Genomic DNA, 144,179 nt, shown 5'->3' with positions numbered 1-144,179 from the left:
ATAAGGTTTTGAACACAACTACTCAGGGTGATTTGAAACTGTATAGATATTGCATGTAGAGTGCTCAATGCCATGGAATACTCCAATTCAAGCTGAATTGAGGAACCTACCTGGTATCATTTAGTGGAACAGACAATGACTTGGTTTAGTTCTGTAAACGGTAATGTTCCACCGTGTAGAGAACAAGCTGTTACTGAAAGTAACTTTTGGATCTTAGTTAGCACACTCATAAAATTGGTTGCAGACTACTCTAAATCATATGGTGAGTATAATAATAAAGTTTACATCATGTTAGCATATATTCGTTTTCAGCAATATTGAACTGTAGACACCATTGATTTGAATGCTTTACTTTCTATACTATGCACTTTGTGATAAGGTTGTGAACATAACTATTCAGGGTGATTTGGAACTGTATAGATATTGCATGTGGAGTGCTCAGTGCCATCGAATACACAAATGCAAGCTGAATTGAGGAACCTACCTGGTATCAATTAGTGGAACAGCCAATTACTTGGTTTAGTTCCGTAAACTCTGATGTTCCTCTTTGTATAGAAGGAGATGTTACTGAAAATAACTTTTGGATCTTAGGTAGCACACTCATTAAATGGGTTGCAGACTACACTGAATCATATGGTGAGTATTAAAATCAGGTTGACATTGTTAACTTCTTAGCTTTCAGCAAAATGGAACTTTACACTCCATTGAGTTGAAAGCATTAGATTCTATTCAATGCATTTTGTGATAAGCTTGTGTACATAGCTACTCAGCGTGATTTGGAACTGTATTGATATTGCACATAGAGCGCTCAGTGCCATGGAATACTCAAATGCAAGCTGAATTCAGGAGCCTAACTGGTACCATTTAGAGTGGAACAACCATTAACTTGGTTTAGTCCTGCAAACGTTAATGTTCCAAATTGTAGAGAACATGATGATACTGAAAGTAACTTCAGGAGCTTAGGTAGCACACAAATAAAATTGGCTGCAGACTACTCTAAATCATATGGTATAATAATAATGTTTACATCTTGTTAACACATACTAGTTTGCCACAAAATTGAACTGCGTACTCCATTGAGTTGAATGCATTACTTTCGATGCAATGCATTTTGTGATAACGTTCTGTACATAACTACTCGGGCTGATTTGGAGCTGATAAGATATTGCATGTTGAGTGCTTAGTGCCATGGAATACTCAAAAGCAAGCTGAATTCATGAACCTACCTGCTACAATTTAGAGTGCAACAGCCTTTGACTTGGTTTCCTTCTGCAAACGCTAATGTTCCTCTGTGTAGAGAAAGAGATGTTACTGAGTGACTTCTGGAGCTTAGGTAGCACACTCATAAAATTGGTTGCAGACTACTCTAAGTCATATCATGTATAATAATGTTTACATCATATTAACACATACTAGTTTTCAGCAAAATTGAACTGCATTATCCATTGAGTTGAATGCTATTCAATGCAGTTCTATTCTATTCAATGCAGTTCTGATAATATTGTCTAAATAACTACTCAGCGTGATTTGAAACTGTATTAACTCAATTAGTGGAACGGCTAATGACTTGGTTTTGTTCTCTAAACTGTAATGATCCACTGTGAAGAGAAAGAGATGTTACTGAAATTAAAATCTGGAGCTTCGGTAGCAAACTCATAAAATTGGTTGCGGACTACACTAAATCATATAGTGAGTATAATAATGTTTACAGCATGGTAACACATACTAGTTTTCAGCAAAATTGAACTGTATACTCCATTGAGTTGAATGCATTACTTTCTATTCAATGCATTTTGTGATAAGGTTGTGAACATAACAACTCAGGGTGTTTGAAACAGTAGAGATATTCCATGTAGAGTGCTCAGTGCCATGGAATACTCCATTGAAAGCTGAATTGAGGAACCTACCTGGTAACATTTGGACTGGAACTGCCAATGACTTGCTTTGGTTATGTAAGCGTTAATGTTCCACTGTGTAGAGAACATGATGTTACTGAAAGTAACTCCTGGAGCTTAGGTAGCACACTCATAAAATTGTTTGCAGACAACTCTAAATCATATGCGGAGTATAATAGTAAGGTTTACAGCAATATTGAACTGTACACTCCTTTGAGTTGAATGCATTACTTTCTATACAATGCATTTTGTGATAAGGTTGTGAACGTAACTACTCAGGGTGATTTGGAGCTGTATAGATATTCCATTTTGAGTGCTCAGTGTCATGGAATATTCAAAAGCTAGCTGAATTCATGAACCTACCTGGTACAATTTAGAGTGGAACAGCCTTTGACTTGGTTTGGTTCTGCAAACGCTAATATTCCACATTGTAGTAAATGTAATATTACTGAAAGTAACTTCTGGAGCTTAGGTAGCACACTCATAAAATTGGTTGCAGACTACGCTAAATCATATGGTGAGTATAATAATAAGGTTTCCATGATGTTAGCACATACCGGTTTTCAGCAATATTGAACTGTACACTCCATTGAGTTGAATGCATTACTTTCTATTCAATGCAGTTTCTGATAAGGTTGTCTAAATAAATACTCAGAGTGAATTGAAACTGTTTAGATTTTGCATGTTGAGTGCTGCCTCCCTTGGAATACTGAAAAGCAAGCTGAATTCAGGAACCTGAGGGGTACAATTTACAGTGAACAGCCATTTACTTGGTTTAGTTCTGTAAACTCTAATTTTCCACTGTGTAGAGAAAGAGATGTTACTGAAATTAATTTCTGGAGCTTAGGTAGCACACTCATAAATTTGGTTGCAGACTACACTAAATCATATGGTGAGTATAATAAAGTTTACATCATGTTAACACATACTAGTTTTCAGCAAAATTGAACTGCATACTGCATTGAGTTGAATGCATTGGTTTCTATTGAATGCATTTTGCCATAAGGTGGTGTACATAACTACTCAGTGTGATTTGGAACTGTATAGATATTGCATGTTGAGTGCTCATTGCCATGGAATACTCAGAAGCAAGCTGAATTCATGAACCTACCTTGTACAATATAGAGTGGAACAGCCATTGCCTTGGTTAGGTTATGCAAACGCTAATTTTCCACATTGTCAAAAAGGTAATGTTACGGAGAGTAACTTCTGGAACGTAGGTAGCACACTCATAAAATTGGTTGCAGACTACTCTAAGTCATATCGTGTATAATAATGTTTACATCATATTAACACATACTAGTTTTCAGCAAAATTGAACTGCATACTCCATTGAGTTGAATGCTATTCAATGCAGTTCTATTCTATTCAATGCAGTTCTGATAATATTGTCTAAATAACTACTCAGCGTGATTTGAAACTGTATTAACTCAAATAGTGGAACGGCTAATGACTTGGTTTTGTTCTCTAAACTGTAATGATCCACTGTGAAGAGAAAGAGATGTTACTGAAATTAAATTCTGGAGCTTAGGTAGCAAACTCATAAAATTGGTTGTAGACTACTCTAAATCATATAGTGAGTATAATAATGTTTACAGCATGGTAACACATACTAGTTTTCAGCAAAATTGAACTGTATACTCCATTGAGTTGAATGCATTAATTTCTATTCAATGCAATTTGTGATAAGGTTGTGTACATAACTACTCAGGGTGATTTGGAACTGTTTAGCTATTGCATGTTGAGTACTCAGTGCCATGGAATACTGAAATGCAAGCTGAATTTAGCAACCAATCTGGTATCATTGAGAATGGAACAGCCAATGACTTGGTTTAGTTCTGTAAACTCTAATGTTCCACCGTGTAGAGAACAAGCTGTTATTGAAAGTAACTTTTGGATCTTAGTTAGCACACTCATAAAATTGGTTGCAGACTACTCTAAATCATATGGTGAGTATAATAATGAGCTTTACATCATGTTAACACATACTAGTTTTCAGCAAAATTGAACTGCATTCTCCTTTGAGTTGAATACATTACTTTCTATTCAATGCATTTTGTGATAACGTTCTGTACATAACTACTCGGGCTGATTTGGAGCTGATAAGATATTGCATGTTGAGTGCTTAGTGCCATGGAATACTCAAAAGCAAGCTGAATTCATGAACGTACCTGGTACAATTTACAGTGCAACAACCTTTGACTTGGTTTGGTTCTGTAAACTCTAATGTTCGACTGTGAAGAGAACGAGATGTTACTGAAAGTATCTTTGGAGCTTAGGTAGCACACTCATTAAATGGGTTGCAGACTACACTGAATCATATGGTCAGTATTAAAATCAGGTTGACATTGTTAACTTCTTAGCTTTCAGCAAAATGGGGCTTTACACTCCATTGAGTTGAAAGCATTAGATTCTATTCAATGCATTTTCTGATAAGCTTGTGTACATAGCTACTCAGCGTGATTTGGAATTGTATTGATATTGCACATAGAGCGCTCAGTGCCATGGAATACTCAAATGCAAGCTGAATTCAGGAACCTAACTGGTACCATTTAGAGTGGAACAACCATTAACTTGGTTTAGTTCTGCAAACGTTAATGTTCCAAATTGTAGAGAACATGATGGTACTGAAAGTAACTTCAGGAGCTTAGGTAGCACACAAATAAAATTGGCTGCAGACTACTCTAAATCATATGGTATCATAATAATGTTTACATCTTGTTAACACATACTAGTTTGCCATAAAATTGAACTGCGTACTCCATTGAGTTGAATGCATTACTTTCGATGCAATGCATTTTGTGATAACGTTCTGTACATAACTACTCGGGCTGATTTGGAGCTGATAAGATATTGCCTGTTGAGTGCTTAGTGCCATGGAATACTCAAAGGCAAGCTGAATTCATGAACCTACCTGCTACAATTTAGAGTGCAACAGCCTTTGCCTTGGTTTCCTTCTGCAAACGCTAATGTTCCTCTGCGTAGAGAAAGAGATGTTACTGAAAGTAACTTCTGGAGCATAGGTAGCACACTCATAAAATTGGTTGCAGACTACACTAAATCATATTGTGAGTATAATAATAAGGTTTACATCATGTTAGCACATACTGGGTTTCAGCAATATTGAAGTGTACACTCCTTTGAGTTGAATGCATTACTTTCTATACAATGCACTTTGTGATAAGGTTGTGAACATAACAACTCAGGGTGTTTGAAACAGTAGAGATATTCCATGTAGAGTGCTCAGTGCCATGGAATACTCCATTGCAAGCTGAATTGAGGAACCTACCTGGTAACATTTGGACTGGAACTGCGAATGACTTGCTTTGGTTATGTAAGCGTTAATGTTCCACTGTGTAGAGAACATGATGTTACTGAAAGTAACTCCTGGAGCTTAGGTAGCACACTCATAAAATTGTTTGCAGACAACTCTAAATCATATGCGGAGTATAATAGTAAGGTTTACAGCAATATTGAACTGTACACTCCTTTGAGTTGAATGCATTACTTTCTATACAATGCATTTTGTGATAAGGTTGTGAACGTAACTACTCAGGGTGATTTGGAGCTGTATAGATATTCCATTTTGAGTGCTCAGAGTCATGGAATATTCAAAAGCAAGCTGAATTCATGAACCTACCTGGTACAATTTAGAGTGGAACAGCCTTTGACTTGGTTTGGTTCTGCAAACGCTAATATTCCACATTGTAGTAAATGTAATATTACTGAAAGTAACTTCTGGAGCTTAGGTAGCACACTCATAAAATTGGTTGCAGACTACGCTAAACCATATGGTGAGTATAATAATAAGGTTTCCATTATGTTAGCACATACCGGTTTTCAGCAATATTGAACTGTACACTCCATTGAGTTGAATGCATTACTTTCTATTCAATGCAGTTTCTGATAAGGTTGTCTAAATAAATACTCAGAGTGAATTGAAACTGTTTAGATTTTGCATGTTGAGTGCTGCCTCCCTTGGAATACTGAAAAGCAAGCTGAATTCAGGAACCTGAGGGGTACAATTTAGAGTGAACAGCCATTTACTTGGTTTAGTTCTGTAAACTCTAATTTTCCACTGTGTAGAGAAAGAGATGTTACTGAAATTAATTTCTGGAGCTTAGGTAGCACACTCATAAAATTGGTTGCAGACTACACTAAATCATATGGTGAGTATAATAAAGTTTACATCATGTTAACACATACTAGTTTTCAGCAAAATTGAACTGCATACTCCATTGAGTTGAATGCATTGGTTTCTATTGAATGCATTTTGCCATAAGGTGGTGTACATAACTACTCAGTGTGATTTGGAACTGTATAGATATTGCATGTTGAGTGCTCATTGCCATGGAATACTCAGAAGCAAGCTGAATTCATGAACCTACCTTGTACAATATAGAGTGGAACAGCCATTGACTTGGTTAGGTTCTGCAAATGCTAATTTTCCACATTGTCAAAAAGGTAATGTTACGGAGAGTAACTTCTGGAACGTAGGTAGCACACTCATAAAATTGGTTGCAGACTACTCTAAGTCATATCGTGTATAATAATGTTTACATCATATTAACACATACTAGTTTTCAGCAAAATTGAACTGCATACTCCATTGAGTTGAATGCTATTCAATGCAGTTCTATTCTATTCAATGCAGTTCTGATAATATTGTCTAAATAACTACTCAGCGTGATTTGAAACTGTATTAACTCAATTAGTGGAACAGCTAATGACTTGGTTTTGTTCTCTAAACTGTAATGATCCACTGTGAAGAGAAAGAGATGTTACTGAAATTAAATTCTGGAGCTTAGGTAGCAAACTCATAAAATTGGTTGTAGACTACTCTAAATCATATAGTGAGTATAATAATGTTTACAGCATGGTAACACATACTAGTTTTCAGCAAAATTGAACTGTATACTCCATTGAGTTGAATGCATTACTTTCTATTCAATGCATTTTGTGATAAGGTTGTGTACATAACTACTCAGGGTGATTTGGAACTGTTTAGCTATTGCATGTAGAGTGCTCAGTGCCATGGAATACTCCATTGCAAGCTGAATTGAGGAACCTACCTGGTAACATTTGGACTGGAACTGCCAATGACTTGCTTTGGTTTTGTAAGCGTTAATGTTCCACTGTGTAGAGAACATGATGCTACTGAAAGTAGCTTCTGTATCTTAGGTAGCACACTCATTAAATGGGTTGCAGACTACACTGAATTATATGGTGAGTATAAAAATCAGATTTACATCGTTAACATATTAGTTTTCAGCGAAATTGAACTTTACACTCCATTGAGTTGAAAGCATTACTTTCTATTGAATGCATTTTGTGATAAGCTTGTGTACATAGCTACTCAGCGTGATTTGGAACTGTATAGATATTGCACATAGAGTGCTCACTGCCATAGAATACTCAAATGCAAGCTGAATTCAGGAACCTATCTGGTACCATTTTTAGAGTGGAACAACCATTGACTTGGTTTAGTTCTGCAAACGCTAATGTTCCAAAGTGTAGAAAACGTGATGATACTGAAAGTAACTTCAGGCGCTTAGGTAGCACATAAATAAAATTGGTTGCAGACTACTCTAAATCATATGGTATAATAATAATGTTTACATCTTGTTAACACATACTAGTTTGCCGCAAATTGAACTGCATACTCCATTGAGTTGAATGCATTACTTTCGATGCAATGCATTTTGTGATAACGTTCTGTACATAACTACTCGGGCTGATTTGGAGCTGATAAGATATTGCATGTTGAGTGCTTAGTGCCATGGAATACTCAAAAGCAAGCTGAATTCATGAACCTACCTGCTACAATTTAGAGTGCAACAGCCTTTGACTTGGTTTCCTTCTGCAAACGCTAATGTTCCTCTGTGTAGAGAAAGAGATGTTACTGAGTGACTTCTGGAGCTTAGGTAGCACACTCATAAAATTGGTTGCAGACTACTCTAAGTCATATCATGTATAATAATGTTTACATCATATTAACACATACTAGTTTTCAGCAAAATTGAACTGCATTATCCATTGAGTTGAATGCTATTCAATGCAGTTCTATTCTATTCAATGCAGTTCTGATAATATTGTCTAAATAACTACTCAGCGTGATTTGAAACTGTATTAACTCAATTAGTGGAACGGCTAATGACTTGGTTTTGTTCTCTAAACTGTAATGATCCACTGTGAAGAGAAAGAGATGTTACTGAAATTAAAATCTGGAGCTTCGGTAGCAAACTCATAAAATTGGTTGCGGACTACACTAAATCATATAGTGAGTATAATAATGTTTACAGCATGGTAACACATACTAGTTTTCAGCAAAATTGAACTGTATACTCCATTGAGTTGAATGCATTACTTTCTATTCAATGCATTTTGTGATAAGGTTGTGAACATAACAACTCAGGGTGTTTGAAACAGTAGAGATATTCCATGTAGAGTGCTCAGTGCCATGGAATACTCCATTGAAAGCTGAATTGAGGAACCTACCTGGTAACATTTGGACTGGAACTGCCAATGACTTGCTTTGGTTATGTAAGCGTTAATGTTCCACTGTGTAGAGAACATGATGTTACTGAAAGTAACTCCTGGAGCTTAGGTAGCACACTCATAAAATTGTTTGCAGACAACTCTAAATCATATGCGGAGTATAATAGTAAGGTTTACAGCAATATTGAACTGTACACTCCTTTGAGTTGAATGCATTACTTTCTATACAATGCATTTTGTGATAAGGTTGTGAACGTAACTACTCAGGGTGATTTGGAGCTGTATAGATATTCCATTTTGAGTGCTCAGTGTCATGGAATATTCAAAAGCTAGCTGAATTCATGAACCTACCTGGTACAATTTAGAGTGGAACAGCCTTTGACTTGGTTTGGTTCTGCAAACGCTAATATTCCACATTGTAGTAAATGTAATATTACTGAAAGTAACTTCTGGAGCTTAGGTAGCACACTCATAAAATTGGTTGCAGACTACGCTAAATCATATGGTGAGTATAATAATAAGGTTTCCATGATGTTAGCACATACCGGTTTTCAGCAATATTGAACTGTACACTCCATTGAGTTGAATGCATTACTTTCTATTCAATGCAGTTTCTGATAAGGTTGTCTAAATAAATACTCAGAGTGAATTGAAACTGTTTAGATTTTGCATGTTGAGTGCTGCCTCCCTTGGAATACTGAAAAGCAAGCTGAATTCAGGAACCTGAGGGGTACAATTTACAGTGAACAGCCATTTACTTGGTTTAGTTCTGTAAACTCTAATTTTCCACTGTGTAGAGAAAGAGATGTTACTGAAATTAATTTCTGGAGCTTACGTAGCACACTCATAAATTTGGTTGCAGACTACACTAAATCATATGGTGAGTATAATAAAGTTTACATCATGTTAACACATACTAGTTTTCAGCAAAATTGAACTGCATACTGCATTGAGTTGAATGCATTGGTTTCTATTGAATGCATTTTGCCATAAGGTGGTGTACATAACTACTCAGTGTGATTTGGAACTGTATAGATATTGCATGTTGAGTGCTCATTGCCATGGAATACTCAGAAGCAAGCTGAATTCATGAACCTACCTTGTACAATATAGAGTGGAACAGCCATTGCCTTGGTTAGGTTATGCAAACGCTAATTTTCCACATTGTCAAAAAGGTAATGTTACGGAGAGTAACTTCTGGAACGTAGGTAGCACACTCATAAAATTGGTTGCAGACTACTCTAAGTCATATCGTGTATAATAATGTTTACATCATATTAACACATACTAGTTTTCAGCAAAATTGAACTGCATACTCCATTGAGTTGAATGCTATTCAATGCAGTTCTATTCTATTCAATGCAGTTCTGATAATATTGTCTAAATAACTACTCAGCGTGATTTGAAACTGTATTAACTCAAATAGTGGAACGGCTAATGACTTGGTTTTGTTCTCTAAACTGTAATGATCCACTGTGAAGAGAAAGAGATGTTACTGAAATTAAATTCTGGAGCTTAGGTAGCAAACTCATAAAATTGGTTGTAGACTACTCTAAATCATATAGTGAGTATAATAATGTTTACAGCATGGTAACACATACTAGTTTTCAGCAAAATTGAACTGTATACTCCATTGAGTTGAATGCATTAATTTCTATTCAATGCAATTTGTGATAAGGTTGTGTACATAACTACTCAGGGTGATTTGGAACTGTTTAGCTATTGCATGTTGAGTACTCAGTGCCATGGAATACTGAAATGCAAGCTGAATTTAGCAACCAATCTGGTATCATTGAGAATGGAACAGCCAATGACTTGGTTTAGTTCTGTAAACTCTAATGTTCCACCGTGTAGAGAACAAGCTGTTATTGAAAGTAACTTTTGGATCTTAGTTAGCACACTCATAAAATTGGTTGCAGACTACTCTAAATCATATGGTGAGTATAATAATGAGCTTTACATCATGTTAACACATACTAGTTTTCAGCAAAATTGAACTGCATTCTCCTTTGAGTTGAATACATTACTTTCTATTCAATGCATTTTGTGATAACGTTCTGTACATAACTACTCGGGCTGATTTGGAGCTGATAAGATATTGCATGTTGAGTGCTTAGTGCCATGGAATACTCAAAAGCAAGCTGAATTCATGAACGTACCTGGTACAATTTACAGTGCAACAACCTTTGACTTGGTTTGGTTCTGTAAACTCTAATGTTCGACTGTGAAGAGAACGAGATGTTACTGAAAGTATCTTTGGAGCTTAGGTAGCACACTCATTAAATGGGTTGCAGACTACACTGAATCATATGGTCAGTATTAAAATCAGGTTGACATTGTTAACTTCTTAGCTTTCAGCAAAATGGGGCTTTACACTCCATTGAGTTGAAAGCATTAGATTCTATTCAATGCATTTTCTGATAAGCTTGTGTACATAGCTACTCAGCGTGATTTGGAATTGTATTGATATTGCACATAGAGCGCTCAGTGCCATGGAATACTCAAATGCAAGCTGAATTCAGGAACCTAACTGGTACCATTTAGAGTGGAACAACCATTAACTTGGTTTAGTTCTGCAAACGTTAATGTTCCAAATTGTAGAGAACATGATGGTACTGAAAGTAACTTCAGGAGCTTAGGTAGCACACAAATAAAATTGGCTGCAGACTACTCTAAATCATATGGTATCATAATAATGTTTACATCTTGTTAACACATACTAGTTTGCCATAAAATTGAACTGCGTACTCCATTGAGTTGAATGCATTACTTTCGATGCAATGCATTTTGTGATAACGTTCTGTACATAACTACTCGGGCTGATTTGGAGCTGATAAGATATTGCCTGTTGAGTGCTTAGTGCCATGGAATACTCAAAGGCAAGCTGAATTCATGAACCTACCTGCTACAATTTAGAGTGCAACAGCCTTTGCCTTGGTTTCCTTCTGCAAACGCTAATGTTCCTCTGCGTAGAGAAAGAGATGTTACTGAAAGTAACTTCTGGAGCATAGGTAGCACACTCATAAAATTGGTTGCAGACTACACTAAATCATATTGTGAGTATAATAATAAGGTTTACATCATGTTAGCACATACTGGGTTTCAGCAATATTGAAGTGTACACTCCTTTGAGTTGAATGCATTACTTTCTATACAATGCACTTTGTGATAAGGTTGTGAACATAACAACTCAGGGTGTTTGAAACAGTAGAGATATTCCATGTAGAGTGCTCAGTGCCATGGAATACTCCATTGCAAGCTGAATTGAGGAACCTACCTGGTAACATTTGGACTGGAACTGCGAATGACTTGCTTTGGTTATGTAAGCGTTAATGTTCCACTGTGTAGAGAACATGATGTTACTGAAAGTAACTCCTGGAGCTTAGGTAGCACACTCATAAAATTGTTTGCAGACAACTCTAAATCATATGCGGAGTATAATAGTAAGGTTTACAGCAATATTGAACTGTACACTCCTTTGAGTTGAATGCATTACTTTCTATACAATGCATTTTGTGATAAGGTTGTGAACGTAACTACTCAGGGTGATTTGGAGCTGTATAGATATTCCATTTTGAGTGCTCAGAGTCATGGAATATTCAAAAGCAAGCTGAATTCATGAACCTACCTGGTACAATTTAGAGTGGAACAGCCTTTGACTTGGTTTGGTTCTGCAAACGCTAATATTCCACATTGTAGTAAATGTAATATTACTGAAAGTAACTTCTGGAGCTTAGGTAGCACACTCATAAAATTGGTTGCAGACTACGCTAAACCATATGGTGAGTATAATAATAAGGTTTCCATTATGTTAGCACATACCGGTTTTCAGCAATATTGAACTGTACACTCCATTGAGTTGAATGCATTACTTTCTATTCAATGCAGTTTCTGATAAGGTTGTCTAAATAAATACTCAGAGTGAATTGAAACTGTTTAGATTTTGCATGTTGAGTGCTGCCTCCCTTGGAATACTGAAAAGCAAGCTGAATTCAGGAACCTGAGGGGTACAATTTAGAGTGAACAGCCATTTACTTGGTTTAGTTCTGTAAACTCTAATTTTCCACTGTGTAGAGAAAGAGATGTTACTGAAATTAATTTCTGGAGCTTAGGTAGCACACTCATAAAATTGGTTGCAGACTACACTAAATCATATGGTGAGTATAATAAAGTTTACATCATGTTAACACATACTAGTTTTCAGCAAAATTGAACTGCATACTCCATTGAGTTGAATGCATTGGTTTCTATTGAATGCATTTTGCCATAAGGTGGTGTACATAACTACTCAGTGTGATTTGGAACTGTATAGATATTGCATGTTGAGTGCTCATTGCCATGGAATACTCAGAAGCAAGCTGAATTCATGAACCTACCTTGTACAATATAGAGTGGAACAGCCATTGACTTGGTTAGGTTCTGCAAATGCTAATTTTCCACATTGTCAAAAAGGTAATGTTACGGAGAGTAACTTCTGGAACGTAGGTAGCACACTCATAAAATTGGTTGCAGACTACTCTAAGTCATATCGTGTATAATAATGTTTACATCATATTAACACATACTAGTTTTCAGCAAAATTGAACTGCATACTCCATTGAGTTGAATGCTATTCAATGCAGTTCTATTCTATTCAATGCAGTTCTGATAATATTGTCTAAATAACTACTCAGCGTGATTTGAAACTGTATTAACTCAATTAGTGGAACAGCTAATGACTTGGTTTTGTTCTCTAAACTGTAATGATCCACTGTGAAGAGAAAGAGATGTTACTGAAATTAAATTCTGGAGCTTAGGTAGCAAACTCATAAAATTGGTTGTAGACTACTCTAAATCATATAGTGAGTATAATAATGTTTACAGCATGGTAACACATACTAGTTTTCAGCAAAATTGAACTGTATACTCCATTGAGTTGAATGCATTACTTTCTATTCAATGCATTTTGTGATAAGGTTGTGTACATAACTACTCAGGGTGATTTGGAACTGTTTAGCTATTGCATGTAGAGTGCTCAGTGCCATGGAATACTCCATTGCAAGCTGAATTGAGGAACCTACCTGGTAACATTTGGACTGGAACTGCCAATGACTTGCTTTGGTTTTGTAAGCGTTAATGTTCCACTGTGTAGAGAACATGATGCTACTGAAAGTAGCTTCTGTATCTTAGGTAGCACACTCATTAAATGGGTTGCAGACTACACTGAATTATATGGTGAGTATAAAAATCAGATTTACATCGTTAACATATTAGTTTTCAGCGAAATTGAACTTTACACTCCATTGAGTTGAAAGCATTACTTTCTATTGAATGCATTTTGTGATAAGCTTGTGTACATAGCTACTCAGCGTGATTTGGAACTGTATAGATATTGCACATAGAGTGCTCACTGCCATAGAATACTCAAATGCAAGCTGAATTCAGGAACCTATCTGGTACCATTTTTAGAGTGGAACAACCATTGACTTGGTTTAGTTCTGCAAACGCTAATGTTCCAAAGTGTAGAAAACGTGATGATACTGAAAGTAACTTCAGGCGCTTAGGTAGCACATAAATAAAATTGGTTGCAGACTACTCTAAATCATATGGTATAATAATAATGTTTACATCTTGTTAACACATACTAGTTTGCCGCAAATTGAACTGCATACTCCATTGAGTTGAATGCATTACTTTCGATGCAATGCATTTTGTGATAACGTTCTGTACATAACTACTCGGGCTGATATGGAGCTGTTTAGATATTGCATGTTGATTGCTTAGTGCCGTGGAATAGACAAAAGCAAGCTGAATTCATGAACCTACCTGGTACAATTTAGAGTGGAACAGCCTTTGACTTGGTTTTGTTCTGCAAACGCTTATGTTGCACTCTCTAGAGAAAGAGATGTTACTGAAAGTAACTTCTGGAGCTTTGGTAGCAAACTCATAAAATTGGTTGCAGACTACTGTAAATCATCTGGTGAGTATAATAAGAAGGTTATACATCATGTTAGCACATATTGGATTTCAGCAATATTGACTTGTACACTCCATTGAGTTGAATGCATTACTTTCTGTACAATGCATTTTGTGATAAGGTTTTGAACATAACTACTCAGGGTGATTTGAAACTGTATAGATATTGCATGTAGAGTGCTCAGTGCCATGGAATACTCCAATTCAAGCTGAATTGAGGAACCTACCTGGTATCATTTAGTGGAACAGCCAATGACTTGGTTTAGTTCCGTAAACTCTAATGTTCCTCTTTGTAGAGATGGAGATGTTACTGAAAGTAACTTTTGGATCTTAGGTAGCACACTCATAAAATTGGTTGCAGACTACTCTAAATCATATGGTGAGTATAATAATAAGCTTTACATCATGTTAACAGATACTAGTTTTCAGCAAAATTGAACTGCATTCTCCTTTGAGTTGAATACATTACTTTCTATTCAATGGATTTTGTGATAACCTTGTGTACATAACTACTCAGGGTGATTTGGAACTGTTTAGATATTGCATGTTGAGTGCTTAGTGCTGTGGAATGCACAAAAGCAAGCTGAATTCATGAACGTACCTGGTACAATTTAGAGTGCAACAACCTTTGACTTGGTTTGGTTCTGTAAACTCTAATGTTCGACTGTGAAGAGAACGAGATGTTACTGAAAGTATCTTTGGAGCTTAGGTAGCACACTCATTAAATGGGTTGCAGACTACACTGAATCATATGGTCAGTATTAAAATCAGGTTGACATTGTTAACTTCTTAGCTTTCAGCAAAATGGGGCTTTACACTCCATTGAGTTGAAAGCATTAGATTCTATTCAATGCATTTTCTGATAAGCTTGTGTACATAGCTACTCAGCGTGATTTGGAATTGTATTGATATTGCACATAGAGCGCTCAGTGCCATGGAATACTCAAATGCAAGCTGAATTCAGGAACCTAACTGGTACCATTTAGAGTGGAACAACCATTAACTTGGTTTAGTTCTGCAAACGTTAATGTTCCAAATTGTAGAGAACATGATGATACTGAAAGTAACTTCAGGAGCTTAGGTAGCACACAAATAAAATTGGCTGCAGACTACTCTAAATCATATGGTATCATAATAATGTTTACATCTTGTTAACACATACTAGTTTGCCATAAAATTGAACTGCGTACTCCATTGAGTTGAATGCATTACTTTCGATGCAATGCATTTTGTGATAACGTTCTGTACATAACTACTCGGGCTGATATGGAGCTGTTTAGATATTGCATGTTGATTGCTTAGTGCCATGGAATACTCAAAGGCAAGCTGAATTCATGAACGTACCTGGTACAATTTAGAGTGCAACAACCTTTGACTTGGTTTGGTTCTGTAAACTCTAATGTTCGACTGTGAAGAGAACGAGATGTTACTGAAAGTATCTTTGGAGCTTAGGTAGCACACTCATTAAATGGGTTGCAGACTACACTGAATCATATGGTGAGTATAAAAATCAGGTTGACATTGTTAACTTCTTAGCTTTCAGCAGAATGGAACTGTACACTCCATTGAGTTGAAAGCATTAGATTCTATTCAATGCATTTTGTGATAAGCTTGTGTACATAGGTACTCAGCGTGATTTGGAACTGTATTGATATTGCACATAGAGCGCTCAGTGCCATGGAATACTCAAATGCAAGCTGAATTCAGGAACCTATCTGGTACCATTTTTAGAGTGGAACAACCATTGACTTGGTTTAGTTCTGCAAACGCTAATGTTCCAAAGTCTAGAGAACGTGATGATACTGAAAGTAACTTCAGGCGCTTAGGTAGCACATAAATAAAATTGGTTGCAGACTACTCTAAATCATATGGTATAATAATAATGTTTACATCTTATTAACACATACTAGTTTGCAGCAAAATTGAACTGCATACTCCATTGAGTTGAATGCATTACTTTCGATGCAATGCATTTTGTGATAACGTTCTGTGCATAACTACTCGGGCTGATATGGTGCTGTTTAGATATTGCATGTTGATTGCTTAGTGCCATGGAATAGACAAAAGCAAGCTGAATTCGTGAACCTACCTGGTACAATTTAGAGTGGAACAGCCTTTGACTTGGTTTTGTTCTGCAAACGCTAATGTTGCACTGTCTAGAGAAAGAGATGTTACTGAAAGTAACTTCTGGAGCTTTGGTAGCACACTCATGAAATTGGTTGCAGACTACTGTAAATCATCTGGTGAGTATAATAAGAAGGTTATACATCATGTTAGCACATACTGGTTTTCAGCAATATTGACTTGTACACTCCATTGAGTTGAATGCATTACTTTTTGTACAATGCATTTTGTGATAAGGTTTTGAACATAACTACTCAGGGTGATTTGAAACTGTATAGATATTGCATGTAGAGTGCTCAGTGCCATGGAATACTCCAATTCAAGCTGAATTGAGGAATCTACCTGGTATCATTTAGTGGAACAGCCAATGACTTGGTTTAGTTCCGTAAACTCTAATGTTCCTCTTTGTAGAGTAACTTTTGGATGTTAGGTAGCACACTCATAAAATTGGTTGCAGACTACTCTAAATCATATGGTGAGTATAATAATAAGCTTTACATCATGTTAACACATACTAGTTTTCAGCAAAATTGAACTGCATTCTCCTTTGAGTTGAATACATTACTTTCTATTCAATGGATTTTGTGATAACCTTGTGTACATAACTACTCAGGGTGATTTGGAACTGTTTAGATATTGCATGTTGAGTGCTTAGTGCCGTGGAATGCACAAAAGCAAGCTGAATTCATGAACGTACCTGGTACAATTTAGAGTGCAAAAACCTTTGACTTGGTTTGGTTCTGTAAACTCTAATGTTCGACTGTGAAGAGAACGAGATGTTACTGAAAGTAGCTTTGGAGCTTAGGTAGCACACTCATTAAATGGGTTGCAGACTACACTGAATTATATGGTGAGTATAAAAATCAGATTTACATCGTTAACATATTAGTATTCAGCGAAATTGAACTTTACACTCCATTGAGTTGAAAGCATTACTTTCTATTGAATGCATTTTGTGATAAGCTTGTGTACATAGCTACTCAGCGTGATTTGGAACTGTATAGATATTGCACATAGAGCGCTCAGTGCCATGGAATACTCAAATGCAAGCTGAATTCAGGAACCTATCTGGTACCAATTTTAGAGTGGAACAATCATTGACTTGGTTTAGTTCTGCAAACGCTAATGTTCCAAAGTCTAGAGAACGTGATGATACTGAAAGTAACTTCAGGCGCTTAGGTAGCACATAAATAAAATTGGTTGCAGACTACTCTAAATCATATGGTATAATAATAATGTTTACATCTTGTTAACACATACTAGTTTCCCACAAAATTGAGCTGCATACTCCATTGAGTTGAATGCATTACTTTCGATGCAATGCATTTTGTGATAATGTTCTGTACATAACTACTCGGGCTGATATGGAGCTGTTTAGATATTGCATGTTGATTGCTTAGTGCCGTGGAATAGACAAAAGCAAGCTGAATTCATGAACCTACCTGGTACAATTTAGAGTGGAACAGCCTTTGACTTGGTTTTGTTCTGCAAGCGCTAATGTTGCACTGTCTAGAGAAAGAGATGTTACTGAAAGTAACTTCTGGAGCTTTGGTAGCACACTCATGAAATTGGTTGCAGACTACTGTAAATCATCTGGTGAGTATAATAAGAAGGTTATACATCATGTTAGCACATACTGGTTTTCAGCAATATTGACTTGTACACTCCATTGAGTTGAATGCATTACTTTCTGTACAATGCATTTTGTGATAAGGTTTTGAACATAACTACTCAGGGTGATTTGAAACTGTATAGATATTGCATGTAGAGTGCTCAGTGCCATGGAATACTCCAATTCAAGCTGAATTGAGGAACCTACCTGGTATCATTTAGTGGAACAGCCAATGACTTGGTTTAGTTCCGTAAACTCTAATGTTCCTCTTTGTAGAGATGGAGATGTTACTGAAAGTAACTTTTGGATCTTAGGTAGCACACTCATAAAATTGGTTGCAGACTACTCTAAATCATATGGTGAGTATAATAATAAGCTTTACATCATGTTAACACATACTAGTTTTCAGCAAAATTGAACTGCATTCTCCTTTGAGTTGAATACATTACTTTCTATTCAATGGATTTTGTGATCACTTTGTGTACATAACAACTCAGGGTGATTTGGAACTGTTTAGATATTGCATGTTGAGGTCTTAGTGCCATGGAATACGCAAAACAAGCTGAATTCGTGAACGTACCTGGTACAATTTAGAGTGCAACAACCTTTGACTTGGTTTGGTTCTGTAAACTCTAATGTTCGACTGTGAAGAGAACGAAATGTTACTGAAAGAATCTTTGGAGCTTAGGTCGAACACTCATTAAATGGGTTGCAGACTACACTGAATCATATGGTGAGTATAAAAATCAGGTTGGCATTGTTAACTTCTTAGCTTTCAGCGAAATTGAACTTTACACTCGATTGAGTTGAAAGCATTAGATTCTATTCAATGCATTTTGTGATAAGCTTGTGTACATAGCTTCTCAGCGTGATTTGGAACTGTATAGATATGGCACAGAGAATGCTCAGTGCCATGGAATACTCAAATGTAAGCTGAATTCAGGAACCTAACTGGTACTATTTAGAGTGGAACAACCATTAACTTGGTTTAGTTCTGCAAACGCTAATGTTCCAAAGTGTAGAGAACATGATGATACTATAAGTAACTTCAGGAGCTTAGGAAGCACACAAATAAAATTGGCTGCAGGCTACTCTAAATCATATGGTATAATAATATTTACATCTTGTTAACACATACTAGTTTGCCGCAAAATTGAACTGCATACTCCATTGAGTTGACTGCATTACTTTCGATGCAATGCATTTTGTGATAACGTTCTGTACATAACTACTCGGGCTGATATGGAGCTGATAAGATATGTCATGTTGACTGCTTAGTTCCATGTAATACTCAAAAGCAAGCTGAATTCATGAACCTACTTGCTACAATTTAGAGTGCAACAGCCTTTGACTTGGTTTCCTTCTGCAAACGCTAATGTTCCTCTGTGTAGAGAAAGAGATGTTACTGAAAGTAACTTCTGGAGCTTAGGTAGCACACTCATAAAATTGGTTGCAGACTACACTAAATCATATTGTGAGTATAATAAAAAGGTTTACATCATGTTAGCACATACTGGTTTTCAGCAATATTGAAGTGTACACTCCTTTGAGTTGAATGCATTACTTTCTATACAATGCACTTTGTGATAAGGTTGTGAACATAAAACTCAGGCTGTTTGAAACAGTATAGATATTGCATGTAGAGTGCTCAGTGCCATGGAATACTCCATTGCAAGCTGAATTGAGGAACCTACCTGTTAACATTTGGACTGGATCTGCCAATGATTTGCTTTGGTTTTGTAAGCGTTAATGTTCCACTGTGTAGAGAACATGATGTTACTGAAAGTAACTCCTGGAGCTTAGGTAGCACACTCATAAAATTGTTTGCAGACAACTCTAAATCATATGCGGAGTATAATAGTAAGGTTTACAGCAATATTGAACTGTACACTCCTTTGAGTTGAATGCATTACTTTCTATACAATGCATTTTGTGATAACGTTGTGAACGTAACTACTCAGGGTGATTTGGAACTGTTTAGCTATTGCATGTTGAGTGCTCTGTGCCATGGAATACTGAAATGCAAGCTGAATTCAGGAACCTATCTGGTACCATTTTTAGAGTGGAACAACCATTGACTTGGTTTAGTTCTGCAAACGCTAATGTTCCAAAGTGTAGAGAACGTGATGATACTGAAAGTAACTTCAGGCGCTTAGGTAGCACATAAATAAAATTGGTTGCAGACTACTCTAAATCATATGGTATAATAATAATGTTTACACCTTGTTAACACATACTAGTTTCCCACAAAATTGAGCTGCATACTCCATTGAGTTGAATGCATTACTTTCGATGCAATGCATTTTGTGATAACGTTCTGTACATAACTACTCGGGCTGATATGGAGCTGTTTAGATATTGCATGTTGATTGCTTAGTGCCGTGGAATAGACAAAAGCAAGCTGAATTCATGAACCTACCTGGTACAATTTAGAGTGGAACAGCCTTTGACTTGGTTTTGTTCTGCAAACGCTAATGTTGCACTGTCTAGAGAAAGAGATGTTACTGAAAGTATCTTTGGAGCTTAGGTAGCACACTCATTAAATGGGTTGCAGACTACACTGAATCATATGGTGAGTATAAAAATCAGGTTGGCATTGTTAACTTCTTAGCATTCAGCGAAATTGAACTTTACACTCGATTGAGTTGAAAGCATTAGATTCTATTCAATGCATTTTGTGATAAGCTTGTGTACATAGCTTCTCAGCGTGATTTGGTACTGTATAGATATGGCACAGAGAACGCTCAGTGCCATGGAATACTCAAATGTAAGCTGAATTCAGGAACCTAACTGGTACTATTTAGAGTGGAACAACCATTAACTTGGTTTAGTTCTGCAAACGCTAATGTTCCAAAGTGTAGAGAACATGATGATACTATAAGTAACTTCAGGAGCTTAGGAAGCACACAAATAAAATTGGCTGCAGGCTACTCTAAATCATATGGTATAATAATGTTTACATCTTGTTAACACATACTAGTTTGCCGCAAAATTGAACTGCATACTCCATTGAGTTGACTGCATTACTTTCGATGCAATGCATTTTGTGATAACGTTCTGTACATAACTACTCGGGCTGATATGGAGCTGATAAGATATGTCATGTTGACTGCTTAGTTCCATGTAATACTCAAAAGCAAGCTGAATTCATGAACCTACTTGCTACAATTTAGAGTGCAACAGCCGTTGACTTGGTTTCCTTCTGCAAACGCTAATGTTCCTCTGTGTAGAGAAAGAGATGTTACTGAAAGTAACTTCTGGAGCTTAGGTAGCACACTCATAAAATTGGTTGCAGACTACACTAAATCATATTGTGAGTATAATAATAAGGTTTACATCATGTTAGCACATACTGGTTTTCAGCAATATTGAAGTGTACACTCCTTTGAGTTGAATGCATTACTTTCTATACAATGCACTTTGTGATAAGGTTGTGAACATAAAACTCAGGCTGTTTGAAACAGTATAGATATTGCATGTAGAGTGCTCAGTGCCATGGAATACTCCATTGCAAGCTGAAGTGAGGAACCTACCTGGTAACATTTGGACTGGAACTGCCAATGACTTGCTTTGGTTTTGTAAGCGTTAATGTTCCACTGTGTAGAGAACATGATGTTACTGAAAGTAACTCCTGGAGCTTAGGTAGCACACTCATAAAATTGTTTGCAGACAACTCTAAATCATATGCGGAGTATAATAGTAAGATTTACAGCAATATTGAACTGTACTCTCCTTTGAGTTGAATGCATTACTTTCTATACAATGCATTTTGTGATAACGTTGTGAACGTAACTACTCAGGGTGATTTGGAACTGTTTAGCTATTGCATGTTGAGTGCTCAGTGCAATGGAATACTGAAATGCAAGCTGAATTTAGCAACCAATCTGGTATCATTTAGAATGGAACAGCCAATGACTTGGTTTAGTTCTGTAAACTCTAATTTTCCACTGTGTAGAGAAAGAGATGTTACTGAAATTAATTTCTGGAGCTTAGGTAGCACACTCATAAAATTGGTTGCAGACTACTCTAAATCATATGGTGAGTATAATAAAGTTTACATCATGTTAACACATGCTAGTTTTCAGCAAAATTGAACTGCATACTGCATTGAGTTGAATGCATTGGTTTCTATTGAATGCATTTTGCCATAAGGTGGTGTACATAACTACTCAGTGTGATTTGGAACTGTATAGATATTGCATGTTGAGTGCTCATTGCCATGGAATACTCAGAAGCAAGCTGAATTCATGAACCTACCTTGTACAATGTAGAGTGGAACAGCCATTGACTTGGTTAGGTTCTGCAAATGTTAATTTTCCACATTGTAAAAAAGGTAATGTTACGGAGAGTAACTTCTGGAACGTAGGTAGCACACTCATAAAATTGGTTGCAGACTACTCTAAATCATATGCTGAGTAAGATAGTAAAGTTTACATGATTTTAGCACATTTTGGTTTTCAGCTAAATTCAAATGCACACTCCATTGATCTGAAATCATTATTCTATTCAATGCATTTTGTGTTAAGGATGTGTACATAACTACTCAGGGTGATTTGGAGCTGTGTGGATGTTGCCTGTAGAGTAGTTAGTGCCTTGGAATACTGCAATGCAAGCTGAATTCACGAACCTAACTCATAACATTTAGAGAGTGGAACAGCCAATGACTTGGTTTAGTTCTGTAAATGCTAAAGTTCCACGGTGTAAAAAAGGTGATCTTACTGAAAGTAACATTGAACATAGGAAGCACACTCATGAAATTGGTTGCAGACTACTCTAAATCATGTGGTGAGTAATATAATAAGGTTTACATCAATTTAGCACGTAGTAGTTTTCAACAAAATTGAACTGTATGCTCCATTGATCTGAATGCATTATTTTTTATTAAATGCATTTTGTGTTAAGGATGTGTACATAACTAGTCAGGGTGATCTGGAGCTGTATAGATGTTGCATGTAGAGTAGTCAGTGCCTTGGAATACTCCAAAGCAAGCTGAATTCAGGAACCTACCGCATAACGTTTAGAGTGCTACAGCCAATGACTTGGTTTAGTTCTGTAAACGGTAATGTTCCATTGTGTACAAAAGCTGATGTTACTGAAAGTAACTTCTTGAACATGGTAGCACACTCTCAAAATTGGTTGCATACTACTCTAATTCATATGGTAAGTAAAATAAAAAGTTTTACATCAAGTTAGCACATAATAGATATCAGCAAAACTCAACTCTTCACTCTATTCAGCTGCATGCATTACTTTCTATTATTTTGAGTGAAGAACATGCATTTTGAGTTAAGGATGTCTACATAACTGCTAAGCATAAGCTGGAACTGTATAGGTATTATATTTATACTAATCAGAGCCATGGAATACTCAAACACCAGCTGAAGTCAGAAACCTACCTCATGACATTCAGAATGAAACAGCCAATATCGGTGCTTAGTTCTGTAAACGCTAATGTTCCACTGCATGCAAAAGGTGTTATTATGGAAATTATCTTCTCGAACATTGGTAGCACACTCATAAAATTTGTTGCATACTACCCTAATTCATATGGTAAGTAAAATAATAAGTTTACATCAAGTTAGCACATAGTAGTTTTCAGCAAAATTCAACTCTACACACTATTGAGCTGAATGCATTACTTACTATTCTATGCATTTTGAGTTAAGGATGTGTACATAACTGCTCAGGGTGATTTGGTGCTGTATAGATGTTGCCTGTAGAGTAGTCAGTGCCTTGGAATACTGCAATACAAGCTGAACTCAGGAACCTAACTCGTAGCATTTAGAGTGTAACAGCCAATTACTTGGTTTAGTTCTGTTAATGCTAAAGTTCCACGGTGTAAAAAAGGTGATGTTACTGAAAGTAAAATCGAACTTAGGAAGCACACTCATGAAATTGGTTGCAGACTACTCTAAGTCATGTGGTAAGTAATATAATAAGGTTTACATCAATTTAGCACGTAGTAGTTTTCACCAAATTGAACTGTATGCTCCATTGATCTGAATGCATTACTTTCTATTAAATGCATTTTGCGTTAAGGATGTGTACATTACTACTGTGGGTAATTTGGAACTCAATAGATATTGCATGTAGAGTACTCAGTGCCAGGGAATACTCAAATGCATGCTGAATACAGGAACCTATCTCATAACATTAGAGTGAAACAGCCAATGACTTGGTTTAGTTCTGTAAACGGTAATGTTCCACTGTATAGAAAAGGTGATTGTAGTGAAACTAACTACACGAAGTTTGGGGGCACACTCATAAACTTGGTTGCAGACTACTCTAAATCGTGTGGTGAGTAATATAATAAGGCTTACTTCAAGTTAGCACGTAGTAGTTTTCAGCAAAATTGAACTGTACACTCCATTGATCTGAATGCATTACTTTCTAATCAATGTATTTAGTGTTAAGGATGTGTACATTACTACTGTGGGTAATGTGGAACTCAATAGATATTGCACGTAGAGTAGTCAGTGCCATGGAATACTCCAATGCAAGCTGAATTCAGGAACCTACCGCATAATGTTTAGAGTGCAACCGCCAATGACTTGGTTTAGTTCTGTAAGCGGTAATGTTCCACTGTGTAGAAAAAGTGATTCTACTGAAAGTAACTTCACGAAGTTTGGGAGCACACTCATAAACTTGGTTGCAGACTACACTAAATCATATAGGAAGCAAAATAATCAGTTTTACATCAGGTTAGCACATAGTAGTTTTCAGCAAAATTGAACTGTACACTCCTTTGATCTGAATGCATTACTTGGTATTCAATTCATTTTGTTTTAAGAATGTGTACATAACTACTCAGGTGGATTTGGAGCTGTACAGATGTTGCATGTAGAGTAGTCAGTGCCTTGGAATACTCCAAAGCAAGCTGAATTCAGGAACCTACTGCATAACTTTTAGAGTGCTACAGTCAAAGACTTGGTTTTGTTCTGTAAACGGTAATGTTCCACTGTGTAGAAAAGGTGATGTTATTGAAAGTAACTTCTGGAGCTTTGGTAGCACACTCATAAAATTGGTGGCAGACTACGCTAAATTGTATGGTGAGTAAAATAATAAGCTTTACATGAAGTTAGCACATACTAGTTTTCAGCAAAATTGAACTGTCCACTCCATTGATCTGAATGCATTACTTACATTGCATTTTGTGTTAAGGATGTGTACATTACTACTGTGGGTAATTTGGAACTCTGTAGATATTGCATGTAGAGTACTCAGGGCCATGGAATACTCAAGTGCATGCTGAATTCAGGAGCCTACCTCATAACATTTAGAATGGAACAGCCAACATCTTTCTTTAGTCCTGTAACCGGAATGTTCCATTCTGTACCAAAGGTAATGTTACTTCTCGAACATTGGTTGCACACTCATAAAATTTGCTGCATACTTCTCTAAATCATATGGTAAGTAAGATAATAATGTTTACATCAAGTTATCACCTAGTAGTTTTCAGCAATATTCAACACTACACTCTATTGAGCTGAAAGCATTACTTTCTATTCTGAGCATCTTGAGTTAAGGATGAGCACAAAACTACTCAGGGTGAGCTGAAACATGATAGATATTGCATTTATACTACACAGAGCCGTGGATTAGTCAAATGCAAGCTGAATTCAGCAATGTACCTCCTAATCTTTAGAGTGGCATAGCCAATATCTTTGTTTTTTTCTGTAAAAGCTAATGATGCAATGTGTACAAAAGCTGATGTTACTGAAAGTAACTTCTCCAACATGGCAGCAAACTCATAAAATTGTTTGCATACGATTCTGAATCATAAGGTAGGTGAAGTAATAAGGTTTACATCAAGTTAGCACATAGTAGTTTTCAGCAAATTAAAACTGGACAGTCTATTCAGCTGAATGCATTACTTTCTATTCTATGCATTTTGAGATAAGGATGTGTACATACCTACTGAGCTTCAGCTGGAGCTGTATAGAGATTGCATGTATACTACTCAGAGCAATGGAATGCTCAAATGCCAGCTGAATTCAGGAACCAACCTCATAACATTCAGAGTTGAACAACCAATCTCTTCCTTTAGTTCTGTAAACGCTAATGTTCCACTGCGTACAAAAGGTAGTATTACGGAAAATATCTTCTCGAACTTTGGTAGCACACTCATAACATTGTTCGCATACTACCCTAAGTCATATGGTAAGTAAAATAATAAGTTTACTTCAAGTTAGCAAATAGTAGTTTTCAGCAAACTTCAACTCTACACACTATTGAGCTGAATGCATTACTTACTATTCTATGCATTTTGAGTTAAGGATGAGCACAAAACTACTCAGGGTGAGCTGAAACTTGATAGATATTGCATTTATACTACACAGAGCCGTGGAATAGTCAAATGCAAGCTGAATTCAGGAACGTACATCCTAACATTTAGAGTGGTATAGCCAATATCTTTGTTTAGTTTTGTAAAAGCTAATGTTCCATTGTGTACAAAAGCTGATGTTACTGAAAGTAACTTCTTGAACATGGTAGCACACTCACAAAATTGGTTGCATATTACTCTAAATCATATGGTAAGTAAAATAATAAGTTTTACATCAAGTTAGCACATAGTAGATATCAGCAAAACTCAACTCTTCACTTTATTCAGCTGCATGCATTACTTTCTATTCTTTTGAGTGAAGAACATGCATTTTGAGTTAAGGATGTCTACATAACTGCTAAGTGTGAGCTGGAACTGTATAGGTATTATATTTATACTAATCAGAGCCATGTGTTACGTATTCAGGCAACAATAAATATATGAGATCGGCAAGGGTTTCTTATAACAAACAACACGTTTATTAAACACAGAAAACAAACCCCCCAAAAGTAAACAAACACTACCGTAACCGGAAACAGCTGCTGAGCGGCTGTTCAAACAGTTCGTAAAGTGATATTCCAAAACAGTTCTTTAAAGTGGTATTGCCAAAAGTTCGATATGCTCACAGTCCATTTAAAAGGAGAGACTTTACAGGACGATTTAGGTTCTCTTTCACGTCGCTTGCTTCGATCCCCGACGTCGAACTTCCCACGAAGAATTTACGAAACAGAACGGCTTAAAGGCACTGACCTTTTCTTCTCCACTACCTTCAATCCTTTCTAGGTAAACCTAGGGATTAACACGAAGATAGTCAACGAAATCCTTCCAAATAAGGATCAAACAAAGGTCGCCCCCGTTTCACCGTAGAAAGCGATTCTCCTCGATCTTTAACTTCCAACTTTGAATCTTCACTCTCCTCTAATTGCGAAATAACAGAATCATAAAGAACCTGCTGGCAATGACCTTTTAAACTTTAGACATTAAATAAAAACTTCATCCTTCAACTAAACTGCGTCATCACTTCAAACACGCACTGGCATGAAGTCAACTTGGCAAATCCAGCCACGAACTGCCCCTCCTCACAGGGTAGGGTCTACCTTTTATAAACTGTAAAAAAAAACTGTCACATGATCTCTACTGGCGGGAAAATGACGTCATTCCACCATCACAAGACCATCATCTCAAGTCCAGTACAGCTTCAACCCCAGTCACATGACAAGGGCTCCACTGTCATGTGTCACGAGTAGGTAACACATGGAATACTCAAACACCAGCTGAAGTCAGGAACCTACCTCATGACATTCAGAATGAAACAGCCAATATCTGTGTTTAGTTCTGTAAACGCTAATGTTCCACTGCATGCAAAAGGTGGTATTACGGAAAATATCTTCTCGAACATTGGTAGCACACTCATAAAATTTGTTGCATAATACCCTAATTCATATGGTAAGTAAAATAATAAGTTTACATCAAGTTAGCACATAGTAGTTTTCAGCAAAATTCAACTCTACACACTATTGAGCTGAATGCATTACTTACTATTCTATGCATTTTGAGCTAAGGATGTGTACATAACTACTCAGGGTGATTTGGTGCTGTATAGATGTTGCCTGTAGAGTAGTCAGTGCCTTGGAATACTGCAATACAAGCTGAATTCAGGAACCTAACATAGCATTTAGAGTGGAACAGCCAATGACTTGGTTTAGTTCTGCTAATGCTAAAGTTCCACGGTGTAAAAAAGGTGATGTTACTGAAAGTAAAATCGAACTTAGGAAGCACACTCATGAAATTGGTTGCAGACTACTCTAAATCATGTGGTAAGTAATATAATAAGGTTTACATCAATTTAGCACGTAGTAGCTTTCAGCAAAATTGAACTGTACGTTCCATTGATCTGAATGCATTACTTTCTATTAAATGCATTTTGCGTTAAGGATGTGTACATTACTACTGTGGGTAATTTGGAACTCAATAGATATTGCATGTAGAGTACTCAGTGCCAGGGAATACTCAAATGCATGCTGAATACAGGAACCTATCTCATAACATTAGAGTTAAACAGTCAATGATTTGGTTTAGTTCTGTAAACGGTAATGTTCCACTGTATAGAAAAGGTGATTGTAGTGAAAGTAACTTCACGAAGTTTGGGGGTACACTCATAAACTTGGTTGCAGACTACTCTAAATCGTGTGGTGAGTAATATAATAAGGCTTACTTCAAGTTAGCACGTAGTATTTTTCAGCAAAATTGAACTGTACACTCCTTTGATCTGAATGCATTACTTGGTATTCAATTCATTTTGTTTTAAGGATGTGTACATAACTACTCAGGTGGATTTGGAGCTGTACAGATGTTGCATGTTGAGTAGTCAGTGCCTTGGAATACTCCAAAGCAAGCTGAATTCAGGAACCTTCTGCATAACGTTTAGAGTGCAACAGGCAATGACTTGGTTTAATTTTGTAAACACTAATGTTCCACAGTGTACAAAAGGTGATGTTACTGAAAGTAACTTCTGGAGCTTTGGTAGCACACTCATAAAATTGGTGGCAGACTACTCTAAATCATATGGTGAGTAGTTTACATGAAGTTTACATGAACGTTTACATGGAGTTATCACATATTAGTTTTCAGCAAAATTCAACTGTACACTCCATTGTGTTGAATTCATTACTTTCTATTCAATGCATTTTGACTTAAGGATGTGTACATTACTACTGTGGGTAATTTGGAACTCTGTATGTAGAGTACTCAGGGCCATGGAATACTCAAAAGCATGCTGAATTCAGGAACCTACCTCACAACATTTAGAATGGAACAGCCAACATCTTTCTGTAGTCCTGTAAACGGTAATGTTCCATTCTGTACCAAAGGTAATGTTACTAAAAGTAACATCTCGAACATTGGTTGCACACTCATAAAATTTGCTGCATACTACTCTAAATTATATGGTAAGTAAGTTAATAATGTTTACATCAAGTTATCACCTAGTAGTTTTCAGCAATATTCAACACTACACTCTATTGAGCTGAAAGCGTTTCTTTCTATTCTGAGCATTTTGAGTTAAGGATGAGCACACAACTACTCAGGGTGAGCTGAAACTTGATAGATATTGCATTTATACTACACAGAGCCATGGAATAGTCAAAAGCAAGCTGAATTCAGCAATGTACCTCCTAACATTTAGAGTGGCATAGACAATATCTTGGTTTCTTTCTGTAAAAGCTAATGATCCAATGTGTACAAACGCTGATGTTACTGAAAGTAACTTCTCCAACATGGTAGCACACTCATAAAATTGTTTGCATACGACTCTAAATCATATGGTAGGTGAAGTAATAAGATTTACATCAAGTTAGCACATAGTAGTTTTCAGCAGATTAAAACTGGACAGTCTATTCAGCTGAATGCATTACTTTCTATTCTATGCATTTTGAGATAAGGATGTGTACATACCTACTGAGCTTCAGCTGGAACTGTATAGAGATTGCATGTATACTACTCAGAGCAATGGAATGCTCAAATGCTAGCTGAATTCAGGAACCAACCTCATAACATTCAGCGTTGAACAACCAATCTCTTCCTTTAGTTCTGTAAACACTAAAGTTCCACTGCGTACAAAAGGTGGTATTACGGAAAATATCTTCTCGAACTTTGGTAGCACACTCATAACATTGTTTGCATAGTACCCTAAGTCATATGGTAAGTAAAATAATAAGTTTACTTCGTTAGCAAATAGTAGTCTTCAGCAAACTTCAACTCTACACACTATTGAGCTGAATGCATTACTTACTATTCCATGCATTTTGAGTTAAGGATGTGTACATAACTACTCAGCATGAGCTGGAATTGTATAGATATTGCATTGATACTACACAGAGCCGTGGAATAGTCAAATGCAATCTGAATTCAGGAACCTACCTCATAACATTCAAAGTGGAACATCCAATATCTTTGTTTAGTTCTGTAAAAGCTAATTTTCCATTGTGTACAAAAGCTGATGTTACTGAAAGTAACTTCTTGAACATGGTAGCACACTCACAAAATTGGTTGCATATTACTCTGAATCATATGGTAAGTAAAATACTAAGTTTTACATCAAGGTAGCACATAGTAGATATCAGCAAAACTCAACTCTGCACTCTATTCAGCTGCATGCATTACTTTCTATTCTTTTGAGTGAAGAACATGCATTTTGAGTTAAGGATGTCTACATAACTGCTAAGCATGTGTTGGAACTGTATAGGTATTATATTTATACTAATCAGAGCCATGGAATACTCAAACACCAGCTGAAGTCAGGAACGTACCTCATGACATTCAGAATGAAACAGCCAATATCTGTGTTTAGTTCTGTAAACGCTAATGTTCCTCTGCGTGCAAAAGGTGGTATTACTGAAAATATTTTCTCAAACATTGGTAGCACACTCATACAATTTGTTGCATATTACTGTATATTATCTGGTAAGTAAAATAATAATGTTTACATCAAGTTAGCACATAGTACCTTTCAGCAATATTCAACACTACACACTATTGAGCTGAAAGCATTACTTTCGATTCCATGCATTTTGAGTTAAGGATGTGTACATATCTACTCAGCGTGAGGTGGAACTGTATAGTGATTGCATGTATACTACACAGAGCAATGGAATACGCAAATGCCAGGTGAATTCAGAAACCAACCTCATAACATTCAGAGTGGAACAGCCAATATCTTCCTTTAGTTCTGTAAACGCAAACTGCGTACAAAAGGTGGTATTACAGAAAATATCTTCTCGAACATTGGTAGCACACTCATAACATTGTTTGCATACTACCCTAATTCATATAGTAAGTAAAATAATAAGCTTTACAGGAAGTTAGCACATAGTACTTTCCAGCAAAATTGAACTCTACACACTATTGAGCTGAATGCATTACTTACTATTCGATGCATTTTGAGTTAAGGACGAGTACATAACTACACAGGGTGATTTGGTGCTGTATAGATGTTGCCTGTAGAGTAGTCAGTGCCATGGAATACTGCAATGCAAGCTGAATTCAGGAACCTAACTCGTAACATTTAGAGTGGAACAGCCAATGACTTGGTTTAGTTCTGTAAATGCTAAAGTTCCACGGTGTAAAAAAGGTGATGTTACTGAAAGTAACATCGAACTTAGGAAGCAGACTCATGAAGTTGGTTGCAGACTACTCTAAATTGGGTAGTGAGTAATATAATAAGGTTTACATCAATTCAGCACGTAGTAGTTTTCAGCAAAGTTGAACTGTACACTCCATTGATCTGAATGCATTACTTACTAATCAATGCATTTTGTGTTAAGGATGTGTACATAACTAGACAGGGTGATCTGGAGCTGTATAGATGTTGCATATAGAGTAGTCAGTGTCTTGGAATACTCCAACACAAGCTGAATTCAGGAACCTACCGCATAACTTTTAGAGTGCTACAGCCAATGACTTGGTTTAGTTCTGTAAATGGTAATGTTCCACTGTGTAGAAAAGGTGATGTTATCGAAAGTAACTTCTGGAGCTTTGGTAGCACACTCATAAAATTGGTGGCAGACTACTCTAAATCGTATGGTGAGTAAAATAATAAGCTTTACATGAAGTTAGCACATAATAGTTTTCAGCAAAATTCAACTGTACACTCCATTGAGTTGAATGCATTACTTTCTATTCAATGCATTTTGACATAAGGATGTGTACATTACTACTGTTGGTAATTTGGAACTCAAGAGATATTGCATGTAGAGTACTCAGTGCCAGGGAATACTCAAAAGCATGCTGAATTCAGGAACCTACCTCATAACATTAGAGTGGAATAGCCAATGACTTGGTTTAGTTCTGTAAACGGTAATGTTCTACTGTGTAGAAAAGGTGATTCTACTGAAAGTAACTTCACGAACTTTGGGACCAAACACACAAACTTGGTTGCATACTACTCTAAATCATATGGGAAGCAAAATAATAAGGTTTACAACAGGTTAGCACAGAGTCGTTTTCAGCAAAATTGACCTGTCCACTCCATTGATCTGAATGCATTACTTTCTATTCAATGCATTTTGTGTTAAGGATGTGTACATAACTACTCAGGGTGATTTGGAGCTGTATAGATGTTGCATGTAGAGCAGTCAGTGCCTTGGAAAACTCCAATGCAAGCTGAATTCAGGAACCTACCGCATAATGTTTAGAGTGCAACAGCCAGTGACCTGGTTTAGTTCTGTAAACGGTAATGATCCACTGTGTAGAAAAGGTGATGTTACTGAAAGTAACTTCTGGAGCTTTGGTAGCACACTCATAAAATTGGTGCCAGACTTCTCTAAATCATATGCTGAGGAAGATAATAAAGTTTACATGAAGTTAGCAGATTTTGGTTTTCAGCTAAATTCAACTGCACACTCCATTGATCTGAAATCATTATTCTAGTCAATGCATTTTGTGTTAAGGATGTGTACATAACTACTCAGGGTGATTTGGAGTGTATGGATGTTGCCTGTAGAGTAGTCAGTGCCTTGGAATACTGCAATGCAAGCTGAATTCAGGAACCTAACTCGTAACATTTAGGGTGGAACAGCCAATGACTTGGTTTAGTTCTGTAAATGCTAAAGTTCCACGGTGTAAAAAAGGTGATGTTACTGAAAGTAACATTGAACATAGGAAGCACACTCATGAAATTGGTTGCAGACTACTCTAAATCATGTGGTGAGTAATATAATAAGATTTACATCAATTTAGCATGTAGTAGTTTTCAACAAAATTGAACTGTATGCTCCATTGATCTGAATGCATTACTTTTTATTAAATGCATTTTGTGTTAAGGATGTGTACATAACTACTCTGGGAGATTTGGAACTGTATCGTTATTGCATGTAGAGTACTCAGAGCCTTGGAATACTCCAATTCAAGCTGAATTCAGGAACCTGCCTCATAGCATTTAGAGTGGAACAGCCAATGACTTGGTTTAGTTCTGTAAATGTTAATGTTCCACAGTGAAGAAAAGGTGATGTTAGTGAAAGTAACTTCTGGAGCTTTGGTAGCACACTCATAAAATTGGTGGCAGAATACTCTAAATCATATGGTGAGTAAAATAAGCTTTACATGAAGTTAGCACATACTAGTTTTCATCAAAATTCAACTCTACAGTCCATTGAGTTGAATGCATTACTTTCTATTCAATGCATTTTGACTTAAGGATGTGTACATTACTACTGTGGGTAATTTGGAACTGAATAGATATTGCATGTAGAGTACTCAGTGCCAGGGAATACTCAAATGCATGCTGAATTCAGGAACCTACCTCATAACATTAGAGTGGAACAGTGAATGACTTGGTTTAGTTCTGTAAACGGTAATGTTCCACTGTGTAGAAAAGATGAGTGTAATGAAAGTAACTTCACGAAGTTTGGGAGCACACTCATAAACTTGGTTGCAGACTACTCTAAATCATGGGGTGAGTAATATAATAAGGTTTACATCCATTTAGCACGTAGTAGTTTTCAGCAAAGTTGAACTGTACACTCCATTGTTCTGAATGCATTACTTTCTATTAAATGCATTTTGTGTTAAGGATGTGTACATAACTCGTCAGGGTAATCTGGAGCTGTATAGATGTTTCATGTAGAATAGTCAGTGCCTTGGAATACTCCAAAGCAAGTTGAATTCAGGAACCTACCGCATAAAGTTTAGAGTGCTACAGCCTAAGACTTGGTTTAGTTCTGTAAACGGTAATGTTCCACTGTGTAGAAAAGGTGATTGTACTGAAAGTAACTTCATGAAGTTTGGGAGCACACTCATAAACTTGGTTGCAGACCACTCTAAATCATATAGGAAGCAAAATAATAAGTTTTACAGCAGGTTAGCCCAGTTTAGTTTTCAGCAAAATTGAACTGTCCTCTCCATTGATCTGAATGCATTACTTCCTATTCAATGCATTTTGTCTTAAGGGTGTGTACATAACTACTCTGGGTGATTTGGAACTGTATAGGTATTGCATGTAGAGTACTCAGGGCCTTTTAATACTCCAATTCAAGCTGAATTTGGGAACCTGCCTCATAGCATTTAGAGTGGAACAGCCAATGACTTGGTTTAGTTCTGTAAATGTTAATGTTCCACAGTGTAGAAAAGGTGATGTTAGTGAAAGAAACTTCTGCAGCTTTGGTAGCACACTCATAAAATTGGTGGCAGATTACTCTAAATCATATGGTGAGTAAAATAATCTTTACATGAAGTTAGCACATACTAGTTTTCAGCAAAATTCAACTGTACTCTCCATTGAGTTGAATGCATTACTTTCTATTCAATGCATTTTGACTTAAGGATGTGTACATTACTACTGTTGGTAATTTGGAACTCAATAGATATTGCATGTAGAGTACTCAGTGCCAGGGAATACTCAAATGCATGCTGAATTCAGGAACCTACCTCATAACATTAGAGTGGAACAGCGAATGACTTGGTTTAGTTCTGTAAACGGTAATGTTCCACTGTATAGAAAAGATGATTGTAGTGAAAGTAACTTCACGAACTTTGGGAGCACACACACAAACTTGGTTGCATACTACTCTAAATCATATGGTGAGTAATATAATAAGGTTTACATCAACTTAGCACGTAGTAGTTTTCAACAAAATTGAACTGTATGCTCCATTGATCTGAATGCATTACTTTTTATTAAATGCATTTCGTGTTAAGGATGTGTACATAACTAGTCAGGGTGATCTGGAGCTGTATAGATGTTGCATGTAGAGTAGTCAGTGCCTTGGAATACCCCAAAGCAAGCTGAATTCAGGAACCTACCGCATAACGTTTAGAGTGCTACAGCCAATGACTTGGTTTAGTTCTGTAAACGGTAATGTTCCAGTGAGTAGAAAAGGTGATTGTACTGAAAGTAACTTCACGAAGTTTGGGAGCACACTCATAAACTTGGTTGCAGACCACTCTAAATCATATAGGAAGCAAAATAATAAGTTTTACCTCAGGTTAGCCCAGTGTAGTTTTCAGCAAAATTGAACTGTCCTCTCCATTGATCTGAATGCATTACTTCCTATTCAATGCATTTTGTCTTAAGGAGGTGTACATAACTACTCTGTGTGATTTGGAACTGTATTGTTATTGCATGTAGAGTACACAGAGCCTTGGAATACTCCAATTCAAGCTGAATTCAGGAACCTGCCTCATAGCATTTAGAGTGGAACAGCCAATGACTTGGTTTAGGTCTGTAAATGTTAATGTTCCACAGTGAAGAAAAGGTGATGTTAGTGAAAGTAACTTCTGGAGCTTTGGTAGCACACTCATAAAATTGGTGGCAGAATACTCCAAATCATATGGTGAGTAAAATAAGCTTTACATGAAGTTAGCACATACTAGTTTTCAGCAAAATTCAACTGTACACTCCATTGAGTTGAATGCATTACTTTCTATTCAATGCATTTTGACTTAAGGATGTGTACATTACTACTGTGGGTAATTTGGAACTGAATAGATATTGCATGTAGAGTACTCATTGCCAGGAAATACTCAAATGCATGCTGAATTCAGGAACCTACTTCATAACATTAGAGTGGAACAGCCAATGACTTGGTTTAGTTCTGTAAACGGTAATGTTCCACTGTGTAGGAAAGGTGATTCTACTGAAAGCAACTTCACGAACTTTGGGAGCACACACACAAACGTGGTTGCATACTACTCTAAAATATGGTGAGTAATATAATAAGGTTTACATCAAGTTAGCACGTAGTAGTTTTCAGCAAAATTGAACTGTACACTCCATTGATAATGCATTACTTTCTAATCAATGCATTTTGTGTTAAGGATGTGTACACAACTACCCAGGGTGATTTGGAGCTGTATAGATGTAGCATGTAGAGTAGTTAGTGCCTTGGAATACTCCAATGCAAGCTGAATTCAGGAACCTACCGCATAATGTTTAGCATGGAACAGCCAATGACTTGGTATAGTTCTATAAATGGTAATGTCCCACGGTGTAGAAAAGGTGATTCTACTGAAAGTAACTTCACGAACTTTGGGAGCACACTTATAAACGTGCTTGCAGACTACCCTAAATCATACAGGAAGCAAAATAATAAGGTTTACATAAATTTAGCACATACTAGTTTTCAGCAAAATTCAACTGTCCACTCCATTGATCTGAATGCATTACTTTCATTGCATTTTGTGTTAAGGATGTGAACATTACTACTGTGGGTGATTTGGAACCGTATAGATATTGCATGTAGAGTAGTCAGTGCCTTGGAATACTCCAATGCAAGCTGAATTCAGGAACCTACCTCATATCGTTTATAGTCGAACAGCCAATGACTTGGTTTAGTTCATAGAAGCTAATGTTCCACAATGTAGAAAAGGTGATGTTACTGAAAGTAACTTCTGGAGCTTTGGTAGCACACTCATAAAATTGGTGGCAGCCTACTCTAAATCGTATGGGGAGTAAAATAATAAGGTTTACATGAAGTTAGCACATCCTAGTTTTTGGCAAAATTTAACTGTACACTACATTGTTATAAATGCATTACTTTCTATTCAATGCATTTTGACTTAAGGATGTGTACATTACTACTGTGGGTAATTTGGAACTCTGTAGATATTGCATGTAGAGTACTCAGGGCCATGGAATACTCAAAAGCATGCTGAATTCAGGAACCTACTTCATAACATTTAGAATGGAACAGCCAACATCTTTCTTTAGTCCTGTAAACGGCAATGTTCCATTCTGTACCAAAGGTAATGTTACTGAAAGTAACTTCTCGAACATTGGTTGCACACTCATAAAATTTGCTGCATACTACTCTAAATCATATGGTAAGTAAAATAATAAGTTTACTTCAAGTTAGCAAATAGTAATTTTCAGCAAATTCAACTCTACAAACTATTGAGCTGAATGCATTACTTACTATTCTATGCATTTTGAGTTAAGGATGTGTGCATAACTACTCAGCGTGAGCTGGAATTGTATAGATATTGCATTTATACTACACAGTGCCGTGGAATAGTCAAATGCAATCTGAATTCAGGAACCTACCTCATAACTTTCAAAGTGGAACAGCCAACATCTTTCTTTAGTCCTGTAAACACTAAGGTTCCATTCTGTACAAAAGGTAATGTTACTGAAAGTAACATCTCGAACATTGGTTGCACACTCATAAAATTTGCTGCATACTACTCTAAATCATATGGTAAGTAAGTTAATAATGTTTACATCAAGTTAGCACATAGTAGTTTTCAGCAATATTCAACACTACACTCTATTGAGTTGAAAGCATTTCTTTCTATTCTGAGCATTTTGAGTTAAGGATGAGCACAAAACTACTCAGGGTGAGCTGAAACTTGATAGATATTGCATTTATACTACACAGAGCTGTGGAATAGTCAAATGCAAGCTCAATTCAGGAACGTACCTCCTAACATTTAGAGTGGTATAGCCAATATCTTTGTTTAGTTCTGTAAAAGCTAATGTTCCATTGTGTACAAAAGCTGATGTTACTGAAAGTAACTTCTTGAACATGGTAGCACACTCACAAAATTGGTTGCATATTACTCTAAATCATATGGTAAGTAAAATACTAAGTTTTACATCAAGGTAGCACATAGTAGATATCAGCAAAACTCAACTCTTCACTCTATTCAGCTGCATGCATTACTTTCTATTCTTTTGAGTGAAGAACATGCATTTTGAGTTAAGGATGTGTACATAACTGCTAAGCGTGAGCTGGAACTGTATAGGTATTATATTTATACTAATCAGAGCCATGGAATACTCATACACCAGCTGAAGTCAGGAACCTACCTCATGACATTCAGAACGAAACAGCCAATATCTGTGTTTAGTTCTGTAAATGCTAATGTTCCACTGCGTGCAAAAGGTGGTATTACGGAAAATATCTTCTCGAACATTGGTAGCACACTCATAAAATTTGTTGCATATTACTGTAAATTATCTGGTAAGTAAAATAATAATGTTTACATCAAGTTAGCACATAGTAGTTTTCAGCAATATTCAACACGACACACTATTGAGCTGAAAGCATTACTTTCAATTCCATGCATTTTGAGTTAAGGATGTGTACATATCTACTCAGCGTGAGGTGGATCTGTATATATTTTGTATGTATACTACACAGAGCAGTGGAATAGTCAAATGCAAGCTGAATTAAGGAACGTACCTCATAACATTTAGAGTGGTATAGCCAATATCTTTGTTTAGTTCTGTAAACACTGATGTTCCATTGCGTACAAAAGTTTGTGTTACTGAAAGTAACTTCTCGAACATGGCAGCACACTCATAAAATTGTTTGCATACAACTCTATGTCATATGGTAAGTCAGATAATAAGGTTTACATCGTGAGCTCATAGTAGTTTTCAGCAAATTAAAACTCTACACTCTATTGAGCTGAATGCATGACTTTCTATTCTATACAGTTTGAGTTAAGGATGTGCATATAACTACTCAGGGTGAGCTGTAGCTGTATAGAGATTGCATGTTTCCTACTCAGAGCCATGGAATAGTCAAATGCAAGCTGAATTCTGAAACTTACCTTATAGCATTTAGAGTGGAACAGCCAATATCTTTGTTTAGTTCTGTAAACGCTAATGTTCCATTGTGTACAGAAGGTGATGTTACTGAAAGTAACTTCTCGAAGATTGGTAACACACTCATCAAATTGGTTGCATACTACTCTGAATCATATGGTAGGTGAAATAATAAGGTTTGCATCAAGTTAGCACATAGTTGTTTTCAAGCACATAGTAGTTTTCAGCAAAATTCAACTCTACACTCTATTGGGCTGAATGCATTACTTTGTATTCGATGCATTTTGAGTTAAGGATGTGTACATAAGTTCTCAGGGTGTGCTGGAACTGTATAGAATTTGCATGTATACTACTCAGAGCCATGTTATACTCAAATGCAAGCTGAATTCAGGAACCTGCCTCAGAACAGTTAGAGTGGTATAGCAAATATCTTTGTTTAGTTCAGTAAACGTTAATGTTTCATTGTGTTCAAAAGCTGATGTTACTGAAAGTAACTTCTCGAACATGGTAGCACACTTATAAAATTGTTTGCATACTACTCTAAATCATATGGTAAGTCAAATAATAAGGTTTACATAAAGTTAGCACATAGTAGTTTTCAGCAAGTTAAAACTCTACAACTCCATTGAGCTGTATGCATTACTTCCTATTCTATGGATTTTGAGTTAAGGATGTAACTACTCAGGGTGAGCTGGAACTGTATAGATATTGCATTTCTACTACTCAGAGCCATGGAATAGTCAAGTTCAAGCTGAATTCAGGAACCTAGCTCATAACATTTAGAGTGGAACAGCCAATATCTTTGTTTGATCTATTTTCTTTGGTCTGCACTATATGGCCTATGCTCAATTATCTCCGGTCTATGCTCTATGGTGTATAATGTATTGTCTATGGTCTATTCTCTATGCTCTATCTACCTCTATCTCATCTCAATCCATCTTTAACTCCATCTCAATCTCTATTTCTGCAAGCATTGTCTCTAGCTCTATCTTCAGCTCCATTGCTCTATACCATTTCTTGGTTTAGCTCAAGTTAACCATAACCAAAGAACAATTACTGCACAGAAACAGGCCATCTTGGCCCTTCTAGTCCGTGCCAAACGCTTACTCTCACCTAGTCCCACCTACCTGCACTCAGCCCATAACGTTCCATTCCTTTCCTGACAATATACCTATGCAATTCTTTTTTTTAAATGACAAAATCGAACCTGCCTCTACCATTTCTTCAGGAAGCTCGCTCCACAAAGCTATCACTCTGTGTAAAGAAGTTCCCCCTTGTGTTACACCTAAACTTTTGCCCCTTAACTCTCAACTCAAGTCCTCTTGTATGAATCCACCTTACTCTCAATGGAAAAAGCCTATCCATGTCAACTCTATCTATCACCCTCATAATTTTAAATGCCTCTATCAAGTCCCCCCTCAACCTTCTACATGCCAAAGAATAAAAACCTAACTTGCTCAACCTCTCTCTGTAACTTAGGTGCTGAAACCCAGGTAACATTCTAGTAAATCTCCTCTGTACTCTCTATATTTTGTTGACATCTTTCCTATAATTTGGTGACCAGAACTGTACATAATCCAAGTTTAGCCTCACCAATGCCTTGTACAAATGCTCTGGTTTCTAAAGGCCAGCATACTAAAAGCTTTCTTCACCACCCAATCTACATGAGATTCCACATTCAGGGAACTATGCAACATTATTCCTAGATCACTCTGTTCTACTGCATTTCTCAATGCCCTACCACTTAACAGGCATGTCCTATTTTGATTAGTTCTACCAAAATGTAGCACCTCACACTTATCAGCGTTAAACTCCAACTGCCATCTTTCAGCCCACTCTTCTAACTGGCCTAAATCTCTCTGCAAGCTTTGAAAACCTACTTCATTATCCATAATGCCACATAACTTAGTATCATCTGCACACTTACTAATCCAATTTACCACCTCATCATCTAGATCATTAATGTAAATGACAAACAACATTGGACCCAGTACAGATCCCTGAGGCACACCAATAGTCACCTGACAAACAGTTATCCACCACCACTCTCTCGCATCTCCCATCCAGCCACTGTTGAATCCATTTTACTACTTCAAAATTAATACCTAACGATTGAACCTTCCTAACTAACCTTCTGTGCGGAACCTTGTCAAAGGCCTTACTGAAGTCCATATAGACAAAATCCACTGCTTTACCCTCATCAACTTTCCTAGTAACCTCTTCAAAAAATTCAATAACATTTGTCAAACATGAATCCACACACACATCCATGTTGACTGTTCCTAATCAGACCCTGTCTATCCAGATAATTATATATACCATCTCTAAGAATACTTTCCATTAATTTAATCACCACTGACGTCAAACTTACAGGCCAATAATTGCTAGGTTTACTCTTAGAACCCTTTTTAAACAATGGATCAACATGAGCAATATGCCAATCCTCCGGCACCATCCCTGTCTCTAATGACATTTGAAATATTTCTGTCAGAGCCCCTGCTATTTCCACACTAACTTCCCTCAAGGAAGTTAGGAAATAACCTATCAGGATCCGGATATTTATCCACTTTTATATTCTTTAAAAGTGCCAGTACTTCCCCTTCTTTAATCATCATAGTTTCCATAACTACCCTACTTGTTTCCCTTATCTTACACAATCCAATATCATTCTCCTTAGTGAATACCGAAGAAAAGAAATTGTTCAAAATCTCACCTATATCTTTTGGCTCCACACATAGCTGTCCACTCTGATTCTCTCAGGGACCAATTTTATCCCTCAGTATCCTTTTGCTATTAATATAACTGTAGAAGCCCTTTGGATTTATTTTCACCTTACTTGCCAAAGCAACCTCATATCTTCTTTTATCTTCTCTAATTTCTTTCTTAAGATTCTTTTTACATTCTTTATATTCCTCGAACACCTCACTTACAGCATGCTGCTTATATTTATTGTAGATCTCCCTCTTTTTCCGAACCAAGTTTCCAATATCCCTTGAAAACCATGGCTCTCTCAAACTTTTAACCTTTCCTTTCAACCTAACAGGAACATAAAGGACTATGACATAAAACATAAAACATAAGGAGTACGAGCTTCACTCCAGGTGAGGTAAGGCCGGGTAAGCTCCTTTAATTAATCTAATTAGCTTAGGAGTAGGTAATAGAGGCAGCAGTTAGGGCAGTTGAGTGCTCTGTTTGCAGTATGTCGGATGTCACAGCAAGCACAGCTGTCCCTGATGACTACACCTGCAAAAGGTGCATCCAGCTGCAGCTCCTGACAAACCGTGTTAGGGAACTGGAGCTGGAGCTGGATGAACTTCAGGTCATTCGGAAGGCAAAGGCAGAAATAGACAGGAATTTCAGGGAGATAGTCACCCCCAGGAGTCAGGAGATAGGTGGTTGGGTGAGTGTCAGGAGAGGGAAGGGAATAGACAGGAAGAGCAGAGCACCCCGTGGCCATTCCCATCAACAGTAAGTATACCGTTTTGGATTCTGTTGGTGGGGACGACCTACCAGGGACAAGTTGCAGTGGTTGCTTCTCTGGCACCGAGATGGATTCTCAGCTCAGAAGGTAAGGAGGGAAAGAGGAGAGAAGTATTGATAGGGGATTTGACAGTTAGGGGGACAGATAGGAGGTTCTGTGGAAGAGATCGAGAATCCCGGATGGTCTGTTGCCTCCCTGGTGCCAGGGTCCGCGATATCTTTGATTGAGTTCTCGGTATTCTCAAGAGGAAGGGTGATCAGCCGAATGTCATGGTCCAAGTAGGGACCAATGACGTGGGTAGGAAGAGTGAGGAGGTCCTGAAAGGTGAGTTTAGGGAGCTAGGTGCCAAGATGCCATAGGATCAAGACATGGGAATCCAGCTCTCCTGTAAAAAATCAGTAAATTAATGTTTAAGTGAAGAAAAGTTAGTAAATACTTTCTAAAAGTTACTTATAAACTACTTCGGATTGCTTCAAACTATGTCTCATAAACATAAGCAGAAGAAAACTATTACCTTGAAGACAAAGCAAGTTGGAACAGAATCAAGGCCCACCGCTATGAAAGAACCATGGGCTCAAGTACATTCTACCTCCAGCGATACAGAACAATATCAACCATTTCTAAAGAAAAAGACCAACAAGAATTTTGCAAAAGTGAAGGGAGGAGCATGCGCAAATCTGAACTACAAATCCCAGTTACGATTGAAACTGGAAGTGAAAGTTAATCTGAGGTAGATTCAGATTCTCTGGATAAATCAGACAAAGACGGAGGTAAAAGCTTTTCTGGAAATATAGAAAAAACTTTGATGCAAATAATGCGTAAATTAGAAAAATTAAATGCATTAAAAGCAATTTAAAAAGATAGGAAAAATATGAAGATTATGCTTGACAAAATGATAAAAAGTCAGGACAAAATGGATAAGAGAATTATAGACTTGGAAGTAACAACAGAAGACATTGTTGAAAGAATGAACAAAATGGAAGATAATATTTCTGCCTGGACATCAGAAAGAAAAAGCAATGCTTAAGACATCAAGATAAAGAAAAAATCCTGAAGGCGGCGGCCCAATGTGCCAGAAAGAGCAACGGGCCATTGATGATAGAAGGGAAAGCAGTTATTTTCTATTCTGATATAATTTATAGCCTTTTGAAGATAAAGAAGGAAATTAACCATGGGAAAAGGGTTATAAATTCATAATGCGTCACCTGGCAACACTGATAATTTTTTTGGAGGATGGAAAAAGAAGATTTTTTACCGATTATCGAGACACAGAAGAGTTCACACAAAAGCTCCCAAATATTCGCTAACTGCACACAAAGATTTCAAAGCAAAACGGATTAAAGATAAAGACAGGGGCAATGAATGGAATTGATGGACTTATAAGGACAGAAGAATATTTAAATATATTCTTAATTATATGATACATGATATATATATATGATATATGAAAGGTAAAAATTTGAGAAATATTAATTAAGAGTAGTGATATTATTTTTTTTCTTCTTCTCATATATATACTTTTTATGTTGCGGAGGAGCTGGGGGAGCTTTGGATCGATTGTTACAGGATTCACATGTGTAATCATGGTGATTGCCATGACCCGTACAACAGAGGGGGGTAATGTTGTGTTTTTTTATCTACATTAGTAGGAGGGTATTTTGGTTTTTTCTTTATAATCTATTTTTCTTCTATCTTTCTTTCTTTGCCTGGAGGATCAGTGGGGGGGACACATAGCAACATGGAGAATTTTTAAAAGACTCCCCAAGGTCCCATGAAAGTTGAAAGATTAGGTATTATTATAGATTGGAGTAACCCAATTAAAAACAATGACTAATTTACTGATTTTTTGTTGATTTAATGTTAATGGGCTTAATGGACCAGTGAAAAGAAAAAGAATTTTAACATACATTAAGGAAATGAAAATAGATATAGCTTTTTTACAAGAAACACACTTACCAGAGATAGAACATCAGAAATTTAAAAACAGATTGGGTTGGAAATATTATTGCGGCTTCATCTAACTCAAAGGTGAAAGGAGTTGCAATTTTGGTTAATAAAACTTTACCAATTAAAATACAAAATGTATTATTTGATTCAGTGGGGAGATATGTAATTATACATTGTCAAATTTTTTCAGAACTATTGACTTTTATGAATATTTATGTACCAAATGAAAATGATGTAATATTTATACAAGAGGTCTTTTTGAATTTGGCTGATGCACATGACAAAATATTAGTAGGTGGAGATTTTAACTGTTGTCCAGATCCAGTTTTAGATAGATCAACAAAGGTTGTTACAAAATCAAAAGTAGCAAAATTAACTTTATCATTGATGAAAGATTTAAATTTGATTGATATATGATTAACCCAAATATATTGATATATTGATTAACCCAAAAGAAAGAGATTATTCATTTTATTCAAATAGACATAAAACTTAATCAAGGATAGATTTTTTCCTATTAACAATGAATATTCAAGACAGAGTGAAAAATATGGAATATAAAGCAAGAATATTGTCAGATCATTCTCCTTTGATAATGACAATGATAATGATAATGATAAAGAGGAATCAATTTATAGATGGAGATTTAATTCAATATTATTGAAACATCAAGATTTTTGTGATTTTATGAAAAAGCAGATTCCGTTTTTTTTAGATACAAATTCACATTCAGTTGATGATAAATTTATATTGTGGGAAGCAATGAAGGCATATTTGAGAAGCCAGATAATGTTACACTTCTAAAATTAAGAAGGAATATATGATAGAAATAGATCAATTGGAAAAAGAGATTACAAAATTAGAAAAAGAATCTCAAAGATATATGGCGGAAGAAAAATGAAGACAACTTGTTAACAATATAATACACTTCAAACATATGGAACAGAAAAAGCGATTATGAGAACTAAACAGAGATATTATGAACTAGGTGAAAGATCACATAAGGTTCTTGCTTGGCAGTTAAAAACAGACCAGACTTCTAAAACGATAAATGCAATTAGAACAAGAGTAAATAAAATTACTTACAAACCTTTAGAAATTAATGAAACTTCTAAGAATTTGTGTTCTGAACTGTATCAATCAGAATCACAAAATGATAATGTCGAGATAGAAAGGTTTTTATCACAAATAACTTCCAAAATTGAATTCGGAAGAACAGAAGGGATTAAGTATGCCTTTTATATTAAAAGAGGTCGAAGAAGCTCTAGGATCACTTCAAAGTAATAAATCCCCAGGAGAAGATGGGTTTCTGCCCGAATTTTACAAAAAGTTTAAAGATTTACTAATTCCTCCTTTTATGGATTTAATATATCAAGCGGAAAGAACGCATAAACTTCCAGAATCTTTTTCGACAGCTATCTTAACAGTATTGCCAAAAAAAGATAGAGATCTTTTAAAGCCAACATCATATAGACCTATTTCTTTGTTAAACACTGACTATAAAATAATAGCAAAAATTTTATCTAGCAGATTATCTAAATACTTAACAAATTTAATACATATGGATCAAACAGGATTTATCAAAAATAGACGATCAGCAGATAATGTAACCCGGTTACTTAGCATAATTCATTTGGCACAAAAGAGGGAGGAAATGAGTGTGGCAGTTGCTTTAGATGCAGAAAAAGCACTTGATAGATTGGAATGGGATTTTTTATTTAAGGTATTAGAAAAATATGGATTAAGAGTATCCTTTATAAAATTTATTAAAACCTTAAATACTAATTCCCAAAGCTAAAGTAGTGACAAATGGTCAAATTTCAACACCGTTTCAGTTAACAAGGTCAACGAGGCAAGCTTGCCCATTATCACCTGCTTTATTTGTGTTGGCAATAGAACCATTAGCTGAATTAATTAGAATGGACCCAGATATTAAGGGTTTCAGAGTTAACCAGGAGGAATACAAGATTAACTTATTTGCTGATGATGTTCTGCTTTATTTAACAAACCCAATGTACTCGCTGCGTAAATGATCTTCTAGATTGGAAGAATATGGGATTGGAAGAATATCAGGCTACAAAATAAATTGGGATAAAAGTGAAATTCTACCTCTTACCAAAGGAGATTATAGTCAATGTTGATTAATAACTCAATTTAGATGGCCGATAAATGGTATAAAATATTTAGGTTTAAGAGTTGATAATAATATAAAGAACTTATATAAAATAAATCATTTACCATTATTGAAAAAAATTCAAGAAGATCTTGATAAATGGATGATATTACCAATAACATTAGTAGGTAGAATAAATGCTATAAAAATGAATATATTCCCTAGATTACAACACCTATTCCAATCACAACCAATACAACTACCCAAGAAGTTTTTTCAAGAGTTAAATAAATATGTGAGGAAGTTCCTTTGGAAAGGTAAGGTGTCAAGAATATCGTTGGAAAAATTGACATGGAAATTTGATCTAGGAGGGTTACAACTTCCAAACTTCAAGAATTATTATAAAGCAAATCAACTTAGATTTATTGCATCTTTTTTTGATAAAGATAAACCGGCATGGATTAGAATAGAACTAGATAAAATAGGAGAAAATACACCAGAAGATTTTATATATAAATGGGAATCTAAATGGATGTGGGGAAAGAAAGAATCTCCTATATTAAAACATTTGATTGATCTATGGAATAAAATAAATGTTGATGATGAGATAAGGAAATCTTTAATAGAAAGAAATAGAAACTTTAATACAAAAAGGAAAAGTTAAAAAATTTATTTCTTGTATGTATAGTTTGATTTAAAAACAGGCAATTAAACAAGGAATCCATAAGTCAAGACAAAAATGGGAAACTGACTTGAATATTAAAATTGAAGAAACAAGTTGGTCAAGACTATGTCTTGATAGTATGACAAATACAACAAATGTCCGGTTAAGATTAGTGCAATATAATTTTTTACATCAATTACATATTACACCACAAAAAATAAATTAATTAAACCCAAATTTATCTGATCAATGTTTCCGATGTAATCATGAAATTGGTACTTTTTTACATTCTACTTGGTCTTGTTCTAAAATTCTACCTATTTGGACAAATTTAAGAGTTTTACTGGAACAAATTATTGGAACACAACTTCCACATAACCCAACATTATTTTAATTAGGTGATATTGAAGGGATAAAACTGAAACTGAAATTGAATAAATATCAGAAATAATTCATAAAAATTGCAAAAAGGCTATTGTAGTTACTTGGAAATCGGATTCATACTTAAGTATAGATCATTGGAAGAACAAAATTTCCAGCTGTTTTCCACTTGAAAAAATTACTTATAACTTAAGAGATAAATATGAAACTTTTCTGAAAATTTGGCACCCTTATTTACAAAAGACAGGATTAAATATATAGGTGCTCCGAAGATAAAATAATTGGTTATTTGGGGAAAGAAATAAAGTTATTATGAACTCCATGGAGCATGTGGAGATCTTCCGATATCCAAGCATTCATTCATTCATTCTTCCTTCCTTCCTTCCTTCCTTCCTTCCTTCCTTCCTTCCTTCCTTCCTTCCTTCCTTCCTTCCTTCCTTCCTTCCTTTCTTTCTTTCTTTCTTTCTTTCTTTCTTTCTTTCTTTCTTTCTTTCTTCCTTCTTCTCTTTCTTTTTCTTTCCTTCTATAGGGATATGTTTGGGGGGAGGGGTTAAGGGGAGGGGGGAAGAGTTGATTTTTTTTCTTATTCCTGTAATCATTTGAAAACTCAATAAAAAAATTTAAAAGAAAAAAGAAATAGTAAGATAGAGTAGATCAACACGTGGCTGAAGACATGGTGCAAGAGGGAGGGCTTCAGATGTATAGATTGGGCAGTTTTCCAGGGAAGGTGGGACCTGTTCTGGTGGGACGGTTTACATCTTAAATGAAGGGGGGACAAAGGTAGTTTTGCTAGAGAGGCTCCAGTGGATTTAAACTAGATATGAGTGGGGAGGGGAACCAGAGTGAATAAAGTCCTAACCTATTCACCACGTTCCTATAATTCAGGATCTCAAGTTCTTGCACCATACTTTAAATTTTCTCTGTATTCTTTTAATTTTATTGAAACTTTTCCTGTAGGTAGGTGACCACAACTGCACATAATACTCCAAATTTGGTCTCACCGACATCTTATACTACTTCAACATAACATTCCAACTCCTGTGCTGAATACTTTAAGACAGCCAATGGGCCAAAAGCTCTTTACCATCCTATCTACCTATGATGCTGCTTTCAAGGATCTGTATTCTAGGTTTGCCCTACCATTCACTGTGCAAGTCCTGTGCAAGTTTGTTATCCCAAAGTGCAACACCTCACACTTCTCTGCATTAAATTCCATCTGCTGTCTTTTTTTTACCAATTTTTCCATCTGGACTAAATGAAATGGACTAAAGACATTGGTGGTCTGATGTTGGGCTGATAAGCGTAGTAGACAAAGACCACCAAGAATGAAGGATGCTGCTCCCAACTCCCACCCAGCTTGCAATGCACCCACAGGATCAGAGTCCTGGAGATGATACTGAACGTCAAAGCCTTAAAGTTGAAGCCCAAAGGCTAAAGCTCTGAGTCTGCTAATCCACTGTCTGCAAGCCCAAAGGCCAAAGACCTGGCTGATTGTGACAGTGTGATTTGCTGAACATTGATGCCACACTATGTCAGTGCCAGAATGTGTGGTGACACTTTCAGGCTATTCCCTGCACATCCTTAAGCTGAGTTGCTTGTTAACACAAATAACACAATTCACTATATGCTTCTACATACATATAATCTGAATCTGAATCGAATCCCTGCAGCACACCACTAGTCACAACCCTCCAGTCAGACAAACAACCATCTACTACCACTCTTTGTCATTCTGAATCCAAAGCGACTGAACCTTCTTGACCAGCCTCCTGTATAGGATTTTATCAAAGACCCTGTGAAAGATCACATGGACAACATCCATTGCCTTTCATTCATTAACATTCATGGTAACATTCTCAAAAAAAAGCAATAAAATTTATTAGACATGACCTACCATTCTCAAAGCCATGTTGACTATCTCTAATCAGGCACCATCTATCCAAATACTCATATATCCTGTCCATTAGATTACCTTCCAATAATTATCTTCCCAGTACTAACAACAGGATCACTAGCCTCTAATTTCCCAGTGTGTTTTTAGAGCCTTTCTTGAACACTGTTACCTATCCTCTAGTTCCTTGGCACCTCATCTGTAGTTACGGACATTTTCAACATATTAAATGAGCCCCTGTAATTTCTGCACTAACCTACAAAGTGCAACAAGACACATTACCCACCCTAATTTGCCTCAACGTTGCAAGCAGCTCCTCTTCTGTAATCCAGATATTGTACATGACCTTCTTTGTTTCTTTTCTAGACTTTGAACCATTTTCAGAGTAAGTACACAGTAAAAAAAAATCTATTTAAGATTCTCCCCATCTCTTCTGGCTCCAGGTATAGCTGATCAAACTGATCTTCAAGTGGACCAATTTTGTCCCTTGCTGTTGCTTTGCCTGAGCCTTTCAAGGGAAAGCCACCTTAGACTGGGTGTTGTCTAATAACCCAGATTTTATTAGGGAGCTTAATGTAAAGGAATCCTTAGGAGGCAGTGATCATAGTATGATTGAATTCATACTGCAATTTGAAAGGGAGAAGCATAACTCATATGCATCAGTATCGCAATTGAATAAAGGGAATTACACAGGTGTAAAAGAGGAGCTTACCCGGGTAGATTGGAGGGCAATATGACAGTAGAGCAGAGATGGCTGAAGTTTCTGGTGTTACGTACCTGTGGGTATCTTGTACTTGTCATGTGACACTGGTGTTGAAGCTATACTGGACCTAAGGTAATGGTCTTGTGATGGTGGAGTGACATCATTTTCATACCAGTAGAGGTCATGTGACAGTTTTTTTCAACAGGGTATAAAAGGAGGACCCCTCCCTGTGATTAGGGGCAGTTTGTGGCTGGATTTGCCATTTTGACTCCATGCTACAGCGTGGTCCAATATTATGACACAGTTTTGCTGAAAGGTGAAGTTTTATTTTCTGCCTAAAGTTTAAAAGGTCATTGCTGGCAGTTTCATTACAATATTGCCAGTTAAAAATCAGTGGATTTCGGAAGCTAAAAGATTGAGGAAAGTCGATTTCGATGGTGAAACAGGTTCGACCTTGTTTGATCCTCATTCGGAAGGAATTTGTTGGCTGTGCCCATGTTAACCCCTGTAATAATAGTAGAAAGGGTTGGGTACAGTTTCATCAAGGAAAGGTCAATGCCTTTAAGCCGTTTCATTTTCATCTTCGTAAATTCTCCAGGAAAAGTATAGTTTGACTGGGAACCGCAACAACATGACGTGAAAGAGAATTTAAATTGTCAAAAAACAAGTCTCTCCTTTAATGGACTGTAAGCATTTTGAACTTTCGCAGTACTACTTTGAAGAACTGTTTTTGCAACATCGCTTTAAGAACTGTTTTCGCTTTATCCCTTTTAGAACTGTTTAAGCTGCCGCGCAGCAGCTGATTTTCAGTTGCGTTAGTCGTTTGTTTACTTTTGGGGTTTGTTTTTCAGTGTTTAATAAATGTTTTATTTGTTATAAAAAAAACCCTGCCTCACTTGTTGCTGAATCCATAACGCTGGGAATAGTTCCCAAAAGGCACAGGATAGATATGTCCCACAGAAGTACAGTAGTTCTCAAATGGCAGGGATAGGCAACCATGGCTGACAAGGGAAGATAAGGATCACATAAAAGCCAAGGAAAGGGCATATAAGGTAGCAAAAGTGACTGGGAAGTTGGATAACTGGGAAGCTTCTAAAACCCAACAAAAGGCAACTAAAAGGCTACAAGAGAAAAGATGAAATATGAGGGCAGAGTGGTCAATAATATAAAGCAGGATACCACAAGCTTTTTCAGTTACTTAAAGAGTAAAAGCGGGGGGATGAATGTTGATATTGGACCACTGGAAAATGATGCTGGTGAGGTAGTAATGGAGGACAAAGAAATGGCAAATGAACTTAATGGGTACTTTGCATCTGCCTTCACTGTGGAAGACTCTAGCAGAGTGCCAGAGGTCCGTGAGTGTCAGGGAGTGTAAGTGCCATTGCTATTACAAAGGGCTAGGCCAACTTAAAGGTCTTAAGGTGGATAAGTCACCTAATCCCAGAGTCCTGAGAGAGCTTGCTTAAGAGATGGTGGATGCATTTGTCATGGCCTTTCAAGAATCACTTGATTCTAGCATGGCCCCAAAGGACTGGAAAATTGCAAATGTCACTCCACTCTTTGAGAAGGGAGGAAGGCAAAACAAAGTAAATTATAGGCCAGTTAGCCTAACCTCAGTGGTTGGGAAAGTGTTGGATGATTAAGGATGAGGTTTTGGGGTACTTGTACTTGGAGACTAATGATAAAATAAGTCAAAGTCAGCACCTTCTGTAAAGGGGAATCTTGCCTGACAAATCTGTTAGAATTCTTTGAGGAAGTAACAAGTATGGTGGACAAAGGATGTCATTTACTTGGATTTTTAGAAGGCATTTGATAAAGTGCCACAGATGAGGCTGCTTGGCATTACAGGAAAGATACTGGCCTGGATAGCAGAATAGCTGGCAGGCAGGAGGCAGCAAGTGGGAATAAAGGCGGCCTTTTCTAGTTGGCTGCCAGAGGCTAGTGGTGTTCCTCAGGGCACCACTACTTTTCACATTGTTTGTCAATAATTTGGATAATGGAATTTATGGTTTTGTGTCAAAGTCTACAGATTATACGAAGATAGGTGGAGGGGTAGGTAGTGCCAAGAAAGCAATGCAATTGTAGCAGCACTTAGGCAAATTGGAAGAATGAGCAAAAAAGTGGCAGATTGAATAGAGTTGGGAAATATATGATAAAGTAGTTTGGTAAAAGGAACCATTGTCTAAATGGGGAGAAGGTTCAAACCTCAGAGGTGCAGGGGGATTTGGGAGTACTGTAATCGTGCAAGACCCCAGAAGGTTAATTATTAGGTAGAGTCTGTGGTAAAGAAGGCAAATGCAATGCTGGCATTAATTTCAAGGGGAGTAAAATATAAAAGCAAGGAGATAATACTGAGCCGTTATAAGACACTATGAATATTGTCAACAGTTTTAGGCCCCGTATCTCAGAAAGGATATGTTGTCATTGGACAGAGTCCAGAGGAGATTCACAAGGATGATCCTGAGAATGAACGGGTTAACATATGAGGAGCACTTAACTGCTTTGGCCCTGTACCCAGTGGAATTTAGGAGAAAATGGAGTTCTCACTGAAACCTACCAAATTTTGAAAAGATTAGATAGGAAACATCCTCTCCACATCCATCCTATGGTGGAGATACCCAGAACTACAGGGCACAGCCACAAAGTTGAGGGGGGTCCTTTTAGAATGGAGGTATGAAAGATATTTCTGTAGCCAAAAAGTAGTGAACCTATGGAATGTTCTGTGGTGGAGGCCAAGTCCATGGGTAGATTTAAAGTGGAAGTTAATAATTTCCTGATTGGTCAGGGCATCAAAGGATATAGTGAGGTGAATGGGATTGAGTGGGATTCGGGATCAAACATGATGGAGCAGATTTGGTGGGCTGAATGGCCTAATTCTGCTCTTATCGCTCCTAGTCTAATATAATCAGTAGAAGCCCTTGGGACCCTCTTTCACCTTGTCTAATAGAGCAAATTTAAGCCTTCTTTTGGCCCTCTCTCTTGCATTTCTTTTACACAAGTGCTGTATTTGCTGCCTATGCTTTCTATGTATCTACTACTTCTTAACCAGGGTCTCACTATCCCTTGAAAACCATGGCTCCCTAAACTCATTAACTCTGTCATTTATTTTAATAGGAACATACCAATTCTCAACATATCACTGTTGAAAGCCTCCCAGTTACCAAGCATCTTTGGCAGAAAACAAATTACCCACTCTGCACCTGCCATATCCCTTCTAATACCATCAAATTGGATTTTCTCTGATATAGAATCTCAATCCAAGGACCAGTCCCATCCTTCTCATTATTATTTTGAAACTAATGGAATTATGGTCACTCTATCAAAATTGTTTCCACTCGAGAAATCCAAAGCAATACACACAAAACACCGGAGGAACTCAGCAGGTCAAGCTGCATTTATGAAAATGAATAAATAGTTGATGTCTCAGCCCAAAATGTCAACTATTTATTTATTTCCATAGATGCTGCCTGACCTGCTGAGTTCCTCCAACATTTTGTGTGTGTTCCTAGATACACTGTCACCTGCCCTGTCTTATAACTAATAGGAGAAATACTATTGCACTCTATTTAGGACCCTGATATTTCATTAAGGAACTTTTTTGAACATATTTGACAAACTCTACTCCATCCACCCTTTTTAAGTATGAGAGTCCCGATCAATATGTGGAAAATTAGAATCTTCTATTGGTCTTGTTTTTTTTAAACTCTCTGCGATCTCTCTGAAATCCTGCCCATTATGAACAGGTCATGAGTGTCAGTGTGAGCAGTGGAGCGGGAGCAAGAAGTGCTCATGATCGACAGATGACTGGAGATCAGAGGATCGGAGGATCAGCCATTGTAGGTAGGCCGAGACCGTCGGACCTACCTGGAGAGTACCTGAGGAGAAAGGTAAAACTGCGCTGGTGACATCAGCGGTGAGCGCGGGGTTTGAAAAGAGGCCCACTTTTAGGAGCGGGCAGTGGAGTGCGCGGGAGCAGAGTGCTGGGCTTTGGCTCAGCGGGCTTCGGCACAAGGATACTTCGGTGAGAGGAATTCAGTGAGTCTGAGTACGTGCTTGCTGAGGTCAAAAAAAGGTAAGGTCAGTAGGTACTTTTTTCATTTATTCTGACTAATCTGGGGGATGGGGGAGACAGTCAGAGCAGTGGTGTGCTCCGTATGCAGTATGTGGGAGGTCAGGGTCAACACAGTTGTCCCTGATGACCACACCTGCAAAAGGTGCATCCAGCTGCAGCTCCCATCAGACTGAGTTAGGGAATTGGAGCAGGAGCTGGATGAACTACGGATCATTCGGGAGGCAGAGGCAGAGATAGATAAGAGTTATCGGGAGGTAGTCACACCGAAAAGACAGGAGGTAGGCAAATGGGTGACAGTCAAGAGAGGCGGGGGAGCAGACATAGAGAGCAGAGCACCTCTGTGGCCGTTCCCATCAACAACAAGTATACCGTTTTGGATACTGTTGGTGGGGATGACCTACCAGGAATAAGTTGCAGTGGTCCTGTCTCTGGCACTGAGGTTGGACCCTCGACTAGGAAGGGGGGGAGGGAAGAGAAGAGAGCGGTAGTGATAGGGGATTCTATAGTCAGGGGGGGTGGATAGGAGATTTTGTGGGGAAGATCGGGAGTCTCGGATGGTATGTTACCTCCCTGGTGCCGGGGTCCGGGACATCTCAGATGGGTGCAGGTTATTCTCGAGAGGGAGAGCAAGAACCCAGATGTTGTGGTCCATGTAAGGACCAATGACGTGGGTAGGATGAGTGAGGGGGTCCTGCATAGGGAGTTCAGGGAGTTAGGTGCGAAGCTGAAGGGCAGGACCTCCAGGGTAACAATCTCAGGATTGCTACCTGTGCCACGTGCGAGTGAGGCAAGAAACAGAAGGATTATACAGATTAATACGTGGCTGAGAGGATGGTACAGGAGGGCTTCAGGTTTTTAGATAATTGGGCTTTGTTCCAGGGAAGGTGGGATCTGTTCCGACGGTACGGTTTACACCTGAACTGGAGCGGTACTAACATTCTTGAAGGAAAGTTTGCTAGTGCTTCCCGGGGGAGTTTAAACTAAATTTGTGGGGGCGGGGATCCAGAATGCGAGAGAGGATAGTGAGATGAAGAATAAAGGACAGGTGGGCACGACACGGTTCCGGAATATTAAGTGTGTAGTAGAGAAAGGTGAGGCGGAACAAGTGATAAGGAGGACACATGTACAGAGGGATGGTCTGACGGAACATGGAGTTAAATGTGCAGAAAGAATAAATAAATTTAGGAAGGACAACAAAATTCAAGGGGCGTATAGCCCGAAGGGAGTTCGGGGAGCTGGATTAGGCACAATAGAGAGAGGAGAAATGGGCTAAAAATTCTATATCGGAATGCACGAAGTGTCAGAAATAAGGCGGATGAGCTTGAAGCTCAGGTGCAAATGGGTAACTGATGTTGTTGGGATAACAGAGACATGGCTGCAGAGATCAGACCTGGGAAATGAATGTACAAGGGTATACGTGCTATCGTAGGGACAGAAATGTGGGCAGAGGTGGTGGGGTGGCTCTGTTGGTGAGGAATGAGATTTAGTCCTTTGCAAGGGGGGACATAGGATCAGGAGAAGTAGAGTCTGTGTGGATAGAACTGAGGGCAAAAAGACCCTAATGGGTGTTGTCTACAGGCCACCAAACAGTAGCATGGATATTGGGTGCAAGTTGAATAGGGAGTTAAGCATGTGGCAAAGGTAATGTTGCAGTAGTTATGGGGGATTTCAACATGCAGGTGAACTGGGAGAATCAGGTTGGTGCTGGACCCCAGGATAGGGAGTTTGTAGAGTACCTACGGGATGCATTCTTGGAACAGCTTGTACGAGAGCTGACCAGGGACAAGGCTATTCTGGGTTTAGTCTTGTGTAATGAACAGGATTTGATAAATGATCTTGAAGGAGCCATTAGGAGGTAGTGACCATAATATGATAAGTTTTTATCTGCAATTTGAGAAGGATAAGGGCAGATCGGAGGTGTCAGTGTTGCAGTTGAACAGGGGAGACTATGCAGCCATGAGGGAGGAGCTGGCCAAAGTTAACTGGATGGATATCCTAGCAGGAAAGACAGTGGAACAGCAATGGCAGGTATTCTTGGGAATAATGCACAAGGTGCAAAATCAGTTCATCCCCCCGAGAAGGAAGGATTCAAAGGGGGGAAAGGGGGCCACAGTGGTTGATAAAGGAAGTCAGAGATTGCATAGCATTAAAAAAAAGGAAATATGACAGAGCTAAGGTGAGTGGGAGGACAGATGATTGGGAAATTTTTAAGGAACAACAGAATTTAACTAAAAAAGCAATACAGGGAGAAAAAATGAGGTACGAATGCAAGCTAGCCAGGAATATAAAGGAGGATAGGAAAAGCTTTTTTTAGGTATGTGAAGAGAAAGATAGTTAAGAACAATGTTGGGCCCTTGAAGAATGAATTGGGTGGAATTGTTATGGGAAACAGAGAAATGGCAGAAGAATTTAATGAGTACTTTAGATCTGTCTTCACTAGGGAAGACACAAGCAATCTCCCAGATGTATGGATGGACCAAAGACATAGGGTAACAGAGGAAATGAAACAGATTGACATTAGGAAGGAAACGGTGATGAGTAGATTGATGGGACTAAAGGCTGACAAATCCCAAGGTCCAGATGGTCAGCATCCTAGGGTACTAAAGGACATGGCCCCGGAAATTATGGATGCATTGGTAATCATTTTCCAAAGTTCCTTAGATTCAGAATCAGTTCCTGAGGATTGGAGAATGGCTAATGTTATCCCACTTTTTAAGAAAGGAGGGAGGGAGAAAACAGAGAGCTATCATCCTGTCAGCCTAACATCAGTAGTGGGGAAGATGCTAGAGTTCATTATTAAAGATGAAATAGTGACATATCTAGATAGCAGTGATAGGATTCGGCCGAGCCAGTATGGATTTACCAAGGGCAAATCATGCTTGACTAGCCTATTGGAGTTTTTCGAGGATGTAACCAGGATGTTAGACAAGGGAGATCCCGTAGATGTAGTGTACCTCGATTTTCAGAAGGCATTTGATAAGGTCCCACATAGGAGATTGGTGGGTAAAATCAGAGCCCATGGCATTGGGGGGTAAGATATTGACATGGATAGAAAACTGGTTGGCAGATAGAAAGCAAAGGGTAACGGTGAATGGGTGTTTCTCGGAATGGCAGGTGGTGACTAGTGGGGTGCCATAGGGCTCGGTTTTGGGACCACAGCTGTTTACAATTTACCTCAATGATTTAGATGAAGGCATTGAGAATAACATCAGCAAGTTTGCTGATGATACTAAGCTGAGTGGCAGTGTGACATGTGATGAGGATGTTAGGGTGACTTGGATAGGCTGAGTGAGTGGGCAGATACTTGGCAGATGACGTTTAATGTGAATAAGTGTGAGGTTATCCACTTTGGGAGTAAGAACAGGAAGGCATATTATTATCTGAATGGTGTAGAGTTAGGTAAGAGAGAAATACAAAGAGATCTAGGAGTCCTTGTTCATCAGTCACTGAAGGTGAATGAGCAAGTGCAGAAGGCAGTGAAGAAAGCTAATGGAATGTTGGCCTTTATTACAAAGGTAATTGAGTACAAGAGCAAGGATATCCTCTTGCATTTGTACAGGGCCCTGGTGAGACCACACCTGGAGTATCGTGTACAGTTTTGGTCTCCAGGGTTAAGGAAGGACATCCTGGTTTTAGAGGAAGTGCAGCGTAGATTCACAAGGTTAATTCCTGGGATGTCCGGACTGTCTTACGCAGAGAAGTTAGAGAGACAGGGCTTGTACACACTGGAATTAAGGAGATTGAGAGGGGATCTGATTGCAACATATAAGATTATTAAGGGATTGGACAAGATAGAGACAGGAAATATGTTCCAGATGCTGGGAGAATCCAGTACCAGAGGGCATGGTTTGAGAATAAGGGGTAAGTCATTTAGGACAGAGTTAAAGAAAAACATCTTCTCCCAGAGAGTTGTGGGGGTCTGGAATGCACTGCCTTGGAAGGCAGTGGAGGCCAATTCTCTGGATGCTTTCAAGAAGGAGCTAGATAGGTATCTTATGGATAGGGGAATCAAGGAATATGGGGACAAGGCAGGAACCGGGTATTAATAGTAGATGGTCAGCCATGATCTCAGAATGGCGGTGCAGGCTCAAAGGGCTGAATGGTCTACTTCTGCACCTGTTGTCTATAGTATAATCACATTCGCGTGTTCATCCCTTTCTCAGTTACACCCATACAGCCTCAGTCGACAAGCCCTCCACTCTGTCCTATCTGAGCCTGCCATGGCATTTTCCATCTAGTAATGCCACCCTCCGTCTTTAATACCTCTTTGCTTTATCATGTCTACATGCTTTGTCATGTGGAGGGAAAAAAATATTAGAACCTTCTGAGAAACGAACAGCTCGGAAGCTTCAATTATTTCAATTAAGTAACCACCCACTTGAAGCAAAATTTCTGTTGGACACCATGGGAGGTGGAAGGAATAGCAGATTTGATGGGTCAAATAGTCTACTTCTGCTCCTATATCTAATGCTCTACAACACACCCCAAATTACCTGTGAGAAGCACAGTTTAAATGCAAAAAGTGTGATATTACTTTCTGTAATTTACTTAACCAAATCAACTTCAACTTGCTCAAGTTCAAGCTGACCAAAATGGGAAATGGTGGTTCTAGTGAGGCCTTTTCACCAACCTTTTGAAAAGTTGGGTTTTAATCTAGAATATTAAAGGAGTGGTTTTGCTGGCTGGTGATTCTGGAACTAGAAAGGATATAATTTGAATGTTGGAGGCAGATCTTTCAGTGAAAGGGTAGTGGAATTTTGGAATATTTCCACAAGTCATAATTGATGCTGCATTAATTCTTAGTTTGAAATCCAAAAATCAATAGATCTTAATGATTTAAGGTCATGGGGGGCAGGGGAGGAGAGAAGCAAAGATACAAAATTGGTTTACAGGTCAGCTGTCTTGTTGATAGAAAGAGTTCAAGGTCAAATAGTATACATGTCCTTGAGTTTCACGGCACATTGGCATACTAATTAAAATATGGCAATATCTTTGAACAACTCATAGATAAAACTATCTTTTTTAAACCTTCAAATTACAAATGAAACCAGGCAAAATCAAAACTGTTCATTGCAAAACTTTATTCTCCAAGTACTGATGTACAAGGCTGTGTGTAAATAGGGAAATAAAAATGGTTGATTATTAAAAAAATACATTATTTACAACTCAGACCTTTAATTATCATAAGAATAACCAAATCCAGTCCAAGAATACAACATACCCCAAATTATCCAGGAGCAGCACAATTTAAATGTTTCATGTGCTCAAGCCAATACAGTTTTACTTGTTAAAAGTATGAAACTGCATATTGTAATTTACTTTTAAAAAAAAACAGGCTTATCTAAGTGAATGTTCAAATGGCTGCAAGTTCATTCAGAAGATAGCAACTATAAAATCTGGTTGCTTGGGAAAAGCAACTTACTGCACTGGTTATGCAGTTAATACTGAAATCATAAACACAATCACACTAAGATTACTGCTTCCATTCTTAATCTCATTAAACTATGATTTTAGAAATCATAATACTGGTGAGACAGTCCCTTTAACAGACACTCATACTAAACATCTAGAATAAATGCTTTCTAAGTATCTTAAGTACAAAAATTGTTTCCCTGGAACCTAAATGTGTTCTGTCAAACTGTAGTCTTTTGGAATTAGCATGTGGAGGCCAAATATCTTCATTGAATTATTTGCTTCTATGGATACCTTATGAATCCTGTTACCTTTTTTAAAAATAAGAAATTCCTTTTAAAATTTGTAATACAAATACCTGCAGCTTACCATAGTAAAGAGGAGGGTTTCATTTTAGGTAGCAGTTTAAAATTCTAAAGGGTCTCAATCTGACTACTGGATGGAAAACAGCTCTTGCATTACTCTGGTTAAACAGGATCAGATGATGCAGCTGCATTCAGTTTATTTTCAGTTTACAGGGTTAGGAAAATTGACTGCAAGAGAAGAAACAAGTAATCTACATTTAAAGAGACAGATTTTCACTTGCAGCATGCCCAAAGCAAATACTGCTATTTTGTCTTGTTGGTATTTATTCCATCAATACACTTCGTGGGTAGCTGCAGCTTCCAGAGTCAGGATCAAACAACACAAAATCAGTTATAGCTTCCTCACTGATCTACTAATTGAATGGAATGCATCAAAAAAATCTGTGAATCGTACATTCTTGTCACTGAGCAAGGGTCAATTCTGTTTTACCCATTTGGATACAGTGGCCTTGGAGCACTTACAGTGGAGGGGCCCTTCCAGCCCTTCAAGTTGTGCCATGACCTAATTGGGTTAAAACTGCTGATTTAACCCAAGCCTAATCACAGGACAATTTACAATGACCAATTAGCCTACCAACCAGTACATCTTTGGACTGTGGGAGGAAACCAGAGTCACAGGGAGAAATTACAGACAGTGACAGGAATTAAACCCGGGTCACTGGTACTGTAAAGCATTGTGCTAACTACTACTCAACCATGCCATCTGCAGGGAATATCAGTGGCTATGGGAAGGTGACTTGCAAAAAACTGCAGCTTGGGTTTATTCTTAATCGTAAGGGTGCAAATCTGTCCCTGAGGGAATTTTTTGCCTTACTGATTTATGCCAGTTTTAGGATGGAAAACTTCACTCCACTCATCTCCAGAAATATGGAGCCAGTAACTTCACTTCTGAACTTGCAGTTTACATTTATGAAAAGCACAGTTAATTCAAATGTCCCAAAATGCAAGAACTCAATTCTCCATGCATAAATTGGAAAGGGCATTCCAAGAACTTAGTTCACAGAAAAACAAGATCAGTTGGATTAGCCTTTCCAATAACTCTGATAAATATACACAAGAGCTTTGTGCCATGAGCATTAACTGGATGATAACATTTACTTGAGGTATGACCCAATGATGTGTCTGCATTTAAAGATGCCATCCAGAATTCGACACCCTCAGCATGAGACAGTTTCTTTCTAGATTTTTTGACAAATGTTTCCCCCAGGTGTCTGTAGAAACCAGTGACTAAATAACAGCAATTCCAGACAATGTGGGAAAAAGAATGGGATTTCTGAAATGCAATTAGATGTGGATTGTGACAAAGTCCATCTCCTTAGGACAACTGCACTGATATCCAATCCACTGGCACAAGTGGGTAGCAAAAGTACAGGATTTCGACTAGCAGCTTTTTTCACCACCTCTGCTCCACCACCACCCATCCATTCTGCTTAGTTGATGCATACAAATGAGATGCAGGGAGATTTGGTAAACTGAGACAGAAATAATAGTTTGAATGTTATAATAATTAGAAAGGCCCATCCTGTACTACTTAGTGGGACACACTTCATGGTAGCACATCTCCACAGGGTGAATGTCACTAGAGCCAGTTTGAGCTAGTTAGTTGGAAAGGAAATGCTTTTGGGCTTCAAAAGTTTGGGAGAACAGAATGAAGAGTGAGTTTCATTGCTGGAATAGAAGAGGGAGATCCTCTTCTGATAGGTTTACAGAAAGTGAAGTCATCCAGTTCCACCTTAGAAGCCCAGTGGGAGGTCATTACTGAGGACAGTACTGGGAGAAAAACATACTGAACTGGATACATTGAAAAACTTATTCTTCTCACATGGTCAACAAGCACAAGTCCCAGCTCTCCTGCCTGCCACGATCTTATGGCCTTCTTCAATCCATCCCTTCCTTCCACCCACCAACTGTGGGCAACTAACTCTTGCATTTGACATCTAAGTACACCTTCCATAATTACCACCATTCCCACACACATGTACATGTACTGCTAGCTACTCAACACATTGCGCTTATGCACACTTTGCACTTTCCTTTCTATGGTTTCTCCTGACACCATCATATTAGTAGACAAGATTAGGTTCACTGGTCACCATAGCAAGCCAGAAATCACTGAGGACTAAGTACTCAATCTAACCTTCACACAGATTGTCCTTTGTAACTTCTTCAGTATCAGAATCTGCAGACTAAATTTACACCTATTACCTTGTCTTTCTTTTGCCAACATCTTAACCTACCTTTTTTAGGTAGGGGCCAAGTCCTGCTCAGCAGTTTGGTTTGATTTAGATGCCAAACTTCCTGTGTAGTAGAAGCTTCAAATGAACTGCATTCCATTATTGTTAGCTTTTGGCTCATAGACAAGAATATGGAGATGGGATTGCGTTTTCCACTGCTAAATATCCAGTTTCAAATCACTAATAGCAATACCCCGGATGTTAATGGGGAATGTACAATTATTCACAGAATCATTGTCTGGCAAGGTGTATAGTGGCTCTCAACCTAACCACAAGCATTCTCTTGGTGTTGCTGCATGCCAAATCAAGAAGGGAGAATAGAAAATTAATACCTTCATTGAAAATGTGACAGCAAAAGATCTGTTCCCCCAGTATCCACAAACAACTTTGGAGTTGTATATGGAAACATACTTTGATAATAAATGAATCTTTGAAAATGCCACAGTAAGTAGTCTGTTCCCACAGTCAAGGAGAAAATGGGCTCCTAATGTTATCTCTTGCTTTCCTAGTAAAGTGCTGACAACAGATCACATGAATGATGATGTAAAGGGTGGATTATCAGAGCAGCAACTAGAGTTCTGGAGTACTGGCCCAGGAATACAAGTGCGAATCCCACCTGAAACTCAAGTTCTCAAAGTATTGATGGGAACTAAAATCTGTAAGTATGCCATCACTGGGTTTTCATTAAAACTTTTCTAGTTCACAACTGTAAACCCTCTAAGCATAGAGTCTTATCTCCCTCACTGTGGAGGAAGCTAGCGCCAGTGATCTACATGATCCAGGAGAAACAGGAAAGCAGTCAGCTAATAGGCTAAAAAATGCAAAATGACAGAAGATAAAGCCCATTAGCAGCACTGTGCACTCACTAACTGATCCAGACAGTAGACCTGATGCTCCAGAAAAATTGAAGCAGTCTTATTAACCTTGTCTATCTTCTCAACAGCTTTTCCTTCACATTTCTCATGATCAATGATAGGAAGCCAAACCCAGAGTTACAGGGCTTCATTGTAGACATCTTTTGGTTTGACAAGATGCTTGTAAAAGGCCAGGCACAGCAGGCCAGTGCATGACAACATTAAAAAATCATACTGAAAGTTGGTCATTAAAATCTTCTGACTGTAGTCACATTCAGGCTGAATGTGAAAGGATTAATGCCTTTGTTTAAAACCAAGTTCTAGCGTGGAATTTACAATGCAGCCATCACCTTAGATTCCCCTATACTAGATGGTCTATTGCACAATAAGATGGTAAATTTTGCTTGTGCTGTGCAGAACACCTGCATAACTTCCCACACATAGGCAAATGGGAAGTATAACTGTGATCTTCAATGTCAGCCTTATTGGGCAGGCAGCAGAAGATTACAGCCATGCTGAATTTGAGAAGCACCAGTGTGGCAGCATTGGCTCTGCTGAACAGATGCAGGTTTCATTGTAGTACATTTCTATGGTGGCCTTTTAGGAAAAGAGGTCTAATGCAGGACAGCTAGGCCAGAAACTTCCTGTCACTTGAGCCCTTTGGGTCAGTCATTTCTTCTCTCTGGGATTCACAAGTATGGCTTAAGGCCCCAGCTCCCCTTCCCCTTTCTGACTCAGCAACCATTCATCACAACCAAGCATGTGCGTGCATGTTAGAGGACTTTCCACAAATTTCTGTAAATAAAAAGGCATAGAGAAATTAAATTCAACACTGTATAAGGATTGACATTTACTGCCAGCACCATAATGCCAAATGAATGCTTGCAATTAGGTATCCAGGTGTGTTCCTCTCCATACAGTAGATACTAATACTGCAGGATACAACCCATTTTACAAGATTGATTAATGCAGTTTAATCTGTCCAATTTAAGCCATCACTGGATGCTCATTTGTTTCTTGATAGGAGAATGTTTTCCAGAATTTTTCAATTGAATTTTCAAGGATTTGTAATTTAAAAAACAACACCTTGGCCTAAGAAATTATGGAATTGCATGAAATCCAAAAACGCACATCTCCATCCACTGAAAAACTGCTTTGCGGGACTTTAAGCATATTTAAAATTTCTTACTACCAGATTGAGCATAAAATGCAGCCCTTTTAAAACTATATTTATCAGGGGTAACACACACAAAATGCTGGTGGAACATAGCAGGTAAGGCAGCATCTATAAAAGAACTCTTCTCTTACTATCATTCCTTTCAGTTAGTCCTGACGAAGGGTCTCGGCCCGAAACGTCAACAGTGCTTCTCCTTATAGATGCTGACTGGCCTGCTGTGTTCCACCAGCATATTGTGTGCGTTGCTTGAATTTCCAGCATTTTCAGATTTCCTCACGTTTGCTTTATCAGGGGTATTTAGGATAAAGGGAGAATGACAATTCATCATGATTACTGGGAACATAATGCTACTCTGATGTTGAACAAACACACCTACACAAGCTTAGATAGATGAGAATTGATTGCATTGTGACCAACAAATTTTATGGAGTCTGATAGATATATGTAGGTCTACCCTAAGGGCTGGAATTTAAGGTTAGCTACTGCAGATCAAGATGGGTTTCTGCACTCAGGAGTGAATATTTGGTACTCCGTACCCTGGTAAGCTGTGAAGGCTCAAGAAAACTATTGATTTAAGAGAAGTGGAGGAAAGTATAAGAGAGTACTGCTAATAATCCCATCTTGAATAGGAAGCAGATACAAGGGGCTACTCCTTCTTTCATTTCTATGTTCCTGCAGCTGGCAAGAGGCAGGTATACAGGGTTGAGTGGGATCAGGGATCAGCCATGATGTGATGGCAGAGCGGACTCGATGGACTGAATAGCTTGTCTGCTCCCATGTTTACAACCACATTAGAAGCTTAGTGTTAGCAGGAGTTAGCAATAAGCAAGCATCCCTGATTGTACCATGGCCGATATTCTGCCCTGATTAAAGAGCCAGTGCATCTGGCTCCGGGCAGTTCTGAGTTTCTAACTCTACTCAGGCTCAGCTTTTTGGCTGCACTATGTATTCTTGGCATCACAAGACAGTGCCCATTTCACAATGACAGTTTTTCACAAGAGAACAGCAAGCAGGCATATTTTTAATTATTTCAATTTTAATAAACTTGATTGATTTGGTGTACGAGCATGTCTTTAGATTTAAAATGTTTAAGTTTTATTTTACTTCCACTCCCCAAATGTTCCAAGTGTTACTGAAATCTTCATGAACATCAAACACATTCACAAGCATTCGCCAACTTGCAATCACACTGACAGTTTTGTGACCTATGGAAAAGTGGGTATTTTACCAGTTGCCAAAGCCATGGTGTGAGAGTAACCTGCTGTTCACTCAGAGATAACCTATCTGCTACCACATACCAGGGCAAGTGCTGGTCTTTCAGTAATAGAAGACTGCACTGAGGACAGGCTGAAACCAACAGCCTAACTCAAGGCAAGTAACCAGTGATATCAAGGCAATCAAAGATCAGCCCCAGTGGTTCAAATATAGGAAGATCTACATTGATTAAAAGCTAAAGTTTTGGATCAGCTGAAACCAAATATTTTTTGGGCCATTTGTGTAGAAAGAGAGTTTTGTGCCATTAGGATTCAATACATGTGGACAATTTCACACTCCAACTAACTGTACAGCCCACACCCCCCCCCCCCCCATCCCCCCATCTGTAAATTGAAAGAAACAAATACATCCTTCACTAAGCACTAACTTCGCAGAACATTTCATTGTTGGCAGTTCTGCCATGGTTTTTTCTCTCCAGAGCCTTCAAGATCCTCTGGTTCAAAGTCATGCTGCTGTTTTTGTAAAACCAACAAGGTCATCCTCCCACTGACATTTTAGTTACATTTGAGGAAATTAAAGCTCTGGAGTCTTGGTCAGCAACAGTGAGCCAACTAATTAACCAAAATAGTCACAAATGCAATTACAATTTGGGAGTGACAAGCATTTTTGGATTTACAATCCTTTTTATAAAAAATTACCATTGACCCTTACCATTAACTGAAGGGCCCCTGGTCTTGTGGATATGTACTTTACTTTTCACCCCATACTTTCCTAAACAAATGAGTAAACAGGAAATTATCACATTTCTCAAGTTCATGCGTGCAGCACCAATACTTTCAGTCACTTGGCTATAAGAGTTTAGATGTTCCACCCAGGAAGAACCACACAGCAACCACAAGAAAAAATGGAAGATCTCAGTAGCTCAGGTAGCATCCATGGAAGGAAATAGAAAGTCAGCATTTCAGATCGAGAACTTCATTCAGATGGGTCTGCACCCAAAAAACTGTTCCGTAATCTTTTCCCTCTGCAGATGCCTGATCTGCGGGGTTCCTCCAGCTTTATGTGTTGGTCTAGGTTTCACCATCTCTAGTTATCATTAAGTTTCAGAGAGGACCAATCAAAACCAATTTGAGCTTGCAATGATGGCTGAAGATTGGGTCCAGAATGCAAAGGTGATCCTCAATTTTTGATTGGATGTTCTCCTCTCATAGAAAAACAAACAGAAAACATACCAAGAGGGGAAAAACAGGCCAAAGCCCAACAGACAGAAAACATAATCAGTGCAACATCATCATATTCTTGTATATTCTGTATATTGTATATTCTGGTTCAATTAAAGTTTTTAGCCCATTTCCCTCTCCAAAGATTGTTTGAAACAGAAAGTAACCAGTTTTGTTTTGAAATTTTAAGTGCCTGAAGAAGTAATTTCAACAGCTTCAATGTTCTTTGCCACTAAGGCTGCAATGATTTTAAAAAGCAAGCTTGGTAATCCTACATTCAACTCTAGGAAAAGAGCTTTTTGTTCTTGAAGCCACCAAAAACTAAAAGCTTCCAGCAATCATGTCTCTTCACAATGTATTTCTGAAGGAGGTTTCAATTTATTTTATATAAAGTGAATTTCTGGAACATGCTCTTTAAAGATTATTTTTAATACTGAAGTGAAGGAAGACTGAAGTCATGTCAGTAAGGTGTTAAGCTTTAATGTGCATCTGCAAGTAATCCAAATGCTATGAAATGGTCAGCCTCCAACAGCTCAGAATCTGAGCTCAAGGAATTTGCAAAACAGGGGTTTACCTTGCACTAAACAAAAAGGAACTATAATTATTATCTCCCTGATAAAACTCAAGGTTAGTGCACGATAGGCATGTTTCAGTTATTCAAGATGCATCTTGCTCACATGCACCTGATTCTCAAGACAAAAGGAGGATATTCCACGAAGCAGAATTCATTTGAATTGTATCCAGACTCAATATCTACTGACCTGATATGGTCACTTAGATATCCCTTGGAAAACAACCCTCAAATCATTGTAGTCATCGATAGCAGAAGATTGAAACTTCACTCGTAACATGGTGCTGGGAACAGGAGATTCCTTCCCCAATCTCTATAGCAAATGTCCAATGATGTTGCATTATGAACTGTAAACAGAATAATGAACTGGAAAATGAATGAACCCAAAAATACTAACTGTTCCACTTCACACATGCAACCTAAACCTGCTGAGCAACTTTTAGGATATTCTGTTTTTAAATAATAATGTCCATTTGCATTGCAGCCGATATGCCCCTCTCAAACCTGGATCCATTCTTCTGATTAATGTGACACACTCAATAAACAATAATGGGAACCCTGGTTGTATTCTCTGCTCACGTACAGAATATAGTGGCTCCGTTCCAAAATCATCTGTAAAGTGCAGTTGAGTAGCAGATGCCCTGGGTGCAGCTGGAAGCAGAATTAATGAACAGAAAGGTAAGTTGGTCATTAGAATCTAAAATCAGCAGTGTTTAAACATGATTACAGGGGATGGGATTTTCCATCAACACAAATACCATCAGAATATTTTCAAGCGTCAGGAAAGGCAGGAAAGGAAATGCATCCAATACTTGCAACCTTATGAATATACAATAGTATACACCAGCCCCCTTCCCAAAGACTAATTTTTGCCTCAATACCATGGGCCACAGTTCACAGTTCCAAAATAATGTGTTAAAAATTTCCAAGTTTGGCACAAGTAATACTATCACTATCCCTGCAGTTTCCATTAGAGTGCACTCACAGCTGTGTGCATCAGTCACCAATAATACTCATTGGGGATTGATAACTGTACAGGATGATTTGCTCATGAGGCTTCATAGGCTCATTAGTAATCTTCACACTCTCCTTTACGAAGGAAGCACATATGGTGCTGTAGTGCAGACATTTAAACAGCAGATGGCTTGGTTCTGCTCGCCTGACGGTCACCTAAGCTTGCTTCTTTCATGCCATCTCTTGGTTACACACCTTGGCATTCAAATCCGTCTCTCAAACTCTTCTGTCTCTTCCTGTTTAAAGAGCTCCAACGATACTTGCTTACTCTTCAGAATTCTGCCCTCATAGGGTGGCTAGAATCCTCGAGAATGAGATGACAACTGTGAGCACTGTTTGTCCAGCACCAAATACCAATGCCTCAAGTGGAGCCATCGTCTTCCCTGCTACCCGGTACACACCAGCAACTGCTGCACCTGCAGAGGAGAAAAGGTGTGATTAAGCAGAGAAGTATTAAAGCCATCAAAATATAATCAGACATCATTGATCAAAATGCTAGTTCAACAGGAAAAAGTTCATTGACCAGTGTTGGAGCTTTTAGAAAGCATCAAGTTGGATAAGTCGCTGGGACCGGACAAAATGTACACCAGGCTACTGTGGGAGGCGAGGGAGGAGATTGCTGATCAATGGGGACAGGAGAGGTTCCTGAGGATTGGAGGGTTGCAGATGTTGTTCCTTTATTTAAGAAGGGGAGCAGTGATAGCCCAAGAAATTATAGACCAGTGAGTCTAAACTCAGTGGTTGATAAGCTGATGGAGAAGATCCTGAGAGGCAGGATTTATTAACATTTGGAGAGGTATAATATGATTAAGAGTAGTCAGCATGGCTTTGTAAAGGGCAGGTCATGCCTTGCGAGCCTGATTGAATTTTTTTGAGGATGTGACTAAACACATTGATGAAGGAAGAGCAGTAGATGTAGTGCATATGCATTTCAGCAAGGCATTTGATAATGTACCCCATGCAAGGCTTATTGAGAAAGTAAGGAGGCATGGGATCCAAGGGGACATTGCTTTGTGGATCCAGAACTGGCTTGCCCACAGAAGTCAAAGAGTGGTTGTAGATGGGTCATATTCTGCATGGAGGTCGGTCACCAGTGGAGTGCCTCAGGGATCTGTTCTGGGTCCCTTACGCTTTGTGATTTTTATAAATGACCTGGATGAGGAAGTGGAGGGATGGGTTAGTATGTTTGCTAATGACAAAGGTTGGAGGTGTTGTGGATAGTGTGGAGGGCTGTCAGAGGTTACAGCGGGACATTGATAGGATGCAAAACTAGGCTGAGAAGTGGCAGATGGAGTTCAACACAGTTAAGTGCGAACTGGTTCATTTTGGTAGGTCAAATATGATGGCAGAATATACTATTAATGGTAAGACTCTTGGCAGTGTAGAGGATCAGAGGGATCTTGGGGTCCAAGCCCATAAGACACTCAAAGCAGCTGCGCAGGTTGACTCTGGTTGAGAAGGCATATGGTGTACTGGCCTTTATGATTTGTGGAATTGAATTTAGGAGCCAAGAGGTAATGTTACAGCTATATAAGATCCTGGTCAGACCCCACTTGGAGTACTGTGCTCAATTCTGGTTGCCTCACTACAGGAAGGATGTGGAAGCCATAGTAAGGGTGCAGGGGAGATTTACAAGGATGTTGCCTGGATTGGGGAGCATGCCTTATGAGAACAGGTTGAGTGAACTTGGCCTTTTCTCCTTGGAGCGACAGAGGATGAGAGGTGACCCGATAGAGGTGTTTAAGAGGATGAGAGGCATTGATCGTCTGGATAGTCAGAGGCTTTTTCCCAGGGCTGAAATGGTTGCCACAAGAGGACATAGTTTTAAGGTGCTGGAGAGTAGGTACAGAGGAGATGTCAGAGGTAAGCTTTTTACTCTGAGAGTGGTGAGTGCGTGGAATGGGCTGCCGGCAATGGTGGTGGAGGTGGATATGTTAGGGTCTTTTAAGTGGCTATTAGATAGGTACATGGAGCTTAGTAAAATAGAGGGCTATAGGTAAGCCTAGTAATTTTTAAGGTTGGGACATGTTCAGCACAACTTTGTGGGCTGAAGGGCCTGTATTGTGCTGTAGGTTTTCTATGTTTCTATGTTTTTATGGCCACAGGCTGGAAGTGAGCATCCAAACAGTGGTGAGACGAGTTTAGAATGGAGCTATAAAATTTAAAACCGGGGGGGGGGGGGGGGTGCATGACCGTATCTTCATGAAAGTGAAGATATAATTACACAGGAAAGTGAAAAATACATTCCTTAAGCAGAGGCACTGAAAACAAAGGCTAGGATGTTACATTGCATTTGCACAAAATATTGGTTAGACTGTACTTGTACAATTATGGTCAAACTACATGGAATGGCAAAGGTTATTACTAACCATATGGGGTATTCATTACCACAAACAGAAATACAATTCAATGTTCAGCAAGTGCAGTGTACAAATGGTCTAGATAAATTTCACCAAAAGGGGTTAGATGCAGATGTGTGTAAAGAGATGTACTGTGAAATGGCCCATTTTCTTGATGTATTAAATAAATTTATAGCCAGTTGAGAAGCTTAAAATGACATTAACACAGGATAGTTATAGTAAGCTCCTTCTGAAGTTAAGAAACTTTCTGAATCAATGATTAGCAACTCTCACAGTATTTGTTCAGAATGCTATTTTCCAAGACAACTAACTTTCCACCCAACTGAAATGTTCCTGTCTCTCCCTTCACAAACACTGCCTGACCTGCTAAATGCTTTCAGCATTTTCTGTTTTTTTAAGATTGCAAACATCTGCAGTGTTTTCCTTAAATGATAATTTCTTAATTTTCCTAAACAAAAATACATGCAAAGTGCGACTGGGGGCAGTCTCAGACCAATCCACTGTAATAAGGTCATAAGGTTCAAACAACAAGTGACTTCTATTCTTCAGATCACAGTGTTGTTCAAGTGGCATTGTTGGATTCTGGTTGCTAAGCAGGAAGCAAAGGCAAGTGTTGTGTTAGAAATCTTGGGAGTTTATAATTTCCAACAGTATAGAAAACCCCCAGGATTGACAAAAGTCAAACAAACTACCACAATAAGAACCATGAAGACAAAAAGAAGAATTATACAATTGAAAGAAACTGCTTCTGATTCAACGCTGACTGCTCCCACGAAATACCCACATGGAGGGGAAAACAAAGCACATGCCACAACTGCACAGTTGGTGAAGGCAGAATAGTTTAGCTATTGGCTACATTTGGATATTCTGAAGCAATGGCAAGATAGAAAGATGATAGTATTTTGTTTTTAATCACTTATGTTGGCATAATTTGGTGTAGACCAGCTTTTCACATGGAACACCAGTACTTTCATCCCTGCTGCTCAATTGTTATACTGTGATACTTTGCTACTTCTCCACCTAAAAAAAATCTTACAACATTATCTTAAGCATTGCAAGAACAATCCACAAGTTTGGATTTTTTTCCCCATAAAATTGAACATTCAGACGTCAAAATCCTCACAGTCAGGCATGTTCCTCCACTGAATTGGGGGGGTGGGGGTGGAATTCTCAACCTTCAATTCACATTCCTGCATTAATACCATGTTTCAATTCCCTCAATATCTGCACATAAAAGCAACTGTAAATGTTCAAAGTTTTAAAAAAAATACCAAGTTTGATTTCCCTCAACAAAAAAAACTCTCTACCCGGATACAACCACACAATAGAGCTTATGTGTTCACTACAAATCTCTTTACTTCAAAGGGGTGAGAGAAGCAGGGAAGGAAAATACCCTCTTCTCCAACTCCATCCCACAGATGCAATAATGCAGCATATTGGACCAAGACGGGTCAGCTGGTTGAGCGAGGTCATAAGAACAACCTTGTGCTCAACATCAGCAAGACTGAGGAACTGATTGCAGAATTTAGGAAGATGAAGTAATCAGATACTATGTGTCCTCATTAAAGGGTCTGCAGTGGAAAAGGCGAGCCCCTTACAGTCAGATGACAATGAACTTGAACTTGAGGATCAAGTTCCTGGTGTCAACATCTGAGAACCTATCCTGGGCCCAGCATGTTGATGCAATCATGAAAGCAGCGTGCAAGTGTCTCTACTTCCTTAGAAATTTAAGGAGATTTGGCATGTCAAAGACTGACAAACTTCTATGGAGGGTAAGCATTCTGACTAGTTGTATCAGAGCCTGGTATGCAAATGCCAAAGCACAGGAATGGAAGAAACTATACAGGGTGGTGGACTCAGCTAGTTCCAACATGGGTACAGTTCTCCCCACCATTAAGAGCATCTTCAAGTCAGAAGCATCAATCATCAGGGACCTCCACTATACACCAAGAGGCCAAGCCCTCTTCTCGATGCTGCCATCATATAGGAACTTGACAACCCACTGCAAGATAAAATAGCTTCTTTCCCATTGCCATCAGGTTTTTGAACAGACCTGTAAAATCTTCCACAACCTCAGACTTTTTATTTGGTCTTGCAATCTTGCACTAGCATTGTGATATTTCGTTTATTTTGCACACAGGTATGTATAACTTCTTGCTTATGTTACTTTGCAATTGCCATCGCTTTGTTTTGTGCTGTGCTGCTGCTGTATTATGCAATTTAAACACATTGATCACAGCAGCACTTTAAAATTCTGGATTTGTCTTATAATCTCACAAATTACCTTGGCAAGGATAATTATGATGATATGCCATCAGCCACTTAATCCAAATCTCTGAGGATTATGGTTTAAAAAACTGGCCGTGAATGAAGTCCATTCACTCCTTAGCTCCTGGTGATGGTATTCAGCAGAAACTTTTATCCAAAGTGGTCAGAAAGTGGAAATCACTAGCATGGGAAGCAAGTGAATCAATTATCACAGAGGTACTTAAACAGAACAAGTAAAAACAAACTGTGCAGATACAAAGAGCATCTCCAAGTTAAGATGGTACAGATAAGTGGCAATTCTTTGCATGTAGCTCCGATGGGAATCATTAAATATTCCTGTTTACAGCTGAAATCCAGTCACAGCCATGGGTGCTTCAGTAAGCAACATTATTTTAAAGACGATTTTTAAAAAAAAAATCTATCAATCCTCAAATTGGTGGACCCCGGATGACAGACTCAGGACACAAGTGTAGTTTACCTTTTAAAAAAAAAATGGAAACAGGGCAGGCACTCTGGGCTACAAGTAGGATTGGAATGCAGAAGCCTTAGACCCCCCCACCACTCTGATGAAATGACAATCTCTGGACAACAAAAGTGAAGACCTTAGTGAAGTCTTAGTGAAGACCTTGCAGTACCAGAAGGACATCAGAGACTGCTGTCTAGTTTGCTTCACAGAAACATGGCTTGCCCCTGGCCATCTTGAACACAGCACTGCAGCCAGAGGACTTCACTATCCATTGAAAAGACAGGTCTCCTTTTGAGTTTCCTAAAGGTAATGGAAGTGGAGTATGCTTTGTGGTCAACTCCATCGTGGTGCACAGGGCAGTTCTACTTCAATCCTGCACATCCAACCTGGAACATCTAGTGGTCATGTTCATCCATTTTATCCATCACCATCCAGGCAGTGGTGTGCATTCCACCTCTGGTGATCATCAGCCAGGCACTGAGGGAACTGAGCACCATGATCAGCGTACACGAAACAGCACAACCTGATGACTTCCCTATCATTGTGGGGGATTTCAACCAGGCCAACTTGAAGAAGTCTCTGAACAACTACCACCAACACATCACCTGTGGACCCAGAGGAGCCAACACACTTGACCACTGTTACACCACCATTAAGAATACTTATCAAGCCGTCCCACATCCACACTTTGGAAAGTCTGATCAGCTGGCTATATTTCAACACCCATCGTATAGGGAGAGGCCAAAGACCACAGCACCAGTGGTGAGGACCAAGAAGGTATAGTCAAGGAAGGCAGCGAAGGGTTTACACGACTGGACAATATTCAAGGATTCATCTTCAAATCAATGAATATGCCACAGTTGTCACCAACTCCATCAATACCTATGTGGATGAGAGCATGCCTTTGAGAACATACTGTACCCACACCAAGAAGCCATGGATGAACCTAGAGATTTGTAGTTTGCTGAGGGCTAGATCTGTGGCATTCAAGACTAGTGACCCAGAACTATACAAGTAGTCAAGATACACCTACAGAAGGGTACTTTAAGAGCAAAAGAAAAACAATTCTGAATGGAGTTAAGAGATGAAATTGGATGTACGTCAGCTTTGGTAGGGTTTTCAGGCCATTACTTCCTATAAGGCGAAACCCAAGATCAAGAGTGGCTGTGGTGCTTTCCTTCTAGATGAACTCAATGTCTTTTATGTACAGTTTGAAAAGGGAGAATAAACCTACACGTGTGAATCCCTGCAGCATCTGGTGACCCTATGATCTCTGTCTTGGAGGCAGACATCAGAATATCTTTCAGATGTATGAACCCTCAAGGCATCAGGCCCTGATGGTGTACCTGGTTGTGAACTGAAAACCTGTGCCAACCAACTAGCAGGAGTGTTCAAGGATATCTCATTTCTCACTGCTGCGGTTGGAGGTTCCCATCTGCTTCAAAAGGGTGGTAATTATATCAGTGCCCAAAATCAGGGAGAGCTGCCTCAATGACCATCACCCATTGTTGGCACCTAACTGTGATGAAGTGCTTTAAGGAGGTTGGTCAGGGCCAGAATGAACTCCTGACTAAATAAAGACTTGGACCCATGGCAATTTGCCTTTCACCACATTAGGCCTACAGTGGATGCATTTTCACTGGCTCTTCACTCGGCCTTGGATTACCTGGACAATAGTAATACCTACATCAGGCTGCTGTTTATTGATTACAGCTCAGTGTTCAACACAATCTTACCCTCAGTTCTAGTCTATAAGCTCAAAAATTTCTATAGATGTGCTATGGAGAGCATTCTAACTAGTTGCATCACTGTCTGGTATGATGGGGCCCTTGCTCAGGATTGGACAAAGCTGCAGAAAGTTGTCAACTCGGCCAGCTCCATCACAGGCATTAGCCTCCCCAACACAGAATACACCTTCAAAAGACGATGCTTTGACTTAAGGAAGTCAGTACAAATCTGCTACAGCCATTGTCCAGACAACACATGTTTACATTGTCCTCAATGGTAGTGTTGAAAAGGTCAACTTTGTCACCCATTCAGAGAAGCAATTTGCTGTGTTTATGGTACATTTAACATAGAGACAGATTGGGTGTGGAAGATTTGTAACATAGAAAATCTACAGCACAATACAGGACCTTCGGCCCACAAAGCTGTGTCAAACTTGTTCTTACCTTAGAACTGCCTAGACTTACCAATAGCCCACTATTTCGCTAAGCTCCATGGACCTAACCAGGAGTCTCTTAAAAGACCCTATTGTTTCCACCTCCACCACCGGCAGCCCATTCCATACACACACCACTCTGTGCGTAAAAAACTTACCTATGACATCTCCTCTGTTCCTACTTCCAAGCACCTTAAAACTATGCCCTCTTGTGCTAGCCATTTCAGTCATGAGAAAAAGCCTCTGACTATCCACACGATCAATGCCTGTTATTATCTTGTACAACTCTATTAGGTCATCTCTCATCCTCAGTCACTCCAAGGAGAAAAGGCTGAGTTGACTCAACCTATTCTCATAAGGCATGCTCCCCAATTCAGGCAACATCCTTGTAAATCTCCTCTGCACCCTTTCTAGAGTTTCTACATCCTTCCTGTAGTGAGGCGACCAGAATTGAGCACAGTACTCTAAGAGGGGTCTAACCAGGGTTCTATAGAGCTACAACATTACTTCTCGGCTCTTAAACTCAATCCCAAGGTTGATGAAGGCCAATGCACCGTATGCCTTCTTAACCACAGAGTCAACCTGCGTAGCAGCTTTGGGTGTCCTATAGATTCGGACCCCAAGATTTCTCTGATCCTCCACACTGCCAAGAGTCTTACCATTAATACTATATTCTGCCATCATATTTGACCTACCAAAATTAACTACCTCACACTTATCTGGGTGAACTCCATCTGACACTTCTCAGCCCAGTTTTGTATCCTATCAATGCCCCGCTGTAACTGCTGACAGCCCTCCACACTATCCACAACACCCCCAACCTTTGTGTCATCAGCAAACTTACTAACCCATCCCTCCACTTCCTTATGCAGGCCATTTATAAAAATCATGAACAGCGGCAGTCCCAGAACAGAACTGAGAAACACCACTGCCCACCGATGTCTGTACAGAATATGACCCATCTACAACCACTCTATGCCTTCTGTGGGCAAATCAGTTCTGAAACCACAAAGCAATGTCCCCTTGGATCCAATGCCTTCTTACTTTCCCAATAGGTCTTGCATGGGGTATCAAATGCCTTGTTGAATTCCATATACACTACATCTATGGCTCTCCCTTCATCAATGTGTTTAGTCACATTCTCAAAAAATTCAATCAGCCTCATAAGGCACGACCTGCCATTAAAAAAGCCATGCTGACTATTCCTGATCATATTATGCCTCTCCCAAGTGTTCATAAATCCTGCCTCTCAGGATCTTCTCCATCAACTTACCACCACTGAGGTAAGCCTCACTGGTCTATAATTTCCTGGGCTATCTCTACTCCCTTTCTTGAATAAGGGAACAATATCCACAACCCTCCAATCCTCCGGAACCTCTCCCATCCTCATTGATGATACAAAGATTATCACCAAAGGCTCAGCAATCTCCTCCCTCGCTTCCCACAGTAGCCTGGGATACATTTCGTCTGGTCCCGGTGACTTACCCAACTTGATGCTTTTCAAAAGCTCCAGCACATCCTCTTCCTCAATATCTACATGCTCAAGCTTTACAGTCCACTGCAAGTCATCCCTACAATCACCAAGATCCTTTTCCGTGGTGAATGCTGAAGTCAAGTATTCATTAAGTACCTCTGCTATTTCCTCTGGTTCCATACACACTTTTCCATTGCCAAACTTGATTGGTCCTATCTCTCACATCTTATCCTCTTGCTCTTCACATACTTGTAGAATGCCTTGGGATTTTCCTTAATCCGGTCCGCCACAGCCTTCTCATGGCCCCTTCTGGCTCTCCTAATTTCATTCTTAAGCTCCTGCCTGCTAGCCTTATAATCTTCTAGATCTCCATCATTACCTAGTTTTTTGAACCTTCGGTAAGTTTTTCCTTTCTTCTCACCTAGACTTACAACAGCCTTTCTACATCATGGTTCCTGTACCCAACTGTCTTTTCCCTGACTCATTGGAACGCACCCATGCAGAACCACACGCAGATATCCCCTGAACATTTGCCACATTACTTCTGTACGTTTTCTGAGAACATCTGTTTCCAATTTATGCTTCCAAGTTTCTGCCTGATAGACTTATATTTCCCCTTACTCCAATTAAACATTTCCCTAACTTGTCTGTTCCTAGCCCTCTCCAATGCTATGGTAAAGGAGATAGAATTGTGATCAATATCTCAAAAATGCTCTCCCACTGAGAGACCTGACACCTGACCAGATTCATTTCCCAACACCAGATCAAGTAGAGTCGCTCCTCTTGTAGGCTTATCTACATTGTGTCAGGAAACCTTCCTGAACATACCTAACAAACTCCACCCCATCTAAACCCTTCACTCTAGGGAGATGCCAATCAATTATTTGGGAAATTAAAATCTCCCACCACAACAACCCTGTTATTATTACACCTTTGCAGAATCTGTCTCCCTATCTGCTCCTCGATGTCCCTGTCACTATTGGCTGGTATATAAAAACCACCCAGTAGAGTTATTGACCCCTTCCTATTCCTAACTTCCACCTACAGAGACTCCGTAGACAACCCCTCCATGATTTTCTCCTTATCTGCAGCCATGACACTACTCCTGGTCAACCCTTACCTCTTTTGCTTCCCTCCCTATCCTTTCTGAAACATCTAAAGCCTGGCACTTGAAGTAGCCATTCCTGCCCCATCCAAGTCTCTGTAATGGTCCAAGTGCTGTTCCACGCACTAAGCTCATCCGCTTTATTCATAATACTCCTTATATTAAAATAATCACATCTCAAACCATCGGTCTGAGCGCGTCCCTTCTTTATCACCTGCCTATCCTTCCTTTCTCTATTTTTCCTCTATCTGTGAGCCAGCCTCCCTTTGCACCATTCCCCCAGCAGTTCCGTTCCCACCCCCCAGCAATTCTAGTTTAAACTCTCCCCAATAGCCTTATCAAACCTCCCTGTTAGGATATTGGACCCCTTGGAATTCAAGTGCAACCCATCCTTTTTTGTACAGGTCACACCCGCCCCAAAAGAGGTCCCAATGATCCAGAAATCTGAATCCCTGCCCCTTGCTCCAATCCCTCAGCCACACATTTATCCTCCACCTCATTCTATTCCTATACTCACTGTAACGTGGCACAAACAGTAATCCCAAGATTATTACCTTTGAGGTCCTATCTCTTAACCTCCCTCCTAACTCCTTGTAGTCCGCTTTCAGGACCTCCTCCCTTTTCCTGCCTATGTCGTTGGTACTAATATGTACCACGACCCATGGCTGTTCTCCTTCCCACTTCAAGATATTGTGGACGTGATCAGAAACATCCCGGACCCTAGCACTATCCGCGTTTCCTTTCTGCGTCCACAGAATAGCCTGTCTGACCCCCTAACTGAGTCCCCTATCACTGCTGCCATCCTCTTCCTTTCCTTGCCCTTCTGAGCCACAGGGCCACAAGGCGCGGCCACTATTGCTTCCCCCAGGTAAGTCGTCCACCCCCTCCAACAGTACTCAAACATAAGTACTTATTGTTAAGAGGGACAGCCATGCCCTTCCTTTTCCTGACTGTTACCCATTTATCTCTCCGTAGTAACTACCTACCTATTGCTCCTCATTCTCATGGATTCTCATATATGGATATGGAATATGAGAATATGGATTCTCATATACCTTCTCATTCTTCCTGACCAGACGAAGGTCATTGAGCTGCATCTCCAGTTCCCTAACACTGTCCCTAAGGAGCTGCAGCTCGATGCACCTGGTGCAGATGTGGCTGTCCAGGAGGCTGGGAGTCTCTCAGACCTCCCACATCTGACACCAAGCACAGAAAAATCGGCCTCACACACATACTTCCTGTCTGTATTCCACACAGATAACCTACCTCGCCTCAACCCTTTATTGCTGAAGCCCCGTTGAGCAAAAGCCTTCCTACTCCATCTCCCTCTACTCCGTTGCCCGCTTCTCCAACGCCTGCTGTATAAATCTGTCTTTTTAAACTCTTCTCGCTGTTCTCACTGGCTGACTTCCATGTGCTTGCGCAGTCATGCCCCATACAAACCACTCAGGAACTAATGTAATGAGAACAAGAATCTAACGATGATCTAGTTTGGTGTAAATCAGCTTCTTTGAACCAAAGTTGCATTGTTTACATACTAAGTAGTTATTGAAACAATGATCCAAATCACTTTTAACCAGCACTACCTCAACTTAGGTTAACATTCAAACTTGGATATGATTGCTATTGGATCAATCATATTTCTTGGGCAATCTGACGCTTCTCAAAACACTTCATTCTGTTGTTTCCTAGTACAAATGCCTGACTTCATGTGTTTTTAAAAAAATTTTTGAATTGGAGTATCTCATGTCTTAACATCTTAAAGCTTCAAATCAAACCAACCTTTACCACAAACTCTAGCATGTGTGCTACCTTGTACTTCAACTCCTAAAGCTCTGGTACCACTCTGTGCTTCACTCAAGGCTATTAAAATGTGTCTACACATTTCAGTATTCCAGATGTGGTCTAAGGTGTTACATAACTACAGCAGTTTCCAGCCTCTTGCATGCCCATACTCCAGCCAAAAATAAAAGAGAATTGAATTTGTAATCTTGGTTGTTTCCCCATACCTGTCCAAGACACTTTAAATGGATATCTCTTTAGACCACTTATGCCATCAGTTTTTTTTTTGCCCATTAGAAGCACTCTGCTCCATCACCTTCAGGTTCAATGCACTTAGTTATGAAGTTACAGAGAGTCACACTGCACAGAAATAGGCCTTTTGGACTAACTCAAACATGCAGACCCAGATGCCTACCTAAGCTAGCTCCAATCATCTGGGTTGATCCATATCCCTCAGAACCTTTCCTATTCATGTACATGTCCAAGTGTCTGATATGGACAGATACAACAATCATCACTTCTTTCAGTTCATTTCATACAAGCCTCACTTTGTTTTTAAAGTTGTCCCTTGGGTTCCTATAAATCCCTCCCCTCTCATGCCCTCTATTTCTTGATCTCCCAAACCTAAAAAGGTGTCTATTCACTTCATCTATGTCTCTCAACATCTGATACATTTTTATATCACCAGTCTCCAATCCAAGGAATAAACTTATTTACATTAAAATCTATTTGCTTTAAAGTCTCCCCATTCAAAAGTCAAATCTATAAATTAAATGTGAAACAGACTTGGTGACACTAAAATTAAACCCAAAACCTTCCAGGAATGGAGTACAATACTGTAGGTGGCCAGGAAATTGGGTAGTGCCAAAACAAATATCAAATCATGCTGGTACATAATTAGTGCAATTCTTTTTTTTTAAATAATTTTTTATTGCATTTTTAAATGATTACAAAGTATGAAAAAACAATGTATATAACCCATACCCCCTCCCCTTAACCCCTCCCCCCTAACTGCCCTATAGAAAAAAAAGAAAGAAAGAAAGAAACAGCTGCTCTGCTGCAGGACCAGAACACAGGAGGGCTGGGTTTTGGCCTCCGGGAAAGGCTTGAATTATACAAAGGGCTGTGTAAGATGCAGTCACTTGCTAAATGAGAAAAGTCCTTAGCTACACATGGACCCATGCCATTATCCTAAATGATCGTTTTGCATCACCATAGAAGACCCATTATTCACAAGACTAACAAAGCTGCCTATTTTTGTCATTGGCAACTTGGCTCTTTTAACTACAACAAACAATTCCAGCCCAGCATGGTTCCTTACAAGACATGACTAGTCACAGCCTACTGGCTCAAGTGTACAATATCCCTGTTCAATCTCCTGATCTTAATTAATTTGTTATTTAGATTACTAAATATCCTTCAATTCCATTTAGGTAACTGCTTATTGCAAGGGATCTTACTAAACACTTTTAGAATTATGCACACTCCTGTACATTCAAAATAATCAATCCATCAATTTCAAATTTCCTCAGACATTCCACCCTTGTGTGTGATTGTGTGATTTCCATTTAGTGAATGTTAGGCAAATTGGTCTACAATTCACAAACAAAAGAAAGTCTGCAGATGATGGAGATCTGAGGAACATACACAAAATGCTGGAGGAACCCAGCAGACAGACATTGGGGGGGGGGGGGGGGAGGAGGGTTTAAGGCATTACTGTAAGTTTGAGAAATATTCATGCTACCCAGATGGAATACAAGGTGTTGTTCCTCCAACCTAAATGTGGCCTTATCTCATCAGTGGAAGAGAATTCTGCCCCCACCACTTCACCATTTCCCACCACCTTGTCCCTCTCTCATGTTATCTCCTTGCTCACCCACCATCTCCCCCGGTGCTCCTTTCTTCTATAGCCTTCCGTCTCTTTCACCAATCAAGTTCCTAGCGCTTTGCTTCATTCCTCCTCCTCCAAGTTTCACCTATCGCCTGGTGATTCTCTCTCCCCTTCCCCACCTTTCAAATCTACTCCTCAGCTTTTTAACTCCAATCCTTCCAAAGGATTTCAGCCCAAACCATTGACTGTACTTTTTCTCCCCCATAGATGCTGCCTGGCCTGCTGAGTTCCTCCAGCATTTTATGTGTGTTGATCTACAATTCTCCAGCTTTGCTCTCTCATCCTTCTTTAGTGAAATATCCTGAGTAAATTACCAATTCACAAAAATCAGTTCCCACATCAAAAATAGGCACCAACAATTTTAACAGCTATCCCTTTAATTCCTGGGTGGAAAACTAGGGTTTGGTCACTCATTAATGCCATTATTGTTACTTTGCTTAATCTAACAAGTTCCTTTCTTAACTCATTTCTCCAAGATGCAATATTCTGCTACAACTACTAGAAGTATTAAATAAGCCTCCCACATTCTCATTTTGTCACTATTAAACATATTCTGAAAATCCTTATCAACCTTGTCTAGATTTTCATTTCTTTTTATTAGTACTTCTCTGTAGAACTAACCCTGATAAGGAGGAAAGGGCCAATCACCAGAAATCCTGCTAGACTTGTATCTTATTACAGGTTCTTGCCTCTAGACGTCTAGGGCTGTTTTTGGTCATTAGAATTCCATGAGGGATGCAAAGCGGAATTCAATAACATTGTTGTTTTTTTTAAAATGTAAGCAAAAGATTTCCAGCTGGAATCCAGCTTAGCCATGAGCAGACCTGCTCACTTTGCAATGGCTTTTCTTCTATCTCATGTTCTAGAAGTCAGCTTTATCCAAAACTTCTTTCCATTTCAGGAGTCTCTCTTCAGAGGGTTAAAATGAACTCAGTTCCAGGAGTGCTGTCACAGGAACACAGTATCCGTAAATGTTCAAAGTAAACGAGAGGACATGATTATTCAAACGAGAGAACATGATTTATTCAAACGAGAGGACATGATTTGAGAGTTAGGGGGCAGAAGTTTAAGGGAAACACGAGGGGGTATTTCTTTACTCAGAGAGTGATAGCTGTGTGGAATGAGCTTCCTGTAGAAGTAGTAGAGGCCAGTTCAGTTGTGTCACTTAAGGTAAAATTGGATAGGTATATGGACAGGAAAGGAGTGGAGGGTTAAGGGGTGAATGCGGGTAGGTGGGACTAGGTGAGATTAAGAGTTTGGCACGGACTAGGAGGGCTGAGATGGCCTGTTTCCGTGCTGTGACTGTTATATGGTTATATGGTTAAATTTATTAACCAAGTACATACATGTCATCATATACAACACTGAGATTAATTTTATTGTGGGCATACTCAATAAATCCACATTCAAATCAATTAAAAGTCTGCACCAACTTCAGCATTCAAGCAGTGTGCAAAAGACAACAAACTTTGCAAAAAGGAGATAATAATAATAATAATACTACAGGTTTCCCCCACTATCCAAAGGTAGAGCATTCCTATGAAACCACTTGTAAGCTGAAATGTTGTAAAGCGAAGAAACAATTACTATTAATTTATATGGGAAAAATTTGAGTGTTCCCAGACCCAAAAAAACATACCAAATCATACCAAATAACACATAAAACCTAAAATAACATGAACATATTAAAAGCAGGAATAATATGATAAATATACAGCCTATATAAAGTAGAAATATCACAGGGGTCACCAAACTTCTTTGCACCGTGGACCAGTTCGATATTGACAATATTCTTGCGGTCTGGCTGATGGGGGCATTAATCACAACCAGAATATAGGTGTTTGTTAAGTCAACTATAAGTCACTTATAAGTAGCTAATACACTCAATTTTGTTTCTAAAAGGGTTTATCTAAAGAATTTAATATTAAACACACAGCGCATACTTTCCTTGCATGAACATATAAAATCATTGCAACACACCAGTGAGAGGACAAGGCCGGAGGTTCCCGTACTGGGGCCGCGGTGGTCGCAGTCCAGAGAGAGCGGCCGACAAAAGTCTGGCTCGAGGGATGACCTTCAGTAGATTGCAGCGAGGTAGCTGCTCTGCTACTTACGAAACCCTGAGCCCAAATTAGGTCGTCTGCAAATATTTTAGCACCGGGTTCCCCAAGAACATACGGTGTGCTAAACAGGTTTAGAGGCAGTGCCCATCTGTCATGAGGCCAGTAGCAATGGCACTTCTCACTGGACGCACGAGGCGGCCAGTTACCCGAGGCCAACCAGAGATCCCTGATGCGAGAGTATCACTGCATTTAGGCGACTGATGACCTCACGTGCGTAATGATCTCATGTGCATTCAAGTTCAATAGTGGGCGTGACAGGGAATGAGGGAAGGTGCAGCTGACTCATATTGTTTCATATTGCCAAATCATATCGTTTCCTTGCAGCCCGGTATTACATACTTCGTGGCCCGGTGGTTGGGGACCACTGAAATATTGTATGTACGGTGTAGTTTCACTTATCAGAATGGGGAAGACAGTGAGCCAAAATAGATTTAGGGGGTGGGGGGGGGGGGGAAATTGGCATGTACACGCATATGCACATACACACACAACTGCCCACACAAGGCTTCGTGGTCATGGTAGTTTTTCCTCGGGGTAAACACACGTATAAAGCAGGCATCTTTTTTTCGTAAAAGCGAAAATCCTCTTCGGTTAGCGAAAACAGGTACTAATGTAGGTCTTTTGTAACAGCAAGCTGTCGTAAAGCAAATATTTGAAAAATGGAGGCCTCCTGTAAATAAGTATCAAGAACATGAGACGAAGAGTCCTTAAAAGAGGGTCCATTGGTTGAGGGAATATTGGAAAGACAGAGCAAGTGAAGTTGAGCGAATTGATCCCTTTGGTTCAAGAGCCTGATGGTTGAGGGGTAATAATCATCCCCAAACCTGGAGGTGCGTGTCCTGAGGCTCCTGTTCCTTCTTCCTGACGACAGCAGTGGTGGAGGTCCCTGATGATGGTTGCTGCTTTCCTATGAAGGTGCTTCATGTAAATACTGTCAAAGGGGAGGATGGCTTTACCCAGGATGGACTGGGCAGTATCCACTTTTTGTAGGAATCCCCCCCACCCCCCAAGGGCAATCTGTTTCCATACAAGGCTGTGATGCGGCCAGCTAATATACTCTCCATCACATATAAAAAAAGATTATAAAGTTGTTCGCACCATTAGGGATAAACAGAGTAAGAGGTGCAGAGTTTCTTAAATGCATCTATTTTAATGCTAGGAGCATTGTAAGAAAGGTGGATGAGCTTAGAGCATGGATTGATATCTGGAAATATGATGTTGTAGCTATTAGTGAAACATGGTTGCAGGAGGGGTGTCATTGGCAACGAAATATTCCTGGACTTTGTTGCTTCAGGTGTGATAGAATTGGAGAGGCAAGAGAGGGAGGTGTTGCATTGATTGTCAGAGAAAATATTACAGCGGTGCTTTGGCAGGATAGATTAGAGGGCTTGTCTAGGGAGGCTATTTCGGTGGAATTGAGGATTGGGTGTAGTAACAATTATAGGGGTGTATTATAGACCACCTAATGGGGAGCGAGAAATGGAGGAGCAAATTTGTAAGGAGATAGCAGATATTTGTAATAAGCACAAGGTTGTGATTGTGGGAGATTATTTAATTTTTCACACAGACTGGGAAGCCCATTCTGTAAAAGGGCTGGATGGTTTGGAGTTTCTAAAATGTGTGCAGGATAGTTTTTTTTCAGCAATACATAGAGGTACCGACCAGAGAAGGGGCAGTGTTGGATCTCCTATTAGGAAATGAAATAGGTCAGGTAATGGAGGTATGTATTTGGGAGCACTTCCGGTCCAGTGATCACAATGCCATTAGTTTCAACATAATTATGGAGAAGGATAGGACTTGGGACTGGACCTAGGGTTGAGATTTTTGATTGGAGAAAGGCTAACTTTGAGGAGACATGAAAACATTTAGAGGGAGTGGATTGGGACAATTTGTTTTATGGGAAGGATGTTATAGAAAAATGGAGGTCATTTAAAGGTGAAATTTTGAGGGTACCAAAACTTTATGTTCCTGTTAGGTTGAAAGGAAAGGTTAACAGTTTGAGAGAGTCATAGTTTTCAAGGGATATTGGAAACTTGCTTTGGAAAAAGAGGGAGATCTACAATAAATATAGGCAGCATGGAGTAGATGATGTGCTTGAGGAATATAAAGAATGTAAAAAGAATCTTAAGAAAGAAATTAGAAAAGCTAAAAGAAGATATGAGGTTGCTTTGGCAAGTAAGGTGAAAATAAATCCAAAGTGTTTCTACAGTTATATTAATAGCAAAAGGATAGTGAGGGGTAAAATTGGTCCCTTACAGAATCCATAAGAGACAAAAGAGATGGGGGATATTTAGAACAATTTCTTTTCTTCGGTACTCACTAAGGAGAAGGATATTGAATTGTGTAAGGCAAGAGAAACAAGTAGGGTAGTTATGGAAACTTTGATAATTAAAGAGGAAGTACTGGGGTTTTTAAAGAATATAAAAGTGGATAAATCTATGGGTCCTGAGAGGATATCCCCTAGGACCTTGAGGGAAGTTAGTGTAGAAATAGCAGGGGCTCTGACAGAAATATTTCAAATATCATTGGAGAAGGGGATGGCGCCAGAGGATTGGCATATTGCTCATGTGGTTCCATTGTTTAAAAAGGGTTTAAGAATAAACCTAGCAATTATCGGCCTTTAAGTTTGATGTCAGTGGTGGGTAAATTAATGGAAAGTATTCTTAGAGATGATATATATAATTATTTGGATAGACAGGGTCTGATTAGGAACAGTCAACATGGATTTGTGTGTGGAAGGTCATGTTTGACAAATCTTACTGAATTTTTTGAAGAGGTTACTAGGAAAGTTGACGAGGGTAAAGCAGTGGATGTTGTCTATATGGACTTCAGTAAGGCCTTTGACAAGGTTCCACACGGAAGGTTCGTTAGGAAGATTCAATCGTTAGGTATTAATATTGAAGTACTAAAATGGATTCAACAGTGGCTGGATGGGAAATGAAGAGAGTAGTGGTGGATAACTCTTTGTCAGGTTGGAGACCGGTGACTCGTGTGTGCCTCAGGGATCTGTACTGGGTCCAATGTTGTTTGTCATATACATTAATGATCTGGATGATGGGGTGGTAAATTGGATTAGTAAGTATGCAGATGATACTCAAATAGGTGGTGTTGTGGATAATGAAGTAGGTTTTCAAAGCTTGCAGAGAGATTTAGGCCAGTTAGAAGAGTGGGCTGAATGATGGCAGATGGAGTTTAATGCTGATAAGTGTCAGCTGCTACATTTTGGTATGACTAATCAAAATAGGATATACATGGTAAATGGTCAGGCATTGAGGAATGCAGTAGAACAGAGTGATCTAGGAATAATGGCGCATAGTTCCCTGAATGTGGAATCTCATGTGGATAGGATGGTGAAGAAAGCTTTTGGTATGCTGGCCTTTATAAATCAGAGCATTGAGTATAGGAGTTGGAATGTAATGTTAAAATTGTACAAGGCATTGGTGAGGCCAAATGTGGAGTATTGTGTACAGTTCTGGTCACCAAGTTATAGGAAAGATGTCAACAAAATAGAGAGAGTACAGAGAAGATTTACTAGAATGTTACCTGGGTTTCAGCACCTAAGTTACAGAGAGAGATTGAACAAGTTATATCTTTATTCTTTGGAGCATAGAAGGTTGAGGGGGGGCTTGATAGAGGTATTTAAAATTATGAGGGGGATAGATAGAGTTGACGTGGATAGGCTTTTTCCCCCATTGAGAGTAGGGGAGATTCAAACAAGAGGACATGAGTTGAGAGTTAAGGGGCAAAAGTTTAGGGGTAACATGAGGGGGAACTTCTTTACTCAGAGAATGGTAGCTGTGTGGAACGAGCGTCCAGTAGAAATGGTAGAGGCAGGTTCGATTTTGTCATTTAAAAAAAATTGGATAGGTATATGGACAGAAAAGGAATGGAGGGTTATAGGCTCAGTGCAGGTAGATGGGTCTAGGTGATAGTAAGCGTTTAGCGCGGACTAGAAGGGCCAATATGGCCCGTTTCCTTGCTGTAATTGTTATATGGTTATATCTATAGAAGTTTGCCAAAGTTTTAGACATCATGGCAAATCTTTGTAAACTCCTAAGCAAAGACACTGCTATGCTTTCTTCATAATTGCACTGGGGGATGGGCCCAGGGCAGGTCCTCCAAACTGATATCACTGGGCTATTTAAAGTTGCTAACTCTCTCCACCTCTGATGAGGGATGGCTCATGGACCTCTGGTTTCCTCCTTCTCCTCAAGTCAATCATCAGCTTCTTGGTCTTGCTGACATTGAGCATTGACATTGACATTGTGGTTATGGCACTACTCAGTCAAATTTTCAATCTTCCTCCTATATGCTTCGTCAAGGACCTCCATCACCCAGGACGTGCTCTCTTCTCACTGCTGCTATCAAGAAGATGATACAGAAGCATGAGGAATCATACTACCAGGCACCCTTCAACCACCAGGCTCTTGAACCAGAGGAGATAACTTTACTTCCCCCATCATTGAAATGTTCCCACAAACTACGGACTCACTTTCAAGGGCTCTTTACCTCATGCTCTCGATATTTCTTATCATTTATTTTGTATTTGCACAGTTTGTTGCATTTTTGCTCACTGGTTATACATCTGCCCTGTTGAGTGCGGTCTTTCATCGATTCTATTATGGTTCTTGGATTTACTGAGTATGCCCAGAAGAAAATGAATCTCAGGATTGTATATGGTGATATGGTGTAAATGGGGTATATATATATGGTACATATGGTATACTCATGTATACAATATTTGAACTTCGGATCGTCGTTAGTTGACTGCTCAGAGTCATGGATTCTTATAGTTGGAATTGTAATTTATTATATGGTTGGTTAAACAATTTAAGAATCTGGTGCAATGCTACTTTTATAACACTTAGCCCAAGAAGAATTTCACCTGTTAGTCCTATTCTTGCTCAGACACCAGTGCTTTTACTTCACCGACTCCGTTTCTAAAACTCAAGTTTATACTCCTCTCAAAGGCTTATTCCTCCTTCATAAAATACTCCTCCATGCCAACTTCTCCTATAGACTCTCAGTTCCTGCAATTCTACACTTTATCAGGATTTTCTCTCCCTTCTTACCAGATTTAGAAAGGAAAAATCAACCATCTGGTCTGGGTCTGGATTCATGCCTGGGCCAGACCAACAAACTTGTTTCTCTCAAAGACATGCTGTATATACCAAATCTAACGATACCATTCTTAAAATCCAGGTTATTAGCTGACTTTGGGGGATTGAACTAAAAGTCTGGGTTACAGTAATAACCATTTATACTCAATTAATTCTTTCCCTAGGGTCTCCAATCTATCTTTATTCCTCAATCCTTCGAAACTTTCTTCTACCACCACCATTTTTACCCCATTAATTTCCCCAAACCCCAATAACACTTTATATCCCTTCAAATGCTTAACTCAACTTTAAATATCAAGATTAGAGGTAAAGCTTCAATTTTCAAAAGAGAACTGTGTTGTATGAAGTCAGAAAGGATCCAGTTGAATTGAGCTTAATTTCAAAGGAAGTTCAAAGGTTTCCTGCCAACTGGCTTTTCCCACATTTGATAGCTTACCTAATGTCACATTTTTAAAAAACTCTAAAAAGTACTAACACATATTTTAATCAAACCGAGAATGGCTCAAGCACTCTTAAATGGAAATCTATGGTAAACCACAAGTGGAAAAACTCTGGGGACAAACCAAAGGACTTACAGAAATTTTTGCTTAAAATCTTCTTATTAACATATTAACATGCAGCATGAAAAGTTCCAGGGTTTAACTATCCAGATACCAAAAAGGCACTGTCCAAATTTCGAGTACTTACTTGTGATCATTCCTCCTGTTATGGATGCCAGGAAGCCCACAACTATGGCTATCACAGATATTACTCTGCCCTGCTTGTGTCTTTGAAGCATTACAAACATCAGGAGACCAACAGCACCATGAACGAAGAGGGAGGAGAAGAGGGCCCAGAGGAAAACCCAGTACCACATCTCTGTGAATAAAAATAAATAAGACAAATGAAACAATTGAAATAAAAAGGGGATAAATTCAGGAGTTGACACTCTCCAAGAGCGCGGGGCCCCATTTTAAAATTAGCTTGGAAAATAAACCAATTCACCTTTCAAAGGAAGTGCAAGCCCAGATTGGGTCTCCTTTTGAAGAAACTTATTCTATTAGAGGCAGTGTAATGCAGTACGAAACCAAGCCCTTTAGATCATCCAAGCTGAGCAAGGTGCTAAACTAGTCTCACTTCCCCCTCTACACTTTTCTTATCCATGTACTTATCTAAAAGCCTTTTAAGAGTTATTATTATACTTGACTCAACCACTTCCTCTTGCAGCTCATTCCATATACAATCCCCTCTCAACTTAAAAATAACACACACACAATCTTGTACGTGAGAGAACCAAGCCTCAAGCCATAGCGTTGTCTGATCTGAGCTTATGCGCTCCATCGGGGGCAGTCTAGCATTGCGTCGGGTTCAGGCTGGAGACAGTGCTGCTCCCCACACACCCCACTGTTCACTCGGCAGGAGACAAGCTGTATTGTCGTTGACTTGGGCAGCCAATTAGGTAACAACAGCAGTGAAAAATTTTCAAGACTGTAGGGAAGTTGCCCTGCAGTCAGAACTATGACTAACATAGTATGCTCTCTCATCCAGTTCTGGTAAGATGGCAGCATGTTTGATCACAACAGCTTCTACGGGGTCAACAAAAGGTGCAATTGACCTTTTTAAATGTTTTTTTTAAATGACCACAAGGTCCTGTTAGACATTAAGAACTTAAAGCACTGCAGGTCTTCCCCATCAGTGGATTGCTTGTTGGCAGAGAAAATGAAGGAGCTGCGTGTCTTGCTGCTGCCCGAGTCGAATGAGGCTTACAGTTTAATAGTGAGTGACTGCCTTGGTCGCTTTTCTTTTGATTATAAGACCCTTTTAGACATTGTTAATGGGGTATACCACGAGTCTGATTCACTGATTTATTGGCAGAAAACAGGTGAATGGCGATGGAGCTATATGGCCTTGGTTGTAGCAAGGACTAAACCTCAAGTCACAGTGCTGCCCGTTTCCGTGAGGAGAGAGGCAAAGCCGGTGTAATCCGCCAGGAGCGGTGTGGCGTAGTATCCAGGCAGGAGTCAGTGTTGCCTTCCAGTCTTCACTTGGCAGAAAAGAAGCTGTACTGTGATCGACTACAAATCTCTCTGTGGCCTTTATGGACTCAGGGTCTGGACTTCTTTTTTTGTGTGGCTTGCTGTGTGACTGTTGTTACTGTGTTTTGCACCTTGACCCCAAACTAATGCTGTCTCGTTTGGCTGTATTCATGGGTATTCATGTATGGTCAAATGACAATTAAACTGGAATTGAATTAAATGTATGCCTTGTAGTTTTTGGCTCCTTTTCCCTAGGAAAAAGATTGTATGCATTCAGACCAAGTCCCTCATAAATTTTGTACACCTCAGTAAGATCATGACTTAATCTCTTACATTCCAAGGAACAAAGTCTGCCCAACCCCTTGAGTTTTAGCAGCCTCCACCTATAGCTTCCTTGCACACCTTCCAGCTTAATGACATCTTTCCTTTAACAGGATGGCCAAAAGCTTCCTGGTTAAAAACCAAAAAGGTGAAATGGAAAGTAACCAATAGAAAAATTAAAAGGGAAAAGGAAGTTAGTTTTTAATCCAGAGGCTGATGATTGAAGTGTAATGCCTGAAAGACTGGTAGATGCAGAAGGTATCACCACACAAGTAGTATTTAAGAACCCTTACAGATCCAGGGCTAAAAAGTGGGATTACACTGGCTCACTTGTTTTCATCCAAAATGGAATATAGGGTAAGTAAGTGGTCAAAGATTTTGTATGATTCTTTGACACTGCATGCAGGTAAACATGCTAGGAGTTGCTAATCTGTCTGCTGAAAAGTGCTGCAAAAATATAAATAACTATTTAAGTTAACCCCTCAGGTTTCTGAAAGGGCGAGAGCAAGTGTTGCTTAGTCAATGACTGGCACTACTCTGTCGGATTTCATCTTGAAGTGCAATGCAGGCAGTGTGACAGAGCAGCAAAACTTTTCTTTAAAAAAAAGAGATCTACATGCAAGGATAAATTTCCTCCCACCGTGCTCAAATAGAGATTATCTGGAATTTCGCCTAAAGGATGTTAAACAAGCAGTCAAATTTGTAAATATACCAGAAAAAGGTAGTTTTAGCTTGGTATCAGACTGATGAACTTTCCTCTCCTGCGGGTGTCTATAAATTAGGTGTGTTCTTAAAAACTTTAACATTCAAGAGATGCAATCATAAAGGGTGGCAGTACAACTGCACAACTAGTAGAATAATTCCAATGACCCAGGTTCAGTCCTGCCCTCCATCAGTGTGAGTGTGGAGTTTGTACATTCTTACTGTGACCGAGCAGCTTTCTCCCACATTCTAAAGCATAGGTGTCAAACTCAAGGCCCGCGGGCCATATCCGGCCCGGTGTACAATTATATCCAGCCCGTGAGATCATTTTAGATAGATATATTATTTTAATTATTAATGGCCCGGCAATATGAAGCCTATGATTGTAAGTTAATACCAATCATAAAAATAATGCTTGCTCAGCAGTCTTCTTCATAAGAAACGGAATTTGTGAAGTGAAACACTTTGTAGTTATAGCAGAGACTGAGGCACATGAGAACAGGCTGAAAAAACAGAGGCAATGAAAGCTGCGTTCGCACGTGCCTGACTGATCCGGCCCGCATGAAGCTGCATTTTGGCCAATCCGGCCCGTGACCTAAAATGAGTTTGACACCCCTGTTCTAAAGTCACAAGCTAGTAGGTTAATTAATCATCACAACTTGCAATTGGCATGTATTTAAGTAGCAAAATCTGGAAACATCGATAGAAAGGTAGGAAGAATGAAAATGGAATTTAGTTGGGCAATTGATGATCCATAACGACTCGGTACCTGAATGGCCCCATCTCCATCCTCTATGACATTTCACATGTAATAACAAACATCCAACATTACTTAGAAGACCATAGAATAACAAAAGAGGGTTACAAGAGCATGAGTAGCCAATTAGGTAACAACATCAATGAAAGTATCTTTCAAGACTATAGGGAAATTACCCAGGGGTCAAAACTATGATTAACACAGTACTGTGTTTTGCCCCTGGAGTAACACTGTCTTGTTTGGCTGTATTCATGGGTATTCATGTATGGTGGAATGACAATTAAACTTTAATCTAATTGAATTGAAAAACAAAACACTTTCCTTGAGGATTGAGACTTCACTGTACAGGACACAATTTCCAAACCTGCAGATGACAAGATTTGGAAGCATTGCGAACTCTCAAAATAGCAACAGACCATGGAGAAACAGACAGGTGGCAAGTGAAATTCAGTGTGGAGAAATGTGAAGTGTTGCAATTTATAGTAAGATGAGAAAAGGTGATCATAAACTGGAAGGAACAATTCTAAAATAAGAATAAAACAAAAGATCTGGGGTAGATTTGTGAAAACACATGGGACTCTTGGGCTTTTTAAAAGAAGCTGCAGAGAACAAGAGCAAGGGAATTATCATAAAACTTTATAAAGTCCTGCCTCTGCCACCAATGGAATATTTTGGACTGCTGAAGTTACAAAGGCTGTCAAAAGTGCAGAAAAGGATTTTTCAGATTCTAGGGACAAGAGAATCAACCTTATGGAAAGCATACAGCATTTCTACTTATAGTAGCTTAAATGGGGTTGTGCATGCCATCCAACAGTCCAAATATCTGCAGATGTATTGTTGAAAGTAACCAGACCCAGAATGGTTGTATCATAGTCTAGGTCAGTAATCTGAGTGTGCAGGAATGAAAGATGCTGCAGAGTGTAGTTATTATACCAATTTATCATCTGCATACCCCTCTTCAGAACAGAGTTCCAAGATTGAAGATTCAAGTTTGTCACAACCATATCAAAACATACAGTGAAATGGATCATTTGTGTTAACAACCAATATCCAAGGGTGTGCTGGGGGCAGCCCATAAGTATCACCACACATTCCACATCGCATGTTTGGCAAAACAACACAGATCAAGCCCCATTCCTTCCTCCCACACACAGTCTTTGAATCTCAGGATGGGCCTCCAGCACCAGCTAACACTGACTCAGGCCTACAGACTCAGAGCACTCAATGACCCCAGCACTCAACTCTGGACAACAGGCTTTGAATTCCAGACTTCCAATACATCCTCTGGCTTCAGTCCTCAGCATCAATCATAATACATGTCAATCAATGAACATCTGACCTCAAAATCTAGAATCTCTGACGGCTGGATTCTGAACACTGGGCCTCAAACTCTGGTCTCACTGAACTCTGCACCCAGTGGGTCAACAGAACTCATTCCTCCTTCCTGCCATGGGACTCTTAACTCTAGAAACTGCAGACATCTCTGACTTGGGGGTGGGGGGAAATTGCCCCCCACCTGATCTCTGCTGGTCTGACATCTGACCGCAGATGTCTCATATTTGCGCAGGTTTTTGTACTCCAACCTGAGCTCCAATTCCCCTTGTCCATAAAATATAGTAGGCCATTCAGCCCATCGAGTCTGCTCTGCCATTCAAACATTCTTCCAGTCATTTTTACGCCCCTGCCTTCACCCCATGATGCCTTCACTCTTTGATGCCCTGGCTAATCAAGAATCTATCTATCTTAAATACACCCAGTGACTTGGCCTCCACAGCCGCTCATGGCAACAAATTCCACAGATTTACCACCCTCTGACTAAAGTAATTTCTCTGTATCTCAGTTCTAAATGGAAGTCTTTCAATCCTGAAGTCATGCCCTCTTGTCCTAGAATCCCCTACCATGGGAAATAATTTTGCCATATCTAATCTGTTTAGGCCTTTTAACATTTGGAATGTTTCTTTGAGATTCCCCCTTCATTCTCCTGAACTCCAGGGAATACAGTCCTGGAGCTACCAGATGTTCCTCATGTGGTAACCCTTTAATTCCTGGAATCATTCTTCTCTGAACTCTCTCCAATGTCAGTATATCCTTTCTAAAATAAGGAGCCCAAAAGTGCACTCAATACTCCAAGTGTGGTCTCATGAATGCCTTATTGACAACATCAACATCACATCCCTGCTCTTATATTCTATACCTCTAGAAATGAATGCCAACTTTGTATTCAACTTCTTCACAACCGACTCAACCCAGAGGTTAACTTTTGCGAGTGCTTGTGCAAGATACCCCAAGTTCCTTTGCATCTCTGCATTTTGAATTATCTCGGCACCTAAATAATAGTCTGCCCATTTATTTCCTCCACCAAATTGCATGACCATACACTTTCCAACATTGTAATCCATTTGCCACGTCTTTGCCCATTCCCCTAAACTATCTAAGTCTCTGTTTCTTCAACACCACCCAATTCTCCACCTATCTTTGTATCATCAGCAAACTTAGCCATAACTCCATTAACACTGTACCCCAAATCATTGACATACATCGCAAAAAAGCAGCGGTCCCAACACCAACCCCTGTAGAACTCCACTGGTAACTCCAGAATAGGAAACCTTTATTCCCATTCTGTTTTCTACCAACCAGCTGATGATCCACGCATACTAGTAACTTCCCTGCAATTCCATGGAGTCTTGTACTGCTAAGCAGCCTCATCTTCCACTGTGAAAACCAATGCAAAATACGCAATCAGTTCCTCTGCCATTTCTATATCTCCAGTATCATTTTGTATTGGTCCTATATCTATCCTCTAGTCTTTTTTACCCTTTATATACTTAAAGCTTTTCGTATCTTTTTTGATAATAGTCACCAGCTTCCTTTCATAATTCATCTTTTCCTTCCTAATGACCTTCTTAGTTCCCTTCTGAAAGTTTTTAAAAAAACTTCCCAATCCTCCATCTTTCCTCTATGCCCTCTCTTTTGCTTTTACTTTGACTCTGACTTCACATCAGCCACGGTAGTGTCCTTCTTCACTTTGAAAATTTCTTCTTATTTGGAATATATCTGAATTGCACTTCCCTCATTTTTCACAGAAACTCCAGCCATTGCTGCTCTGCTGTCCTTCCTGCAAATGTCCCTTTCCAGTCATCTTTGGCCAGTTCCCCTCTCATGCCGTTGTAATTTCCTTTATTCCACTGAAATACCGAACCATTGAAATTTGAGAGGGGAAAAAAAAAATCCAACGTGAACTTGATCATATTGCGATCACTGTTCCCCAAGGGTTCCTTAACCTTAAGCTCTTATCACCTCCGGATCATTACACAACACAGATGATCCCCTAGTGGGCTCAACAACAAGCTGCTCTCAAAAGCCATCCTTTAGACTTCCTACAAAATCTCTTTCGAGGTCCAGTGCTGACCTGGTTTTCCCAATCCACTTTTATGTTAAAATCCCCAATGATTATCATGACCTTACCTTTCTGACACAACTTTTTTATCTCCTGCTGTAATTTGTAATCCACATCCCGGCTGTTGTTTGGAGGCCTGTATACAACTGCCATTAGAGTTGTTTTACCCTTGCCATTTCTTAACTCAACCCAGAGAGACTCTACACCTTCCAAACCAATGTCATCTCTTCCTAATGATTTAATATTATTTCTTCTACATGAAGCCGCACCCATCCCCTATGCCGACTAACCTATCTTTCCAATACACTGTATATCATTGTCCCTGTTCCTAAAGCCCTAATTTGACCCTCTAATTCCTGCCCCATCACCAAAAACATTCTTACACACCTAAAGAAATAATACAATTAATTAAAAATACAACTAAATCTGATCTGTGACGCAGAAATCAAGTTTGGCACCATCTTGGATTCCAGTCACTATCTCAAAGCTACCAATGGGCAACAAGTAGAGGCCTGAAATCCTGTACCATCAGGATAAAGAACAGCTACTTCCCTTCAACTATTCCCCTCCTGAACCAATGTACAACCCTATTCAATAGATCCTTTTAATATCAGAAAAATGTACACAATATTCTTCTTTGCAGACATTCATGAAAAAGTGTGCCCCAAAGCCTGAGTAACAATTAAAACATTAGAACCCCAAACCCGCCCCTCCACCACACACAAGCAGTAAAGCAACAACCCTCCCCCCACCCACTTCCACAGAAAACCATTAGCACCATCAACCAATCAAGCGTTCAGTAACAAAGCCTCCAATAAAGACCATGATCCACTGTACAATAAAAACTAATCATCCACCAGACAACTTGGCATACCGGAGGCTCTCTCTTCCTGACAAAGGGAAAAGAGGTGTCCCATTTTAGGGATGCTGCCTGGCCTGCTGCGCTCCATCAGCATTTTGTGTGTGTTGCTTGAATTTCCAGCATCTGCAGATTTCCTCGTGTCCCATTTCATTACCCTAGTATGACAGCACTGGCCATTTTGCACAGGAATGGACATTTTTTAAAAATTCTAATTAGTATTTTTATGTATAATTTGTTTAATTTACTGCTCCATGCAAAGATCTTAGATATAGCTATCTATGGTGCCCAAGACTTTTGAACAGTACAGTCGGACCTCCTTATACCGGGTTCCACATGCACGGATTCAACCAACTATGAATTGGGAAAACCCAGAAGTTCTCTCTCCAGCACTCGTTGCTTGAGCATTGCTCGGCTTGTGTCTTGTTCGGTCACTACTTTGTTTCTGTAAAAAAGTGGCTCCTAAAAAGCAATTGGGTGGTCAAAGCAATGCCTCAAAGGCTAAGTGGTCTCTCTCTCTGAGGAAGTAGAAATGTTAGATCTTTTGAAAAGTGGTATGTCGCTTGCTGAAATGGTCCTTATCCTTCAACCTCCACAGATCCTGACTTTAGTATGATTGAGCCTCCTCCAAAGCGTCTTTATTCCTTAAACAAGACAGTGTAACAACTATTTACACACCATTTCCATTGTATTAGGTATTATAAGTACTGTAATCTAGAGATGATTCGCTACTTGTGTTGTGAGCGAGAGGAAGGAGTTTAAAGCTAGTAAGAGACGGCTGGCTAGCTATGTAAAGCGCTACAGCCTCAAGAACTTCAAGATCACAGGAGATTCGGGATTGGCTGATGCCGAGGCAGCATCAACGTCCCCAGAAGAAAAACTCCTTTCCTCCTGGTCTCTCAAAACCATCCCCCATCCCCATATCTCTGTGTCAAAGAGTGCTCATTAGTACTCCTGTGATGCACCTTAGAAAAATTCTCATGCCAATAGGTTCATGTAGATGCCAAGTGTTAAAATGGTTTTGAATATCCAGAAAACCAAAAGGAACCTTATTGGTGATGCATGTCCAAGATCAGTGATATTGGGCAGGATCTTGCTGAATTAGCTCAAATTCTAAACCGTCAACAGTTCCCAAGTTGGATACAGAGACCAAAGCTCACTGGCCATTTGTAACAAGATCTGTGTGTAACCACTGAGCACTGAGTCAATGTACTGCAGAGATATCACCCCTGAAATGCTGCTGACACTCATTGACAGAAGACAAAGCTGGGAAGGAGCTTCCCATGTTTAAGTTTCTTAGACATTTAAAAATCTAAATTTAAAGCAAGATTTAAACACTAGAAGCACACAAAGACATTTGGAAATTAAGGAAAATATTTTATAAAATATTATTAAGTAAAGAATTTTTCATTCTGCAAACTTAAATTCTTCATTTATCATAAACACTTGGAAGTCTGTATATGCTGGAAAACTAAAGCAACACAATACGCTGGAGGAGCTCAGCATTTCAGACAGCTTCTATGGAAAAGAATATACAGTCAATAGTGACCCTTCTTCAGGACTGAGGGGGGGGGGGGAGAAGATGCCAGAATAAAAAGGTGGGGGAGGAGAGAAAAGATGGAACGTGATAGGTTAAGGGCTTGAGAAGAAAGAATCTGATAAGAGAGGAGAGTGGACACAGGAGAAAGGAAAGGAGGAGGGGACCCAAAGGGAAATAATAGGCAGGTGAGAAGTAGTAAAAGGTCAGAGTGGGGAACGGGGCGGGGGAGGGATTTTCTTTAAATCAGAAAGAGAAAACAATATTCAGGTCATCAGGTATTGCTCCTCAACCCTAAAGGTGGCTACATCTTGGCACAAGACCGTGGATCGACACATCAGAGTGGGAATCGGAACTAAAATGGGAAGTCTGTTTAACAAATGGACTCTTTAGATCCTGTGACAGAACTGGTCTTGTGTAGGATCAAAGAACATGCTAGGAAATCCTAGCTACAATATGCCTTGCCATTAGTTGTCTAACAATGAGACAAACTGATAACATCTGCCTTCCTAGATCTAAGGGAGCTAGGGTTTACTCTTTGGAGAGAAGGAGGATGAGAGGAGACATGATAGAGGTGTACAAGATATTAATAGGAATAGACAGAGTGGACAGCCAGCGCCTCTTCCCCAGGGCACCACTGCTCAGTACAAGAGGACATGGCTTTAAGGTAAGAGGAGGGAAGTTCAAGGGGGATATTAGAGGAAGGTTTTTCACTCAGAGTGGTTGGTGCATGGAATGCACTGCCTGAGTCGGTGGTGGAGGCAGACACACTAGTGAAGTTTAAGAGACTACTAGATAAGTAAATGGAGGAATTTAAGATGGGGGGGCTTATATGTATTGGAGAAAATTGGGAAAGAAAAGCCAAATAAAGGTACCCAACACATCCAACAGGAAGAGTTGAAAAGGTCACCAGCTTTTAAAAATAACCAGAATGAGTATGACACATAGTGAAAAAAAAACACAAAATGCTGGCAGAACTCAGCAGGCCAGAGAGCATCTATGGGAGGAGGTAATAACGAGGTTTCGGGCCGAAACCCTTCATCAGGAGTGAAGTAACATGGGATGGTCGAGGGGGGGGATAAGAAGTGGGGGGAGGGATAAAGTAGAGAGCTGGGAAGTAATAGGCTGGAGGGAAATGGGCTGGGGGAAGGTGGAGAATTATGAGAAATAAAAGAGAAAGAAAGGTAGGGCTGGGGGGAGAGATTATAGTGAGGGGGGAAAGAGAGAGAGAAAGAGAACCAGACTAAAATAATAGATAGGGATGGGGGTAAGGGTGGGGGGCAGGGGTATCAACGGAGGTCAGTGAGTTAGTGACCTAACTAGTGACTCACTAGTGACTCAGTGAGTTCATGCCGGCAGGAAGGAGGCTACCTAGGCGGGAGATAAGGTATTGCTCCATCAACCTGCGTGTGGCCTCATCTTGACGGTAGAGGAGGGCATGGACAGACATATCGGAGTGGGAGTGGTCTGTGGAATTGAAGTGTGTGGCCACAGGGAGATCCCGCCACTGCTGGAGGACCGAGCGCCAGTGTTCGGCGAAACGGTCTCTCAGTCTGCGGTGGGTCACCCCAATGTATAAATAGCCACATCGGGAGCACTGGAATCAGTATATCACCCCAGCTGACTCGCAGGTGAAGTGGTGCCTCACCTGAAAGGACTGTCTGGGGCCTGGGATGGTGGTGAGGGAAGAAGTGTGGGGGCAGGTATAGCACTTCTTCCGTTTGCAGGGATGAGTGGCCGGACGGAGGTCTGTGGGGAGGGATAGGGGGGAATGAATAGACAAGGGAGTCGCGTAGGGAGCAATCCCTGCGGAAAGCCGAGAGTTGGGGGGGGGGGGGGGGGGAAGAGATGTGGTTGGTGGTGGGATCACGTAGGAATTGGCGGAAGTTACGGAGGATTATACGTTAATACGATTATACTATGACACACAGCGTTGATTTTACATCTTATCACACAAACATGTGATACCCATAGATGCCTCACTCAAGTAAACTGTATACAGTGGATTCCAGTTAATTGGGACACATTGGGACCAGCACATTTTAGCCCAATTAAGTGGCAGCCCCAATTAGACGAAGTTTCATGGAAATAGTTGAGGTATATAAAAAAAACTAACTTTTAACTGAGTAACAAATTATGTATTTAAATGAAATACAGACCAAATTAGAAAATTACCAATACTACTACAGTACTATAAACTGTATCAGTTTCCAATAGTTAGAGGAATTCATGCAGTGTACGCTGCCGGATTCTTTTGATTTGAACAAAGCAACTTCAGACACCTATTGCAAATAATGGACTGCTATCATACAACGCATTTGATAATTGCATCCTCCAAATATTCACTTTCATTGTAACATTCAAGATGATTGTTGATGCCTTCAAATTCTTTGTAGCTCCAAACCTGAAGTAGTGAAATTGTTTCATTTTTGCCCCCAGCCATTTCTGGCATCTCCAAGCCTGAATGCTTGAAACCACAATGAACAAAACAGTTCTGAATTGTCTTACTGCTTATTTCTCACTATCAATGACAAAAATCACTGCTTTTGAAAAAATATAAACACATGCAATTGGTACTATTTAAAAGCTGTTCAACAACAGTCTCCTGTCCTATTCAAATGGCTTAGAGTTCCAAATAAATGAAGAGAATCCTGGCTATTTTTTGATTAGTTTTTGTTCTTTAAGAGTTGTCCCAAATAGCCAGCTGCTCCAATTAACTGACTGTCCAATTAACTGGATCCCATCATAAAAGGAAACATCAAATCTATTCCTCAGAGCAGATCACATCACAAGAATTTGAGTCTACTTTCAATAACATTTGGACAAATCCAATCAGGACACCACAGCCCATTTTGATATCACAACTCAAGAGGATATGCTGTTCTGGATATCAGTGACATGCAGGTGAATTCAAAATGACAGAGTACAATGAATTGTGCTTTTCTGCACTCCAATAACTAGATCCAACTTTCCTTCTGCTAAAGGAGATTTACTAGGTCTACCAGCATTAGGCCACTTCAAATAATCAGGAGCAAATCCTTTACTACTTAAATCTTTTACTGTTAGATCAGGAAAATACTTGCATATTTTCCCATGAATTGAGCAGTGTTGAGATTTTCTTTGGACAGTGTGTAATAAATTATAAAAATTGTCACTTTCCAACTGAAAGCTTTTGAAATAAAAAGTCTTGCACTTTTCAGAACATAAGCAAATATAATGCAACAGCATAATTTCCAAAGCAAGGTACACCATATAAAACCTTGAGATTCATTCTATTTACTGTGAATGCCAGCAAAACAATGAAAGACCACACACAAGATGGACAACCAACCAATGTGCAAATACAAAAAGAAAACCATAATAATAAATAAGTAATAAATATCGAGAACATGAAATGAAGAGTCCTTGAAAACGAGTCCATAAAGCAGTTGGGGTGAATGAAGTTATCCCCTCTGGTTCAAGATCCTGATGGTTGAGGAGTAATAAGCATTCCTGAACCTGGTGGTGTGGGACCTGACACTCCTGTACCACCTTCCTGATAGCAACAGTGAGAAGAGGGCATGGCTTGGATGGTGGGCAGCTTGACGATGGATGCTGCTTTCCTGTGACAGTGCTCCATTGTGAAGTGCTCATCAGTAATATTACAATCATAGAACAAAACCAAAACTTGTGTATCCTTCCTGCAAGAGCCTCAGAAAAGATTTTCTTTTCTGTTTTTTCTGGTGACGTCATTGTCGAGAATGGCAGCTTAGGTCACTAGCTCCTCAGGAAAAACGCGTATTCAGCCCCATTAACCCGTCAAATATAATATTTTTTGAAAAATATTTGAACTGAAAAGAGGGGCAAGAATGGGGAGAAGAAATGGAAATAAAAAAAGCGACACTGCAGAGACTGCGTCCGAGAGGAGTGCAGCGAGCGGCTCTCCGACCCGACCGCGTGCTGGCAAGGCGGCTGCTGGTTCAGAAGAAGCGGCGAATGTCTTCAAAATCCTGAAAGAAATAATGGAGGTCCAGAAAGATATAAAGCAGCAGCTCCGTGATATTAAGACAGAGCTCACCAGCGTTAATCAAAAAATAGAGGTGGCAGAGACTCGCATTGAGAAGGTGGAAGATCGCGTTTAGAACGTGGAATGGATACTGAGCAAGACAATAAAAATCATACATCACCAAGAAGGTAAACTGTTTGATCTGGAGGGAAGAACACGGTGGAAAAATATCAGAATCTACAACGTTCCCGAAAGAGTGGAGTTTGTCGGAAAGTTACTGTGGGATGCGCTGGAGTTTCCCCCGGCTATGAAGCTGGAAGTCGAAAGAGCGCACCGCGTGTTAGTCCCAAAACCTACCCAGGATAGAAAGCCATGCTCAATTATAATTAAAATCCTTCAGTACAGCACCAAGGCAGAGATTCTACGAAGGGCCTGGAGTAAGAAGGTAATGTTCTTAGAGTATAAATTAATATATTTCAACCAAGATTACACCCCCCCCCCCACAGTCCTCCAGAAACACAAAGAATACTCTGAAGTAAAGCAAGTATTAAAGCAAAATAAGATTAGATGTCAAACTCAATACCCTGCTCAACTTAGAGTGTTTTATGACAACAGGACGCAGTTATACCAGACAGTGGAAGAGGTGACTACAGACATGAAGGCCAGAGGGTTGCCCGTCAGCATGACCAAAATGAAAGAAAGCCTGGCTGAGGAATTGTCCCGCTCGGCTTGGGAAATAGTGCAAGAAACGAGAAGGCAGGAGACGGGAGGAAGCCAAGAGAAATATATCAGGAAGAGACCGGGAGTTTCCCCAAAGACAGTCCTCACCCCCTTCAGAAGAGCCATAAGGTTTGGATTACTTTAAAAATGTTGAGAAGCTAAATAGAAGTAAAAGTACACAGTGATATACCCATCTCGAGAAATACCTATTATAATGTGGATTTTATATTACTTAGTTGTTATTCTTTATTCGCTCACTTACTCCTTTTTCCCCACCAAAAAGAAAATATATATGTGTGATGTGTGTATGCATATGTGTGTGTGTATGTATGTGCGCGTGTATATATATGTATGTGTGCGCGCATATATGTATATATAGGAGTACACAGGGAAATCTTCTATGTGTAATGGATTTGTTCACTGACTTTTATGAATATTGCAATGAGGGCCCTCAACTCACGAGGAGGAGGGGTTATCCCCCACAGCTAGACATTTCCTCTAGCTTAACACAGGGTCATTTACTAGAGACCTCAGCCTTGAAATCACACGTTCGTTGCCATTTTTGTTATTATTTGAGTTTCTTGGTTCTTATTTGTTCAGGGAATAGATCGATTAAGTTTCATTCTAATTTCAATGATACATTGACAAATAAATACAGGTGGCTAAGGACAAGGTAAAATTAATTTCTTTTAATGTAAATGGGCTATTAAATCCAATGAAATGTAAGAGAATTTTATCCAAAATGAAAACAGTACAAGCCCATGTAGTATATTTTCAGGAAACTCATTTAAGTGATAATGAGCATAAAAAACTAAAGAGAATGGGCTTCACTAATCTGGTTTTCTCCTCATATAAATCAGGACATAGGAGAGGAGTTGCTATTCTTATCTCAAGTAAGCTAAATTTTGAAAAAAAATATTCAGAATGGGAGATAACGAAGGCAGGCATATTCTGGTAAGGGGAAATATAGATGACAATTCAGTTACTCTATTGAATATATATGCATCCCCCGGGAAGTGATACTGGTTTCTTACAGAAAATTACTGATATTATGGTATCGGAAACAGATATGTGGGGGAGACTTAAATTTACAATTACAACCAAACTTAGACTCTTCCAATAGAAAAACCTATGAAACAAAATCTTTACATAAGAAAGTTAATACACTTTTTGAGAATGTTGGTTTAATTGATATATGGAGGGACCTTTTCCCTGGCAGAAGGGATTACACTCATTATTCTGCTCCACATTCTGTATATACAAGAATAGACTATTTCATAATATTTGGAAAAGACAAAGACAAAATAAATACCTGTGGAATTGGGACAATAGATGTAAGTGACCATGCACCTATATATTTATCTGTTGATTTTGACCTACAACCAAAGAATACTATTTAGAAACTAAATTCAAGTCTACTCACTGATCTGTACTTTAAGGAACAAATTAAATAAGAAATTGGTCTCTACTTAGAATTTAATGATAATGGAGAGGTTTCACCTCCCATTTTATGGGATGCTCTGAAGGCGGTCTTAAGAGGAAAAATTATAGCGATATCTTCATACAAGAAAAAAATAAGGAATAAGACATTAGAGAAATTGCAAAATAGGCTGAAGGAACTAGAGAAAAAACACAAATTGAATTTGGCACAGGATACATTGGGGAAATTAAAAGAATTAGGAATGAAATAACTAATTTGGCTACACAAGAAATCAGGAAAAACAATGTTTCTGAAACAGAGACATTATGAAAGTGGATAGAAATCTATGAAAATTCTGGTGTGGAAACTGAAAAAAAAATAGCAGAAAATACAATTCATAGAATTAGGGACCCAAGAATGAAAATGATAAAAAATAAGCTACCGTAGATTCCGGACTACAGAGCGCACCTGATTAAAAGCCGCACGCTCTAATTTTAGAAAGAAAATCAATTTTGTACTTGTACAAGCCGCACCGGATTTTAAGCCGCAGGTGTCCCACGTTGTAATATGAGATATTTACACAAGGATATTACACATGAGGATTTTTTAACTTTTAATTAAATCCGTATGGTAACATAAACAAATACATATTGCAAATGCTTTTTTTCGAACAGTGCCTGTAACACAGCTACTTTTAAATATACATACATATCGGTAACACACAAATTACGTTGCATATACTTTTTTACTGAACAGTGCACGAACAACATTCCAATATCTCCTAACGACTGGTAAAAAAAAATATATATACTGCAGCCTACTAGGAAAAGTTATTGATCGCCTTCTTCATCTTCCTCCTGCGCACTAAAACCATCAAAGTCCTCTTCTTCAGTGTCCGAATTGAATAAAACCTCAGGATCTCGTCATTCACTTCAGTCTCTTCGTTGTCGCTCTCACTTGAGTGCACGTGGTCCTCTTCATCATGCAGCAGTCCAGCCTTTCGAAACCCGCTGGTGATGGTGGATGTTGTGACACGGCTCCACGCATTTAGGATCCACTGGCAGACTTGAGTTAAAGATGCTCTTCGCATGCGTCCTGTTTTGGTAAAGGATTTCTCGCCGCTTGTCATCCAAGCCTCCCACTCAACACGCAGCGCCACTTTAAATGCCCGGTTCATGCTGATGTCCAGTGGCTGCAAATACTTCGTGGTACCCCCAGGAATCACAGCTGGAATTGAGTTTGTACTCGTGATGGCAGCTTTCACTGAACTTTCATTGTCAGCCGCTTAAAAAAATCACCATTGGTGGAAGCTTTAGTCCGGATGCTGTGCAGCTCAGAACACAAGTAAAATGAGTTCTCTCATGGCCACTTGTTTTCAGTGTGATGGACGAGTCACCTTTTTTTATTAACAGTCCGAGTGAGAGGCAGGTCAAACGTCAAAGGTACTTCATCCATATTTATGATATCATCTGGCCCGATGGAATTCTCCGCTATCTTTGTTTGAGTGAATGTGCGGAAGTTAGCAAGTTGTTCCTCGTGGTCGGGAGGGAGCTGCTGACACAGAGTCATCCATACCCTGACGGACAGGCCTTTTCGTCTCATAAATCTAAAACACCACGATGGCCCACCTCTAAAATCTTCGATTTTCATTTTGGTGGCGATTGCTTTAGCCTTCAGTCTGATCTGCACGGTGGAAACACCGCGGCCGCCTGTTCCCTGTCTGTTAATCCAGTCTTCAAGAAAGTTTTCAAGTTCGGGCCATCTGCTATGATTACCTCTGAAAGCTTTTGTCGTCTTTTTGCATTGACTCAGTTCTTCAAGCTGGCGTCTTCACTGTCTCAACATCGATTCATTTATGCCAAGATTATGTGCAGCAGCTCGATTTCCTTCTTCAACCGCCAGATTGATCGCCTTTAACTTAAAAGCTGCATCATATGCTTTTCTTTGAGTGTTTTCCATGTTGATGAGGGTGAGTACAAATGACTGATTTACAACAATTTAATTGTGAAAGTGTGCTTGATTTATCGTACAATTTCATTGGACCTCTGTGAACTACTCATCAATTTTATTGGTCTACTGTTACGAGGCAAAATGTTTTTGGCGGCATGAAAAAAAAACATGCATTAGCCGCACCATAGTATAGGCCGCAGTGTTCAAAGCGTGGGAAAAAAGTAGCGGCTTATAGTCCGGAATTTATGGTAAGTGAAATTCAAGAAGCTTTTTAAGTGTTTTACAAAACGCTATATTCCAAAGTTCCGGGGGAAACATAACCCAAATTGACACCTTCTTGAATTCTCTAGAGTTACTCACTTTAAGTGAAGAACAAAATAGAAGGATGACTGCTGACATAACTGAAGTTGAATTAAAAGCTGCAATTAGTAGGCTTAAATTAAGGAAGTCACCAGGATCAGATGGGTATACGGCAGAGTGGTACAAAGAATTTGAAAATTAGTTTATTCCTGGTTTACTCCCCACACTGAACTGGGCTCTAAAAAAAAGGCACAAATGCCACCCAGTTGGAAGGAAGCGATAATTTCAGCTATACCGAAAGAAGGCAAGGATAAAATGGAATGCGGGTCATTTGGACCAATATCCGTTCTTAATGTAGATTACAGGTTATTTACCTCCATCATGGCCAAACGATTAGAGGAGTTTCTACCCATACTGATATGTAATGATCAGACAGGTTTTATACGACAACGCCAGACTCAAGACAATATACAAAGGACACTTCACATTATGGATCATATACAAAAAAATAAAATCGGAGCAATAGTGACAAGCATGGACGCTGAAAAGCATTTGATTCGGTTAATTGGAATTTTCTTTACAGAGTTTTACATAGATTTGGTTTCCAAGACAATTATTAAAACTATACAGACACTACTATATGACAATCCTACTACTAGGATTAAAATCAATGGATATTTATCAAATAGTCTTACCCTAGAAAGAGGCACGAGACGGTTGTGCACGGTCACCACTACTCTTTGTGTTATATCTGGAACTGTTAGCTCAATACATCAGACAAAATGAAGATATCAAGGGAATTACTATTAAAGGGACAGAGCATAAATTGGCTTGTTATGCAGATGACATTTTGATCTATCTAGGGCAGGGGTCAGCAACCTTTACCACTGAAAGAGCCACTTGGACCCGTTTCCCACAGAAAAGAAAACACTGGGAGCCGCAAAACCCGTTTGACATTTAAAATGAAATAACACTGCATACAACGTTTTGTTTTGCCTTTATGCTATGTATAAATAAACTATAATGTGTTGCATTTATGAAATTGATGAACTCCTGCAGAGAAAACGAAATTACATTTCTGCATGCAACAAAAACATTTTGAACTCCGAAAAAAAGACGTTGGGTTGAAGGTTACTTTTAAGTAAAATACTCAACGTCTATTTGAGTCCTTCTTGTATTTATGAAAAACGCCAAACTTAAATTTGCCGCCAGCAGCAAACCAAAAATAACGTCAGCCAGCTGTCAACCTGAAAAATAAAAGGACTATTTCACTGAACAATGAAAACATATGAATATACGTAAAATAATACGCAATTAAAATATTTATCATACTTCTTCAGGTTGACTCACACCTGACAATGCAGTCGTATTCAGTAGGGATGGATCGATGCTTAGGGGAGTGACCGGGAAGGATAATGTGTTTTTTTCCTCTCTGAACTCACAGAAGCGTTTCCCAAACGATGTTTGCATTGCGATGATTGCAGAATGTAAATACTCCGAATTTATCATGTCGTGACATTGTTTGAACTCTCTCAAATTGGGGAAGTGAGACAATGTGCCTTTCTGTAAATCTCTGGCAAGCAACGTCAACTTGCGCTCGAATGCAAAACATCCCCCAACATGTGCAGGGCTGTACGTCCTTACCCCGTTGAAGAGCTGTGTTCAGCGTGTTCAGGTGCGCTGTCATGTCTACCATGAAGTGTAGCTTTTCCAGCCACTCTGGCTGTTCCAGCTCAGGAAAGTTGAGCCCTTTGCTGCCCAGGAAAGTTTTCACTTCTTCCAGACGCGCGACAAAGCGTTTCAGCACCTCCCCTCTGGACAGCCAGCGATAAAAACACGTTGTAGCGGTTGCTACACGCAGTCAGTAAACTGCAGTCAAAGATAGCTTTATTCGAACTAAACAGCCTTGCTTTTAAGCCTCCCTCAACCCGCCCCCCATGGGCGCGGATGCTGCAAAAGACACGTACTCACAAACCCCCGTAGGCTATCTCCCTTAGCCTGAACGCTGGCTAATTGTGAGCCGGTTCGGATGTGTCAGGAAATGGGTCGCCCGCCACAACGTCTTATTTAGATTGTACAAGATCACCATAATCTTCAAATTTAGATTTACATTTCAAAAACTAACAAACTAACATAAAAAACATATTAATTAAATACTGACCATGTAGCGGTGTGCTACACGCAGCGCTAAAATTACGACACGGAGTCGGTAACTGCAGTCGAAGGAAAAAAACTTTATTCGAAATCTTCAGCCTCACTTTTAAGCCTCCCTCAACCTGCCCCCCCCCCCCCCCATGGCGCAGAGGCTCCAAAGCTCTGTGCTCGCAAACCCCCGTAGGCTATCTTATTGTGAGTCGGTTCGGATGTGCCAGGAAAAGGGTCGCCACAACCAATTATTTCCCAAAGCAACAGGGAGCCGCAGCACAGACCTAAAAGAGCCACATGTGGCTCCGGAGCCGCGGGTTGCCGACCCCCGATCTAGGGCAACCAACATACTCTTTACCTAAATTGATGCAATCCTTTGAACAATATGGTCAATTATCAGGATACAAGATCAACATAGATAAAACCCAATTACTTTCATATTACTATAGCCCACCAAGAGAAATTGAAAGTCGATACCCCTGGGCATGGCACATAGAGTCTTTCAAATATTTGGGCATCATTATGTCAAAAGATTTGGCAAAATTATCAGAATGTAATTATCAGCCTTTATATAAAAAATTTTAAGGAAGATGTGGCAAGATGGAGCCCGATTCCTTTTTTCAGTCTCAGTTCAAGGATTGAGTCTATTAAAATGAATATACTGCCCAGACTCTTATATTTCTTTCAGACCCTACCAATAGAGATTAATCAAAATCAATTCAATGAATGGAGCAAGATGCTATCAAGGTATATTTGGCAGGGTAAAAGGCCTAGAGTTCATCTCAAAACTTTGCAATTAGCAAAGGGCTTGCCTTCTCTTAGGGATTATTATTTTGCAGCACAATTGAGAGCTGTGATATGTTGATGCAACCCATCATATGATGCTCAGTGGAAAAACACTGAGGAGCGGGTACTTCCCATCCCCATACAAGCAATTTTGGCTGATAACAACCTGCAAGGTACATAAATACTATTGATAACCCATGGGTGAAATTGACTCTTAAGATATGGAAAACTACTATAAAAGAATCTCTAGAGGGAGATATTGCAATTCTTAAATGGTCTGCATATGACTCTGATTTTACATCAAATAAATTGGATGCTAGATTTAAGGACTGGATAGCTAAAGGAATAACAGTTCTTTGCAACATAATGAAAGAAGGAACACTGTTCAGTTTTGAAATGCTTAAAGAGAAACACATTGGAAAAACAAGATTTTTTTTTAAAATCGGTATTTACAGATGCGACAATATGTTAATAAGATGCTTAAAAATATAACCACGGAAAAAACATGCTTGATAGAGCTCTTTAGAAAAGCATATAATTCAGATAATGGTAGTAGAATCATTTCAAGCATGTATAAGGGGTTGTCAAATCTTAAAACACATTTGACTTCATGCATTAAAACAAAATGGGAGAAGGAAGGAGGGATAATTATATCTGAGGAAGAATGGACAATAATATGGAGTTATCAATGTAAGTGTACCACAGAAATGGAGGGAGTTTGGATGGAAAAACTTGATATTTTATTACACCCTCTCAGAAATCCCATTATGATAGTAACCTCCGTGTTTGTTGGAGAAATTGTGGAAATCAAAATGCAAATCATTATCCTATTTTTTGGGACTGCCCTGTTATCAAAAACAGGAGGGGGATACACAATGCCCTACAAGACATCTTTAAATGTGAAATACCCTTGGAGAGTAAGACCATATATTTTGGATATATACACCTCAAGAATGGTTGAAAAGAGATAAATATTTAATGAATATACTGCTGGTGGCTGGTAAAAAGACTCTTACTAGGAAATGGCTATCACGGGAGAGCCCAACTTTAAATACATGGATGGAAATTATAATGGACATTTACAAAATGGAGAAGATAACAGCATCTGTTAATCATAAGCTGGAACAATTTGATTCATACTGGAAAAAATGGTTTAACTACATAATGCCTCATAGGCCTGATTTTACTCTCTCAAATCAATGAATCTGTTGTTAAAAAAAAAATCACTCCCTACTTATACATAGTTCTTTCCTTTTGCTTGTTTTTTCTTTCCACTCTTTTCTATAAGTGTATACCCCAGATAAATACTTTGTGGAGATTTTGTGATATATATGATTATATGATATATATGTACTTTGTCTCAAATACATCTTATGGAAATGTTTGATGAACCAATAAAAAATAAATTACAAAAAAAGTGATATTGATAGGTTAAATAAATGGACAAATCTTCAAATAGACTTTGATAGGGAAGATTAAAATGAGAAAGGTCCACTTTTAAAAGAACAATGTGGAAACAGTCAAATGGAGAAAATCTACTAATATTGTGGTAAAAGTGTTGAAAGAAGGAGGTTCATGTGCTGGTCCAGGAAATAATTACTGATGCAAACTGGATGTTTGCCTCTATTGCAAGTGCTACAGAGTATAAATGTAGGTAAGAGTTGGTATAATCTTACAAGGCACTACAAGACCCCACCTGAGGTACTGCACACAGTTTCAGTCTCTACATTCAAGGATTTGTCTGCAACAGAGAAGGCTCACAGGATTGATTTCCCAAGAAGGCATTAGCCTGTTGTGAGGTTAGGCCCATAATGATTTGGAGTTGAGAAGCACAAGAGGTGATCTCGTTTAAACAAATGATTCTGGGGGTGGATGTCAAACAGTTGTTTCCCCTAATGGGGATATCTAGAACTAGGAGACAACTGCAGAATAAGAGGCCACCAATTCATTTAAGACCAATGAAGGAACTTCATTATTCAAACATTCAAATCTTTTGTATTTTCTAACCTAGAAAGCCATACAGGCAAAAAAGAAATCAATCAGGGAATACATTCAAGGCAGAGACATTTAAATCTCAGAGCAAGGCAGGTACAATAGGGAGTGAGAGCTGTTGAATCCGCAAATGGAATACCCATAGTCTTATGGATGGAAGAGCTGGCTCAAAAGGTTACTGAACTACTCCTGATTTTCTTACTCATTTAAAAGAAAGATGTAACCTTCACTCTAATATTGCCAAAAATGCATCATCTTCATATTTGCCTTACACTGCATATTGAACCACAAGAGGGTAGGATGAAACTTCAAAGCAGACAGCTGTGCAGATTGTGACTAGAAGTACAGTCTATGTATAACAGTGGTGAAGAAACAATCACACCTACACACGATTGCCTCACACAGAAGTGCACCAACTGCGAATACCAAATCCTCTCTGTATTTGCATTCTCATTTATTTGGATTCACCAAAAGAAATGCTCTGCGGGGGCTTATGGTCTGCAAATATGGTAAAGTTTCACCATACATGTGGTTCCAGTACTCTCATTCCACAGGCAATTGCCAAATTCTTGTCAGATTCCATTATTGATTTTGAAAGAGATCTTGAAACTAAACAAGCCATTCAACTCCATTCTCCTCAGTTCAAGGGAAAAAGAATTTTAAAAAAAATCACATACCAATACCAAGCTGATCCAACAGTGGTAAATGACAACAACTTCATGGATCATTACTAACAAGAAGCTGAAAATTTAGCAGCAACTAGTCCAGTTCTCAGAGCTCAGCTTTCTGCTCCTTTGTCTATTTCCATGTTCAACCAGAAACTCCTGTCCTAGCAATGCTTGAAGATTGTGTGAAATGTCCATTGTCATCAAGATGTTCATCAAGTTGGTCAGACAAGTTGTCCTCAACTGTTCTGACAGGTCCCTCAACTAGTGCAGGCTTTCAACGTACAATCAAATTGAACCTCTTTAGATATACAAGTCTTTTCTCAACTTTGTTCCCATGAGATTCTGTACCTTTGTTCCTGGTCTTTGTTTTGTACCCTTTTTTCAAACCTTTCCTATGAAGTGCAGAACACATCAAGTGTTGTGAAAACAAGTATCCTACCTAACTGGATAAACTAATCAGGGGTAAAGGGCATACCTTTATATGTCTATTGATTGATATCTTCTGACATTCAACAAACATGAAGATGCTATCTGTCTTCATTTTAGGAAAAAACAACCCAAGTGGAAATATCAACTGATTTAATGATACTGCCCACATCTCATTTTCCGAAATGATTCAGTTATTTTTGAACAACTTGGGCATAGCATTCATCTTGACATGAATTGTACTATCCACACGTCAAATGCTACCATGTTAAATCAGAATGTTCAATCTTAAAGGCTCAAATAATTCCTGAAGCCCAGAATTCACATTTCCACAGGCAGTAAAGTCAGTCATTCAGGTGAGGTTTAAACAAAAATAACTGCTGGAGGAACTCAACAGATCAAATGGTATCTGTCACAGGAAGAAATCGGCAATGTTTCAGGCAACCAGTGTAAAAAGGAAAGCGGGAATAGCAAGACAGATCAGCAGATGATAGGTGGACCCTGGGAAGGGTAAGGGAGTAAGGGATGATGGGCAGAAGCAGCTAGGCTGGTAAAAGAGGGAAGAGCTAGAAGATAGGTGGAACACAACAAGGGATAAAACAGGGCAGATTTGGTGGTGCAGTAAGGGTAGGGTGAAGACGAAGACAGAGGCTGGAAGGTGCTAGCAGGGACACAGAAAGCTACAATCTGAAAAAGAATGAAAATGGAAACCATTTAAGGGAGTTTTTTTTAAATATATGTCTTGTTAATATTGTGATTGTTCTGGCATTCTCAGTTGGCAATGCTGGAAGGCAATTTTGCTGGCAAAGCAAAATGGTCCCTTGGACATCACTCTTTTTGAAATTACAGATTTCCTGTAGCATACTTGAAGGAAGAATGTGATTTTGAGTTGTATTTCCCCCAAAGTTTTCTTCAACTGGGATTTCCCCTTGTTGCAGACTCCATAATTTCCACCTCAACTTCCCTTGACTGATCCCAGCTACACCATATACACCCTATCCTCGTTATATGCATGGGATACATTCCTCGCAGTCGACGCATAATGTGAATAATTATTTAAATGGAAAAAATAGGGATGTGTTCCAGAGGGCTTCCTAAATAAGTTTTATCTGTAATTTATTCACAGTTTCATACCAATACGACACAAAAGCAGTACCACAAGGTAACATTCGTATTATATTTCATAAATTTAAGGTAATATTCAATGTAATAAATTGCAGAAAGTTAACATACTAGGGTGTACAGTACTCATCAGCAGTGGCAGGTGTGCTCGCTCCGGGAGATGAGTGGTCGTTGTGGTGTCGGGCAGCTTTACATGGATAAGGTGGATGGTTATGGTCGTCAGGACCATATCAAGCACAGCAAGGGGTGAAGGAAGAGTCACAGAACTCTTAGAATAGCTGGCAGCAGGAGATGACACCGGTTTAAAGAAAGTGGTGAGGGTTGTTTGCTTGGCAGCATTTTGTTTTTCAGCATAAATCTGTTTGTAGGGAAGAAGGTGAGGGAATGGTAGAAGTCGGAACACTTGGCACAAATGGCGATGGACATGGACCCAAATTTAGAATGGAGTCAGCATTTGTGCCAAGTGTTCTTTCTGACTTCCACCATTCCCTCACCATTGGTAAATTCCCGGGATTTTCAAAATCGTCTGAGAGATAGTTGGCTGTAAAAAAAAATGCCTTGAATGTGGATCACATCTTGGTCAAGTGGTTGAATCAGCGATGTTGTGTTAGGCTGCAGGAAACGCAGTTATGTTAGGATGAATGCTGTCCAAATGTTTAGGATGGGCTGGCGCATTGTCAAGCAACGAAAGAACTTTAAAGGCAGAGTTCTGTTCCCGGCAGTAGCGTCCTAGAGCTGTGTTACCTTCAACTGATATTGCGCTGTTTATAATTTCCAACTTATTTTTTCCAAGTGTTAAAACAGTTCTCTGCTGCTCAGCTGATGGCCCGGGACATGACATCTGACGCTTTAGAAGCATAGTTAAATATTTTAAGCACAAAATCACTGCACCGTAGGTAAAACCAACAAAAGGTAAAGGGTGCAAGATTGCACATTCACACCTTGCCAAAATCAATGCAAGACTGGCATTGACTGTGAGGTGTGAGGTGTGCGCATCTGACTTGTATTGGCGGGAAAGCAGGACGCATAGAAGGAGACCTATTTCCTATTTGAGCAGCATATTCTGCATTTCAGCAACTCAGTGATAAAAGTTCTCCACATTCCTACAAGCTTTTGTGTTTTTTCAGCTATTAGTTTCTACTTGAGGTAACAGTTATTCTTTACTTCACTTTTCCAACCCGTCTTCCTCACCGAGTTCCTTAATGTTTGGCAACATCCGGGTAAATTTTCCATCTACCTTTTTCTTTTAAAAAGGTCCCATTATCTTTCTATGTTGTCAAGTGCAAAGAATTGTTCACCATACTACAGCTCAGATCTAATCTACAAATTGTACAGCACAACCTCTCTACTCACTTTCATATACTATGTAACCAGGTACAAAATTGATGCCATATATGGTTTTCTAGTCACTCTGGCTCCAACATCTCCCTGCTATTCAACAATTGTGACATTCATGATATATAGCCTTTCTCCAATTGTCCACCTGGAAGTCTATCACTTCCCTGCACTAAATGACATTTGCCAATCTTCCACTTTCTCACCTCGTCTAAAAATCACACAAAAGTCTATCACTATCCTCAACTACTTTGATGTTGATTTCCTAATGACAGGCCAAAAGCTTTTATAATAGAAGACGGCAAAGCAGCAAATAGGGTGAATTTATCAAATGTTAAGATATTCTAATTAGTTTATAATGCTACTCCCTCCTCCTAAGCCTAGATCATTTCTACTTTTAAAAAAATTCAAATGATATCCTAAAACTGAGCATTCAACATTCCAGATGCAACACAGCCATCTGTAATGTTCTCATTCAGGTGTAAGAACTCTGAACTAAACACCAAATTTAAACCATAGTCAATGAGGCACGATCGTAGTAAGATTAACCGTTTACTGTTAAACGGTTTCCACATTAACGTATGGTGAAAACTGTTGATAAAACAATACAAAATATATACAGTATTTGTTTCCTTCTTGGCATCGCCTTTACATCATGAATACTTGTAAAAGTAGAACTACAACAAACTATATTACATTAAAGTACAACATACAGTCAGAATCTACCTACGCCATCAACTGGCTTTAAATACACTTCACACAAGCTATCCAGCAATGCTTTCAATAACACAAGAAAATAAACTTTATCAACCGTCATTACTTTTAACAGAATCAGTGTTAACATTTTTACTCCAACATATCAATTATCTTATAAACTTAGTGTTGCTTCTATGATGTTTCTTAGTGCATAGAATGAAAACTTTTCTCACTCTGATCCTGCACACACAAGCCCCCTCCTTCCCATTTCTCCAAACTGGTATTTTCCCCACAAGACACAGCAAAACCGGGTGTGACATCATCGCATGCCACAATACATCACAGACAACGAATTTACTTTCAACAACCTTAACTTTAACTAGAAAATAACTACAAACAAATTACTAAAGCAAAAATGTAATAAAGCTAAACAAATGCCTTAAGGGCAATACACCATTCACTACCACCACCCGCTCCCCATCACTAGCCCAAACCCATGATAATACTGTCAACCCTCAAGTCCATGGCTTGTATCAGCTCAACATGACATTTATGAACTTTCCACATTCCTTTCATATGCCCATTCAATCAACTGCCCTTCAATCATCTTAGTCGAACTTGATTGGCCTTTATCAAATCCATTCTGACTCTCCTTGATAAACAAAGATCACAACAGCACAAGCTAAAATTGACCAATTTTTTTGCTCTAATTGTGTTCTTTCTTGGAAAGAAAGTGTTACCTGCATAATTATGCTTTTTTTCTTATGTGCATGTCATGCTGCTGCAACCAAGTTTTTCATTGCACCTCTGCATACATGCATATGACAAACAAGACTTTGATTTTTATCTATTGTTGCCCATTAAATTCTAAAATTAGTTCCAACAATGAAACAAAACATTTAGCAACTCCCACTTTATTCTTAAAATAGTGAAATGGTGCATTCACAAGATGCTCCTGGACCCAATTACAATCTACAACTCATATATCAAGAATGCTTATTCACTTTACTGTCAGAAACAGAGAAAACCTACAGCACAATACAGGCCCTTCGGCTCACAAAGTTGTGCCGAACTTTGAAATTACGAGGTTTACCTATAGCCCTCTATTTTTCTAACCTCCATGTACCTATCCAAAAGTCTCTGGAAAGACCCTATCATATCCGCCTCCACCAGCGTTGCCGGCAGCGCATTCCATGCACTCACCATTCCGAGTAAAAAAAAAAACTTACCCCTGACATCTCCTCTGTACTTACCCCCGACATCTCCTCTGTACTTACCCCCCAGCACCTTAAAACTGCAACCTCTTGTGGCAACCATTTCAGTCCTGGGAAAAAGTCTCTACCTATCCACCTGATCAATGCCTCTCATCATCTTATACACTTCTATCAGGTCACCTCTCATCCTCCATCACTTCAAGGAGAAAAGGCAGAGTTCACTCAATCTATTCTCATAATGCATACTCAAGCCAGGCAACATCCTTGTAAACCTCCTCTGCATCCACAGAACATTACAGCACAGAAACAGGCCTTTTAGCCCTTCTTGGCTGTGCTGAACCATTTTTCTGCCTAGTCTCACTGAACTGCACCTGGACCATATCCCTCCACACACCTCTCATCCATGTACCTGTCCAAGTTTTTCTTAAATGTTAAAAGTGAGTCCACATTTACCACATCATCTGGCAGTTCATTCTACACTCCCACCACTCTCTGTGTGAAGAAGCCCCCCCCCCACAATTTTCCCTTTAAACTTTCCCCCCTTCACCCTTAACCCATGTCCTCTGGTTTTTTCTCCCCTAGCCTCAGTGGAAAAAGCCTGCTTGCATTCACACTATACCCATCATGATTTTATATACCTCTATCAAATCTCCCCTTATTCTTCCACACTCCAGGGAATAAAGTCCTAATGTATTTAACCTTCCTCTGTAACTCAGTTTCTCAAGTCCTAGCAACATCCTTGTAAGCCTCCTCTGCACTCTTTCAACCTTATTAATATCCTTCCTGTAATTCAGTGACCAAAACTGCACACAATACTCCAAATTCAGCCTCACCAAAGCCTTATACAAACTCACCAAATCATTCCAACTCTTATACTTTGATTTATAAAGATCAATGTACCAAAAGCTCTCTTTACTTCCCTATCTACCTGTGATGCCACTTTTAGGGAATATTGTATCTGTATTCCTAGATCCCTCTGTTCTACTGCACTCCTCAGTGCCCTACCACTTACCTTGCATGTTCTACCTTGGTTTTTCCTTCCAAAGTGCAATACCTCACACTCGTCTGTATTAAACTCCATCTGCCATTTTTCAGCCCATTTTTCCAGTTGGTCCAAATCCCTCGGCAAGCTTTGAAAACCTTCCTCACTGCCCACTATACCTCCAGTCTTTGTATCATCAGCAAATTTGCTGATTCAATTTACCACATTATCATGCAGATCATTGATATAGATGACAAATAACAATGGACCCAGCACTGATACCTGTGGCACACCACTAGTCACAGGCCTCCACTTGTAGAAGCAATCCACCACCACCACTCTCTGGCTTCTCCCATTAAGCCAATGTCTAATCCAATTTACTACCTCACCATGTATACCCAGCAAGTGAATCTTCCTAACTAACCTCCCATGCGGGACATTTTCAAAGGCCTTACTGAAGTCCATGTAGACAACATCCACTGCCTTCCCTTCATCCACTTTCCTTGTAACCCCTCAAAAAACTCTAATAGACTTGTTAAACATGCCTTACCACACACGAAGCTGTGTTGACTCTCCCTAATAAGTCCCTATCTATCTAAATACTTGTAGATCCCATCTCTTAGTACTCCTTCCAATAGTTTACCTGTTACCGACATCAAACTTACCAGCCTATAATTTCCTGGATTAGTTTTAGAGCCTTTTTTAAACAACAGAACAACATGAACTCCAATCTTCTGACACTTCACCCATAGATAACAACATTTTAAATATGTCTGCCAGGGCCCCTGCAATTTCAATGCTAGTCTCCTTCAAGGTCCGAGGGAATAACCTGTCAGGTCCTGGGGATTTATCTACTCTGATTTGCCTCAAGATAGCAAGCACCTCCTCCTGTAGAAGCTCCTTGGATTAATCTTCACCTTGACTCCCAAAGCTACCTCATGTCTTCTTTTAGCCCTCCTGATTTCTTTCTTAAGTATTTTTTTTGCACTTTCTATGGCTTCCACATCCTTCCTGTAGTGAGGCGACCGGAACTGAGCACAGTACTCCAAGTGCGGTCTGACCAGGGTCCTATATAGCTGTAACATTAACTCTCAGCTCCTAAATTTAATTCCACAATTGATGAAGGCCAATACACCGTATGCCTTCTTAACCACAGCGTCAACCTGCGCAGCTGCTTTGAGCGTCCTATGGACTCAGACCCCAAGATCCCTCTGATCCTCCACACTGTCAAGAGTCACACCATTAATACTATATTCTACCATCATATTTGACCTACCAAAATGAACCACTTCACACTTATCTGGGTTGAACTCCATCTGCCACTTCTCAGCCCAGTTTTGCACCCTATCACTGTCCCACTGTAACCTCTGACAGCCCTCCACACTATCCACAACACCTCCAACCGTTGCGTCATCAGCAAACTTACTAACCCATCCCTCTACTTCCTCATCCAGGTCATTTACAAAAATCATGAAGAGTAAGGGTCACAGAACAGATCCCCAAGGCACTCCACTGGTCACCGACCCCCATGCAGAATATGATCCATCTACAACCACTCATTGCCGCCTGTGGGCAAGCCAGTTTTGGATCCACAAAGCAAGGACCCCTGGATCTCATGGCTCCTTACTTTTTCAATAAGCCTTGCATGGGGTACCTTATCAAATGTCTTGCTGAAATCCATATAATCTACATCTACTTCTCTTCCTTCATCAATGTGTTTTGTCACATCATCAAAAAATTCAATCAGGCTTGTAAGGCACGACCCGGTCTTGACAAAGCCATGCTACTTGTTACTAATCATATTATACCTCACCAAATGTTCATAAATCCTGCCTGTCAGGATCTTCTCCATCAACTTACCAACCTCTGAGGTAAGACTCACCAGTCTATAATTTCCTGGGCTGTCTCTAATCCCTTTCTTGAATAAAGGAACAACATCCACAATCCTCCAATGCTCTGGAACCTCTCCTATCCCAACTGATGATGCAAAGATAATCGCCAGAGGCTCAGCAATCTCCTCCCTCACCTCCCACAGTAGCCTGGGGTGCATCTCATCCGGTCCCAGCGACTTATCCAACTTGATGCTTTCCAAAAGCTCCAGCACATCCTCTTTCTTAATATCTACATGCTCAAGCTTTTCAGTCCACTGCAAGTCATCACTTCAATCACCAAGATCCTTTTCCATAGTGAATACTGAAGTATTCATTAAGTACTTCTGCTATTTCCTCCGGTTCCATACTCACTTTCCTTTGTCACACTTGATAGCTCCTATTCTTTCATGTCTTATCCTCTTGCTCTTCACATACTTGTTGAATGCCTTGGGATTTTCCTTAATCCTGCCCACCAAGGCCTTCTCATGACCCCTTCTGACTCTCCTAACTTCCTTCTTTAGCTCCCTCCTAGCAGCCTTATAATTTTCTAGATCTCTAACATTACCTTGCTCTCTGAACCTTTTGTAAGCTTTTCTTTTCTTCTTGACTAGATTTATTTCAGCCTTTGTACACCACGGTTCCTGTACCCTACCATAACTTCCCTCTCTCATTGGAACTTGCCAATGCAGAACTCCACACAAGTATCCCCTGAACATTTGCCACATTCTTCCGTACTTTTCCGAGAACATCTGTTTCTAATTTAAGCTTCCAATTTCCTGCCTGATAGCCTCATAATTCCCATTACTCCAATTAAACACTTTTATCACTTCTGTTCCTATCTCTCTCCAATGCTATTGTAAAGGAGATAGAATTATGATCACTATCTCCAAAATGCTCTCCGAGAGATCTGACACCTGACCAGGTTAATTTCCCAACACCAAATCAAGTACAGCCTTTCCTCTTCTAGGGTTATATACATACTGTGACAAGAAACCTTCCTGAACACACCTAACAAACTCCACCCTTTGCTCTCGAGAGATGCCAATCGATATTTGGGAAATTAAAATCCCCCATCACGACAACTCTATTACTAATATACCTTTCCAGGATCTTTTTCCCTATCTGCTCCTCAATATCCCTGTTACTATTGGGCGTCCTATAAAAAACTCAGTGCAGTTATTGACCCCTTTGTGTTCCTAACCTCCACCCACAGTGACTCTGTAGACAATTCCTTCATGGCATCCACCTTTTCTGCAGCCGTGACACTATGTCAGATCAACAGTGCCATGTCCCCACTTCTTTTGCCTCCCTCCCTGTCCTTTCTGCATCATCTAAAACCCAGCACTTGAAGTAACCATACCTGTCCCTGAGCCATCCAAGTCTCTGTAATGGACACATCATGCCTCCAAGTACTAATCCAAGCTCTAAGCTCATCTGCCGTGTTCATAACACTCCTTGCATTAAAAAAGACACATCTCAAACCTTTGGTCTGAGCGCATCCCTTCTTTATCACCTGCCTATCCTACTTCTCGCGCCATCTATAAGCATTCTCTATTTGTGAGCCAGCCTCCTCTTCCCCAGTCTCTTCAGTTCGGTTCCCACCCCCCAACAGTTCTAGTCTAAACACTCCCCAGTAGCCTTGGCAAACCTCCCTGCCAGGATATTGGTCCCCCAGGGATTCAAGTGCAATCTGTCCTTTTTGCACAGGTCACACCTGCCCCAAAAGAGGTCCCAATAATCCAGAAATCTGAATCCCTGCCCCAATCCCTCAGCCACGCATTTATCCTCAACCTCATTCTATTCCTATTCTCACTGTCACGTGGCACAAGCAGTGACCCCAAGATTACTACCTTTGGGGTCCTGCTTCTCAACCTTCTTCCCAACTCCCTGTAGTCTTTTTTCCAGGACCTCTTCCCTTTTCCAACCTATGTCATTGATACCAATATGTACCACGACCTCTGGCTGTTCTCCTTCCCACTGCAGGATATCTTGGACGAGATCTGAAACATCCTGTACCATTCACTAACTGACTTCAAGAATTACTAAACCCAAATAAGTTACAAAATGTTGTCATTCTCTTAACATCTTTCCCCATCTAATTTGATTAATGCCACCTATTTGCTTCTCTGTCATTGCCTATTAAAATAGGTTTGTTCTATCAATAGGACTTTTATTCACGACTCCATCAACATCATTGCACAATGACTGTATTGATGTTCCTGTAATATGTACTGTGAATACAGTGTGAATTCATTAAAAAGTGTAATTAATATTATTTTGTCCCAGCCTAAAAGTACAGCAACTTCTGGCCCTCACCTCGCAAGTTTAGATCTACAGTGAAGGCAGTTTATGGGCGAAGGAAAGGGGGCATTGGGTGTCAAAGGGGTACTGCTTTGAAAAGAACAAGTTGTATTAGAAAAAAAGTCCCAAAGAACAAGGTAAAATGCTGGAGGAACCCAGCAGGTCAGGCAGCACCTATGGAAATACATTTCCAGAAAAATAAATTTCCATAAATGCTGCCTGACCTGCCGAGTTCCTCCAGCATTGTGTGTATTTTGCCTTGGATTTCCAATATCTACAGATTTTCTCATGTTTGTGCCCAAAGACCAAAATCTGACAGCAAAGCAGATTCCTTACATTGATCAATGAGGAAGGTCATTTAAGAACTGCAATAATATGGGGATTAAATTTCAGATCTTGAGGCAGGGTCACCAATGGATCAACAGTGGGAGAGGGTGCTGAGCAGTGGAAAGGCTTGGCTACAATTTGAAAGCAACGTTGATCATTTTGAACTAACGGGGACAAACAGAAAAGAGTTTCCCAAAGATTGCAAATACACAGAAGGTACAACAAGGGAGATGAGAAAGTTAAAAAAAAAATGGAGATGAGGGCTAACAAGGAGCTAATGCAGGTGAGGGGGAAGGGGTGGGTGCAGCAGAGCAGGAGGCTAGAATGAAAGACACCAGCCTTCCTGATGGCACAGATGTCTGGTCCTAAACTCATCGATTCATTGAGTTATATAGCATTCTTACCCGGGCTAATGTAACCATCTGTTTCAGTTTCAGGTGGTTGCCAGGGAAGGGAATGAAGATTACAATGGCAACCAAAAATAATGGCAACCCTCTTCCAAGTAATTATTTGGAGGAAATTTTGGTTCACCCAGTACTGAACATTAAACAAGTGAACTGGGCAACACACATAAAATGCTGGAGGAACTCAGCAGGCCAGGCAGCATCTATGCAAAAGAGTATTGTTGATGTTTCGGGCTGAGAAAAGAAAACTGAGGAGTAGATTTATGTATATTTTAAATTCACTCCTCAGCACTTTTTCCTTCAGTCCTGTTGAAGGGTCTCAGCCCAAAAAGTCAACAATACTCTTTTTCCAAAGATGCTGCCTAGCCTGCTGAGTTCCTCCAGCATTTGTGTATTTTTGCTTGGATTTCCAGCAAATGCAGATTTTCTCTTGTTTGTGACTGGACACCAGAGGTGACTATTTAAGGGGAGCATGCTTCACCCAAATTCATTGACTATGTTCAAGAAGATTCAACCTGGCAAGTCTCCCCAATTGGACAAGAACACTCAGATGATGTGACGACAATGATGTCTCAATGGTATTAAAAGCTGCAGCCAGGTTTGGAAAGGATTAAAAAAAAACCTTTGTCACTGTCATATTGGAAACCCAATCAGGTTTAGCAGTTAAATTCAAGTACACTTGTTTATTTAAAAAGGGGACTGTACAATAACTTCATTTAGTGCCATAAAACATATAATTTGCCTTTTTTGACCCACAACCACAGTAAGCTTCAGAGCATGGGTGTTATAACATATAACCATATAACAATTACAGCACAGAAACAGGCCATCTTGGCCCTTCTAGTCCGTGTCGAACACTTACTCTCACCTAGTCCCACCTGCCTGCACTCAGCCCATTACCCTCCATTCCTTTCCTGTCCATACACCTATCCAATTTTTTAACCTGCCTCTACCACTTCTACTGGAAGCTCTTTCCTCTCTGAGTAAAGAAGTCCCCCCTCATGTTACCCCTAAACATTCCCCCCCATGTCTTCTTCTTACTACTCTTCCTACTCTCAATGGAAAAAGCCCATCCACATCAACTCTATCTACTCCCCTCAACCTTCTACACTTCAAAGAATAAAGACCTAACTTGTTCAACCTCTCTCTGTAACTTAGGTGCTAACACCCAGGTAACATTCTGGTAAATCTCCTCTGTACTCTAATTTGCTGACATCTTTCCTATAGTTCAGTGACCAGAACTGTACACAATACTCCAAATTTGGCCTCACCAATGCCTTGTACAACTTTAACATTACATCCCAACTCCTATACTCAATGCTCTGGTTTAGAAAGGCCAGCATACCAAAAGCTTTCTTCACCACCCTATCCACATGAGATTCCACCTTCAGGGAACTGTGCACCATTATTCCTAGATCATTCTGTTCTACTGCATTCCTCAATGCCCTAACATTTACCATGTATGTCCTTATTGATTATTCCTACCAAAATGTAGCACCTCACACTTATTAGCGTTAAACTCCATCTGCCATCGTTCAGCCCACTCTTCTAACTGGCCTAAATCTCTCTGAAATCTTTGAAAACCTACTTCATTATCAACAACACCACCTATCTTAGTATCATCTGCATACTTACTAATCCAATTTACCACCCCATCATCCAGATCATTAATGTATATGACAAACAACATTGGACCCAGTACAGATCCCTGAGGCACACCACTAGTCACCGGCCTCCAAACTGACAAAGAGTTATCCACCACTACGCTCTTCATCTCCCATCCAGCCACTGGTGAATCCATTTTCATACTTCAATATTAATACCTAACGATTGAACCTTCCTAACAAACCTTCCGTGTGGAACCTTGTCAAAGGCCTTACTGAAGTCCATATAGACAACATCCACTGCTTTACCCTCATCAACTTTTCTCGTAAGCTCTTCAAAAAATTCCATAAGATTTGTCAAGCATGACCTTCCACGCACAAATCCATGTTGAGTGTTCCTAATCAGACCCTGTCTATCCAGATAATTATATATACCATGTCTAAGAATACTTTCCATTAATTTACCCACCACTGAGGTCAAACTTTTTAAACCCTTTTTAAACAACGGAACTACATGAGCAATGTGCCAATCCTCCAGCACCATCCCCGTTTTGTAATGACATTTGAAATACTTATGTCAGAGCCCCTGCTGTTTCTACACTAATTTCCCTCAAGGTCCAAGGGAATATCCTGTCAGGACCTGGAGACTTATCCATTTTTATATTCTTTAAAAGCACCAGTACTTCCTCTTCTTTGATCATCATAATTTCCATAACTATCCTACTTGGTTCCCTTACCTTACACAATTCAATATCCTTCTCCTTAGTGAATAAAATGAAAAGAAATTGTTCAAAATCTCCTCCATCTCTTTTGGCTCCACACATAGCTGTCCACTCTGATTCTCTAAGAGACCAATTTTATCTCTCACTATCCTTTTGCTATTAATATAACTGTAGAAATCCTTTGGATTTATTTTCACCTTACTTGCCAAAGCAACCTCATATCTTATTTTAGCTTTTCTAATTTCTTTCTTAAGATTCTTTTTACATTCTTTATATTCCTCAAGCACATCATCTACTCCATGCTGCCTATACTTATTGTAGATCACTCTCTTTTTCCGAACCAAGTTTCCAATATCCCTTGAAAATCATGGCTCTCTCAAACTTTTAACCTTTCCTTTCAACCTAACAGGAACATAAAGATTCTGTACCCTCAAAATTTCACCTTTAAATTACCTCCATTTCTCTATTACATCCTTCCCAAAAAACAAATTGTCCCAATCCACTCCTTCTAAATACTTTCGCATCTCCTCAAAGTTAGCATTACTCCAATCAAAAATCTCAACCCTGGGTCCAGTCCTATCTTTCTCCCTAATTATATTGAAACTAATGGTATTGTGATCACTGGACCCGAAGTGCTCCTCAACACATACCTCTATCACCCGACTTATCTCATTCCCCAACAGGAGATCCAACACTGCCCATTCTCTAGTCTGTACCTCTATGTATTGCTGCAAAATACTATCCTGCACACATTTTAGAAACTCCAAACCATCCAACCCTTTTACAGAATGGGCTTCTCAGTCTATGTGTGGAAAATTAAAATCTCTGACAATCACAACCTTGTGCTTACTACAAATATCTGCTATCTCCTTACAAATTTGCTCCTCCAATTCTCGCCCCCATTATAATACACCCCTATAATTGTTACTACACTTTTCCCATTCCTCAATTCCACCCAAATAGCCTCCCTAGACAAGCCCTCCAATCTATCCTGGCAAAGCACCACTGTAATATTTTCTCTGACAAGCAAAGCAACACCTCCCCCTCTTGCCCCTCTGATTCTATCACACCTGAAGCAATGAAATCCAGGAATATTTAGTTGCCAATCATACCCCTCCTGCAACCATGTTTCACTAATAGCTACAACATCATATTTCCAGGTATCAATCCATGTTTTAAGTTCACCCACCTTTCTTACAATGCTCCTAGCATTAAAATAGATGCATTTAAGAAACTCACCACCTCTTACTCTGTTTATCCCTAACTGTGCAAACAACTTTATTATCTTTTTCTTCCTTCTCCCATACAACTTCCGTCTAAGCATTCCCCTTCTCTATCACCTGCCTATCCTCCCTCACACACTGTCTACTAGCTTTCTCTATTTGTGAACTAACCTCCTCTCCCCTAGTCTCTTCAAGTTGATACCCACCCCCAACCATTCTAGTTTAAAGTCTCCCCAGTAGCCTTAGCAAATCTCCCCGCCTGGATATTGGTCCCCCTAGGATTCAAGTACAACCCATCCTTTTTGTACAGGTCACACCTGCCCCAAAAGAGGTCCCAATGATCCAGAAACTTGAATCCCTGCACCCTGTTCCAATCCCTCAGCCATGCATTTATCCTCCACCCCATTCCATTCCTACTCTCACTGTCATGTGGGACAGGCAGTAATCCACAAATTACTACCTTTGTGGTCCTTCCTCTCAACTCCCTTCCTAACTCCCTATATTTTCCTTTCAGGAGCTCTTCCCTTTTCCTACCTATGTAGGAATAGGTACCTATATGTACCACGACCTCTGGCTCCTCACCCTCCCACTTCAGGATATCTTGGACGTGATCAGAAACATCCTGGACCCTGGCACCAGGGAGGCAAACTACCATCCAGGTCTCCTGAATGTGTCCACAGAATCACCTATCTGACCCTCTATCAAGTCCCCTATTACTCCTGCCTTCCTCTTCCTTTCCCTACCCTTCTGAGCCACAGGGCCAGACTCTGTGCCGGAGGCACAGCCACTGTTGCTTCCCCTAGGTAGGCTGTCCCCCCCAACAGTACTCAAACAGGAATACTTATTGTCAAGGGATACCGCCACTGGGACACTCTTTAGTACCTCACTCTTCCCCTTACCCCTCCAAACCATGACCCACCTACCTGCCTCCTGTGGTCCCGGTGTGACCACCTCCCTAAGACTGAAATCGTAATTTAACTCTTTTCTCCAAAGCTACCAGAATTCACAAATGCTCCAGGTCTCTCCACACTGTCACTCTCCACACATCACACCAGGCTCGTACAATTTTTGCCATGCTGTTACAAGTCCCTTAAGTGACCTCTTGTATATTAAAAATAAACTCTCGACCTCACCATCTACCTTGTTATGGTTTATTATTTATTTGCACTCTTACTCTAATTGTATACAGTACCCTGCAATGTTATTGCTTTTCCGTCTGTATGTCAACAATTTACTTATGTTTTTAAATCATCTGTATGGATGACATACAAAAAAGTCTTCACTCTATTTCAGTGCTCATGACAATAATAAACCTATTCCAGCTGAATAACTGTGAAACCAAGCTTTGAAACTCGTTCTTCCATGCAACTGAAAGCGCAATTAAAATTTAAAAAAAATGATGGGACACTCATTTTAACTATTTACAAATAAGAGTGAAGGAACCCACAATCAAAAGCAGAAGGCTCCAACCCAGCCATGCTCTGGGCATAAAGTGCAGCCATATTAAAAAGGCAAACTAGTGAAACAAAAAAATCAATAATACCCTTGCTTTTCATGCCCAAATCTAAAAGAAAGTTGTCAAGAGGACTGGGAACAAGCTTTATTGTTCAAAGTATAATGCTGTGGTGACCCTTTCCAGGCATTGTAAAGTTGAACAAGGTCAACATTCATCAACTGAAATCCGGCAAGATGAAGCCAGTGCTGCATTAATCCGCTTTAAAATTCAGACTTCATAGCACCATTAAAAATACACTCAATACAGATCTATAGATGATGAAATTATTTCAACCCGTGTGTTCTAATGGTGTGGAAAACAGAGCTTTCCTCGCATTAGTAAAAGCAATTCCCTCTGATCACATCCACTCTAATTGTGTGGGATGTAAACCTAGACCAAGTCCAGGCCATAGCAAAGAGAGTGTACCAAGAAACAGTAAACTGTGCAAGTATTTGGTAGCCAGGCACAACACTACAAAACACTGGAATGCAAGCAGTTTTGAAGCCCCCACAATAACATTGTATTAATGCTGCAGGAAATCACAAGGACAGATGGGGGAGGGTGGTTTAAGAGGTTTAGGGGAGGGAAACTCCACAGCTCAAGGACTAGACAGCTAAAAACATGACCACCAATGGTTTCACATAACACACTCTAGCTCTGTGCATCAGTGCTGGCCAATAAAACATACCAACTTGCTAGATGGTTTTGCCATATGTCAGTTTTAAAAGAAATATTACATTCCACTAATAGTAAGGAAATATATTTACCAAAGAAATATGATTTTAATTACTGGATAAGACACGCACTCTGCTTTACAACCTAAAGTTTTTATCAAATAGCTAAACCATTTAAAGTAACAGAAGACCATTCAGCCCATTAAGTGCATACCAACTCCAAGCTATCCCATTCTATTGGAAATGTCTATGCAGCCCATTGGCACTCACATACCCATGCAGCATCTAAACAGGTGTCAAGATCAAATGGCCAAAGGGCTGCCTGTCCCCACATTTATGAACTACTCAAAGTGCATTTTCATTCTCATTTGATTGCACTCAAGGCAACATCAAATTCCATTTTTTTTCCAATAGCATAATTAAATTCAAAACTTGCAATGAAAGTTGTTTAAAACACTATTTTAATTATTTTAGATAAATTTTAAATATATACAAGGTTCCAACTCAAAAGCACTTTGTATACTGTACAAGTAGTTACTAAATGGTATTTAGTAATCCGACTGCCAATGGTGTTACGGTCATCTAAACCTAGACAAAGAGCGATTCCTCTAGCAGGTTGGTAGTTTGATGTATAATTCACGATGCAGTTTCTTATTTCCTCAGCACTTACACGGTGAGTAATGTAATTAACTTTATTCAGCATAATTCATAAAATAAGGAATATATAAAAAGAAAGTTTTGAAATGTGCACGTTCTCTTTTCCTCTACAGATCAAATAAATTGTGCAATTTTGTTCCTTCAGCTGATGGAGAACAAAATTGTGCAAACGCTCTCAAATTTTCTCAACAATAAAAGAGTAGCTTTAACCTGGTTCCAGGAGCAGCCTAGGCCTTTAAATCGATAGCGTTGGGTTTCAATGCGTCAGAATGGTTAGTTTCACCCCCTGAGGAGCTTAAACCCAGCGCTGGATTGGGTCGCCGGCAGCTCGGGCCGCAGCGGGGAGACTCGGGTTGGATGTGGAGCCCTCTCAGAGGAAATGGGTGGATAGATAGGAACCCTTTGCCCTTGGGAGGGAATGAATAAGTAAGGCGCCTCTGCTGCCTGGAGGGGATGTACGGGTAGATAGGGAGTCTCTACCCCGCTCTGTTGTCTTGTGTCGAACTGCTCTAGCACAAACCCAGTCACTGCCTCGCCATCGTCTCCCTCCTTCCCCTACACCCACCACCCACCCCCACCGTTCTCTACCTGTGAAATGCCGCAGGGTACCATGCGCCCACAGGCTCAGCACTTGCTGCACTGTCAAGTTGATGGAATAGTCGCTGGCTGCCATAGCTGAACGGCCCGCTCGCTGCTGCTGGGGGCCGCTCTTACTCGAGGCGGCCGGCATTGGGATGCAGGGAGTCGGGAAGGGGGAACGGCCAGGACAGCTGAGATGGACGAGTACACAGTTCACGACAATTCCCGTTCGCCCACTCGCAGATTACACAGACGCTGCAAAGTCACATTAGACCGCCCGCCACCAACACCGCTCACTCTCTGCCGCTCCAACAACGGAGAGCACGCCTTTAAGAGAAGGCAGGCACATTTAAAGGGATTTGCTCTCCCTCTGGGGGAAAAAATATCTGACTGCCACAATGTTTCTCTTAAAGGGCTTTGTTTCAGAAATAAACAAAACCGCAGATACTGTACTGGAAATCTGAAAGAAAAATAAGCCGGTAAGTCAGGAAGCATCTGGGAGAGAGGAAAGCAAAGGTTGATGATTTAGATTAGATTTTGAGTTAGATAAATTTATTGTCATTTTTGCCAGGGTACAATGAAATTCCTAGCTGGCGTGAAACTCACAGAATAAACAGTATACAGGGTCATAATAAATATAGTAATGTATCATGAGGGATTCATGGTTCCTTAGTGAATGATGTCTTGGTTTGCATTTTCCTCTTCTGCCTGCTTCCATCAGACAGGAAGCATGAAGTCCCACACTTTGTGAATATGAACAATTACTTTCCTGCAAACATCAGATTCTTCAGACAACTTATCTAACCCTAATTCTACTTCAGCAATAGAACACTGACCATTTCTTGCATTACTGCCCACTTGTCTCTGAATGTGTTTTTGTTTCCACTAATGTCTTGTCTTGCACTATCTTTTTCTTCACTGGCTTTTCTTATTGATGTTCTGGGTGTTATCTGAATCTACATGCCGGGATGCTACAGCAAGAATTGTTTTCATCTTATCTGTATATTGCTGTACTTGTGCATATGACAATAAACTTGTCTTGATGTGACTTGGCTTGACCTGGCCAAACACAGCGGTACTGGATTTCAGGGGTATCTACTCTCATTAATGCCTGGGGTGTCAGATGCTCCTGCCTCCAAAGAAACAGCTGAATCTTCCTTCTTCAGATCATCATTTATTCATCCATCCCACTGCAGTTTTTCTGTTTCCTGATGCAAGACTGTGGATTTCTAGATATTAGTGGGTGCCATACAGGTGATTGGCAATCTAATATTCAGAATCAAGCAGAGGAATAATTTGAACAGTTAACATGGTGATGTGATTGCAGGGACAGTATTTGGCCCAAGAAGCAATAAATTTGGAGTGAACAAGAGGTTTTGAAAAGGGTTTTAAATGGAGAACAGAGAGTGAGCTCCTGGGTTGTTTTGCTCATGAATGAGTTATTAGGGAACTTGGTACACCAAATGTTGCAACAAAATTTCAGGCAGGACACTTGCATTCAGCAGTTATAGATAACTTTACAGATAACTTTAAGCAAACCTTGGGGATTGGGAGATCCAACTTGAGTTGTTTCAACTTGAGTAATGTCAACCACATTAAAGGAAGCCTGGGTAACCTTGCCGAAACACAGCAAGTAGAACTGAATATGGTACTCCTGGTGTGGTAATATTACCACCCAGAGCTGTCAACCCTTTAGCCATACATATATGCCTGACTTTATTGTTGTTAGACAAAATGCTGAATGTTTCAATGATCCAGTGTTGCAGACTCGTTTTTTGTTATATCCTGAACCCTCCACTGCCAGATTGTCTGATATCTGGCACTGAATGAGAAGAGACATTTTCCAATTGAAAACTGAAAGATCCCCATCACAAGCCAGACTGACCAACTCTATCTGTCTCAGAGACAACTTCTTAAAACTGAAATTAACCAATCATAATACTAGTCCAAGTTTTGGGCTGCAGATCCATATCCATACCATTGGCAAAGCTGTGATTTCCTCTCTCTGTGGCATTTTCCCACTCTTACTTCATCTCACCTGCTGCTGAAGCCTTCATTCATTCCATGTTTTTACCTCTTCTAACCTGCCCCTGTAAACTTCAGCTCATCTGAAATTCTGCTGTCTAAATCTTAACTCAAAGTCCTGGCTCCTGCTTAAACAATGCCCTATCTTCAAAATTCTCATCCTTACTTTCAACTCCCTCCATTGCATCACCCCTCCCTCTCTCTCTCTGAAGTGTTTCCCCTACAAAGACATGTAGTCCTCCTTTCTGGGCCCTTGAACAACCCTGAATCTAATCCTTTTGATATTGATGGCTGAGCCTTTTAACTGTCAAGGTCCTACAGTTGGATTCCTTTCAAAAGCCTCTCTACTTCTATTAACTCTTTAAAATGCTTCTTAAAACATAGCTCCATGACTAAGCCTTTGGCCACATGCCCTCGGTAACCATGTATGGCACAGCATCAATGTTTTTATTTGCCTACATTTCTCTGCAGGGATATTATGATGAATATTAAGATGGCACCAGAGGACGACTTCTTCCAGTTAACATCAAAGCAGCAAGCTGTTGGGGGTGGGGGGGGGGGAGAGAGAGAGATGAACAGTAGTTTTGTTGATGGACTCTAGATTGTGGTCCCTTTGGGGTTTTGCTCTAGCTTGGTGGATGGTGGGGTTCTGATGCTTTTGCTCAGACAGGTCTGGTGAGGAGGAGGGGGAAGGCTGATGCTTTACTGCTGCTTGTGCTTGGGAGGGTGAGGGGTCTTTGGGGTTCTAATGTCTTTCTGTCATTCATTCTTTGGGGTTTTTCTTCTGTTTTTATTGATGTCTGTGAAGAGCAAGAATTTCAGTTTATACTGTATACATTCTCTGATATTAAATGGAACCTTTGAACCATATATAAATAAAACCTGATGCTCAGTTTTTGCTAATGGATCTGATTGTGTTCCTACTATTTACCTGTCCTTTACTAATCTACATTAACATATTCTGATTCCTTTGTATTTTGTTTGCCAAAGTAGGAAAGTAGCAAAGTAGGAAAGTGTGCAAGTCTGGGCAAGCAGGGAGATGGACTCCCCCAGTCCCAATATTCATCCAAAATATATAACTTTTAAAGGTTAGCCATGTCAACATTAAACCCATAAAATTATAAACACAAAAAAAAAGTCTGCAAATGCTGGAAGTGCAAAGCAGCACACATAAAATGCTGGAGGAACTCAGCAGGTCAGCCAGCATCTATGGAAACAAATTGACAGTCGATGCCCCTACAGAAAATAGCAAACTTAAATTTCTTTGGCAGTCTTGCTCTTGCATGTCCACTATTGTTTAGATTCCCACCTCTAATCTGATGTAATTTACAAGCACAGTTTTAAATGAGAGCAATGATTATGGTGGGCACGTGGCCTTATAGTGGCTGTAGGAGCCATGTACCCATTTTCTGTCTGTCTATATTGTATATTTGGTGTTGTTATTGGAATCTGTCACGTAGGCTGGGGCGTATTAGAAGTGAAACAGTATAGTTACATATTCACACTTTGTCTTGGGTCAGTTTAGTTTAGCTGGAGCAGCAGGAGGGTCGGGGGAATGATATTTTTTGTAGACCACTGAAGAACGCTAATTGGAATGCTTAAGTACACTTAAATACTTTTAATTGCACTTAGTCGGTTTCGTTAGTTTTTATTGTTACAAGATTGTTCATCTTCGCTGGTTTCTTAATAAAGGATTCAATATACCTTCTTTGACTTATAACTTTGGTATTGTGGATAGCACATCGTATTGTGCTTATTCTCTGAGCACTTTTGGTTTGTTTGCAAGTAACTGTTACAGTGGCTGAAAACTATGGATATGTTGGGGAATGGATAAGATTGTGGAAAGAAATAGAAATTGGTTTGCAGAATAGAGTAGACAAGACTTTTTGTGCTAATGCCATTTTTTTTTTGTCCGGCTACATCATTCATCATTTATTAAATACTGATTCTCAGTATTCTCAGCTGATTCTCACACTGAAAAAAAAACTATTTTTCAACCCAAAGATTAATGGAATGAACTAACCATTATTCTACATATTTAAATCAACTTTGATTTTTTAATGCTTTGGTTATGTCTTGGAAAAATCTGCCAGCTCTTTTGCACGCCAGGTATTGCTATCTCTTTCAAAGTAATGAAACTGTATTTCCAAGGTTCCAAACTCCAAATGGTGTCTGTCACTGGCAAAATTGAAATCCTCAATGTAGAGATACTGAATGATACAAACTAGTTAATTTATATAAATTTATATAAAGTTGGCCGACAGGCCTATTTGTGTACAGCACAGCTCTATGATCCAATGACTTCAAGTCGTCAAGTCAAGTCAAATTTTATTGTCATTTTGACCATAACTGCTGGTACAGTGCATAGTAAAAATGAGACAACGTTTTTCAGGACCATGGTGTTACATGACACAGCACAAAAACTAGACTGAACTACATAATAAAAAAAACCACACAGAAAGCTACACTAGACTACAGACCTACACTGGACTACATAAAGTGCACAAAAACAGTGCAGGCTTTACAATAAATAATAAACAGGACAGTAGGGCAAGGATTCGGGTATTCGGGTATATCCAGGATTCGGGTATTGAGGAGTCTGATAGCTTGGGGGAAGAAACTGTTACATAGTCTGGTCGTGAGAGCCAGAATGCTTTGGAGCCTTTTCCCAGATGGCAGGAGGGAGAAGAGATTGTATGAGCGGTGCATGGGATCCTTCATAATGCTGTTTCCTTTGTGGATGCAGCGTGTAGTGTAAATGTCGGTGATGGCAGCAAGACAGACCCCAATGATCTTCTCAGCTGACCTCACTATCCACTTGCGATCCAAGATGGTGCAATTTCTGAACCAGGCAGTGATGCAGTTGCTCAGGATGCTCTCAATACAACCCCTGTAGAATGTGATGAGGATGGGGGGGTGGGAGATGGACTTCCCTCAGCCTTCACAAAAAGTAGAGACGCTGCTGGGCTTTCTTTGCTATGGAGCTGGTGTGGAGGGACCAGGTGAGATTCTCCGTCAGGTCATCACAGAATGTTTTGCTTGCAGAGATTCTCAGTGGCATAGCTTCAGTAGCTAAGGAAGGCAAGATATTGAAAACAAGACACTCTTGGGAAGATCTGTCATTACAATGCAGTGGTAATTTTGTTACAGTCCCTAACTGCCCTTTAAATGGTGGTGATGATCTGGAAGATCAGTGGTCTATCTGGTGAAAATGCTCCTCTTTGACAGTGAATTCCAGGACTTTGATTGAATATAAAGCTTGGAGCAGAAAATAAACTAATGATAGAGATAAAGATAATAAAGATAAGCCTTATTTATCACATGTACATTGAAACATCAAAACACATGTACATAAGAAATTAAGGGGCATTGCTCATATGGATAGCCAGAGGCTATTTTCAAGGGCTGAAAAGGCTAACATGAGGGGGCATAATTTTAAGGTGCTTGGAAATAGGTAATGAAGGGCTGTCAGGAGTAGGCTTTTCACACAGAAAGTGGTAGGTGCCGGCAGTGGTGGAGGAAGCTGATACAATAGGGTCTTTTAAGAGCCTCTTAGATAGGTAAATGGAGCGTAGAAAACTAGAGGGCTATACTCTAGGGACATTCTAGGCAGTCTCTAGAGTAGGTTACATGGTCAGCACAACATTGTGGGCCGAAGGTCCTGTAATGTGCTGTAAATTTCTGTGTTCTGTGTTCTATGTTCACCTTTATGCAACCTTTATGTCAATGGTCAACACAGTCCAAAGCTGTGCTGAGGGCAGCCTCAAATGTCCTCCATGCTTCCGTGTGCTAACATAGCATGTCCACAATTTACTAACCCTAATCTGGATGCCTGCATACTTTTGGTAGAAGAAAATCCAGATTTGGAAACTTGATCAGTATTCAACCATTGCCATCATCAGTGTCCAACTCAGTTCTGAGGAACACTGAGTCAATAAACATTGTAGGCTGACATTTAGAGCTTAAATAACAAAAGTAGCTGGCTTGTTTTCTCTTTTTATTTCAGACATCCAGCACCTACAGTTCATTTTTTAAATTTTATTTTCTGTTTCTCTTTAGAACAGTTTTTCCCTCATACCACTGGACACATCAACTGCTCAAGCTGGTCAAGCTTTGGTGTGGAGGAACATAGAAACATACAAAACCTACAGCACAATACAGGCCCTTCAGCCCACAAAGTTGTGCTGAACATGTCCCTACCTTAGAAATTACTAGGCTTACCTATACCCTCTATTTTACTAAGCTCCATGTACCTATCTAAAAGCCTCCTAAAAGACCCTATCGTATCCACCTCCACCACAGTTGCTGGTAGCCCATTCCACGCACTCACCACTCTCTAAGTAAAAAACTTACCTCTGACATCTCCTCTGAATCTACTCCCCAGCACCTTAAACCTATGTCTTCTTGTGGCAACTATTTCAGCCCTGGGAAAAAGCCTCTGACTATCTACATGATCAATGCCTCTCATCATCTTATACGCCTCTATCAGCTCACCTCGCATCCTCCTTCACTCCAAGGAGAAAAGGCAGAGTTCTCTCAACCTATCCTCATAAGACATGCTCCTCAATCCAGGCAACATCCTTGTAAATCTCCCCTGCACCCTTTCTATGGCTTCCACATCCTTCCTGTAGTGAGGTGACCAGAACTGAGCACAGTACTCCAAATGGGGTCTGATCAGTGTCCTATATAGCTGCAACGTTACCTCTCAGCTCCTAAATTCTATTCCACGATTGATAAAGGCCAATACACCATACGCCTTCTCAACCACAGAGTCAACCTGCGCAGCTGGTTTGAGCATCCTATGGACTTGGACCCCAAGATCCCTCTGATCCTCTACACTGACAAGAGTCTTACCGCTAATAGTATATTCTGCCATCATATTTGACCTACCAAAATGAACCATCTCACACTTATCTGGGTTGAACTCTATCTGCCACTTCTCAGCCCAGTTTTGCATCCTATCAATGTCCCGCTGTAATCTCTGACAGCCCTCCATACTATCCACAACACCTCCAACCTTTGTGTCATCAGCAAACTTACTAACCCATCCCTCCACTTACTCATCCAGGTCATTTATAAAAATCAGAAGAGTAAGGGTCCCAGAACAGATCCCTGAGGCACTCCACAGGTGACCGACCTCCATGCAGAATATGACCTGTCTACAACACTCTTTGCCTTCTATGGGCAGCCAGTTCTAGATCCACAAAGCAATGTCCCCATGGATCCCATGTCTCCTTACTTTCTTAGTAAGCTTTGCTTAGTGTACCTTATCAAATGCCTTACTGAAATGCATATAATCTACATCTACTGCTCTTCCTTCATCAATGTGTTTAGTCACATCCTCTAAAAATTCAATCAGGCTTGTAAGGCACGACCTGCCCTTGACAAAGCCATGCTGACTACTCCTAATCATATTATAGCTTTCCAAATGCTCATAAAACCTGACTCTCAGGATCTTCTCCATCAACTTAACAGCCACTGAGGTAAGACTCACTGGTCTATAATTTCCTGGGCTATCTCTACACCCTTTCTTGAATAAGGAAACAACATCTGCAACCCTCCAATCCTCCGAAACCTCTCCTGTCTCCATTGATGATGCAAAGATCATCTTCAGAAGCTCAGCAATCTCCTCCCTCGCCTACCACAGTAGTCTTGGGTACATTTTGTCCAGTGCCGGTGACTTATCCAACTTGTTGCTTTCCAAAATCTCCAGCTCATCCTCTTTCTTAATATCTACATGCTCAAGCTTTTCAGTCTGCTGCAAGTCATCACTACAAACGCCAAGATCCTTTTCCATAGTGAATACTGAATTAAAGTATTCATTAAGTACCTCTGCTATTTCCTCCGGTTCCATATACACTTCCCCACTGTCTCACTTGATAGGTCCTTATTTTTTCATATTTCTTCCATCTTCCACATTTCTTGGTATTTTTTTCTGTCATCTTCCATGGTTTGATGACCCCAGACCTTGATTCATGCTGCAGTTTCAGGAGAAAGACCAGTTCAACCAGAAATGTTTTCCAGGAGTAATTTCAAACAACTGGAGACACAAGAAACTGCAGACACTGGAACCTGGAGCGATACATAAGATGCTGGAGGAATTTAATGGATCAGGTAGTGTCATAATGTACAATAATTAAAGTATTGTATATGCTTTACCTGAATAAACACTGAGCAAAATATCAAATTTAAATACATATGAGTTAAATTAGTTATGTAATTGGAAAAATTCACAATTATATCAATCAGTGGCAACTTGAGAAGAACTAATTTCTGTAAGATCCAGTTATCATTTATATCAGCTGCATTGCAGGAAGAAAAATATAAACCAAAAAAAGCTACTCTGGAAATTCAAAGCAACACACACAAAATGCTGCAGGAACTCAACAGGTCAGGAAGCATCTGTGGAAATGAACAAACTTTTCGGTCTGAGACCTTTCTTCAGTAATGAAAAGGAAGGGAGAAGACACCAGAATTTTAAAAAAGGTAGAGGGAGGGGAAGAAAGATAGCAAGAAGGTGGTTGGTGTAGCCAGATGATTAGAAAAGGTAAAGGGCTAGAGATGAAGGAATCTGATAGTGGACTGTAAGAGAAATGGAAGAAGGAGAGGTACAGGGGAAGTGATAGATGGGTGAGAAGGGGTAAGGCCAATGTAGGGAATAGAAAGAGAGAGGTGGAGGAGGGTTTTTTACTGGAAGGAGAAATCTATTTTTATACCATCAGGTTGGAAACTGCCCAGATGGAATATAAAGTGGTGCACCTCCACCCTGAAGGTGGCCTCATTGTGGCACAAGAGGAGACCATGGGCCATATAATTATAGATTCATAGTTTACAGAGGACAGACCAGTGATGGCCATCATGAGGCATATTTTGTTGATAAGGGACGTGGACTTGGTTCTTCTCCCGGTCATTTTCACAAACCAATCCCATTTGTGAAAGTAATATCCCCAGAAGGGGTGATCAAATGCCAAGAAGTGGAGATTCTGTTTCAACAGCTTTCCTCTTTGCTCTTGAAAGTAGGATTTGTCACAAGACTCTCACAACCTACATGATCCAAAAACATGTTCCTCTTTTCTGAAGGTTAGACCTTTGGTATCCCAGTCAACATCCAGTTTTCAATTACTCTTCCCAGATCATCACGCTTGTAGCAACTACCTTAAAGTAGTATCCACTCCAGATAAAATCAGTGTGACAGGAAGGAACCTCCCCCCCAACACCCCCCATAAAAAAGCAAGCCAGAAAGACAGGTGCTGTGACACAATAGCCATGCCTCCCCAGAAAACTTAGAAAATGAACATTCTTGAGTTGAGGAAAGCAAAATATTTTCCCTAATATTCTATTGGGATTTGCATTTTGATTGCAAAAATATTAAAACTACCCTCCCCATGTTCTATCCAACTTTGAAGATGTACGAAGTATTCAACACTATAGCTTTTGCTATGGTATTTATCTAATTCAGCTGAGATTAACATTTCCCTCAGTTTTAGAGTACTAAACTTTGATAGTACTATGTGATTAAATTCACTTAACACCTCACAACATAAACTTTAAGTAGGATTCACTACTGCTGGAAGCATTGACCCAAAAAAGAATTGCATGGTCCTATTTATTTTCAGTGTTATGTAGTTGAAAACAGATTACTGTACACAGCCTATCTAATTACTTTTTAGTACCTTTTCAACAATTTTCAACAAGTCTTCTTTCGTTCCTCACCTTAGCCTTGTCTGTGGTCCTGGCCTTTGATGATTCAGCCTTGGTGTTGGCTGACATCTTGAATCCTGGCTGTTCTCAGCTGTCACATCCCACATCTCAGCTGGAGCTGATGGATCAAGCATCACTTCAAGATCAATGTATAATTATGTCCATCATTTGTTATAGCACACAGATACAGGTATACTTAATACAAAGATTTTTAATGTTGTGCATTTACATACATTTCATAGAAACACAGATGGGACTGAAGGCTGGTGTTTATTAGTTATATATTTCTGGTGTCTGCCCATCTACTAACTTTGTTTGCTCTTGAAGAGTATGCAATTGTTGACAAAACACCCATATCCACTGAGGATAGGAGTTATACAGCACTTGAGTTAGTCTCAGATGCAGGGAAATGGGGCTGATTTCAACTTTCAATCTCAACCAATCTCATTTGCCTGTATTTTGCCCATATCCCTCTAAATCTTTCATATCCACCTATCTGTCCAAGGTCTCTAAATTGGACCCACCTTTACAGCTTCCTCTACAGCTTGTTCCAAGCACCCACCACCTTCTATGTGAAAATATTGTCCCTCAGGATCCTTTCAAATCTTTTCCTCTCACTTTAAACTGATACCCTCTAGTTTTATACTCTCTTCCTCTGTGAAAAAGACTTTATCCATGTTCCTCATGATTGTACATCTCTATAGCATCACTCTCAGCACCCTAATTTCCATGAAAATAGTTTACTGTCTCTTTGAAACTCAAGATATCCAATCTTGGTAAGATCCTTGGGAATTACTTTCTGCAACATTTCCATCTTAATAACATTCGTTCTAACATAGGGTGACCAGATCTGCAAACAGCACTCAAAATCTGATTTTACCTATAACTTGTCCAGTTGCAACATGATGTCCAAATTCCTATGCTGAACGTCCTGACTGAAGAACGAAACTGGCAAGTCCAGAAGTTGAGGCCTGAGGACCAAAGCCCTGGGTCTGCGAGTCTGCAAGTCCACTGAGAAGGCTGAGGTTTGATGTCTGCGACTCTGCCCCCAGCACATCATTAGGTTGTATTAGTTGTTAAAACAAATCCTGCATTTCACTGTATGCTTCAATGTACATGTGATCAATAAATTAATCTGAATCTCTATACAATGAGTGAGTGAATGAGCTTCAAAGATCATAGTTACCTGTGTTAATGTTATGACATTAGAACATAGAACATAGAAAACCTACAGCACATTACAGGCCCTTCGGCCCACAAAGTTGTGCTGAACATTTCCCTACCTTAGAAATTACTAGGCTTACCTTATTAGTAAAATAGCCCTCTATTTTACTAGCTCAATGTACCTATCTAAATGTCTCTTAAAAGACCCTATCATATCTGCCACCACCACCGTTGCTGGCAGCCCATTCCACGCACTCACCACTCTCTGAGTAAAAAACTTACCCCTGACATCTCCTCTGTACCTACTCACCAGCACCTTAAACCTGTGTCCTCTTGTAACTATTTCAGCCCTGGGAAAAAGCTCTGATTACCCACATAATCAATGCCTCTCATCATCTTATACACTTCTTTCAGGTCACCACTCATCTTCCTTCGCTCTAAGGAGAAAAGGCCGAGTTCACTCAACCTATTTTCATAAGGCATGCTCCCCAATCCAGGCAACATCTTTGCAAATCTCCTCTGCACCCTTTCTATGGTTTCCACATCCTTCCTGTAGTGAAGGGACCAGAACTGAGCACAGTACTGCAAGTGGGGTCTGACCAGGGTCCTATATAGCCACAACATTAACTCTCGGTTCTTAAAGTCAATCACATGATTGATGAAGGCCAATGCACCGTATGCCTTCTTAACCACAGAGTCAACCTGCACAGCAGCTCTGAGAGTCCTATGGACTTAGACCCCAAGATCCCTCTGATCTTCCACACTGCCAAGAGTCTTACCAATAATAGTATATTCTGTCATCATATTTGACCTACCAGAATGAACCACTTCACACTTATCTGTGTTGAATTCCATCTGCCACTTCTCAGCCTAGTTTTGCATCCTATCAATGTCCCACTGTAATCTCTGACAGCCCATCACACTATCCACAACACCTCCAAACTTTGTGTCATCAGCAAACTTACCAACCCATCCCTCCACTTCCTCATCCAGGTCATTTATAAAAATCATGAAGAGTAAGGGTCCCAGAACAGATCTCTGAGGCACCCCACTGGTGACCAACCTCCATGCAGACTATGACCCATCTACAAACATACTTTGCCTTCTGTGGGCAAACCAGTTCTGGATTCACAAGGCAATGTCCCCTTGGATTCCATGTCTACTTACTTTCTCAGTAAGACTTGCATGGTGTAGCTTATCAAATGCCTTGCTGAAATCCATATACATTACATCTACTGCTCTTCTTTCATCAATGTGTTTAGCCACATCCTCAAAAAATTCAATCAGGCTTGTAAGGCACACCCTGCCCTTGACAAAGCCATGCTGACTACTCCTAATCATATTATACCTCTCCAAAAGTTCATAAATCCTGCCTCTCAGGATCTTCTCCATCAACTTACCAACCACTGAGGTAAGACTCACTGGTCTACAATTCCCTAGACTATCTCTCCTCCCTTTCTTGAATAAAGGAACAACATCCGCAACCCTCCAATGCTTCAGAACCTCTCCTGTCCCCATTGATGATGCAAAGATCATCGCCAGAAGCTCAGCAATCTCCTCCCTCACCTCCCAGAGTAGCCTGGGGTACATTTCATCCAGTCCTGGTGACTTATCCAACTTGATGCTTTCCAAAAGCTCCAGCACATCCTCTTTCTTAATATCTACATGCTCAAGCTTTTCAGTCTGCTGCAAGTCATCACTACAAATGCTAAGATCCTTTTCCATAATGAATATTGAATTAAAGTATTCATTAAGTACCTCTGCTATTTCCTCCAGTTCCATACACACTTTTCCACTGTCTCACTTGATAGGTCCTATGCTTTCATGTCTTATCCTCTTGCTTTTCACATACTTGTAGAATGCCTTGGGATTTTCCTTAATCCTGCCCACCAAGGCCTTCTCATGACCCCTTCTGGCTCTCCTAACTTCCTTCTTTAGCTCCCTCCTAGCAGCCTTATAATCTTCTAGATCTCTAACATTACCTAGCTCTCTAAACCTTTTGTAAGCTTTTCTTTTCTTCTTGACTAGATTTATTACAGCCTTTGTACACCACGGTTCCTATACCCTACCATAACTTCCCAGTTTCATTGGAACCTACCTATACAGAACTCTACAGAAATATCCCCTGAATATTTGCCACATTTCTTCCGTACTTTTCCCTGAAAACATCTGTTTCCAATTTATGTCACCAATGTCCTACCTGATAGCCTCATAATTCCCCTTACTCCAATTAAATGCTTTTCTAACTTGTCTGTTCCTATCTCTCTCTAATGCTATTGTAAAGGAGATAGAATTATGATCACTATCTCCAAAATGTTCTCCCACTGAGAGATCTGACACCTGACCAGGTTCATTTCCCAATACCAAATCAAGTACAGCCTTTCCTCTCATAGGGATATATACATACTGTGACAAGAAACCTTCCTGAGCATACCTAACAAACTCCACCCCATCTAAATCCCTTGCTCTAGGGAGATGCCAATTGATATTTGGGAAATTAAAATCTCCCATCATGACAACTCTGTTATTATTACACCTTTCCAGGATTTGTTTCCCTATCTACACCTTGAAATCCCTGTTACTATTGGGTGCCCTATAAAAAACACCCAGTAAAGTTATTGACCCTTTCCTGTTCCTAACCTCCACCCACAGAGACTCTGTAGACAATCCCTCCATGGCGTCCACCTTTTCTGCAGCTGTGGCTCTATGTCTGATCAACAGTGCCATATCCCCACCTCTTTTGCCTCCCTCCCTATCCTTTCTGAAATATCTAAAACCCAGCACCTCCCATCTTCAGGTCCAGCATCAGACTCTAGAGGCATCAGGGCCTCAGACAATTCAGTGGGGAAGTCCCCACTCCAGACTACCGTGGTAGACGTTGATAAACACCACAGCAAGCTTTAAAACTGTTACTGAATTGAAAAAGCTTGGAGTAATTAAAATAGAATAAAATGAAGAAAATTATTAATGAAAAATAAAATAATTTAAGTTATTAAACTAAAGAAAAATTATTTTAATAAAAATCTATAGTTTGCATCTTAATCTGCACATCTGGAATGGAATTTTGATTGTGCAATGGGTCAGACCT

General features: G+C 39.6%; 1 protein-coding gene across 2 annotated transcripts; it reads right to left on the bottom strand.

Moving 5' to 3' along the window:
- Positions 1–59,276: 59,276 nt before the first annotated feature.
- Positions 59,277–130,522, bottom strand: tmem170b (transmembrane protein 170B). 2 transcript variants are annotated; one of them, XR_009507113.1, is made up of 4 exons: positions 130,211–130,522; positions 89,703–89,873; positions 68,461–68,681; positions 59,277–67,902 (listed from the first exon to the last, which is right to left on the bottom strand). XR_009507113.1 is itself a non-coding variant. In XM_059945576.1 (3 exons), exons 1-3 carry the CDS (start codon positions 130,350–130,352, stop codon positions 68,551–68,553), a joined length of 444 nt encoding a protein of 147 aa, XP_059801559.1. In that variant the 5' UTR covers positions 130,353–130,522; the 3' UTR covers positions 59,277–68,550. The 2 variants fall into 2 exon arrangements, 1 of the variants encoding a protein (XP_059801559.1); XM_059945576.1 differs by having other exon boundaries at positions 59,277–68,681.
- Between the last annotated feature and the right edge of the window lie 13,657 nt (positions 130,523–144,179).

Source organism: Hypanus sabinus, chromosome 20 (genome assembly GCF_030144855.1).
Source record: "Hypanus sabinus isolate sHypSab1 chromosome 20, sHypSab1.hap1, whole genome shotgun sequence".
Taxonomy (NCBI): Eukaryota; Metazoa; Chordata; class Chondrichthyes; order Myliobatiformes; family Dasyatidae; genus Hypanus; species Hypanus sabinus.
This window is presented reverse-complemented; position numbering and strand designations above follow the sequence as displayed.

Excerpts from the sequence above, each read along its gene's own strand:
- tmem170b (XM_059945576.1), bottom strand. The coding sequence starts at position 130,352 with ATGCCGGCCGCCTCGAGTAAGAGCGGCCCCCAGCAGCAGCGAGCGGGC. Across the intron at positions 89,874-130,210 it reads TACCCTGCGGCATTTCACAG|AGATGTGGTACTGGGTTTTC; the intron begins GTAGAGAACGGT and ends TTTTATTCACAG. Across the intron at positions 68,682-89,702 it reads AACAGGAGGAATGATCACAA|GTGCAGCAGTTGCTGGTGTG; the intron begins GTAAGTACTCGA and ends TCTCCTCTGCAG.